We start from the raw sequence: 120,935 nt of genomic DNA, 5'->3' as shown, positions 1-120,935 counted from the left end.
CGCCTCTTTAGTGAGACACGCACCTCATCATCCATGAGACGAAAACAACGCATGGGCGCACCGCACAGGAGGGGCCGCGGCTCTGCTCCTCCACAGGCATCACAAACAGGACCTGGAGCTCCATCTGTTGGACTAAACAATGTGTAGCCTACATTTATTCAAATACTGTACTTCAGTAAAATGTGGAGGTACTTTACATGACTAATTTAATTCTCTGATATTTTATAATTCTACTCCATTACAATTCCGAGGGGAGTATTGTACTATTTATTTCATTTCATTTCATTTTACAGATATTGTTAGCCTTCTAGTTACTTACAGATGCAGATTTTACATAAATAACACATAAAAGATTATAAAAATGCATTGTTAAACATTAAAGCTGTGGTTTCCAAACTTTTTGGCTGTGGCACTTACAAAAAAAGCAGTCTGGGGCCCCTTCTCACATTTAAGATGTCTGTGAGATGTTAAAACTGGTCAAATTGTCCAATATATGAGAAAGTAGTTCAAAACAGTACAACAGTAAAATGCGGCTTACACATTGTAATAAAAAGCTAATATATATAATAACAGTCACCTATCTGTGAGGGACATTTGTCTGCAGAACAAGGACTTTTACTTTTGATACTTAAATACATTTTGCTGAAAATGTTTCTGTATTTTTACTTGAGTAAGATCTTGAATGCAGGAGAGAAAGGTAAAGATGGTTTGTGGTTGTATCTTTTTCCTGTAAATCATTTTGTTATTCTACTTGTCGAAGAATTCGGGCTGGAGTGTGCATCCAAACTGAGAAGAAACTGTTGGGAAGGCTTCCTGCCGGCGACACAGGAAGATTCGGGTTAGTTTTCATGGATTAGTCGCTTAAAGTCAAGTTCTTGAAATGGGTTTCCCAAAGGAGCAGCAATACTGAGACGTGGATTGTTTCTGCCTTTGATTCCTGCAGTAGAATTGGCCCTTTCAAAGACAAGAGTTTTCCCCACCAGCTCATTAATCCTGTTCAATTATTTTGGACCCTGCAGTGCCCATAGTATGAGACAGACCTCAAATGATGCTTCTAGAGACGACATTTCCATCAAAATTAAACAAATCGACAGCACAAAGGTCAGTATGAAAGGTTTCCCACACCTGTGGTTTCTCCGGAGCCCAGAGCACTGCTGGTTTTCTATCCACTGGGTTTGTTCATTGGGTTCACCTGTTGTCGCAGGTGTATATCTGACTGGATGGCTACTATGGAAACCAGCAGGGCTGTTTGCTGCATAGAAGCACTGAATATCGCTGTTTTATGCTTAACCAATTAAAAAGGTTACAAATAGCTGAGCCTTGCTGCTGTTAGTCAACTTAGCAGTAGCGCACACATTGGTTCACAGTATAATGTAGCTGTAAGCACATAAGAGATTAATGTATTTATAAACAACTATAACTCCTCCCATGGGCACCATGGTTATGAAATTCAGGTGCAGGAGACTATGACAATGATTACCTACTGGCTCTTCCTGTACATATTAGTGTCGGAATGATTAAAGCCATGTAATGGCAATAACTGTTATCACACAAGATACAGTATCTTGCATGTAGGTTGCAGATGAGGGTCAAATTCCTGCCTTCACTGAGAGCCACTGAGTACCAGGTATTATTATGTCAGCACAGCCTATTTTTTCCAAACAGAAACATGTTACTAAATTACAGTAGATTTAACATAATTTAACATTTCCATGACCCTCAACAATGTATTCCTTCCCAGTTTTTCTAACTTCAAAGGTTGAACAGGATTAAGCACTAATTTCAGCTACAGTTGGGACTTACTGACAGTCACAGCCCTTTAATATATGAAAAGTAAAACAGTAGGATGCATTCTACTGTATTAACCCATTGTAAAATTACATCATTTTGCCCCAACCTCCCCAGACAATTTATATAATTCCTCCAACATTTTCCTCATGGAATACACTTCAGTAGCTCATATAATTATAGAGATTTTCTATCCAGTGGGAAGCCTGGTTTTCTCAACTTGAAAGTGTATTCTCTTAATGAGAGCTAAAATAAGGACCCACAGATCAGGTTTAAAATGTTGAGCAGTTTTTATCCGAAGGAGCTGCACTGAATGTGGAGCAATTACAGTTCTGTTGCAGTGTGGATTCAGTCTGTGACACAGAAGCAAACAGTTTACACATTTGTTTTATGGAGGCAGATGGAATTAAACCAGTCTATTGTGGACTTGGTTCACAACTTTTCAGCTGACACACAAAGCTACACATAATGAAACAGAGCTTTCCTGTGCACATTGTTGTATTGTCACATTATAAAGACAGTCTTTGCATGTCATTTTTCTGCTCACATTAACTTGACCACGTCTTGGTGATTTTGAGATGATTCAGGTGATCTGTGATGTGCTTGTGTTCAGGAAACTTGACGAATTTGGCCTCCTTAATCTTGAGCCAGGTCTGGGCCCTGCGTTCTGCGGCGTGGCAGTACTCCTGCTCCGCAGTCATGTACGGCCGGCTGATCCAGTATTCGTTCTCAGCCTCGCGCTCCAGGTGCTTCAGCGTATTGCGTTTCATCTGCCACGTAATTTGTCGTGGACGCCGATACTTCCCGATCCACTGCTTCCCAGGGATGCCTTTCCGCAGCAGCGTGAGGGTGAGGAACATGGCAGCTAATTATTTCTGAAAAGACAAAACAGTACAGTATGAAATACTGTTCATGCCAGAAATACGTGTCTTCAATACAGGTATTGTGTACTAGTCATATGACCATAACAGTACAGAATTGTTCAGTATTATAGGCCTTATCCACAGCAGACATTTTGTCTTGTCATAATGTAGTAGGAAAAGCAAAGATATTACTAGTAACATTGACAATGGCTCTGTTCTATTTAAGTGTCTCAGTAAGCCATGACAGTGTGATGGTGAGCCAGAATGCACAATACCAGGAGCCTGATACTGAAGCAGCTAAATGGAATTCAGCCAGGTTTATCATTTACACATGCTTCTCCTACTGTGACATGTGAAAATGTATTAGTGAAAAAGTCCTATTAAAGGCTCTGCACACCCACACAGGTGTTTTATGTTAACTGGCTGATTACTGAACATTTGAATGTCATTGTTGTCTACCATCGTCCTTGCGCTCACTTCACCCGCCCTCTACAATGCTTGTGTTATTTTGCTGTGTGTCTCGTCCTACTCACTGGAGCGAGTTTCGTTGTGCACCTTTAGAGTGATAGCGGTGTAAGTAATGTGCAAGAAAGGTAACAGGAGAATAATGGACACAGAGCACACACAGCTCCGAGGAGAGATCTAATCAGTCAACGGAAGTGAAAACACCTGTGTGGGTGGATAATCAGTGTGGAAGGGCTTTAATAAACCTTCATATCATAAAAAAATATCTGCAAAGTAAAATGAAGCCAATTAAAGACAAATAATCCTCATCTTGTGAGGATAGGAATTGGCATTCTAAACCAAGATGAACATAAATATTACCAAGAAGAGGCTTTACCACTGTAAAATGTTATTATATGCCCTTGACTTTCACCTTTACATTTTTACAGATTACTGTCCATTTACTGTTTACTACAACCAGAGAGGAATTTGACCCATTTGAGCCTCTACTTCATGAGGCTGTGAATTATATTTGGTTAGTTATTGTTGTCCTTCGGCACACTGATGAGTCATGGATCGTGATCATTTTACAGCAGTGTGTGACAAGGACATAACCACAGCAACTTTATCTCTTAAAGGTTAGGTGGGTTATTGTGTGAAAAGTGACAGTAAAAACTGTTTAAAACTGCTATAATCCATTTTTTTCTTCTTAACAAGGAATTAAATGACTATGTGTATGTGAAAGGAGTCGCTGCTCATCGTTTTGGTTTCATGGCCCACAACTGTCTCACAAATCTCATGTCGGTTTCTGCTGCAGCAGGCAGTGGTTTTTGGTAAATAAGCTCTAAAAAATAAATACAAATAAAAAGACCTGTACACAACCTGTTCGGCATCAAATGGCAGACAGACTAGCTGGTGAACATAGTGGAGCATTTAGCAGCTAAAGAGCCAGATATTTTGCTTTGGAGTGACTGGAGGCCGAAACCAGAGATTAAAGGAGAGTGAATATTGGACCTACTGTACATTCACCAGGTGGCCAGAAACATGACTCTAAATGAATGATCATGTTGCTCAATGTCTGAAGGAAGAGTAAATAAGCAAGTGTTGGCTAACAAGTTCGCTGCACAACTTACATGGTGATAATAAAGTCAGTGTTGTGTTCAAAACTTTTTTTTCCATTGCCCCAAAGTTGCCAAATTTTCAGTTATTGCAGGTTTAACAAATAGTTTAACGAACAAGTTTGATTTAAGTGGGATAATGAGCAAGCATTGACAACAGTCAGTATTTTAGACTTTTCAGAGCAGACATTTTGACTTGTCATAGCAGAGGAAGCACAGGTGTGAATGATAACAATAACAACAGCTCAGATACATTAAAGTGTCAGCCATGACAGTGAGCCAACATGGACAATATCAGGGCCCTGGAGCTGGAACAACTTTATCAATTACTTTCACTATTTTTATTAATTACACCTGTGCTTCTCCCACAACTTGGTTAACTGGTTTAAAAGCCACAGACAATATTTTTTCATTCAGATGGATAGAAAAGTATTTAGTGATTCTTGACGATAGCAGGGTATCTATTTTTCACAAAATCTGATCAGCTCTGTGACTCCAAAGTAATGGTAATAAAACATGAGGCAAAAACTTGGGAAGACATACAATATGCCCATATGTCAAATATCAAACACAGAAATCAGGAATGGAATAATTACATGGGGTTAACAAAATGTTAGAAACACCTCTGTGTAACGCTATGCAACGCAAAAGCACCACAAACTGCTCCTAAAATGATCAAAAAGTTAAATCAACGCCTACTTCAACTGTTTTCTTACGTGAGGTCTCGTTGCACCCGAAGTCAAAACATGACCCCCAAATTACAGCTACAGTGCTAGTGCGTGCAAAAGGCTATTTTATGTTTGCTAACATTAGCCAAGTGGACGTACAATGTGAAGCTAGCTTAGCAGTAGCCTGACGTCCCAGACCAAGGGCAGCTTAGAAATGGCTTAATTTGACGCTCATAGCAGAAATAAACCTGTAAGACACGCATTTGTTCCTTACCTCACTGTCTAACTATTACAAATGTAGTTCACTTTCCGACGACAAAAGGAAAATACAGACAGTTTATAGAGACCAGTGCGGAAATGTGAGAGACACAGCGATGGGGGTCAGTGATCGTATTTCCGGGTTGTCTACGGTGCGAGAGAAGGCTCAAACATGTTCTGTCTATGATTGAATTTCTCGCGCTATCCTTAAATGTAGCGTATCGTTTGAGAAACATACTTATAGCTATTTTATTCAACTCTTTTAAGAAATAAAGCTTAAATTAGGTCTAACACTATTAATACATGTAGCGTTTTGAGCTCCGACTTTATTCAACTTCTTCCTGTTTACATCTTGTCACAGCACAGTAGACTCCTAACACACTTACTCACAGCCATTACCTCATTATTACTCACTTTGTATATGACCTATTACATCGCTGTAAAAGACAATATTTGTGCCTGTAGCCCCCCCTGCACACACCACCAGAGATATAAGCAGCAAAGTGTGTAATCAGCGTTTATTTGTTCCTGGAGCTCCAGTCTCTGGGCTCCTCCCACTGAAGGACCGTGTGACTTGTTTCTTGTTTCCCTACGCAGTTTGTGTGGTTTGTGTCAGTTCTCCCTCAGCACCAAGTCAAAATGTTTGTCTTGACGTGGTTTTCAGCAACCACCTGGACTTTGCTGGCTGTCTTTCTCGCCCTGTTTTTACTGTAAGTGGTTTCTATACTTTTTTTCCCCCTGCAAATGTCAAAGTAGTACTTTTTGAGGGTCATTTACTGTCCTGCCATGACGATTGTTAGTTAAGGTGTTGTAATATTGATCTCTGCTCGTGTATAACACGTTTTTGTTTTTTATAATATAGGTATGGCTTTTGGCCGTACTCGCTTTTCAGAAAGCTGGGAATACCCGGACCAAGGCCTCTGCCTTTTGTTGGAACATGGCTATATTTTAGAAAGGTGAGGCACAAACATAAACAAACACAGATTTTACAGACTGGTATGTAAGGAGTTGATTGCTTTTATAATTGAGAATTAGAGATGCGAGTGTTAATAAAGTCCTTATCATTTGTAAATGTGATGACAGTAAATGCCTTGTTACCAAAACATATTTCAGTACACTTTATGAGTGTACCTGTTGGAAGCTCTGTGGCCTTTTAACCTTTTAACACTTAAACACATCTTTATGAAATTCCTTGTAGGGAATGATTTCTTTTGACCGTGAGTGCCAAGCCAAGTACGGGGATGTCTGGGGGTGAGTTGTTGCTTCATCTTTCAAGGCCATCTCCAACAGGTGTGTTGAGCTGCATTTTGTAATAAACTGCCGCATTTCGTAATAAACTAACGCATTATGTAATAAATTTTACCGCATTACGTAATAAGTTCGGAAATCATTCCAAGTGGTTTATGGCTTGGCTGGTAATTAAACATATTAGACATGGACAATTTGAAATTACAGATATATTTTGGAAATAGAAATTTTGTTGTTTGTTTAGCCTATTGAGGCAATTTCATATTTTTTAAAAATTAATCTTAGTGGAGAAATTTGCTGGTCACTGCAGCTCTCTAAACATGTACAGAAGACACTTACGTTGTTTAAGGTAGAACTTATATTCATTGGTTCATTATTATTTTGAATTGGCCGTTAAAAGCCTGCATGTGTTGGTCGCATGTATTGTTGTTGAAAGGTTCTGTTAATGCATAAATAAAGCTGTTCTTTACCTATTCATCAGCATTTCTATTTTGTATGTGCATGTGTTAATGTTTACAAATGGATTACATTTTGATGGCCAGAGTTTTGTTCTGTATTATAAGAAGCATAATAAGGTTTGTTGGACGTTTTTAAGTATTCTTGATGTGGTTTTGGTATCCAATAAACAAAATAGGAAAATCTCCATCAAACAAAGCAAAACAAAAAAAAATCTGGAATTTACAGTATATTCTCTGTTAATGCAACCTTTGAATAGTGTACTGATAGTAATTGCTAAGTACTGCCACTAGGCTAATACAGTGATACTAATAATAGGCCTAGCTTTTTACAAATACTTGAAAGTAGAATAAAATACAATTAACAAACAAATAAACTATGCTTTAGAATTGTTATTACATAATGCACCATGTTACTACATTTTCAAGAAAATATGAAAGTTGCAAGTGCATTTTGTAATAATCTTCTCAAAATGTAATAACTTATTACGTAATGCGGCAAAATTTATTACAAAATGGGTTGGGACAGTTTATTACAAAATGCGGCAGTTTATTACAAAATGCGGCTTTATCACAAAATTATATGACAAAGTTATTACATTTTGGACGTTTATTACAAAATGCACCGTTATTACAAAATGCGGCTCAACAAGGTGACATCAGTGGTGGTAGAAGTACTCAGATCCTTTACTTAAGTAAAAGTACCAGTACAAACTAGGAGACAGGCTCCCTCCTAAGGGTCACAAGACAAGTCATGAGATGATTAATGGGACAGGATGGAAGAAAAAACAAAGTTCTGCTATGCAAATTTGTATTCATTTTTTTCTCTAATCTTTGCTTTTTTTATTGAAATATTGGATATTTTCTCCTCTTTGGGCTTCAAATAGTCACTTAAATGAAAGTATCTGAGAAGGGCAGAGAGGAAATAAATGTAGTAGTGTAAAAAGTAGATTATTTGCCTCTGAAATGAATGGAGCAGAATTATAAAGTAGCAGAAAATGTATATATATATACTGTATATATATATATATATATATATATTGAGTGTAAATGTACTTATTACTTTCGACCACTGGATGATGTTCTATAACTGTAGCTTGAAGTATTTCAAGACCTTCAATAAAACAGGTCCAATGTTTATCTGATTGTTTGGAGTCATTTCTGGCATGTTCTTCAAGTGTTAAAAGTTCATCACATCATATTAAAGTTTTATGTTGACAAGTAGGATGTAAAGATTAATAATTCCCTTTTGAAATCATGATTATTTTTACATAACTTTTACATGCATATATTCATTAATACGCCATTTAGGTTTATGTCAGCTATGGATAGTCTACATGAAGCAGAGCTATATAAAATATCCATGTTTAATCAATAGCTCATACTTTGTACTGTGATGTTGTTGTGTTTTTGTGCAGGTTGTTTGATGGACGAACACCAGCTTTGATGGTGTCAGACCCTGAGATTATTAAAACTGTGATGGTGAAGGAGTGCTACTCTACATTTACCAACCGCAGGGTAAGAGATTCATCTTGTTGCATGTTATTTCACACCAGAGTCCATGAACATCCAACATATCATGTTCAATCACGTAGTAACATTTGCGGCCTGTTGTTGTGCTGTCAAATTACACAACTCTGGAAAGTCCCATGCAACACTCTGCAGAGAGGGTTTGTTTCTGCAATGACGCAAGAGTAAGAAAAGTGGGAAGATACTTATGATAATCCAAATACTTATTGTGTCCACCCTATCAGGCTGAGGAGTATTTCATAATTTCAGAGTTCATATCTCAAACTTATTTTGCTGAACCACAAAGGAAGAAGCGTTTGGCGGCTGAGTAATGACTCGTTCAAGTCTGCAAGTTTGGATTTGTAGAAATATCCTGTCGTTTCCACGGTGAGTCAGAGATTGGTGGTTTAGAAGGGCCAGGCCACACGCATATCCTCTGAGGATGTTGTTTTGATTAGGCCAGTCCACCTCCGTATAGTGGATTGACACTATACTATAAACTTAGCTTAGCTCAAAGACTGGAAACAGGGGGAAACAGTTAGCCTGTCCAAAGTTAACAAAATCCACTTAAGTTAAGACACGCCGCACAACTCTTGACCTGTGCATTGCTTTATTCACCAAATGTTTTCTTGCCTTCATCTGGGTGGTGTGTGAGGCTGTTTCTGATTTCCTTTGTTGTTAATTTGTTCATCATGTGACCGATAAATCACCATAGATACCATGCATGCAAAACATAACAATCATCCTTTTCTTCAAACTACTATGTGCCACCGTGTTGGAAGTATGTGCTCCCACCTGAACATGTTAGTTATCCCATGGATTGGTGTGGTTTGTAGATCCATAAATATTCAAATCAAATAATCAATAAAGTACAGTATGTTGATTCATCTCTGACCCAGAAAACACTCTTATTGTCAATTAGTTATGTGGTCACTACAGTCACATTTTCAAGACAGAGAGAGACGCTGGTGTTATAAGAAGTTATTGGAGCAGACAAAATTAGTTGTATGGTCTATTATGTTGGAGGAAGCAAAGCGTATAACTCTGCTGTTCAAGAATCTAAACATTCAGTGTAGATTCCTCTTAACTGTACTCATGTTCACAGGATGGTGTTTTAGCGGGACCTATGGAAGATGCAATTACAGTAGTTAAAGATGAACAGTGGAAAAGAATTCGGAGCACTTTATCACCATGCTTCACCAGCGGAAGACTGAAACAGGTTGGCATCATATCTTTATCTATGTCTGCAGTATATGTCGACACATATGTGTCTACATGTATTTCTCTGTCTATATAGACCCACTGTGAGAAGTTGGCATCAATGATAGAAACAAACATGTACAGTGCATATTCAACATTGCGCAACTCTTCTTTTTTGAAGGTGTTTCCCATCATTGCTCGCTATTCAGACCGACTCATTGAAAAACTTGGAAATTCGGATGAACCCATCGATGTCAAACAGTATGTTGTTAATCTGCTGTATGGCAGCATATCTGTACATTGTAATAAAATAAATGAATAATCCATGTTGTTCTCTATTTTTCTGTCGTAGATTCTGTGCACCTTACAGTTTGGATGCCGTGACCAGTGCGTCTTTCGGTGTTGAGGCAGACTCCATAAACAATCCAGATGACCCTCTTAATGTTCATCTCAAGAAGATTCTTAACTTAAGATTATGGCTTGCACTTTTAATGTGTATGTACTTCTTTCACCTCTGTTATAGGCGGAGATCATTTGATCATATGAACTCCTTGGGATCACCAGTATGCACATTTTGGCTAACAACCCTTTGGTCTCCTTTCAGTTATATTTCCCTTTAGTGCCCATCTGTTTAAGCTCCTGGGTATTGACATTTTACCCAGAGTCAGCGTGGATTATTTCTACAACATCATCAAGAGATTTAAAGACCAGCATCATGCAGAGGAATCTGTAAGCATTTCATCTGCACCAAATGAAAAAGAGAATTAAAGGAATGGCTTGACATTTTGGGCTTATTCGCTTTCTTGCCAAGAGTTAGATGAGAAGATCAATACCTCTCTCATGTCTGTACGCTAAATATGAAGCTCTCGTCTAACTCTTAGCAAGACAGTGAATAAGCATGTCTCCCAAAATGTCGAACTTTAAACCCTCAGGTACGGTGGGGTGGAAAAGGTGCATCTTACAAATATACTTGATAACTTTCTGTGCTCTCTCATTCAAATCAGTATTACCTGTCACATTTTAAGTTGATATAGTTTTTCTCTTGTGCCTTTTGTGTCGATGTTGAATGGTCCCTGTGCTGGTCTAGATTCGGGCAGACTTCCTGCAGGTGATGATTCAGAGCGAGATACCAGAATCAGAGATAAAGAGTGAACAAGATCAGCCAAGTAAAGGTATGTTTGCGCCACAGAACTAAGTCAGAAAGTCGAGGTGACACTAAGAGTCCATGCATTCAAATGGTTCTTCACCTTCATCAAGTCATTCAGCTCAGGAGAAACACATAAGAGTCTGTTTATGAGGGGATTCTTCTTCACTAAGATAATCAACAAGATAACTGGTGTTTTCAGATTATTGATCTGACAAACAAATCTGATTTGAAGATGTCGCCTTCAACTTTAGGAAATTGTGGCTGGCATTTTTCTCTATTTTCTGACACTTCATAGACCAGACAACGAAAGACTTGTCAGATTATGTGATAGCGAAACTAATTAGTTAAAGCCCCACTGATCATTTTGATGGTGGCTTTGATAATGTCAGAAGTAAGCATTAAATGTGTGCCTATTTTTGCCTAATATTTATATCTCCTCATTTGACATTAAAAGGACATTAATAATCCACAATAGTAGCCACTAATAACACCAATAGTACAATAGCTTTGAATAAGATCCTGAAATTAAAAAAAATTAAATAGAAAAAAGTTTAGATGCAGAACTTGCAGATGTGCTTTGTTTTGTTTTAGGTTTGACCGAACACGAGATTCTCTCCCAGGCCTTCATTTTCATCTTTGGTGGCTACGAGACCACCAGTGTCACTCTCTCTTACATCCTTTATAATCTGGCCACCAACCCCGATGCGATGCAGACCTTGCAGGAAGAAATCGATGCCAACATACCGAGAGATGTACAGTAATCCTGCATGTGATTTGTTGCCATTTGTAACTTCACGTCGTTCTGCAGTTTCTGTTTATTTTGTGTGTTTGATTCCTCCTTTACCTTTTGCCTCCAGGCTCCCATTTCCTATGAGGATGTGGTCGGTCTACAGTACCTGGACCACGTTTTGTGTGAGTCACAGCGTTTGCTTCCCACTGCACCTCGGCTTGAGAGGAAGTGCAAAAAAACTGTCCAGGTCCACGGCCTCACCATCCCTGCAGAAACCATGGTTGTGATTCCTGTGCACCTGTTACACAAGGACCCACACTTTTGGAGCTCACCTGAGCTTTTCAGACCAGAGAGGTGAATGTACATTGAGCTAATCTTTCACTCTTTACATTAATGAATCTAAGAAAATGTAAGTACTTAAATTTGGCACGTTATTCTTAAAGTGAGACTATGAGACCACAAGGTCCACTCAGTAGCTGTTCCGGTCATATCACACAGTCTTCTTTAACAGATGGAGTTACACAGTTGTTGTGGAATTGATGTGATGTCTCGTCCATGTTGGCTTAAAAGTTGGGACTGAATGTTCATTCTTGACCTTGGCAACAGCAGCTGACAAAATGTAAACAGTGGCCACAGCAGTAACAGTTTGCTGGTCATACCAGACCAAGTAAAGCTGTAGCTGATAAACCCTTCAGTACATTTTATTGCTTATGGACTCAACTTTTCTTTTGTAAAAGAATTGAAGTGTTAAATGTTCTTTCAAAAGTTACATAGTCTTGCTTTAAATGTGCTTATTCGCCATGTAAATTACAAGTTACACAAAGAATAATTTGTTTATGTGATATTTCTTGCATTTGATGTGGCTGTTGTATGCAATATGGAAAAGTTAAAGGAAACCCTTTCTGTTTACTATGTGGACGAGTACTCTGGCTTGGTTAACTGTCTGGTTTATTACAACTAGAACCTCCTCAGCCTCAGACCAGCCTGGAAAGAAATGTGCAAACTGAACAGGCATTGCATGCACCACTAAAAACGAAAAAATGCACGAAACCTCACAGTTAGGTCCACTCAAAGGTTAGATATCAGTGCAAATTGCAGTATTATGCAGACCTTGTGCCTGACTTAAAATACTACATTACATAATGTGTAGGATCATAATGACTTTTACTAACACAAACCTGTTCAAGCATACATAGCTACGCTCTCTCAGTGGTGACTATCTGTGTGCCCGTCTGTATGTGCAGGTTCAGTAAAGACAGTGGGGAGGAGGTGAACCCGTACGCGTACATGCCGTTTGGGCTTGGTCCTCGCAACTGCGTTGGGATGCGCTACGCTGTCCTCGTCATGAAGGTGGTTGTTGTCCGTCTCCTGCAGAGTTACACTGTGGAAACATGCAAAGACACCGTGGTAAAACACACTACACGCACAGCAACACACACACACATTCATGTGCATTCAGATTCATACTACTCTGCTGTCATGTCCCTGATATTACATTCATTTCTTCCTTTAGATTCCTTTGGAGTTTAACTGGCTACTCCAGCCAAAAAAGCCAATAAAACTCAAGTTCGTTCCCAGAGAACAGTAGTACAAGAGGGATCATCTCCAAATATTCCTTGCTTCTGAATTTCTATCAAACTCATTACTTTGTAGTTTGTCCTCCAAGTGTTTATACTGCTGAAACTCATATACTACTTAACTACTTAACTCACAGAGCCTCAAACACCAGATTTTTCTTGCAGTTGATGAATCAAATGTATTTTATCCACTTCTACGCTTTTCTATAAATTGTCTTGAATCTTTAATTTTACTGCATCTTGAACGCAAAAGCACATAACCTTTCTTGCTTTTTATGGTACAGTAGATGGATTTACGTGATGGTGTTAATGACTCACCTTGAGCGTCTTTATAAAATTATAGAATGGATTTGTGACTAAAAAAAGGACAGTGACTGCAGGACAATGCACAATAATGAGGGAGCTCGTTGTAAGAGGCAGATTAGAGCATGTACAATAAATTGATCCAAGCAGCTGTATTGTTTTATCTCCTTTTGTGTTTTGTGTGTGATAAGCTTTGCTTTTCTTCCTTTTTTAAGCTTCTTGCCTCGCGACAGGCACCATACCAATGTGTCAATGTACAGGATTTTGATGCAGAAGTATTTCTATTCACACATTTAACCTTATGAGCTTTATAATCTAATAAAACTACAACCAGATAAGAAGCTGCTGGTCTTTGCAAGTAACAGACTTCACTGATGGCTCTATCACTGATGGGTATTTGTCTCCACCTAGTGGTTGACTCAGCTTCACCAGAGACACTTGACACCAACTTGTCATGAACTATACTGAATGGATTCAAATTTTACTTTTCATTAGTTTTAGTTAAAACTTTTACAACTGCCCACCTCTGATTACATCCAAAGAAATATCAAATAGGCTGTCAAATGAAAATACTTTTGTTTGCAAACACTGATTCACACAAATTTAATTAGTAGCGCTTTAGAGGCAGTAGTAGGCAAACCTTTTTTTCCTTTACCTTTGGACAGACCCAGGCTAGCTTTACCCCCTGCTTTCAGTAGACAAACATGAGCGGTATCGATCGTCCGTTTAATTCACTGCAAGAATACAAAAAAAGAAAAAAACAGGAAGGTTCATCATTCATTGGCATCCTTCTGGGACTAAATGTAGAGTAGCATAACAAATAAACGAATTCATCAAAACAGTCACGACACGAAATAGGAGTCAGAGATTGTATACTTTTCTTTAATAACTTTACAACAGGGTACAAATCGGGTCCAGTCCTCTGAAGGCTCTGTGAAAGTTCACTGTAAAACAGCTGAAATCAGTTTTTGTGGGGTATGAATGACCAAGGTTTCCCAATCTACATTCATAGCTCTCACAAGTGGTGCAAATGTCCCACAAATAACCATCTGATAGGACTTTTACTATTGTAATGAAATAACCACATTTACTCAATGAGTTTTATTCCAAAATGAGACATTCATTAAAAACGCTGGACACGTGTGATGAAAAAAAAAACAATGAAGTGAAGATCAGTGAAGTTTTAGGTATCTTTGGCCTCAGTAATGGTGATTTGTGATACTTTAAATGTTGAGATATGAACATAAAGTTTTTCTCCCTCAGCATTTTGAAATGGAAGGCTACATATATTTGTTAATCCAATTTAGCTGGTGGATAAATAGGGTTTTGATGAGATATTGTTAATTTGTCAATAAACAGAAATGATCACATACCAGCAGAAAACTCTGAAGCTGTGAAGGTTAAGGGAAACCTCAGTGTCAAGTAACAGTACAAATAACAGCCAGCAGAGGGCGCCGACATGAGCAGTACATGTGTTTGTCAGTCTGTGCATTAAAAATAAACTTTTCCTTTGTCAGACTTACTAAAACGTAAAAAGTAACATTTAAAATTAAGTTCATGATACACTGAGTTGAAACCTTTCACTCCAAATCACATAAATATGCTGGTTTCTTGAGAAATGTTGTCATTGTGTGTCGTGCTTTAACACTGCCTCTGTCCTGAAAATAATATTTTTTACCAGTAGTTGAAATCTGAAAAATGATCAGCCACTGCACCAAAATAATGTTACTGAAAATGTCCTAAATTTAGCCAGAGGACAAAAAGTTTACTTCATTTAAAGAAATCCAATCTCTTGAGGATGCTGCAACATTTTGTTAAAAAAAGAAAAAAAGAGAAAAGAAAACGCTTGGAAACACTGCTACATTTGTTAAGAGTATCTGTGTGTGTTTGATGTCGGGAAATGTGGCCCAGTTGGCAGCTTGTTGAGACTAACCATTTATAATACAAGTGTGCACACACACACACTCACATTCATGCACAGACAGGAAAACAAAGAGCAGCACAGGCTCATATACAAACAACCAGGTTGTAAACAAAAGCTCTTTTTTTAAATCAAAGAGAGGAGTATAAAACTGCACCGATACAGTGCGTTCTTGAAAACCTCTATGGAGTGACTACTGCATTAGAAAAAGCAACAGTATACACAAACGTAAAATGTGGGATAAAAAAGTTAAAAGGATTATTATATATTACAAAGCCTTTTGGAGTCCTGAGTTTATCAAACATAAACAAAACAGACAAAAAGGCCAGAGTCCATATATCATAGAAATACATTAAAGGATTAAAAAGAAAAAAACAAGATTTTTCTGCTTGTAGTCCGGTCTCTCCAGACTTCCAAAAAAACAGGCAAAATCAATTGAGAAATATGCTTTCAAGACATCCATGGCTCTTGTTTGGGACAATACACATATTATGCAGCATACGTGTTGTCACTGACAGCATATATATAGAGTTTGAAATGAGGTGCTCATCATTTGGGAAAAGCAGCATATTCTTGTAAAATTATACTTGAGATGATGAAGTTGTTGAAGGACTTGTCTGAGGAAATGATAGTACATGGCGATTTTTCGTTTTTCCAGACAGAAAAAGAAAGTACAATTTCAGGAAATTAAACTTAAAATGTGCTAATGATGCTCCAAATTAAAACACCAATGTGCATCATCCCTAACTGCACACAGATGTGAGGAAAATGACTGTCAGGAGTGCGGGCTGATGGCAGGTCAGTTAAAGAGGGTTTCAGTTCCCATTTAAAGACGCTCTCTTTCTCAAAATTCCCTTCCTTTGCTTCAAGTGCCTGTCTTCTTCAGACGTCTATGTAGAGTACAATGGGCTGACATCATGTCCTTAATGTAAACTTGAACCTTGAATAACTCGGGTAAAGACGAAAGAGCTTGCTTTACACTTACAAAGGTGAACACGCTGACAACTGGGAGCAGTCCAGTACAACCACAGTCTTCTACTGTTGGCCACTGGAGCACTTGTGGGTTAAGTACCTTGCTCAAAGGCACCTTGGCAGTTGCTACTGAGAAAGAGTTCAGTCTCTTTTACTCTGGGATTTGAACCCAGAACCTTCAGGTGACAAAAAGCATTTTCTAACCTCTAAGTCACTGCCTGCCCTGCGACCTAATTCTTAAATAATTTAGAAAAAATTACATTATTGGTGAAGACAACTGTTGCTTTATCATAATTATTACATTACAGGCAGATACATCTGCTTCATTGACGGGCAGGTAGGCTTTTAAGAGTTGCTACAGATACCCGACAACTGCTGATCCGGATTTAAAAAACTAAGGGACAAAGAAGGGGACTTGGGAAGCAAAGATTACCTGGAACTGAACCCATCCAAGTTGTGTGAGGGATTTTCACCCATTTAGACACCGCTGCTAGATCAGTTTATTTGTGTCTATGTGAGGCTGATTGTAGTTCTGGCGTACGTCTATATCCAGCCTGCTGTGAAAGAAAAATAACAAAAGGCTGAGGTCCTGATGCACAAACAGCATGTTGAGGCAAAGTGTTTAGATTCCAAACTCCACCTGCTGCTTTCACAAGTTTACCAGCCAATTATTTAGAACATCTTAACTTAACTGCAGCGGAAACATTTACCAGCCACATATCAAATTTTACCAGCGTCTGGCTGGTGGTAATTAAGAAATATAATAACTAACAAAAGTCTAGAAAAGTTTGCTTTTGCATCGGTTTCTCTTCAGACGACATCAGATTGCAAAATGCAACTACCAGAGCTGAGTGTTGAGATCAACAGAGTAGTGATTTAACATCCACTTCTTTCTCCAAAACAAAGCTGAGATCGTATGGATGTTCAATATGAAAAGACCCTTTAAGGCTGATTCACATTACAACAGAAAAACAAGCATCTTGCACAGTATTTACCGCTCCAGAACTCCCGGTGGTGCTGTGCGAAATACGCTAATGTTGCTGATCGCTACGTTTCTGAGACTCAAACTGGTCTTAATGTTTGACCGATTTGCTCTTGTACAGTTCTAGAAATTCAGACACAAATGTCGTTTTTTCATCATCCTTCTGTTCAAGCAGTGGTCAACAGCGACTGGCTCCGCCCACAAAGGTCAGGCTCAGATCAAAGTTGTCTGCACCACCCTTTCGTACCCTTTTAATCATCTGGTGACCCCTAAAAAGGTGCCAGTATATTAACTCTACATTATATCTGTCAAATCGGGTTGTTAAAGGTCACCTCCTTTAACTTGAGCTCATGGTTATAAACTGACTCAAACCCACGCTTCTTTTTCAGCAACTCCTCTCACTGGTTTCCACTACAAAAAAGGTGGGGATTAGCACCATGCACCAACTAACTGCTGGTAAAAATCTGGTAAGTGTGGCTGGTAAATTGTCCTAAATTATGAAACACTTCCTTCCATTCTGCACTGCACGTTGGCTGGTAAAACAATGAAAGAGACTTGAGGGGAAATAGTTTGGATTTTGGATGGGATGTTGTATTCCATCAGCCATGTTCACTGAGAGATGATCCTGCCTTCATCAGCAACAAGAGCTCCCTCCCCCCGAGAGGAAAAACCCTTCTGCTCTGGATCAGTGTAGAGATTTGGCTGACATTCTTACCAAGAGCAGGTAGCAGTCCAGTGCCTTGCTCGAGGACAGTCTGACAGGACTTTTGGCTGTAGCTGGATTCACTAGCTGCTGCAGGTATTCTGTTATCTGACAGACTCTGCAACCACAAGTCTAGCCCCAAGTTTCCCAGCAGACCTCGCAGCTTCTACCGGCGGGGCTGGTGGCGGGAATGACGAGGAAAGGAGGAAGGGCTGGAGGAGGACGAGGGTGAGCAAGGCGACATGGACGCCAGGGAGGCTGTGGCAGCGGCGTCCTCGGCCTCCTCCAGCTCTCCTCCTCCGTGGAGCTCCTGGCTGACACTGGACTGTAAGGCAGCCGGGGTCAGCCACTCTTTGGGCAGGCAGCTCTGGAGGAATGGCACGCAGGAGCTGAAGTAGGCCAGGCGGTTGACCCAGCGAGGGATCTCCCTGCCACACAGGATCTGAGGAGGGAAGAAAGGGCCGGAGTTATAGTTTCAATTCTTACAACAGCTATCACAAGCTTTGACAGTTTAATATTATCCTTGTGCTCCAGATGTGAAAGAGAGACCGTGACTCTTAAACACGTTTTATGGTTGTGTGAAACTAGACCCGTGTCCATGAGCATGCTTCTCCATTTCAGTGTGAATCCCATGTACCTTTTTTTTCTTTGCTCACTAAACTAAAATGCTTTCATGATTTACATTTTTTACTTCTTCCTGGTTTGTTAATGTTTTCTAGGTCAGCAGACATCTGAGGGGGCAATCACAGTATAGCTGAGCTTGATGTGAAAGTAAAAATTTGAAACAATGAATGCATGACTGGGAAATACATCCTGCCATTCTCTTGTGAGGAGACCCAAGTGAAACATTTCTGAAACTTCCAGCAAACTGTGTTACATTTCCTGACTTTTTATGTCTTAAAGAAACATAAAAAACATCCCAAGACATTCCAGAAACTCAATAACCTGTGGCAACACAGACCTGTGCCTCTATAGTAATACTGTATTCATCTACTGTTACTAAACAGGTCTGTGTCTGGTTGGAGGAAGACCTTTCGAGTCTCTAGTGGATTTCTCTCTCACCTTCCTCCCTTAACAGACTAGCATACAGGCACAGGCAGCAACGCTGTCAACGTGAGGCCTAATTATCATCACTTAGCTCGATCAGAGCTATTACAGCATTATGGCACGAGTGGCTTCCAAGAAATGCGTAAGGGTTTCCCAGTCAAAGGGCTTAATCGTGCTTTTATGAGAACATTTGCCAAAGCTGCTGATAGGGTGTTTTTTAAGATGTATGAAGAGATGGACATCCATGGACAGTGGATTTGCTTTTAACCACAAACACGTCTTACAAAGCAGTTGATTTAGCATGTTGTGCCATGCCATATGCAGCCAACAGATGATACTAGACCGTATGCTTTGTTTATGCCACAGCTACTGTTTTTAGGTTTGCAAGCAAACAAGATTCCTCACCTCCTTCAGAGAGGAATGTGTTTTGACAGGAAGAGGCCCAAGCTCTCTAAAATGCAAATCACCCCAGCCTGCCCTATATCATGACTACGCAGATGATCTCACAGATGAGCACAGCCTTAAACTAGGAGGAGGAAGCCTACATCCACTATAGAGAAACATAATCCATAAAAATAACCTGCTGCAGTGTTCGGCTGTAGCTGCAGAATTCACACTGCAGTCATGTGTTTTCTGAAATACCCATTTACACTCACAAAGCAAGCTTTCAAATCACTCACATGATATTTTATAAACAGCATTCCTGATCAAAATAACTCACTAGCAAGAAAAGACAAAGAAGAGGCAATAAAAGGACACACAAGCGAGTTATTCCTCAATCTTTATAAACCCTTCCTCCATGCAGACATCCTTAAATCTGCATTTATTGATTATTTATTTTTTTGTTTTTTATACTCAACACACACAACAAAATGGAAACCTGAGAATCTATTGTAACAAGTCATTTGGGACCTTTTACAACTTGTTTCTTGGGTGCAGTGATATCGTCCTGTATTCTTTCTGTACACAAATGTTGTTACATTCCTGTGTTGGCACAAAAAGAAATGGCTGCATTTATATAGTGTGTTTATCCAAAGCACTTTACAATTTACCTCCCCTTCACCCACACACCAATGGCAGCGAGCAACCATACATGGTGGCCTGACCATCAACTTGGGGTTCAGTGTCTTGCCAAAGGACACTTCGACATGTGGACTAGAGGAGCCGGGGATCAAACCACCAACCCTGTGATTAGTGGACGCCCCGCTGTATTGCCCAGCTGTTCTTGTCTGTCTCTCAGATGAACATCAGCAGTGTACAGATAATCTGCTTACATAATGAGACAGAGCGTAGTGTTAACAGGGTACCGTGTGTTGATTTGCTTTTCAAGAAGAGGACCAACATCGGAGTCACTCGACATCAAACGTTCTCTCCGGAGAATTAATTGTTATGCTTGATCTTTCGAAGCTGCAACAACCATCAATATGTCCAATCGTTTTCTCCTCGGTCTCTCTTTAAGTCAACCTCCCATATTAATGAGGTTACAGTAAACAAGAGAATCAAATCCTGAGGGCAAGACTGCTTCCCTGTGGTATCAGCTGTGTGTTTGTTTCTCTGTATTCTTATGTTTACGTACACGTTGGATTTGTTTATTATATTGATGTGATGCACTTGTGTCCATGTATGCTTGAATGTCTGCATTTTAAACTCTGTATTTCTCTTTGAGAGTATTTTAATGTAATAATGTGTTATGTACATCTGTGTAAGTGTATTATCAGTGTGTGTGTGTGTGTGTGTGTTTGCCAGCTGGCTCTGCATGTCTGGGCATGTATCAGTGTGTCTTAATCCCCATCTCAGTGCTAGATGCTAACTGTAAGACTCCCTGCTCATTAATCACACCAGGATAAGCCGATTGAAAGTACACACTCACTCACTCACTCACACACACACACACACACACACACACACACACACAGACACACACATAAACAGCTTGTTCAAGTGCTTACGCTCTGAACAGGAAATGTTTTTTTCACGGACCATGTTGTTTTTTCTGCACCTCATGTCAGGTACGTTCAGTTTAGCAGCCACAATGGTGCAGTGCTGTACAGTGTGTGTGTGTGTGTGTGTGTGTGTGTGTGTGTGTGTGTGTACGCGCCTACCTCTGACAGTGCTGAGGAGAAGTGGTTGCAGTTCTTGTGCATGAGGTGGTAGGCGTTGCCTTTGTACTCCTTCCCCATCTCCTCCACAATCCGCTCCACATCTTCCTCTGTGAAGTCTGTGCTGCCCAGGACTATGGCTTCTCTACGGAGACGAGCGGGGAGAGGGTGTGGAGGCAGGTGTTACTCAATATTATTATTACTCACTGATGAAACATCAATAATGACTGCTTAAACCTCTCTTTTGCCCAATCAATGGGCGTCATGCAACGACTCATACAAACTGATTTGTTCTTAAGTGGTACGTTTGAGGCATCATGAAAGCATCATAATGCCTTAATCTGAATGATTTCTGGAGTTTAGGCAGTGCTTTGAGCTAAATGCTAACATGCTCACAATGACAATGCTAACATGCTGATGTAGTTTAGTGTGTTCAGCATGCTAACACACAGTAAGTATAGCTGAGGCTGAAGAGAATGGTTTTGCAAGCTATTTAGTCATAAACCAAACTACTTGAGAAATAGAAAAAAGTCAAGATATCATCAATGTCATGTTCATCCTCTGGGGACAATGCATGTCTGAATCAAATTTCATGGCAATCCATCCACTAGCTTTTAAAATATTTCAGTCTTGACCAAAGAGGTGGACCCACAGACTGTAACTGCCATCCATAGAGCCAAGCTGCTAGCATGGCTAAAAAAAAAGCCCCATTCAGGTGGGATGGTCCTTTAAAATGGATTTACCAGAGGCCTGTACTACGAAGCAGGATTTGAGGTTAGCGAGGTAACTTCAGGGTTAGCCCTGGGTTTTCAGGGTTACGACGGTGGTTCACTTGAATCGCCATGGTAAATGATGCTGCAAACACAACCTGCTCCGGAGCAGGTTATGTTCGAGATAACTGATCAACATATATAAAAGCACCGCCTACTGACCAATCAACTCTCTTGGAAAATGGCATCACCAATCATAGAAGATCCCGTGGAGCTCGGTGCAGATCGTGAGAGGGTCTCTTAGGAGGGCAGAGTGTATTTTATATGCAAGATGTAGATTCAGGAGGGAGGGAGTGACTTATGTGTGCATTTAATTGTGCTTGTGTATACAGATATCATCTTCCAGCAGAGACTGACTGAATCACTCAAAGACTTGTACTTGTACTTATAAGATATGAAAGTAAGCATACTTACTGCTTTGAATCATGTTTTTATATTTATTTTTTATTTGCCCCCCAAGTCTGTTTGAAACACCAGGGTTGCAGCTGACCGAATAAGACTAAAACTGTCAAACACGCTATAAGAATACATTTAAGGAACACATTAACTTAATAGAATATACAAATGTAATTACAGTCAGATCTCCTCATGCCCTAATGATGGGGCAGTGATATTAAAAGCCTTATGCATTCACACCGCGGTGATTTTTTTGCCAGCTGTCCTTCCTGTATTTGGCAGCTGCAGCTGTGCTGCTTTCTGCCTGGATGATGTGTTAAACTTCTTCGTATTTGTCTGATATTACAGTTTGCTCGTCAGTTGTAAAAATACGCAGCTCTACTGCCAGTAGACGTGTCCATGTTTATGATTGGTCAGATGCTGCAAACACCGCCTCTTTGATGTGAACGCGCTCGTGGCTAGATTGGGAAACCTTGGGTTAACTTACCGAGTTGATAACCAACCGGCGTGTGACCGCTCAGCGGGATCGCGGTTGTTATGGTAAGTGAAGCCAAATAACAGAAAGATATCCTGGGTATGTTGAACCTGCTTCATAGTTCAGGCCAATAAGGTGTCACAACTTGTCACGACATTCACCTGGTTGGTCTCTTTAAAGTTTAGAGGAAAGAATATCTTGCTCAAATGTTTTGCACTGGGAGAGCGCTTCATTCGCTTTGCATCGCAGTGGATGATATGCTGGCATTTGTCCCAGATGATCCATACTTATGGTCTGCATGGAGACAGCGAGTGTGTGTGTGCCAGGCAGAGTCTGTCTAAAGCCACAGGGCAGATCAACTAGAGCAGAAGTAATACACAGCAGCTCAGGGTACACACACACACACACACACACACACACACACACACACACACACACACACACACACACACACACACACACACACACACACACACACACACACACACAGAGGTGATCCTGGGAGTCCATATTGAATTGACTGGGTGCTCTACTGTCTCACCACAACAGACTCTCACACTGAAGTGAGAAGAATATCAGACATTTCCCTTTCATTTCTACAGTTAAGCTAAATCAACTAATTTTCAGCTCAACATCTTTGTTTTCCTGACATCACTCAGTAGGTTTTATGCTGTTGGGTTTCACAGGCCTAAATATCATGCAACTTGTTCTTTTCCACCTCATTTACTTATACGCAGGATTAAAAATGATTAGAAACCTTGCAGAATATACTCCAACACAACAGCCTTTAAAATTCAAAACCTCTCTGACAACATAAACATTATAAACTTTAAAAACAAATGGCTTAATGCAGGAATGCTGTATTCGATTGCACAACATGTACAAATGTACGTAGAAACTGGTAATTTAACTGTACACTCTTGTGCATCAGTTTTTTCTCTCCATTTCCCTCTTTTTCCATTTCAAAGTTACGACGTGCAGTCTCATATGAAGACCGAAGTCAAGTTCTACTCTTTTTCTGCTCAATCTTCTGTTTTCTGTCATTCGTTCTCTGCCCAAGACAAGTGAGCTGCCACAAACCGTGAGGAAAACAAAGTGTGAAATCATAAAATGTCTATCACATGTTGTACTCTCTGCTCTCCACACATGTATTTTTTTTTTTATCTCTCTGTCCAGTAGCAGCAGTGACCAGTCGCCCTCATTACAGGAAGATATAGGCCTGCTTTGCATCAAAATGTAGGTAGGTAGTCAGAGAACATGATTACACTCACTGTAGTAGCCTTGTTACTGTAAATCCACGATACATGCAGCAGGTCAGTAAACGTCTCCCCTACTCCTGACCTTATATTGGAAGCATGGCTTTCTTATTTTACCTTTATTAGTGATAGAAGATGCTGCTTCCTGCGAAACAAATCAAGGAAATGGCTGCAGGAGAAATCTAGCTGGGGAACTGATCTGCTACCCTGATTATGGAAAACGGGTTTGTTTTATTACCTTACATTAAATTGCCTTACTTAAGTGCATGTAAACGCATGTGACTTACAATATATCTAGCTAGTGGTTGTATGACAGCCAGACTGACTGAACTGGTTAACTGAGTAACTCATTGATAATGGCTACTTAACTGTCCAAACATCCAGCTAACAGCCTGACCACACCTAAAACACAAAAACTCTGTGATTCTTTGCATATAAAACACCAAATATCCCATACTTACTTGAACTTAAAGGTCTCGCCCAGTTCGGTTGCATCACCTGGTGTTATTTCAAAGATCCCTGAGAATGGGTACGGGTGTCCGCCATAGGCAAACTCTATACACACACACAAACACACAACATGAAAACACACATTTGAGAACCAACAACTCTATGCAAAACAAAGTCTCTCTTTGCCAAACAACAATTGTAAATAATTTCTAACCAGACATGCTGGGAAGGGAACACAGTGACGTATGTATTATATTCTGCAAAAAAAGCATCCCTTCTGAAACACCATCCACAGGAAGTCAACCGATATACGTGGTGTCATATTTCTGGGTAATCCTACCTCTTCCATAGACCTCGATCCCTGAGTGAAAGACTCCGATGCCCAGAGTGCTGGTGAACTCATTGATCCAGTACTGAAAGAGACAGAAACACGGAATAAAAATATGTCCTTGTAGATATTCAGGAGTGCTTTCCAACTGTGCTTGCCAGGATGGACATGTTGCATTTCAACATCCACATGAGGTAACCCTACTCTACTCTACGTATAATAAAGTATAAAATAAAGTGTATTGTACACAAAATGTCTCTGAAACAGGCCAACACCAACACAAACTCCTATATGTTTTTCAAAATATTCACAATGTATTAACTGTGTCCACTAATTTGAAGTGATATCTGCTTTTATCTCATTATACCGTTAGTATAAGAGTAAAGAGTGAAGGGTGTCTGATATTGTTTTTTGTTGTTGCTTTTTGACACTGAAACACAGTGTAGGAAATTAAAAAAATATTACTGTCTAAAAAATTGGGGCATTTACAAAATTTGTGGGGCTTTACTTAGAAACAACTGCAGTTACACCACAGACAGTAGCTGAAGAGGCAATTTCCATGTTTGAATAATGGTAGAAATCCCATCATGGCTTGCTGAGCCACAAACTGTCTGCAATGCAAACTGGCGAAGGTAGTGAGTCACTGTCATTACGTCACTCAGCAGAGGAGAATCACAACGTGCTAAATCTATTCATGAGGCATCGAGAGAATCACGGAAATAGACCTAATGTAGAGGGATGTATTAACATACTGGATTAACCTCAACTGTCTTCCTAACACTCTGCCATCCCATGATCCCGACTGACGTTTACACAAAATCTCTCTCACACACACACACACACACACACACACACACACACACACACACACACACACACACACACACACACACACACACACACACACACACAATACAAGACAAGCCCACATACAAACACACACAAAATCAATTATTTCAGCAGCAGTGATCTGACATTACAGTCCATCTTTTCAGCTGTGTATCTGTGTAACATCCTGAGGCTACAAGGTGATTGGCCAGGCTGTTGCTAGGCAGAGTTCGCTTGTGTGAAAAATATCTTGTATCACAGAGGATGGAGCAGGGGAATGTGGTGGAGAGCTTCATCTCAGGAAGCTGCATAATAACTCAGTAAATCTATAATATATTAGCTTACATTTTCATTACAGTTACTAAAAGTCACTCACACAAACAACATTCCACATAAGCAGTGTTTGGGTCCGCTGCCTTTCTACGCAAGGTTACACTCAAACAAAACGTGCCACACCCATTTCCAATGTTTGACGAACTTAACGATGCAAAAGTGCAAAATAGTTCCATGTTGGGAAGCGCTAGTTGAACGCAGGTAATAACAACTCAGCTGCTCGTTTTGCCTGATCCACAGTCCAAAACCCAAACATATCCAATTTATAATCATATAAAACAGTGGAAAGCAGCAAATTCTCACGTGAACCAACAAATAGAGCTGAAACGATTAACTGATAGGTCGATTAAACGGAAAAATAATTGTCAACTATTTTGTTAATTGATTAAGAATTTAAGCCAGGGGTTTTCAAGGACTGACACCAAGGGCCCCCCTTCATAAAAAAATTATACGAAAAGTGCAAACTGGCACCATTAAATGTATGCCGAACTAGCTATTAACAGGTCCTGTTTGCAATGTATCCATGGATGTACAGACAGGTATAACTGGATTACTTTAATACTGAAGAAAACTTAAAAATGTGATGATTCTCAGCCAAGTTCTGGAGTTATAAGGTGCGTCTCTTTCCTATGGATTCAATGTGTCTTTTTGTTTTCCTTCTTTTACAATTCCTCTCCGCCACTGCATACCAGAGATCCCAGTTTATTTAACACCAAAATGATCACAAATTACATGTTTGTTTTTTTGTCACAACACAGGAGCAACATCAGGTGGAGTAGGTATCATGTACTGTCCGCAAGCAGACGTTTCTCCTTTATATTCAGAGACCACTTGCAAAACACATTTAGAAGCCTGATAACCACAGCAAGATATTTAAAAACTATTCTCATACTTCCTTCCTATTATTATGCAAATACAGTATCTAGCTCCACATAGTGTGGTGTGGTGGCAGAGCTGGCAGTAATCTGCATTGCAAATTGTTCCCTCTGCACAGTGTCTTACAGTTTAAACACAAATTGTGATCACAAAGGTAATGAGGACACTGTATCGCCTTCTGGCTGTTTGCATTACGTTTTAGACAGAGCAGGTGTGCTGAGTGAGTTAAGGAAAGAGTTTCTTCTGAGCATTTTCACATTTTACAGTATATGTTCAAGCCTCTGTGACTTCTGAGCTCTTAACTGCTTGTTGCACAAAATGTCAGGTAATAATAAACTGATAGGTATTCAAGTTTATGCTGACAGCAAGTAATACTGGAGACAAGTGCCCCCTTTCTGACTTAAGCAGAAACATGAGATTAACTAAGGTGAGCAGTAAAATGAATTGACTGAAAACTTTGACCACTGTGATGGATTATCTTATACGTTTTGAGTCCCTGAAAGTGTACTTTAATTGGGTATATGAATTTAAAAAGGGCAGGGAAGGCAATCATACATCTAAAAAACAATGGAAAAGGCTTGACAGTTTGTTTAAACTGGGCTAAAACATGCGAAATATAGATGTGTTTATAGATGAATTTCTTATAGATAAATAAAGAAAATCCACAGCTTCAAACTTAACCTTCCTGGAAAACAGTGCCTCTTCAGTGGAGACCTCATGCTGCACAAGTGGATGTAACTGAAAAGTCCAAGCAATAAAGTCATCAAATAGTTTTTCAACCATCCCGTCTTGCTACCGCTTCTATCAACTGTTCATAATGTATCTAGTACACATGGTTGTTTGTTTTGGATGTTTTGTGACACTTCAATGTTCCATCATGGGATCAATAAAGTTTATCTTTAATGACAATCTTTCCCCAAGCAGCTCCAAACATTTGTACTACGTCAGTACTAGCAAGCGGTCATTAGTGGTCATGTGCCTTGATAAAGGGCGCTTCTAGCATGAGTGCTTTCTTGGATAACTGCATTTCTGTTCCTGGTAATTTAAAATACTTAACACATACACATTTTTATTTAGGGCAATGACTCAGATATCCCTCATTTTTATGTCATTTTGACAAATAAATGCAGTAAATTCCAAAACAATTGCTAAGACTGCCGAGCCAGGATGGTTTTCTTGTGCAACATTTCAGCCCAATGCTTCATACTGCAGAGTTTGTCTGTTTCCTGACCTACATAAGGTTGAAATGTTGCACAAAAACAAGCTACTGAAAGAGTCAGCGAATGGCTTTACTTTAAGACAGAGAAAATCCCCTTTCAGATCCACTTAATCGGACTTCAAGATATTTTCCCCAAGTCTTCTAATATCCAACATCAATCCCAAATCAGCTCCCACTTCTAATTTCAGGGTGTGCACCTTTATGGAAATCTAGCTTTGATGTTGTACTAAAGATGGCTGAGTATTGGTCACAAGCCCCCCACCCCCCGACACACACACACACACACACACACTAACATAAATGTTGTTATCAATTCCAGAAGGATCAACATTTAGTCCAAAAATGATAGCACAACATGTCACCATGTCATTTCTAACATTGCCATTGGCAGGGTTTTTCCAGCACGGGGAATTTCTCACATCAGCCGATCTCATCTCTTGAAAGAACTGAGCAGAAATAGCATCATTGAAATCCTGTTTGTATCACTTTTGTGGTTGTTTCTCTGAGCCTAGGAATAATAGCCATCTGTGTCTACAACAGCTGGTTCTCAAAGACTGAGGAGAAGCCTGCTGGCTTTAAACAGGCGGCTCAGAAGTTCAGAAACCAAGTGTCTCAGCTTTTCTTCACTACTTTAATTCTCTATCCAGGGCTTTTCCTAAGAAGCGAGAGCTTTAGGTGAGTCTTGTCCAGAAAACTCAAGGCTCTAAGAATCCACAACAGCATTTAAGTTGCAAAAGAAACCCACAGCTACCAGAGACCCCAAAAGCCACAACCCCACAAAGCCAAAGTCACCTTTAACATGAATATAAGCTTATTTTGCTGTTGCACTAACTCTAAATCCCCCTGAGTGCCAGTTAGATGCCCAAAAACATAATTGCAAAAGCATTTGGGGAAAAATATTTTAAGTAAGCTAATCTGCTAGTTTAGTACCCCCCCCCCCCCCCCCCACACACACACACACACACACACACACACACTCTCTGTGGTGAAATAAGGCTCTTATCTTGGCCCTCATTACTTCAAAGCTCGTTAAAACCTGCCTCCTCTACAACACAGAGAGCAGGCTGAGTGTGTGTGTGTGTGTGTGTGTGTGTGTGTGTGTGTGTGTGTGTGTGTGTGCGCAAGCAAGACAGTAAACTGTGTGCTTATGAATGAATTAGAGACAAAAAAATGGGAGGGAGGGAAAGAGAGATGGATGAATGAAGAGAAACCGTGTGCTGAACTTAATGCCTGTATACTTAATGCTGTAGTTAAATTCTGCAATTTTCTCTGTTCAGGATTGTAATCTCTGACAGTGTTGAACAGAATGATTAGCAAGAAGATATGAAATGTTTTGTGTGTCACTGCTTTGTAGCGGAAACAAGCTGACTGAAAACACAAATTGAGAGAAGGAAACGGCTGCCAGCCACAAGCCAAATGCTGGTAAAAGTCTTCTAGTAAATGTAGCTGTAGATTTTTAGTTTACCCTGTTCTGGGGGTGGGTGATGTGGATGAAGACCACAGTATGTACATTTCTATATAGTTACACTGATATACACTCAGTGGCCAGTTTATTAGGAACACCTGTACAATCCAATTCAACAGCTCGGCCATAAATTCTACCTTAACAAAGTTTATAATGTTCAGGTTTTAGTGACATTGTTGGAAATGCGTAAATTCAATGGCTAGTATAGCTTTGTATTGGATGGCATTAGACTGTACAGGTGTACCAAATAAAAGTGGCCACTGAGTGTATATCGTGATATAGCAAAATCTCTGGAAATTAAATAGAGAAATTGTTTATAAGCAAATAAAACCGCCAGATTGGCATGGCTGTTTTTGGCTAATTGAGAGAATTAAATATCTGACAGATCAAGAAATCTTATCACTTTCATGCAAAAATCCTATAAATCCAATGCTGCCATAAAGCAGCATCATTGTCCATGATGCCCTGATACAACCAGACATATTAAAAGGGATAACAACCTCAGTATAAAGAAGTACAGTACAGAAAAATCTCTGAAAGTTGACAAATTGCTATCATCTCAAGGTATATACTGTCTTATTACCAAACCCTGACCTATAGTGCTGTTTGAGTTTCTAGTTGACTTGTGTGTTTCTGTATTGTGCAAGACGCTTGACACCATTTTGCTACATGATACTACACTGGCAGTGCATGCTGTGGTGTCCCAGAAATAGCCATGCCACACTGTACACATTACCTTGCAAATTAGACAGTACAAAAGAAGAACTGGAATCATGACTGACTGCAGTAATTGATCCAGAGCAGCATCCACGCAGAATAACACGACCTGCTCTGCTGACTATCTGGCTACGTGACGCTGTTAATACCCTAACACGTCCTCTCATACTCACAGAGACAGTAGTCCATAGAGCTGGCTGGCAGGCAGACAGGTGGTGTGCAGATAATGCTGCCTCATTACTGCAGCGTACTAAAGCACTCAGAGCTGGCCAGGAAATCCACTTAGCAGAGATGGGAGCAGGACGGCGGGGAGGACCTGACAAAATGGGAATTGTGGAAGAAGATAGGGTGGTGTGTGTGTGGAGGGGGGGGGTCTGTACTTGTGTCTGCACCGATATTCCTGAAAGTCACGTGACAGCATTGATCCTCAAATGGAAAGGGGAATTTGTCTGTCCGTCAGTGTTTTTTAGTAAACGTTCAGAGTCTTACTTACACCACAGGGCACGCAGATTCACGTTTCCCAAAATGACAGATGCTCTCGCTGAGCCACCATGCTGCTCCCTCTGCCCACAACCAGGCTGCACTTCAGTTAGCACTCGCTGCCGCTGTTCATTACATGGTGTGAACAGCTGAGATGGCGGTGGGGATCATGCGGCGTGTGTCGCCACTGTCTTGACCTCTGCCATTAGCTGATCTTTACAGTTTCCTGACCTCCTCTTAGACAAACAGCCAGTCACCTCAGCAGTCACTCAACCGGTCATTAAGCCAATAAAGGAGGCCCTGTTCAGATGGTCAAAAAGCTCTGCATCAAAAAACACAGCCTCCTCATTCACTTCAACAAGACCACCATGTTGGTGCAGCTGAGAGCTCCAGCAAAAAAAACCTCACAGTCATCCGGCAAAAAAGTTCATTCTGGCTAACATTTTGTTGCTGCGGCCAATAAAATGCACATTCCAGGTGGGATAACTTTGTAGCATGTACCACATAGCATTGTGCTAATTAATCTATTCGCTACAGTGGAACAGTTAGTCAATTAATCAATTAGGCGATTAACAGCAAGTTAATCAGAAACTATTTTGATAATCGATTAATCGTTGGTCATTTTCCAGGCAATACCAGCTGGAGGTAGCAGCTAGCCTGGCTCTCTCCAAAATCAAAAACATATTCAACTCTAAAGTTTGGCTATTAACACGTTGTACTGGATCTTGTTTTTTTTTATGTGTATAAAAAAACAGAAATGTAAAACACGATGTGATTTACAGGGAGTTCTGTTCTGCAGTGACTATTTCTATTGACTTCATACATACTCAGCTACATAGTGAGCTACATATTCAGCGGACATGAGAATGGCATCAATCTTCTCATCTTCATCTCAGCAAGAAGGCGAATAAGCATATTTCCCAAAATGTCAAACTGTTCTTTTAACCCTTCAATCAAGAGCCAGAGAGGACCTGCACACAGGGAGTCTATAAACTGTTAGTCAGCCACAAGGTGACTCAACCAGTCAGTGAGCAAATCATCCAGCACTCACTGGAATTGATCTATATGTCAAAATTGTAAAACATTTGGGTCCATCAACCTGCTCTTTTGTTTTCTGTTAACCAACCAGCAGACAGCAAGTCTACCAGTCCGTCAGAGAGCATGCAGCCAGTCCACCAGCTGTAATCCCCAGCAGTCGGTGGTTTTTCCTTCAGTGCTCAGGTTAGAACAACCTAATCAATAGACAGAGGAAGTGTTTAAAGTAGAAGACTGAATGAATGGACCACGTCCATTGTCTCATTGTCTTCAATGAGCACTAGACCGCCACTGCAAGCAAGCTAAAATCTTGTTCCCACAGTAGCTCGCACAAAAAAATACAGCAGAAATATGCATGAGTGTGAGTCGATTTCTGCATGTACAAACACAAACCACAGAATTCCTTGAATAAGAAAAAATGTGCACTCATTCTGTCTCTCTTACACATACTCATTTACACAATAAAAATGTAACCTCAATATAGATAACAACTGTAGCAGCAAATAACAAAATCAATGAACAGAACGCACAGGAGTGTCCTTAGCTGTAAAAGCAAGCTACGCGCATGTGTGCGTGTGTGTGTTAGATATGTATGAGTAGCTTCTGTAAGCCTTTGCATGTGAAAGTGTGCCAAGGCCCCTGCAGCCGTTCACATGAATGGAAGTGAGACGAGAGATAAAAGCCTTTCAATCTTTAGCGAGAAGAAACTAATGCGGACTGCAAGTCAACTGAAAAAATAAAAAGAGTAAGTGAGAGAAAGAGGGGGAGGAGAGAAGAAAAAGAGAGAGCAGGAGATGAGATGAGACAAGGGAATGACAGAATGAAAGGAGGAAAGAAGGTCGGGAAGGAATGTCAAGAAGAGTGTGAATCAAGCAATCAGGAAGGAAGTCTGGATTTCACAGTGTGTTATACTACTGTCGATAATGCACACTGTACTACTACATTATGTACAGATTCTCAAGGAATCCTTAGCTCTCAATGTTAATCTTTACAAAAACAGCCTCCAACCTTCTGACCTCAGGCCTCTGATGATATATTGACCATCAGCTACAAAGGGAATGACAACGGCTATAAGTCAGATTAAAAATAGAAGTGAAACAGGAGCAGGAGAAAAAGAACCATGTCAAGAAAAACAGGATCTTCATCTTCAGTCAGGAATAAAAATCTCTTGATGTCTTTAACAAAAAGGTATGGAGGATGGAAAAGGAGACAAAAAGAAGTGGATGTATAATGAGGAACAAAACCTGGTGAACATTTATGGCGAGTTGTAGTTCTCCAACAAAATGTCCATTCACATTATCCTAAACACACTGCCTCTGCCCGTCTTATAACCCCTAACAAGACAATTCCCATTTTAAATGTAACCTGTCCGCCACAGGGAATCCACATCAATCAATGATTCATCAACAGATCAGTCAATTTCCAACCCCCTCCCGACTGACTCACCCCTGCATGGTGACAACATAGTGACTCAAATTCAACCTCTGCCTCATTCTGTAACAAGGAGACATACAGTTCACCCCAGTAGAAATACAGTCTGGGTGAAAGTTTACTTCCACATCCACTTGTGGTTTACCAGCAGTTTGGTTCAGAGTCCATTGTTTTCCTGTTTTCGTCTGTGGTGAACTAAAATCCTAAAAAACAAAACTAGGGTTTGTTTACAGACTGACAGTGGACTGACACTTCTTGGGTCACCATGTTTTACAGACTACTGTAAATGTTTCCTTTGTGTTATTATTCTGTTTTGACAACAGCAGCTTAAAAAGTCCAATGAGGACAATTTTGCTCCACTGCTGATATGGAAACCCAATTTTGTCAAAGTTACATGCGTGAACCAGTGTGTGTTTTTGAGTCAGCTATGGGTTTCAAATTATTCTTTTATTCTCCCTGAGCTGCTTTACCTGGCCCCATTTGAAAACAATGTTTTTTTCAGCTGTCTTCTGGTGCTGTATGGAGTGTGTTGCACTAAACACGCCAACAAAGCTCTGGTTTTAAACGATTATCTGAATAGAGAAAAACCTTTCCAAAATCCCTTTGTCAAGAAAACTTTATGCAGTTGATTCTGCCTCTCGCTGCCGTGTTCCACTGTGTATTTTGTTGGAAAATTACTGAGGAAAAACAGGTGAATCAAAGGTGAAACTGCATTAAAATTAGCGGTTTGGTGTTGTGAATCCATGCCGAACTGAAGAGTGGTTCATAAGGAATTGAAAAAAGTATTTTACTTTCATTTTTGCATCTCTGTTGATACCTAAGGTAACACTAAATCTCCTTTTTGTAATGGAGTTTGGCGTTAAATAAATGCACTGAACCATCCTTGGATAAAGTAGCAAAGAAGTAAGAAAACATCCATCTTTCTGGCTCTGTTGAGCAGGATCTACCTTTCTACTTACCATATCATAGACGTTTAGGATGATCGGCTCGTTTGCCATCACTGGCATCAGGATTTTCTCCCTCTATGTCCCTTCTTCTTCTGCGGGTCTTTCTCCACCGCACACCCCCTACTCCTTCCCTCGGTGCGAGATCCAAACTCTCGCCCTCCAAAAATAGACCCTACTCCTCCCCTTATTCCTTGCACTTTTACGACAGATGATCAGCTTGATAATTCAGTTTCACAACCAGGTGTAAAAACGTTTGAGTTCCGAGGATATTTTTACCGTCCAACATCTGACTGGCTTTGTCCAAACCCCCCTCCCCACCGTAACGGACCAGCAGCGGCGGCGGACGGATGAGCCACTCGCTTGTCAAAACGAACTGACTTGCTAAACCCGTTCAGCTACCGAGGTCGAAGTGAAAAAGCGGACTTTACACAGGGAATCTTGTCTTCTAGGAGGCGTGTTGCCACGGGAAAATCGCAAATGCATTTTCCCAAACGAATTAATCAGCAAAATGACATAATGCTGAGGTATCAAAACAGAATTTCCTCAGTAGGAATGACTTGCTACTCCCTTATTAGCTAGCTAACGGTAGCCGGAGCTGGCAGGCAGGATGCGACTGGTGGGAGAAAATTGGACGGTGAGAGTGGTCGAGCAGAGCGGTTTGATGACTCCGCGCTCGATTGATCAAACTTGGCGCTCATAGCATTATGGGTGATGTAGTTTTTGAATTACAATGTCTTAAACGAACACCTGAAATACAACCAAAAAGGGGAAACTACACTACGTAGCCAGAAGAATGTGAACCCACTTTTGTTCCCTTTGTTCCAATTAAGGGGAAATGTTATGCTACAACATACAATGATGTTAGAGCTAAAACGATTAGTCCATTACTTAATTAATCAGCCACCGTTTTAATCGATGAATGGTTTGAGTCAAAATGCCAAATAATTCACTGGGTCCAGCTCCTCGCGTGTGAATATTTACTGGTTAACTATTTGTGGTCTACAACAGTAAACTGAATACCGTTGGGTTGTGAGCTGTTGTTTGGGCAAACAAACAATTTGAATAAGTCAACCAGGGCTTTGGGAAACATCTGATACAGTTTTCTGATATAATTGTAATGATCAAACAAATAATCTGCAGATTAATCTAAAATAAGGAGTAATCATTAGTTTGTAGCCATACAGCATTTCAACATGACAGTTTGTGCGTTTACATGCACTTGAGTAACCAGGTTACTCTTTGGTGCCCCTGTGCACCAAACCAGCTTCATTAAGAAATGGTTTTCCCAGTTTGGTGTGGAATAACTTGACTGGCCTGCACTCAACCCCATCCACTACCTCTGTGACAAACTGGAACACTGACTACAATCCAGACCTCATCGCCCAACCTCCCTACTACTCTTGTGGCTGAAGGGGAGCAAATTCCTGCAGCCAGGTTCCTAAATCTTGTGGAAAGCCTGAAAGCAGAGCAGTGGAGGCTGTTATAGCACCAGATTGTTTTGGTATGAGATGTTGAACAATCACATGTGAGTGTAATATTTAGGTGTCCACTTTGTTCCAGTGTCCACATACTTTTGGCTATAGAGTGTACACAAGTTTCCAGAGATTTGAAATGAATAATTAATTAACAAAACAAAGATTTGGAAAAGGTCAGATTAAATAAAATAAAAGCTCAATATCTGTTAAATAAATAGCAGAACATCAGTGCAGCCCAAGAAACCTTCCAGCATCTGAGAGGCACTGCTGCTGCTGAATAAATGTGACCAGAAATCAAGTAATGAATCATTATTATTGCTGCTCATGTTCAAATACAAGACTTTATGATGACTCCAAATTCATGTTATTAGCTTGTCACTCCTGGACATCAGTTTTTTTTACTCTGGATGGGCAGAAGCATTAAGACTTGGTCACCCTTATAATCCATCATGGTCCTTTTCCTCAGTTTTTCCTGCAGAATTTGAAGCAGAGTAGGAATGACAAGTATTACAGTGTTGGCGCTTTGCTGAAACATATAGCAAGAAGTTTCCATTCCATCAGAATCCTTGTTCCTCAGAGCCAAACTCATGAGCCCTCCTGGTTGTTTTCTCCCAGAAGTTCCACGAGCGCCTCCTGGTTGGAGAACTCCTGCAGCGAGGAGTTCATCTCGTCCAGCAGATCCTCTCCCAGCAGGAAGCTCTTGATGTCGTGCACCGTCATGCCGATCCGGTGGTCTGTTATACGGTCCTGGGCAAAGTTGTATGTGCGAATCTTCTCCGATCTGCCTTTGGTGCCAATCTGGATGAGAAGAAAGGAGAGGGGGAGGAAGGAAAATGGGTAAAGTTTTGATATGGAGGTTGATTTATGTTTTAAAATGTGTAAAACATTCAAAAAGTTTCTGTACTCTCTTAGTTTTTCGTATCGCACTGTATGTTCAACCTTTATTTTAAATGCATCCTTTTGGTCTTGCTTCCTTTATTTTGCATTTTTTATTCTTTCCATCTTGTTTTAACAAACAATATACAAAATAACTTCAACATTCAAATGTATGGAGCTTTGTATCTCACCTGTATTTTATATCATACTGTACGTATCTCACCTGTACTTTACGCTGGTTATAGCGTTTGCTGGTCTCCTCCTCGAACTTCATGCCGTACAGTTTTGCTCTCAGAGCCTTCATGGCTTTCTCCCTGTTCTTCAGCTGGGATCGTTCCTGCTGGCACTCTGCAACCACGCCTAACAAACACACACAAGTATTAAAGCACTACTCTTATGTGGACATCCCACTAACTTGTACTCATTTTATAACTCCTTTTAAGAGAAAGACAGACAGCACTAAAACCCTCATGATGTGAAGGAACAGCAGTCTAATAACTAACTAATAAAGAAGACAGCGCCTCTGACAATTTTTGTTCTGAAAGACTGACTCAGATATAGGCTTGGACTTGAGTTCAGACATGGCTTCTGACAATTGTCTGGTGGTATAGAGGGGTTTTATGTAAGTGTGAAAACTTCCTGCATCTATTACCTAAGTTTATAAATACAAAATTATGTTCTTTAAAACCTCAACATTCAGGAAATGTCATGGAAGGAGGAGGAAGTTACATTTCTACTGGTGGAGAAATTTAAAATTAAAAGTCCCAGTTACAAATGGCTTTGTTGTATTAAATGGCCCTTTTTCACACTCGATCAAGTACATTTATTAACAGCACTGTGGTGCCCAGTGTCAGTGGATATATAAGATACCATAAAAAAGTAAAATAAGTCACTCTTTGTCAAGCTTTATAGTGTGTTATGTGTAAAGTAAAAATAAGTCCAACAAATGCTAAAATTGTTTTTCCGTTTGAAGATGGACTATGACTAGACCTGCAACCCATCTGTTACAACACAAAGAGTTTACCTGTTGGCAGATGGACTATTCTGACTGCACTGTCTGTGGTGTTGACATGTTGACCTCCAGCTCCACTCGCTCTCTTGGTGTCTATCCTCAGGTCCTTCGGGTTTATTGTGAAAGAGATCTGACAGGAGCACACAAACACTCATAACTAATTTACATCTAAATTAACGACAGGAGAGCAGAGGAAAAAATCTCTCATACGTGTTACAAAACACTGTATTTTGATAGTAAAATGCTGCACGAGCAGATTGAAATATAAACAATGAAACCTCACAGACCTCCCATCACAACTAACTAACTTTCTCTGCCCATGTGATTTCCCATTGGCCCGCAATTTGGAATAATTTCCATCCAACATCCCATTTGATCTGGAAATGCATCATATTAAGATGCTCTCCAAGTGTGTTTTTACTTGATCAGTAATGATTCCTGTAGAGGCAGCAAGAAGGAAAACAACAGAGATGTTTGTGTGTTTGTGCCATCCATCCATCATATAAAGCTGTACCTCAGTGGGTTGGGGCAGTACAGCCACAGTCATGGTGCTGGTGTGCATTCTGCCCTGCTTTTCAGTCTTGGGAACCCTCTGAACTCGATGAACTCCACCCTCAAACTTCATCCTCTTGTAGCTCTGAGGGCCGCTGATGCTGGCCGAGGCGTGACGTAGTCCCCCTGGTCGTAGGTGAGCAATAAGCACCAATACTAAACTGTTACTGCTAACTGGTGGCAAGACATGGAGTTATTTAAAATGATCATATCAAAAGAGAGAGAGACTTTAACAATGTCTATTTAAGTGTCTGTTTAAATCTTAACCTTACCTCAAAAAAATAAATGTGCAGCTTATTTCTTCATCTCTTTTTCTAAAATCAGGGCATACCTCAGTGGCCACTTCACATGTCTGTGGCATGGGAAGGGCTCCCCCTTGTGTCTGATGGTGTAGTAGTAATAGTTTTAATGTAAAATACAGTAAGGGTTTGCATTTTTTGGTGACATACATGGCTCTATCATCCATCGCTACTTTCAGTTGCTGGTTGAAACACAAAAATGTATCCACTATCACGAGCAAAGAGTCAAAACAACAAAACAACCAGACTAAGGTGAATACATGACCAGGTAATCCTCTCAATTTGTCATGAATTAGACTATAACACAGTTGAGGTGTTTACATGACATTTGCATAAATAGTAATGCATTAAAAGGTCTGTTTGCCTGAAGTAAATAAAGAAAAGGTTTTAAGATGTCAACGAGTATACTGTCGCCACCCCAGTACAATGGAAGTGAAAAATCAAATGTGTGGTAAAATTGTTTGGTATGCTTTGAGTGATACAATAACAAGTGTCTGTGTCCACTGACCTATTTCACTAGTCATGTGCTCCAGGATGTCGAAGGACCAGCCGTGGTGCTGAGCGTAGCCCTGGTACATGTCAAACACCTTCAGAGAAGAGACGGTACAAGTCAGCTACAGAAAATGTTGCTGGTTTTTTTGCTTCATTATGAGCCCTCTCTCCTCACCACTTCTCATATATATATTATATTGCTACTTTCTTGTTCAGTGAAAAGCCCATAATCTCCACAAGAACAGTTTAAAATAATAAATACAATAAGTAAGAACTTCCAGACCTCAGCAGTGAACAGCATGGCCTCCTGACCCCCGATACCGGCTGTAACCTCCAGGACGAGGTCGCTCAGATCTGCCTGCTCCTCAGGGATCAACAGATCCAGGATCTGATTGATGAAGCAAGTTGATTTGACAGAAAGGTAAACAAGATGTGATGTGTGAAGAATTGAATATCTGAATATCGCAAAAATTTAATGATTTGCCTACCTTTTGTCTAAACTCTTGAATATCTTGCAAACAGCCTTCTCTTTCCAGCTCCGCCAGTTCTCGCAGGGCTGGGTCTTCATCTTTGAGGAAAAATATAAACATGAAACCAGAGTTGTCCAGTGTTTTTATACATATATTTATACTATATCAATTTGTGTACCGCCAGAAATTTTGCCAAAATGTTTATACTGTAGTATCTATCGCTCTAATATATAGATTGTACTGGACTGCTTTGTTTTTGTCAGGTATATAAATCATTGGATTAGCCTAAAGCAGTTACAAAACTGTCTACTGTCTATAAATCAAGTTGTGGCTTAATAATTAGAGATAATCCACCAAATACCCTTATTCAAACTATTTCTTGTCTTTGTGTGGCAGCAGCAGAGCAGTCTCACCTTTCAGGAGCGCCTCTGTTTCAGCAATCTCTTTTTGTTTGGTGTCCAGCTCTCTGATGCTCTGGATAAGAGGATCCAGCAAAGACACTTTGGTCCTCTTGGCCCTCAGTTCCTCCTCACTGCACTGCTCCTCCATCACGCTGCTGTTGACTGCTCGCAAACATTCACTGTACTCTGCCTCCATCTTCTTCAGGTATTCCTGCAGAGACCTCTTGGCAAAAAGCTCATCCACCGACAGTAACTTGGCCACCATCGATGGTGTACCGGTGTGAAGAGTTCTTGTAGTTCTGACACAGTGATTATTGCCGTGTTCATGAAATCTAACAGTTTGGCTGATGACATTTGGTGATTTTTGAAAACGCGGTATCCACAGACTAAAGACACACTCCTTTCCTCTGTGAAGAAGGTTTACGGACCTTCTGTAAGCCATTGTATTTTCAGATTTGTTTGGAAGAGTCACTGTGCAGCAGAACAAACAGACAAAACAAACTTTGGCAAATGCTTCTCTTTAGTCCGGAAGGAACATTCGGCCAAATTTCAGTCAAAAATCTTGTGGTTTTAAATGTTTATATTTCTAACAGAAATATTGCCTCTACAATTGCTATATTAAGATATATTGCATCTAACGAAGGCATTCTTAAATTCGGCGTGCATGTGCGTGACAAGCAGTGCTTTATTTTGATAACATTTATAGTTTTGTAATAGGTTCACGTCGCCAACAACCACAACTGGTGGTGTACGGTATTTCTACGGAACCACAACCCAACCTGAAAATTTAATTTGGAATTTAAAAAGCCTGTGAAATAAGTGGACTGCCAGCCTGTGTTGTTGCGATTAATGGCTGGATTTCAACCTACAAAACAATATAAGAGCATTTGACAAGGAAAACAACCCACAATGTGATCTTAAAATCAAATAACAAACGGTCGAATAACTCTGTTGGGTTTTTCCTGTTATCGGAAACATCGGTGTGGCTATAACGAAACAGGTTTCAGTCATAAATTGCCTAAAAACTGTCTACCAACTGGTTGTTAATGCTTGTTATGAAGATATCGTTCATTTACCACCTTGCTGTAGGGCGCAGACATATTGAATGTGCCACGCATGCGCAGAGGACCACACATCTTCTTCTGCAGACAAAATTACAGCAGGATACAGATTGGTCCAACACATGATTATTCCACTTTCCAATAAAATAAAAAGCACCCTCAGACTCAGATAGTTGAATATAAGCAAATGCTGAAATGAAGATACATTTAAAAAAAGATAGGGACGTAAATTATATTGTAGAGATTTATTTAATGAATTTACAGAGAATCATTTGCAGGGTGTATGGCTCCTATTTCATGGCCAGATGAGTATGTGTGCACTGTGTATAATTCCCTTACCTTCAAATATCTAGACCAAGTGCAAACCTTATATTTCATCTATAACCTTTACAACCTGCCATAGGTTTGTTTGTGTGTACACTTGTTTTTGGTAATTTCATATAAACACAATTTAATTTAAGAATATGCACAATGTAAGCACAATGCCAACAAAGAATAAAGATCTTACCACTAGGTTTGGACTCAGAGCCCCTCACCTGAGACTTTCAGGTATAGTTGCCCACTTTGCCGGTGCTGTCCTAGCTGTAATTGAAATGACTGTGTGGAAGTGTAAATTCGACTTTGAATTGAAATTAGGATTGACACTGGGATCATCATTTAATTAGCATTATGCTCTCCAGTTTGCTAAAATGTTAAGCATCAGGGCTCAGAAGATGCCCCCTCCCCACCCATACATACAACTTCCCGCTTTCTGTGTCTCTGTTTCTGTCTATTACTGCTTCAAATAGTTTTCTCATTTCCCCTTTCAGCTGTGCTTCTTTGTCTATTTGTTGTACATTGAACAGCAACATACTGAAAACACCCTTATAAAGTTTGGTTATGACTTGGGTGAGGATTTGTGCCTCTTTGTTGGCTTTGCCTGTAATGCACAATAAAGACCATACAATTAAAGTGAAACAAATGAGGTACTGTATCCAAACCAAATCACCACATTCCCCAACTTCTCCCCTGTCTGGTTTCAATGAAAGAGCCACTTCACACATTCCAGGCAGGGGTGTGAACTGAACTGTCCTGTGAATGCCCAGTGTGTTTTTTTTTAACTGTGGGATTCCTGACAGAATTGAAAAAAGGATTTTAGTCTCTTACAGTCTCATCTTTTGTGTTGGCCATACACAATTACCTGAGTTACTGGTACACCAATAAGACTAAATGACCTTCTTGGATTCTAGTGTCTGCTGAACAGTGTGATGCAACCTGAAACAGGGCTTCATGGGAAAATTTTGTTTTTTTTCTTGCATGACACGTTTCACATCTGTGAAATACCATACATTCTTTATCATCTACATCAAAGCAACTTATTATTGTATATATTTCTGGTTTTTCAGAGACTTAAAGAACACGTTGAGGCAACATGTTACAGTTTTTTTAACTTCACAATACAATATTTACACTGTTAAACCTAGTTAAGGACAGCTAAACAATGACCTGAAATTTGCTATAAAGAGCCATAAAGCAGAGGGAAGCAGATTCCAAAGATAATTCTCTGTAGGTTCATCACTACAAGTAACCCCATACACATCACTCTAACTGACTGTGGAGAGGCCGTTATCATCCATGTTTCACGTCGGATGGAAAATACCAGTGGGACCACGTCGACTGCGCGCTGACGTCTCTACACCAACATGTTCATATCCCAGCTCCCATTGGTTGATGGTTTAAAGGGACAAACACCCGCTTCGCTGCGATTGGTTTGCGCCATTTGTGCACGGATTTCAAATAAGAAGCAGCAACTGGCGGATTTTCATTTGAGGAGCATTTAATCTGGGTAGAGCGGGTGTCAGCCGAAAGTTAGCTCAGCGGCTAAACGGAGGGAAACAAGAGTCTGCTTTGGATAACGATATCCACAAACGTAAGGTAAGAGACTTCACTTAATATACCCCATCCTCCAAACAACTGATTTTAATCGACAAGTATTATGATGTTCTGTCTGCAGCGTTAGCTAGCCGGGGTACTAGCTGGGTTAGTTAGCTGTTAGTCGTACAACTGTCTTGGGGATTTAAATGTCAACCAACAATAAGAACAGAAACTAGATGGGACTAGACTGGATTTCAGAGTATATTTAGCGTTAGTACTAATAGTTCTGTATGTAGTTGCATAAGAACTGGCAAACTAAGTTGGCTATCTTTAGGTACAAGCTACTTCCCCCCACTACCCACTGTACGCGCGTAACGTTAATTGCAGGTCAGTAACGTTAACTGTGGCTATTATCATGGAGTATTCACCTGTTAATGTAGCTACAACAGATCATATCACAAGATTAATTTTAACTAAAAAGCACTTAATATAGCTATGCATTTAAAGACCGCAAACCGATGTCGCCTGGCTGAGTATCTTCACGTCACTGCTACATTTCCGCCAAATCTACATCGCGCCAAAATCGATTAAACGTTTGAAAAATATTTGGCGGAAGAGTTTTTAACTATATCCAAAGTTTATGTTAACAGCTTAATAACAATATAGTCATAAGTTATCGCTTTCTTTCATGTCGGGCAACTCACCAGTTACCTTTTGATTGATTAGAGATAAGCTAGCTAGCTAAATTGGCTTGTATGAGAGATGCCATGCTGCTTGGCAGGTTTGGTTGTCACATTCAGTATTTAAAACCTAACGTAACCTCCCGATTTGTCTCCTTTGTCCAGAAATCTGCATACTGCACAGTGTTTATGTTTCACTGTAAGAAAGTCATCATGAAATGCCCTCGCTACGAGGCTACCAGAGCCAACAATATGGAGAAAAGCTCTGCTGCAGAATCCAAGGTGCTTCACCTCAAAGCTTCGCCAGTGAAAGAGCCCAACCCCATCAAACCTCAGTGTCCACCTGCAGGAGTGACTACAGTGTTGTTCTCTCTCAACAACAACACCAAAGCAGTCCACAATAAGGAGAACAGCACCAGCAGGGAGCATGATAGGACTCTGGATGAAGGGTTTGAGGACAGTGGCTATCTGTCTCTGCACAACAGTCAGATTGATGATCACCATGGGGATGAAGAGGATGACCACGTCCAGGGAAAATCCACAGCAATCCTGCTTCCTTCTGCTGCTTCTACATGTCAAGAAAAGACAATATCACCAAAGAAGTCTCCCTCCAAATGTCAAGGGAGGACAAACTCCAGCCGTCCAGTGTCTCAAGTGGCCACTCCCGTGGGTGGTCCTAGGAGGAGAAACACGACATACTCGCTGTCATCCACCCCATCCGACCCCAACCTGCCTATACTGAATTTCCAGCGGGCTGTGTGTGAAGAGCTTGCCAAAAGCTATCGGAAGAATAAGCGGTAGGATTACTTTCTCATATTGTGAATTTATAGCTGGCAGCAAAGGCTTTTTGTTCCTCCTGTTGTAAAATAGTTGCATGTGCACACATATCACTTCTTGGTCGCTATCAATGGAACATATTTCTGCCTGTGGGATATCTTGGCAATAGCAAAATTGTAAAAGGTAGGGAGAACTGTGAAACCATATTAAGTTGGGACAGAAAACCTAACCACACACATCCACTATTTCCCTTGTAAAATGTTAACAAATCCTACCAGAATCAACTGGCAGACATGAGGTCTCATTTCACTCGAAAACTCTCAGGGCAGTGCCACAACCAAATTCAAGTTTGATTCCTTGTTTCAGTTGTATTAAATACTTGACTGTAAAATGTTTAGGGAAGTACAATTGTTTTCCTGTGTCTCAGGTATGACTGGAGCATCGTCACAAAGGTAGCAGAGGATCATCTTTTGGATCGGGTGATCGGAGGCCAGATGGGCCGGGAGTACGTCGATGTGTTTTCATCTCTGCTCTCCAGGAACATGAGAAGCATCCTTACCAACATCCTGGCCCTGCTGGGAGACATGGACCTCATTAGGTAAACTACAAATGCTTTACTATGAGAAGAGAGGGTTCATAATCACAAGGGATGACCAATGTGTAATTTTCATTCTGTTTCAAGGGCGTTAAAGGTGGCGAGTTGTGTTTTGTCCGTCTGCTTAAAGGTTTAGTAAATTGAGGACATTTAATGTGTCAGAAATGTCAAGGTCTGTATTCATCGTGTGTTCAACTTTTCTCACCTCGCAGCTGTAAGAAAGTGAGCAGGACATGGAGGAGGATCATCTGTGAGGATACAGCATCTCTGAGCAGATGTGAAAGAGCCGAGCAGGCATTCAGGGTGAGGAAACGTACACAAACCCACACAAGTGTACTTGCTTTAAAGAAACATATGCTGAGTTGTAGAATAGTGGAATTCTTGTCACGCATTAAACACTTAACATCTTACCAGCACCACACCCTTCATACATACAGAGGAGACAGAATGTGTCTGCTCTTTACTTGCCTGTTTTTAAGCAGTGCCAACATTAACTTAATTTAATCCTGCTGGGAATTTGACTATTAGAGCAGCAAAATAACAGCATACCACAATGACAATTGGTACAAAAATGTTACCCTAACATTTCAGCACAAGAATATACTAAATGGTAATATGAAATGAATCACAGCTTTAAGAATATGTCAATGAGGAAAATCCTCAGTATCCATATGTATACAGTACTTTACAACTAAAATGAAGGCAAAGGACGGGATAAAGTCACAAAACTGTATGTGAAGTTAAAGGATGTGCAGGCATACTTTGTTAAAAAGCTTTGAAATACTAAATGTGTGTCTGAAACAGATCAACAGGTGTCTTCACGCTCTAATGTGTTCCCCTTTTTAATTTTTTTTAGGAGTCAAGGAGCTCTCTGAGACAAAGCGGTTGCGGTTTGACAAGAGATGTGGCTGTGTCCAGGGTGGTGCTGTCCTGCATGCAGACCCTGGCCTCCTCAAGCACCCCATCATCTTCACCCTCCTCTTCATCATCCACCCCGAGCTGCAGGGTCACCAGGCGGACGGCCGGCACGCCCAACTCCCAATGTACACGCTTCAAAGAATACATGCAGGTGAGCATTCGAGTATAAATTAGGGCTGCAGTTAATGATTATTATAACTGATTTTAATCTGCTACAAATCTGATTAGTTTATCAATTTATTACTCGACTGATGGTTGCAGCCCTAATATAAAGGCATACTAGGAGAGTCGCACAGTGAAACCTGCTAATAGGAGCTGTGGTGCATACAATGGCGATTTATGCTATGGAAAATGCTTCGATGTACATTTTATTCTTTGGACTTTAACAAACGTGCATGTGTTTTGTTCTTTTGTTCAGGCCGCCAGCAGTCTGAAGCAGCACGAGTCTCTGCGTCCCTGCAAGCTTTGTGGCTCACCGGCGACACATTTGGCCGAGGCCCAGAGGGCCACATGCACGCGCCTCAGCTGTCTCTTCGACTTTTGCACCCACTGCCAGGATGCCTTCCACGGCTCGACCCCCTGCAGAGTGGTGCATCCCCGGTCCAAGACGACCCTGATCATCCCAGGCAGCGCTCGCAGCAAGAAGAATGTCAGGCGCCTGTGATGGCCCTTTATTGAGGTTTTATTCACTGACTGTTTTAACTGGGTGGGTCTTCTTTCTCTGGACTTGCAGCGTTTCCATTGGCTCCCTCCAAAGCTCGGACTGCTGGAAACGTTTTCACAATCTCAGCTCTGTTACACCTGGCTCTGCCTTACTGAATCATCTGACAGAAGCACTTGTTTAAAACATTACTGGAACAATCAACCAGAGAGTGTCATCTGGCTAAAACTGTTGTCGTCTGTGAGCGACAAACACCTGATGCCAAAAAAAGAAGAAATGCACACTGATATGCTTTAAATTGTACAGTTTTAAAATGAAATGGATGTATGTGTATATATTGTCACATTTTAAATAGTTTTTTATGTTTTTTTTAAATAAACATTGATCCTCAGGAGGTCTTTAAATGTTCATATTTACTGTATTTGTATTTCCTGTAAATAGATGTTTCATAAAACTTATCTTGTGTTATTGTGGTTCTTCAACGGTACATTTACCCCAGAGCTGACTGCTGGCTCAACTTCAGTTTGCATTGAAAATAGCTTCTGCATCAATCAGTCACTTTAGTCAATACATGAAGATGAGTATACCACACAGCTTACCATAAGAGATGACAGATCTCTTTAGTGAGTACAGTTTTTAAAATACTTTTATGTTTTCAGAAATGAAGGCACAGATTCACAGTTTGGTTGCTGTCATTTTGTAAACAAACACTGTCATATTTCAAATCATCCCATATGACCTCCAACCCTTTAACGGTGTGTAAACAAGTTTTAACAGACAATATGTCACCAGATATCCCATTTTAAAGTCTGTATGAAAGTAAAGGTTTTGCTCTCCCAGACATCAAAGAGTCCCTTTATTTAACAAGAAGTTAGTTCCTCACATACCTGGTGACTTTTCCATAGCATTTTTAATGGTTTGGATGTTATATAACCACAAATAACTTAAGGTTATTTACTACTTACTTGAATTATCTGTATCTGTTTACAGGTTTTCTCCACTGCCTTGGAGACTGAAAATGTAGTGATGAAAACTTCTCACACAGTTCTTTCACACAAATATTCTACAGGAAATGTGGTTCGCAAAACATTTCGCTTTTCAGTCTTATTCCTAATGAAGAGAAATCTGTTTCTGCTGTGTGAGAATATACAGAGGTATAAAATAAAATAATATAATCCTTTATTAATCCCTCAGCTGGGAAAATTGTTACAGCAGCATACAGGATAGAGCAATAAGTAGAAAATCAAGATATAATACATAAAAACAATAAAGAGCAACTAAAACTAAAAAACAACTATAATTTACAAATTTACAAGTTCACAGAACGAAAGAAATAAAGGTAAAGGGATTATACTCTATTGCACATAGAACTTGTGAAGTCACATAGGGACACACCGGGTTTGTTAAAAAGTAGAGGCAAAGAGAGTATGATCATCAGCTGTGAAGTGAGTGTGTGTAGCTGGGAAAGCCTGTGTTCTTTGTTACAGTGTTGGACAATGTGAGGCTCCATCAGACTGCAGTGCAGCAGTTCAGGACTCATCCAGCAGAACCTACGGTCTCTCTACTTCAGTGAAAGCAAGACTTTTCTTTTCAGTGTGGCGTTTTACAAACTCAAGTCTCACGGTCGTGGTCTCTGATAGCATCGCTGTAGTCACGCCAAGGCTGCATTTGTCAAAAGCTGTACAACACAGTCCTTGGGTCAGAGTATCTCGCACGTCAGCCCCAGTAATGTTCTGATTTTCTTCACCAGAGGGCAGCATTGTTTCCTCCCTCTCAAGCTCCTCATCTCTGTATTAACTGTCTCTCACCGCTGTGGCTCTCTTGTTTTCTATCTCACAACCTATTTCTGAAAAGTGCTGCATATTACAATACAATAATAAACAAATATTTTTGTCAAGTTAATTAAATTTATTATATCCTTAGGAATTATTGTTATATATTGGTGTCTGAAAACAAATATTGGGGGTTTGAAAAACAGTGATATGATAATAAATAGGTCATATTGGTTCTGCTGGTTTTCCATCATACTTTCATATTTATGAAAAAAAATGATATTAAAAAGTTTTGCAGAAACCCTGCTCGGCCTCTGCTGCATCGATTTTGGTCATTCTTTCTGTAAATGTGTCTCTTGTGAACCCCCCCAACTTTACAGAAGTGCAAAACTAAATAGCTGGAACACTTTTAATGTTTTACAAATAGATTATTACAAACAAAGAGGAACTTCTCCTCCAGTAAATCTTGACACAAAAGTCTGGAAATTAAATGTTAGCGTGATGTCAGTCCCTGACGTTTTCAAGCCTAAAAGTTTTTCACATTATGTTTGATGTATCACCCTCTTATTATAATAGTTGTCATGCACTCACAGAGTGCTTTTGATGTACTTTATGATGATGCATAATGCCTTATGAGTGGCACTTGAGGTTATGAGTTTGCTTTGATTTTGAGGGAGAGAAAAGAAAAAAACCTTCGCATGATAAAATCATTTTTCATCACTTAGAATCTGACCTGGAGCTCTGGGAAACACTAAATCAAAACAAAACAAAAAAATCATCCCAGAATATTCCCTTCAAAAAGAAGTTTGCTTGAATCACTCATGACTTGTTTAGAAGAGCCATGAAGCTGCGAATAGCATCACTGACATTAGATAGTTACCTCTGACATTTGCAGGATGACCCATTTGTCTCTTGTCTCTCTCTCTCTTACAGCTGAGTTGCTGTGCATGTATGTGTGTGTGTGTGTCTGTGTGTGTGTGTGTGTGTGTGTGTGTGTGTTTTGTTGGGATGACGCATATAAACATCACTCAACTTTCATTCATGTGTCAGCTCTTGTTCAGCTGGATGTATCACTCCAGGTGTGGGCTTGTCAGAGCTCACCATAAAGCACCGTATGACACAATGTTTATAGTGGTATGATGGTATGTCTTTACTTTATATGGGCTGTGGTCGGTATTTTCACCTGTTTAATGAGTTTCATTTCTTTCAGGTGAAAAATGTTTCTACCAGGACAAGCATACATTTCCCTTAAAAGTTTTGCTTTAGAAAAATAGGACCTTGTTTATGTGCCTGTGTGATGTTTAACCCTTCTTGTGAAATAGGTACAGTTATGATGTCAACCGAACCACTGGGCAGTTCTGACAAGATAAGTTCCTGAACACACAGACACAACTTTATTGATGCAAATCATTTAGAAAAACTTTTCAATGGCCTGCACCAAGAACGTTGCTTGTCAGTGATCTCTGTCAGATCTCACCTTTTTATCTTGTCACATTTCTGAGAGGAACAAGACTGATAAGATTTATCACCAGAAACCCGGAGACTCACCACAGTTTGAATTTTGTCCTAAAGACGATCTCTTTTCAAAGGGAAGACATGTATTTGGGACACATCTCTCAGCTGGTTTCTCTGGGAGAATGCATGCCTGTCTTAAAGGAACAGTTAGACATTTTGCTCAATATGAAGCTGGAGCCAGCCCCAGTTAGCTTAGCCTCGCCTAAAGACTAAAAGCAGGAACAAACAGCTAGCCTGGCTCCGTCCAGAGGCAACAAAATCCACGTTGAGGCTAACTAATTAACAAGTTATATCTTGTTAGTTTAATGCTTACAAAAACCAAAGAGTAAATACTTTGCATTATGTGTTGGACTATATCTCGGCCAGGCTGGTTGTCTGGGAACCTGGCGGTGTCGACAAAACTCCAGAAGGAAAGTGAATGAGTGTGTTTCCCAAAATGTCAAGCTATTTTTTTATTACGAGCCTGACTGATACATCAGCATGTCCAATATTGTCAGCCAGTTTTAAATATATCGGTGTATATGTCAGTTTAGAGACAGTGTCGTTATTACATAGTTTGTCCACCAGAGCTTTAATTTTCAACTGGTAAAATGTCCTGCTCAGTGCATATTGTGGTCGCGGTTATTCAATGATATTCTTGTACTGTATAGGCAACTCTCAAAGGCAACTTACTACATGTTCAAATGTAAAGCCACTCATAGAGTACAGTACGCTTTGTTGGCTTAAAAGTAACACAAGTCTGTTGCCCGAAGAAGAGACACAGATGTGTGGATATAAATGCAGCAGCTGTACACCGAACATGTAAGAAAATGTCCTGATGATGGAACTAAATGGACTATTTAGTAAGACGTCAGAGCTGCTGATGTCTCTGTGGTGGCAGCTGCTGATTAATCCGTGCTGTGGCCTTTCACTCCCTCAGCGACTCAGGGTCATTTATCTGGCAGATTTATTGATCGGCTGCTGCACCGAGACACATCCCCAACACAATCAGACCTGCTGCTAATTGCAAAAGTCATTAGAGCTGGCTGCCACATCTGCGTGTTTGTGTGAGTGTGTTAATAAACAGGTGTTGACTTGAACATAAATGCAGGTTTGTCACTGAAGCCTCCTGTTGAGCTGTTGTTGCCATTTAGAGCAACATTTCAAGTTATTGCACAAAATGCAGAATATTTCCTCATCTATATTTAAATATTGAAATGAAAGGCAACAAAATGTGTGTTTGTTTGTTTTTTTTACATTATTTTGTCTTTCTTTTCCCCATCAGCCCTCGTTCTCTCTTCTTTTCTGCCACTATTCTTAGTGTTTTATCTGCTCATCCTTTAAAGTTCACTCTTTTTATGTTTTTTTTTTGCATTAACAGCTCATTTCAGCCCAAGGATAGAGGAGAGGGGTTGGTGTATGACGGGGCAACATCCGGACCACGTGAGCTATGTGTGTGTGTGTGTGTGTTTTTCAGGTTGATGATCTTGATGCGCAGTGACTTCCACATGTCAATCGTCTGTATGTCACCAAAGTTGAACTGTAAAAGCCCTGAAACGAAGCTGTCACTCGAGCGCCTTCAGGGTAATGAGAATTAAGCAGGAAGTGAATCAAGTCCTCAGACTGAGGCTGCATCCAGCTTCATGTTCATACATTTAAGAGGGATTGTTTGATTTGGGGGCAATTTTTCCAACAAGATTAGAAAACCTCGTGTATTCCTGTCTTTTGTGAGCAGTTTGAAGGAATGTTAAACGATGACTGCTTAGCACAGACACGGGATTTCAATGGGAAATTATTTGGAAACATTTAAAAAAAACAGTACTTTTCAGGTGCAGTAACTTTTGTTACAGCACAAAATCCAGGATAATCCACTTTATTTCAACTCTGGTTTTATTTTGTTGGTTTGGCCTTCGTTTTGGGGAACCTGGTGGGTTAATCCATCCCTGGCTGTAGGTCAAAGTTGAACCGCTGCTAAATGGACCTTGTGGTGAGACTGTGGTTTTCTCAGCGAATATTATAAGAGCTTTTATTTCTTTGTGTGATTCAGGATTTTGCACACAAACTTGAATCAGAATCAGAATCAGAATCAGAAATACTTTATTGATCCCTGGGGGGAAATTATACAGACTGACTGCTCAGAATCTGCACTCATAACAGTGCTGCTTACTTATTTTTGTCTTGTGAGTGATAAGTGATGCTTACATATATATAAATATGGGTGTCTGCAGCAGACGTACTTGATTCTTTCAACACACACACACACACACACACACACACACACACACAGGGTGCTTGGGGTTAAAAGCTGCATCCCTCTCTCTCTCTGTCTCTGTCTATTTTTACTCTGTTTGGTCCATTAAGATCAGCAGTGATGAGAGTTAATGAGTGAAGCCTCTCCACAAAGCAGGCAGCAATCACAAATGTCCAGGAGAGTGAACACACACACACACACTCACACACACACACACACACACACACACAAAGATGTGTACACACACCTTCCATACTTACACAAAAACACACACATACTGGAGTTTTTTTTTTTCTGATGACAAACCTGCCTCACTCTGGGACAATCGATGAAATGTGAACACACAAGGACACACACACATGCACAAAAACATAAGCACGCACTTTTAATGTGTTTAAAAACATAAAATACACTGTATACATTAGAGCAAAAGTTACAGTAAACATACCCACTCGTACAGGATGGCTGACTGGATCAAAATCTGTGCTTTGTTTTGGAACAATTCACTAAATGCAGCTTTCCATTTAATTTCATAATGTTCATGAAACATATAACGTTTAACACTGTAAACTTACTGTAATGATGTATGGGTGTACTTTATTAATTTTGTTTTGCTTTCCAGTTTTTGAATTCAGGTATATACTTGGTAACGCTTTATTTTACGAGTCTGTAATAGCATCCATGTCCCCCTCAGGAAGAACTGTAATAACTTTGATGATCCTCTAACTTTTCACTTAGCACCACCATTAGATCAAACTTTTACTTTGTTCAACACTTTGGTTTAAGAGCAACTTCCTGCAAAACCCATCAGCCTCAGTTTTACTTTGTGTTTAGCGCTTATTAGCAAACGTTAGCATGCTAACACGCTAATCTATGATGGCGAACATCGTAAACATTGTCATTGTGAGCATGTTAGCAAGTTGACGTCAGCATTTAGCTTAAAGCACCTCTGTGGTTAAATACAGCTTCACAGTAGACTCTCGTTTTACCACACGTGAAATCAAACCATCTGATAGCAAACGGCGAAATCGATGTGAGCTAATGCTGAATCAGCAAAGTCCTTCAAAAGTCTGTCATCCACACAGAGCGACACCTTGGCTTCTGATTATAAGATTGTCTGATCTGGGTCCTGCCCCGCAGAACATTGCTTATGACATTTATGAGTCAAATATCCGCTGCCATTTTGACACTTGTAAACAAAGTGAGTCACAACAGAGAGAGCGAGCAATTACATTTTAACTTAACACCAGAATTTAGTCATTTGGAGGAAACCCTGGTCGTATGAAATCTGATGAATTTTATGAAAATACTGTTTTCCATTTGTTTGTTTAATTTTGTGACTTTGTTGTAAAAATGATTGGAGATAGTAATGAAGAGCATCACTGAACTGAGAAGTAGTATAAGGTGTTAATAGAAAAGAAAAGAATAAAAGAATACTTGCAATATCGGCTGAACAGGGTCTTTGATGCTGAACTTTAGTGTTATCTAAATCATTTACATATCTGTTGTGAAGCTCTGATTTCTGTAGCATATTTACAGTCAAGCCTCCTCATTTATGAACAACAAAGCTTCATGTTAATCTTCAAGCTTGTTTAAAAGGGTAAATAAATGATGGATTAATTTGCAAATCTTTCGAAACAGCAGCTATAAAAATAAAATAAAATACTGCAGCTGTAACACTCATTGCCTGCAGGTGGCGTTAATGTTAACAATGTAGCTATATTACTTTCTTTGCCAGTAGCCACTCTTCCTTCCTATAGGTGGCGCAGGTTGTCATGTGTGGAACTGATCTCACAATGACCAAAGAGCTCCATCTTGTGGAAAATCTGCAGCCCGCTAAACAAGAGTGCGTGAGTTTGTGACACAAGCCATGAGGTGCGTCACATCTAAGAAGCAAACTTCCTTTGATGAAGGAAAGAAACCGGAGTATTAGAGCTGGAAACTGGAAAGCTTTCATGAACTGCAAATAGGCTGAATCACTATTATGTTATTGCAGATAAGATGGTGAGCATCAAAACAGACATTTAAACTTTGCATTTAGGCTTGTGGGGTCCAGTAAAGTGAAATCCTCCTGAGATGACACAGCCAGGAAGCTTTCAAAGAGAGAAAATAAGAAACCCTTTTTTAATGTCACAAAGTTGTGAAGAACAGAGCAGAAATGAACCGTCCATTTGCACTTCAACTTCTTTCATCACCTGTCTCTGGTAAACATTTCCTCCTACAGTGGGAGCCATTACGAAGCAGAGCTGTGGAAACTCACAGTTGGAGGATGAGAAGTCTGCTAATGGTGTGAAGCATGACAACATGACTGAGAGTACTGCATGGGTACTTTCAAACCTTTAGACAATCACACAACCCCTTTAGACACGACACAAGTATCCATTAGCAGTAACCAATGTGACCTACTAAAACTGTGAAGGCCGGCTGAACAGGAATTAAAGGTGCAATAGTACATTGAAGGCTACAATGTGATTATATATAATAAAATGTGCATATTGTGATCCATGTTGTTAAACACAGCTGCACCACAGAGAAGGATTTTCACTGGCTACAGAGTTTGTGGTTGCTCATGTGTGCAGTCAAGAATGAAGAGGGTATAAGCACAGACAACATCCCAGCTGCCTAATAGCTATTTACCATTAGCGCTGTTTTCTGTTTTGTGGATATACTGATTGTATCGACTGTTTTGCTACAAATCATATTGTATTGAAGTAAAGCCCGGGTTTATGCCTAATAGGACAAAATCTTTTCAGGATAATATTCAATATTTTTGTTATTGTCAACAAATCCCATTAAAAGACAAAAATCAACAATGCCCTAGTCTCTCAAAACCTTTGGACTTCCCTAACTTGTATACTTTAATTTTCATAAAAGGCAGTTAGATCTTAAAACACATGGGCACTGCTGTTTTTAGTAGATGTTACTCAAACAGGAGAAAAGTGCATTTGTTGGGGACTATCTTCACTCATGGATCAATACACATTTTGTGCACTAGTGAGTATTCACTAAGGCAGGGTGGTGTATGTGGGGTTCACCCTTAGTTATTGTTTATCTTTTCATGGAATTTGTTGATAATATTATAATAAGACAAACATAGAAAGCACAAGACGTATCCTTTAATTGGAACAACACAGATTCAGTTTCCAACTTTTTTTTCTTCATTTGTAAAGTTTTCTCCAGCTCTAACTCAGAGCTGACCGTAACTTTGAACAATTTTTGTTCAGTTGCTTAATCTTAACCATCACCAAACCAAATGACCAAAGTTTCTTTCATAGTGCATGCATTTTTCAGTACATAAACCTCTTGAGAGAGGAAAAACAACTCTTTCTGGACTCAGTTTCTCATCAGTGGAAATGACAACCTGAAGAGAAATACACAGAGAGATGGTGTGAGATGTAGGGAGGGAGAAACACATCTGTTGACTAACCTGTGAACACTTCCTTATGTTGTTCTGAAGGAGCAGCATGTAGTATCACAATCTTGCTGCAATCATTTTTGTCTCCACTCTCCAGCTGATTTGAGCTTCCCTTTAAAGCTGGCAGATTTGACAGTAGCTGACATAGATGAACCTCACAACAATTGATTTAAAACAAGAAAACATTTGCAAAAAAGAAAAAAGGTACAAAACTGTGTACAAACTAAGCCAATATCCAACTGCCGCAAAGTGTCGCTGTCCATGGTGCTGAAGTCCTCCTGCTGTCCATTCAGAGTCACATAATCGCTTTGTTGTGTTTGCCTACTGCTCATTTCTTCTTCTCCTTTACTATTTCGTGTCTCCTATCACTCCTAAGGGAGTAAAAGAATGACACAGTAGTGAACAGAATTGGGAAAGTGTTTTGCTTGGGCATACGTTTCCCTCCATGCGGCGATCACAAAAAAGTTTACTCAAATCTTCCTTGTTTTTGAATTGGAAACAGCATGACAAAGAATCTAAATGTGCAATAAATGAGGAAACTGTTGTAAAAGACATATGAAGCACATAACAGCCATTTGTAACACTAGTCCTTTACACTTACTGGGACAGCTAGCAAGATGGCGGCACTTAAATTAGCTTCTGGGTCAACAAGGAAAGAGGGAGGCGCTCAGTGTGTTCCCAGTGTTTTCATGTCAGTGTTACTGAACTTCATGCACACACCTATGGGGAAGAAGTGAAGGTCACTTGCTGCTTTGTACTCATATATGTCAACAAATAAATATACATTGCAGTTGGTGGGTTTGTATAATATAGGAATTTAAATGCTATTTTTCACCTAAAAAAGAATGACGTTTTGGGGAAAACACTCAATCCTGTAAATGTTTGGAAGCTTTCAAGTAGGAAAACTGTCAAAAGCACCAAATATCAACCACAAGCAGCTTAAATTCTACATGTATTATCTTTCAAAAAACGTAAATTGATCAAACTCATGCCCTAAAACTCCAATCGTCAAACAATCAGCCAGACGAAAGACTCAGCTTTGAAAAATAAAACAATATCTTTTATTTGGTGAGTGGTGTACATCACTATATGCGCTAAAGGCAGGTCTATGCTCAGTTATAACGTCTTTGCTCTACATATTGAATAGTATAAAGTGATTATATGCATCTGTGTCCATTCAAAATGTTTTCCTCCTCCTCTTGTTTCCGTTTCTCCTTCAAATGACCACGTTTGGATTCTCTAAAACAATTCAGCCAGCATTTAGATCATGATTGCACCATTGAAAATTGATGCGACAACTGTCAATTTGAATGTATCAGTATTTCATTATAATTCTTTTGCAACTTTTGTTCTGTTAAAGGTAAACCAATGGTGAAAGTTGATGGAACAATTGTTTAGCTAAAATTGATCAGAATCCAATTAGACAGATGTTCAATTTAATGGAAAAATGTTTCACTTAAAACTTAAGAGATAGTAGATACACTGAAAACATAATTATAAATAAGTAAAAATGCTGTTCCATTGACGTTCAACAGGTCAAATGTTTAGTTGAGGGGATAAATATTTCCATTGAAAGTTAATAGAACAACAAAATGTGACAAATATTCCATTGAAATTTTAATAAAGCAGTGATTTCACCAAAAGCTAATGGTGCTAGTGTTCCATTGAAGATTAATTGTGGAAGTGCTCCATTGAAGGTTCATAGAACTATTGATTAGTGAAAATGGTCAGAATTTAATCACACAAATGTTCCATTCAAAGTTAATTGGACAAAAGTTACACTTAAAGCTAAAGTGACAATAGATTCACTGAAAATCAAACCCAAATTCTGCCTCTATTGAAAGTAAATGCTGTTCCATTGACATACAGTGGATCAAATGTTTAAATGATGGGACAACTTTCTCTCAGATTTAATAGGGCAGTGCTTCCATTAAAAAGTCCAAATTCCATTTTATACAAGTTCCGCAAAGCTGTGATTCCACTGAAAAACTGTCAATGGTGCTCACATTCCATTGAAGATAAGTTCTCCAGTGAAAGTTAATGGAACTTTTGTGAGTGAGAATTCAATCAGATTTATTTTCCACTCAACGTTAACTGAACATACGTTGGTCGCTTAAAGCTAAAGTTACAGTAGATCCACTGAAAATCAATGGGAAAAGTACACTATTGAAAGTAAATGCTGTTCTATTGACATTCAATGGGTCAAATGTTTAACTGTTCAAAGTTGATGGGACAAATTTCACTCACATTTAATAGGACAGTGGTTCCTTAAGAAAGTTACAAGGAGAGGTATGGCTCCATTGAAAGTTAATGGAACAACAGTGATCTTAGAATGAAAGTAAATGTGGTACTTGTGTGGTTTACATATACTGTTGCCAGTTGCCATTTTCAAATGCTGATTGACCAAACAGAACATGAACACGCATGTTGCTCAGAGCAGCCCTCAGAGTCTTTGGGCCAGAATCTTTAGTGATTAGTATTGTATATATATTGTATATATACAGTGTAAACATGTACTGTGTGTATGAAGAGATAAATAATCACATTGGAGAACACATTATCATTGGTTGGTTTGACTTTCGAATGTCCTTTGGATTAATACTGTTTTTGGAATGGGCGGTTTCATGAGGATGACTTGAGGTATTCACTCGAACACGGCCCCTCCTCAAAGTGGCTGCAAAAAACAGGGGAGGGGAGAAAAAATGGACAGAGAAGAGGGTTATTGATCTAGAACCACAGAAAACTGATAATCCTATAGAATTAATATAGTAATATGTTTCCACCTCTTTATTTCCCTATATTTACTATATGTTTATTTGTTGCAAAAGTCACGTATCCTTAACATATGTGTGTGTGTGTGAACATGTCATATGAGGACATTATGTTTATGTGTTAAGTGTTGTTGTTTTAAAAAGTTGAGTTAAAATATGAAAATATCAATGAGGTTTGGTAAGGTGAGGGTATGGATATGGGTTAGGCATATAGTTGTGAAGGTGAAAGTAAGGTTAAAGAGCTAGGGAATGTGTGTGTGTGTGTGTGTGTGTGTGTGTGTTCCTACCAGTTGAAAGTTGTTTAGGAGGTGATCTACGTTGATGTCATTGTAGCTCTCCTGGAAGGTGTTGGGTTCGTCCCTGGACTCCTCTGGGTCGCTGGTTCCAGGATCTTCTAGGCTGTGTGTGTTTGTTTGGTATTAAAAGGGGGGTGAAGAAAGTTCATACAATCTGATTAGTTTTATTCTATAACAGTTGATCTTTATGAATACATTTTGTGGTTGGCAAGAGAAGGACATGCTGGCTGGGTTCCTAAAATGAACTTTACAAAGCAAATAGTGACAGTCTGCATACCAGTCAGGTGATTGTTCTTCACTCATTGTTATTTATCCATCAGTATTTCTTTCTGGAAACATGTGTGTGTGGCAATAATATGTTTAAGGTTGCTCATAATTTGTTTGTTAGTCTGATTTGATGGCAGCGAGTGGGAAGTCCAAACTGAAGCTTCACAATGTCCCTTTGAAAACTAGCTGATGATGTCACTCTACGTCCATATTTGGTTACAGCCTGTCATGAGTAACATCTCATGACAAAAGCTGAACTTCAGATTCAGGACTTAGACTTAAATAAGAAGGCAAAGGTATGGTGTTGTCCGTAGAGTCAGCTGCAGGTCGAGAATGAAACAGATGGACGGGTGAAGGTAGGGAGGACTGATATCTACCTTCTCTTTCCTGTTAAGACTGAGTTCAGGTACTTCTTGACGGCCATCTGTTTGCGGAAGCGGCTGTAGTTGTCTGTAAAGATGGCGTCTGAGTGGCGCTTCACTGGCTCTTCCATCAGCTCGTCACTGCACAGAAGAGAGTTCACAACAGAAACAAAGAGAAAAAAGAAGGTTTCACTACAGTTCAGAGGGCAGCAGGCTTCAATGCAAAGTCAATTCAGCTCAGGATCTATGATTCATGGTGTCTTTCTTCTCTTTGTATGTGTGCGAGTCCCTGCTGGCTGTACAACAAACATGTAATGGCACTGTAATGGCATAAATTAACCTTTAAAAATGTTTAGTCAATTACAAAATGCATCATCAAGCAGGGCAGGCCTTTTCATTGCAAATGTCAGTAGGTCCTCTGGTGTTAAACTACAATCATCAGCCCAAAAGAAAGCACCTCTCGACATGAAATAGTGAAACATGATGTATTTTCACTTTTTGCAAAAAGTCTCTCCTGAATAAAAGTTAGAAAATGTGGTTTTAACAAGAAACATTATGAAACTGTCATACATTTTATTTGTATTTTGTTTGATTCTATGACTGAAGGAAATTGTGGAGTAAGCAGACTAAAATTTAACAGCTAAAATCCAAAAGGAAAATGGGGATGAACAATCAAGTTTTTTTCCTTCATAACTAAACCACACGTTTATAAATGCTTTGTGTTTTCTTTGTCTTTGTGAGTTAACTTCTGTAAATCGCCCTGTTCTGTAGCCCTGAGATTTTCTCCCTAAGCAACATTTGAATGGACAGCTTGCTATTCTCTCAGGGGACAATTCTCCCACTATTTTAAACCAGGTTTAAAAAAACTCAAATTGTCAGTGAGGTCCTGGTTTGAGAGGTCTACTCAGCAGTTTATGAAGCCAATAGACCTGGTATCAGTTTTTTTTCCTGTTTTCCAAATGTGAAAAAGGGTTTAAAGACTCTTATTATAAATATCATAAAATGCCATTTCACAATTTCAAGGTGTGCCTATGAAAATCAGCCAATAGATGAATAACTAAAACCCTAAACGACTGAAAGGTGAATCTCAGCCTCGTCCTCTGCCTGCCAGCTCTCTGGTCTCCCGGACTCTCCGGACGGGGAGGTCACCTACCTGACCCGTTTTCCGATCAGAGACTCCAGGTATCTCCGCGCTGATAGCTGTCCGAGGAGTTTGCTGTATCCGCTGGTGAACAGACCGTCTGCGTGTCTCGTCGGTCTGCACAGAATCACAGGACAGTTCAGATCTGGTTACATTTGAAGCATTAAAACACCGAATGAGGGAGCAACACATGCCAAACAGACGCGCTCCAGCTCCAGTTCTGAGGGTTACAAAGATGTTAACAATAATCTGAAGCGGGCAGCGTTTTCGTTTTGCTGTAAAAGTTTAGCAGTAGCCTTCATAGTGATTTAACAGAGAAACGGCGATTAGTCGGCGTCAGTCAGTATCATTTTTTCTGATTTCACTCCTGAAAGGTACCAACATGCGTAAAATCTGCATGAAGAGTTAGAAAAAAAGTTAAGTGTTAAAGAGTTATGTATCAGATGGTGTTCTGAAATACAAATAGCGTATCACAGCATGTGTCAGCCCTCTGAGAAGACTGTTGGTGATGATGCCGTATGAAATAGAAACACAGTAATGCACGATGGGGTCACAATTACCAGCTTTGTTTGAGGCTCGTTTATAATAAGCAGATTATAGAAATATGAAAGCGATTTTCGTTGAGTGCTTCACCTCGTTTACGTTATTTTGTTATTGAGGGAAATCTGCTCTGTTCGCCTTGAAACAATACTCTTTCTGCAATCAACTAAACTAGAAGACAGTCCCAATATTTGAGATTATTTCTGACATTCATGATGACAACATGCACAAAAAGTCGAAAATTCTAGTTTGATGTTACGATGAATGAACCTGAGCAGGAATCCGGAGACAAACCTGCTCAGATTCATCCACAGGTCTAATCATACAGCGCTGGATTTCTTTCCCTCTCAGTAGTTTTAGTCGGAGAGAACACAGGTTTCTCTTACCTCATGGATGTGTATGGCAGACTCAGAGTCCGGGAGTACAACACACTGCACAGGGCTATTAGGAAAAGCAGCTGGGGGCCGGTCCGTTGTAACATCGCTTTACACCTGAGGATGGAAACGGTAGTGGGTTATTCTTCCTCTAACCTGAACACATTGAGCATGCCAGGTCATTTCCCACCAGTCCAAGAGCCCTTTGGACGTTGATCTTTGATAAACCGCTCATGAAATGTTGAATTCAGACAGAGGAAAGCAAAAGAAAGCAGCGGAATCCAATGCGTAATTACGCACGGCTGGTGAAGACAAAACCTCTCATTACACCCCGGGGACGCTGCAATTCTGTTGCCCCCATAGAGACCACATGCCAAATGTAATATGTTGAGCTTCACTCACAGAAACGTCCTATTCAAATGACTTCACTGGCAAAATGATTTCCATTTAATCCACGATTATCAAAGTACAGCACATAACTGTAAAAATCTCAACAGTTTTTCAGCCCACGTTTATTAGAGATCATTAAATGTAGTTTTTAACAGATCCAGCTCTCTGACTCTCGCGCCACTCATTGTCAACTGAAAGTGAACAAAACAGAAGAGTGTTTTAGCCACGATGGGCTAATGAATATGGGATATGAATCTTTGACAAACCTCTCGGTTGATGGTGAATTTTGACAGAAGAAAGAAACATAACTCAGTGGGATCCAATGCGTAATTATGCACAACCGGCGAGCACTACACATCTTATTAAACCGCGGGTACGCTGCCATTCCGTTCCCACCATAGACCACAAACCTAATTTCACTTATCGAGCTGCTGCTGACATTAAAACGAGCAATTTATTCGACGTAAAACTCAATACTCGGTCATTTGGAGAGACTTATCCAAAATCTGTCTGGTGCGCGTAAAAAGAACAAAAACAAGTTCAAAATGACCAAACAGGGAGACCACCGAGATCCCAACATCTGGAAGAAACTCATAACTCATAAGTTCTATTTAAATATGAAGTCTTACATGTGCTCTGGAGGAAGTTGTCTGCTTTTTGCTCTGCGCGTTCCAAAGTCCTGATCTCGAGCCGCTGCTGTATCTCCACTCTGTTGACCCGATGCGTCCTGAATCTATTTCTGTTTCTGTCTTTCTCGCCTTCAGGTCTGCTCCCGTTTTATACACCTGGATGTTCCCATGGAGCACGAAGTTGAAATCAGATTCGATCATGGGCCTGAGACGTCAGTAGGTCGCTGCTCCGTCATTGGTCTTGCTCACGGTCGGAACCAAACAGGCCTGTGGTGAAATTAGTGGGGAGTTTTTTCTTCTTTCTCTTCTAACTAATCGTAGGAATAATTAACAATATGCCAAGGTTGACTCATCTGATCATTTTCCCTGGGCACCATCTCAGTGCAGGTCAGTTGCTGCAGGGAGGCAGGAAGGTAGAAATTGGACAGGAAATCAAAATGGAAATGATCTGAGATGGGAAGTTAAACCCAAGAGCTTTCTGCAGATCTGTTATCCAAGTTAGGAGAAGAAGAATGACAAGAAAATAAGAATAAGGGGATACACGGCCAAGTCTCCAAGTCCACACAAAAAACTGCTTTATTCTTTTAAACTACACCCAAGAGATTTCAGAAATACTACATTTCCATGCCAGTGTTTCCCCTTACATGTACCAATGTTTTAGGGAGCCCTGGGATACTATTTCCACCGGCTGCAGTGATTAACCTAAAGCTAAGAGGCCAATGATCAAGAGAGGCAGTGACATTTACACGATATTCTATACTTTTATTGTATCACAAGGTTTTTGTTTTCATCCTGAAATTATGGTCTAACATCTGACAGGGGCACTCATAGAGTTGACATTGTGCCCTGGTGAAATCCATGGTAGGTAAAAGCCTCTACATAGCTATAATGGGTTTATGGAAAGATGGGTTTACAGTTGCCTATTATTTGGATTTTTTACACTTTCAGAGTTACACTGATGATTTTGCTGTGGAGAAATCAATACATCATGAACTTGGAAGGTTCTGTCTGATTTTTCCCTCAGAGTAACCTACAGTCGTGATTTCTGAATGTCATTTTGTTCCTGTTTTTTTCTTTTACTTCCTGGGATGTAAAGTCTTTAATGCACAATGTCTGAGAACTGCTCTCTGCTCAAAGGATAGCGTTCCTTAAGGAAAAGCATTGAGAATCCTCTACAGAACGGTCCTCTTCTTCAAATGAGTTCACTGCCAAAATGTTTCCAGTTCCTCAAACAAAGTCATCAGAGTAAAGTTAACAGTGAAAATGTAACAATAACCACTCTGCCTTTCTGTCAATAAAACTTTCCAGCCTGTAATATAAAAATCACCTAATGAAGAACAAGATAATCAAATCTGATCAGACATGAATACACTGATGAAAACACCTCTGACGACTAGTGAAGATTTGTTAAAATAAAACTATACCATGTGCTCATTCTACAGTTTTATGAAGGCAGAACAAAGGTTATCGCAGGCCAGCTTTAGCTTTGAATGGCCCTGAATCTCAATACAATTTTGTGTAACATGTAGATATTTTTCCAAGCATCATTTTGAGCCATAAACATTTCCTTTTTTATGTCATGCATTGTCCTGTCATGACACAAATACTTAATTCCACAACAATGTTATCAAAATCCTTCTGCAGCCATTTATATCCATTTGTTTATTTCCACAGAAGTAAACATTGAGCACCACAGACGGTGCCGAAGGCTGAATAAAAAAAAACACAAGGATCCTGCAGATTACCACTTCAGACAAATACAAAAACATTTTAGAGGGTGTCTGCAAGATACTGACACTGTTTTCTATTTCACGATGTGCTGGGCTTTTACAAAAGAACACCACACAGGACTGAAGTGTTTCTGAATCCACCCACAGTGTCCCTGATGAGTCTGATTTGCTCTGCTGGAATGGCACAGTGAATTAGCCGTGACGTTGGCCGGCGCCTTCCGTCCATCCATCCATCCATCCATCCATCCATCCATCCATCCAGAACAAAAGATGATTGGCTTAGACATGACTTACAGGGAGACTGCTGAGTGTCTGTTGGTGACAGAGCAGAGAGAAAACAAGATAGAGGTGTTCAATTAAACAAATAAATAGATAAACAGTCTTGCCATGAAACGTGTAAGCATACAGGCACTAGTTGTAGTACTTGAAAATGTTACTCCCATTATCAATACCTGATGATTATCACAAATCTTATCTACCACCACATCATGACGACAGCGTCTCTGGCCTTGCCATCTCTTTGATATCTCCACCCAGTCAGCAGATGACTCCTCTCTCCTTCTCCTCCTCCTCCTCCTCCTCCTTCTTCTTCTTAACCATGATGGCACCATCTGAACCTTAATGTGATCAGTCCAGAGAGAAAGTAGATTACGCAGAGGTCCATGGGAGAAGGAGCTGGTCTAATTGACAGCAGTGATTGGAGACAGATCCCTGCAGGAAGAGGAAGCTGATGGAGGAAACATCAGCGTTATTATGTTGATGGAATGTACAAAAGGAAACGTTCCTATAGACGAGTAACAGGCCGCCTCACCTCTGCACGCAGGATGACACAGAGGACTGGAGACAACAGGAATGTAATGTCTTCTCTTTTTCTTATTGGTGCTTTGACTGCCCCTACCAGTGATACTTCTGCAAGTACCACTGAGTACTATTACTGAACAAGTCCCATTGCCAGTATTACCAGGTTATACTTACTCTACTTGTATTAGTTCATCATGACTTTATTAGGTGTCATAGGGGCAAAAGATGGTTGCCCCCCTTTAATCCCCCATTCCTTCTGTTCTCTGTGCATTGTTTATTTGCACCGTCACCTGCAAGTGGCCATCATGTACAGTGCACACAGCAGACGACACAGCACAGATATCCAGTAACAGTACTCCCATGCTGGAATACTACATGGCTATCGGCTTGCTGTGTGTCAAATTAGTTTGCTGTGATTTGATTCAAGAAAGACGTATATAGGAATATGTATTATGTATTAAAGAACATTATCCAGTTAAATAATGGTCTTACAACTGTATTTTGACCTTAACAAGACCTGGTCTGGGGGTGTGGAGTTGCAAAGAAGTGAGGTTACCAGATGTCAGAAAGCCGCTCCTCATCTCTACTTGAGGCTAACGGCTTGAGGGTACTTTAGCCGCTATTAGCATAACACACCCTGAATCTCTCTGTTCGGAACTGTTGGCGGTCCAGTTGCACTGTGGGCAATGTAGAGTTTTTTAATTGTCCATCGTGAGTCCAACAATGTTATACATGCCTCTACAACAGCTACACTGCTAAAACCACCAATAATACACGTTTTCCTACTACTAGTACCAATACTCTTTAACTAGAACTACTTAGTACTACTTATGCTTCTTGTAATCAGTTTTCTACAAAGCCCTACACTGCTTATACTATGAGTATTTCTACTATTACTACAATAACTTTAACTACCTGCACTATTACCAGTACCACCACAACCCTGATTACTACTACAACAATTACTACTCTTGTACTTACTACTATTACTGATTTATTTTAAGGTCACTAAAGACTTTAGTCTTGTAATAAGTCATCTGTATTAAAAAAAAATAAAACTATTTGGTGAAGATCACCGGTGGAAGGTACTTTTAGGTCCAAATGGTGGATGTCTTCGTAACGAGACACTTTACATCACGACTCTCCCACCAGCCAGTGTGATGAGGGGAATCCCCTGGCTTGCTGAGTGCCTCCTCTGCACCACATTATCCAATTAGCAAACCACAGAGTGACGACTCTGATGGCAGATTACTGCTGGCAGCCTGACTCACTGGGGTCTCTCTTTCTCTGTGAGTATGTGGCAGGTGGAGAGATGGAATAAAGATACTGAGATAAGATAGAGATGGATGATGATAGAAAGAGTGTGATAGAGAGATTGTCTCAAATGCAGAAACCAAGGCAGAGACAAGACTGGAGAGTGACTGAAAGATAGACAGAGAGAGGTGAAAGAAATCTAAATGAAATTATAAAGAAAATACAAGAAAGTTATTTAAATTAAAGCTAATCTTGCATTTCTTTTCAGGTTGAGCGAGCATGAATGCTTGCATGAATCTAAAATACTCGTAAACTGTCAAGGTTTAACATTTTGCTCTTGTTGGTCAGCCTCTACACATAGAAACTGAGCTGAGATAGGCTAAGATGACTTTCACATGTTTTCAAAATGCATGAAGAGCCATAAAAATAGTATTATAGATAAAACCGGACTATACCTTCAATTAGAAGGCACCCTGAGAGCACGTACCACGTCTAAAGCTGCACGATCCTCTAAATTTTTTATTTTATTCAAAGAAAAATGTTAGGACATTTTTAATATCCTTAATATCTGCGTGCTGTTTTTCAGGATTAAAAACATTATCACCTTGGTAAAAAACTAATCACAATCAATTCTGTTTTTCATCCTGAAACTTAAACGTAACATTGCCTTGCCTCAGCTGTCCAAGACTGACATGAAATGTGTGAATGCTTTCTACTGTATTGGCATATTTAACATACAGTATATAGTAATATATATATATGAAGTTAACTAAAAATCTCATGGGTTTGTGTGCGAGTGATGGAGATAAATTCATGCTAACATATACAGTAAAAAGAAGTCAAAGTCAAATATCGAATATGCATCGCTGTGTGTTACAGTATGAGAAACCTCTCTTCCAATCAGTGGGAGGAAGTGACTATCACACTAACCGTGTTTGTGCAGAGATGACAGTATCATGACATCCCTCCACAGACAAATGGCAGGCCTTTACACTCATCTGAAATGTCGTCATAGGTGCCAGTGTCAAACAGGTTTCCGTCTCCCATGTGGGAAGACTCCTCTCCTCTTGGCTCAGTGTGGACCCAGTTGGGTTCAGTGATGGATTGCCATCCACAACCAGAGGAGATTAGTCTGATAAATTACAGCTAAACTCCCCTGATGGCTAAACCTGGTTTACTTCAGCAGGAGACTGGCTGCATTCAGAGCTGGAAATGGAGACAATAGGTCAACACAGTTGGATGAAATTTGGGAAATGAGCAGCATTAATGCTGTAATGCAAATGACATGTTTATGACACAAATCGTGTGTAAATAACTTCCTCCCCAATGAACAGGATAATAGCAGTTACTGGACATACCATTTTCCCCATTTTAGCTAAGTTTAACCGAGTAACAACAGTGGCTGGTTGGTTTAAAACAACTAAGACTTTGGTAGCTTTGTGTTTGTTAGCTTAGAAAACCACTAAAATAATTTTGTCCTAGTCAAAACTATATTTCATCATTTTGGGAAACATGCTTATTCACTCTCATGTCAAGATAAGATGGAGTCAGGCTGTGGTTAGCCTAGCTTAGCATAAAGACTGGAAGCAGTTGGAAACAGCCAGCCTGGCTCGGTTTAAAGCTCTCTAAAGCTCGGTAATGGACATCTCATGCTGCATTCATGCAATATCAAAGAATGGGAAGAACATCTGTGTATTACTAGCGTCGTCATCTATTTTCCAAAATGTTGAACTGTGCCTTTAACATGACCCAAAATATACAATCCTCACAATAACTAATACTTACACACAATCCTGTTGGTGCTTGGTTTCAGTATTTAGCTATATCTAATTTCACACAAACACAGCAACTCATCTTTTTTACTACTTCCAGTTCTCTCTCTCTCTCTCTCTCTCTCACACACACACACACACACACACACACGCACACACACACACACACGCATACACACTCATCAGAGCCCGGGTCCCTGGAGGTTCCTTTAATGGAGGCCTTGTTTTTGGTGTGCGGCCTCCTGTACAGATCAATTAGACCACCAGAGCTCTTCATTGCATCCTAAATTGAGTAAATACATAAATACATTTGGCCTGGATTCAGCTTCATGGCAGACATTACGTACAGCAATGCCATCCCAAGACTTTAATTAGCCCAACACACACATGCGCACAGCCACATTTCCATCATTAGCTCTCATTAACCCAACCCATGATGCACTTGGGTCTGGCTCTCATGGGGACCAATCAGATTACGCTGCTCTTCCTGTTCGCTGTTCGGGAAAACGACGTAATCTAACATCGGATGATATCTATCTATCTATCTATCTATCTATCTATCTATCTATCTATTTATCTAGTAAATTCTGTCGAGCATCACTCCCCTTAAGCATTTGCAATGTGTCTCCTGAAAGCTCTTTCTAGGAAGGGAAAGTGTAATATCGTCTAACCAGAGTAAGATCTTCATTCATACATACACCTTTTTCACCGTATACACTACATTTTAACTTGTCAAACAGGTGCCAGTAATAATGCAATAATGCATTCCATTTAGGGGGTGCCACTGCTATTGTGCATGCTGGGTCACCACCAGCACACCTGAATGTAACAGAGCCATCATTAATGTCAATAGCTGCAGCTGTGCCTTTCTGCTATGACATGTCAAAATGTCTCGAGAGACATCTTTTCTGTAACTCTGGACTGCATGTAATGTTATAAAAAGTTTTTCTTTAGTGCACGCAGATGATCATAACAAATAAAGTAAAGTTTATTGCCTTTTTGCACCAGTGACTGATGATGTATCTAATCCCAACTTTGTGAAGCTGATGTTTTGTTTGTGTTGAGTCAACATTTTGGTCATTTTTTTTTGTGGCTGTTGTCAGTGGATGTGTTGCATTGGATTGCATTGTATTGACAGGTGTTTTGGTTTTTCTGTCCAGCTTCATGAAAAGGGATTTATTGTCTTCTCACTTACAAGTGTTGAATATTTCCTTATTCCTTGTCAATGTAGTATAGTAAAGCTTTTACTTAAGTATTAATATTTTACTTATTCTATTCTAATTGTAGAATGGGAGGATTACAACTACATTTAATTTTTTACAGTAATTCTGTAATGTGTATTGACAATAAATGTGAACCAACTTTCCAAGTACATAGGATAAGATCAAATATTAGAAGCAGCATTCAATACAATGCGCTCCAATATATCACAATTAATTACAGGCTTCAAAATGTTTAACAAACACCTCTCTGATGCAGCAAAGTTATGAGCTTCACAAAGGTAGGATACGTTGTAGGGCTTAAGTATTGAATTGCGTCAGATTGCACAGGTGTCTGTGATGCATTTATAAACATCTGTGATGGACCGAAACATGGCAAACTATTAAAGCCACCATGGGAGCATCATTTCAGTGCAGAATCTTCTTTCCCTGATCACTTGGGGAGCCATTTCTCTCCATGTATGAATGCTGCCACCAGAGTGCGACTCTATCATCGTCCCTCCCCAGTCGGCTGCAGTGCGTCACCACAGACAGTTGTTGCTCGTGGATGCTTCAGCAGCCCTGCAGTAATGAAATCTGAGGGCCTGTTATGGCAGGATGACCTCACCTCAAACAGCCAACCTGCTGCAGCTAAATGAGTATAATGACTTGTTGAGTTACAGTATTGCAAAGTTTATTTCCTTGTTTTCATGGAAAGGCAGCATGAATTTTACCTGACATGATAACAGCTTATCTGTTCTTTTATTTATTATTAATAACTGAAACACACACTCAATCTATTTTTCTCTCTGCTGTTTTCTGATATTCAGAAAGACAACAATTGATTACTCAGTGATATGGAAATAACAAGCAAGCGAAAAACAGGAAAACTATGTGTCTTACTTTATGTTGAGATCACAACATATATGAAAAATAATTACACCAGTGTCGTCACCTGCCTCACCTTAAAAATCTTCTCTAACATCAATTTGAATTTCAAAAGATGGTTTTGTCTGAAATCAAGATGTTGCACTGCTGCCCGAAACACAAAACGGAGGGTAGAGAAAGGGGAGTCAGGCAGGGAATAATGAATGCAATATTGGGGGAAATAATAACAGTTAGGATTATTTTATTAACCTATTTTATCAATCAGACCTGTGAAGACACACTTTCCCTTTTTGTGTTTTCTGTCTTTTCCCTTCAACATTTCCACTTAGTTTAGATATATAAAACATTCTCTTTCTTTCTCTCTCTGACACACACACACACACCACCCAGGGAGCTCCACTGATATCGTCTGGGAGAGTTAACTCACTCAGATCATATCGTGCTGTTGTGCGACATCCATCACATCCATCAGCACACGTACCGCTCCGACTCCTCGTTTCCCACTCAAGTATAATTTTTCATGACCACCTTTTGCTGAATTTGATTTCTTGGTTGCAGAAGGAGTTACATGATGCAGTACAGTATGCAGTCTGTCCGTTTGCCTGTCTGCCAACAACATAAAACGTTATTCTACACCAGACATTTGTGTTATACACTAGGTGACCTGGTTATATTTTGGAGAGACCTTGTTGCATAAATATAAGTAATTAGAGGAAGTTCATGTAGATATATTTTCTAATTAATCATTGTACGTATTAATTACAGTAATTACCTAAATTTAAACAAAGTTAGCCTGAAAATAAGTAAAAGTAAAAATAGAATAAAAATAAAAACACAATCTAATATAAAAATAGAATGTAAAATAGTTAAATAATTGTTGTCTGAGTCTGAATCTTGGTGTGACTTTAAACAGACGCAGGTAATTATTCACCACTTCCCCATATAAATATCAGCTTATTTATTCTTAATTGGGATGACAGTGATCCTCTCTGCAACATTTATTAATATCCTCTACATTTAACCATGTTATTAAATCTGAAAGGCAAGTAAACTTCACAGTTTGAAATGTGTGTTGTCTTTGTACTCAGACCTCTTGTTGGGGGTCACATCATTTGATAGTTTATATTAATTTCATCAATATATTTTATTAAAATTAAACTTAATATCATTTAATTCAGCACAAGCAGTTACATGTGAGAAAAAGTAGTTCATACTGGACAAATACTGGAAAAAATATATCTGATCAGCTTGTTAACAGCATGTTGTGTTAACTCCACAGATATTAATAGATACTAAACTTATAGACAAGCTACTGAAGCTGATGCTGATAATGACCTCTAACTTTTGTCCTCTCTGGAAGATGGCATAAGTGAAATCTTTTCAACTGGTAAATAAACAACATATCAAGTATAATGTTGTACTTGTTGTGTTGACAAAAATATTATTTGAAGTTATACATTCATCAATATAAATAATATATGTTATAGGCTATTCTATATTATTTTCTATGTGCAGTGGCCTCAGTGTAACCATACACAGAATATGTTATTGTTCCCAAAAGTCTAATATGCAGGATGTACTCGTTGGAAAAGTAATATTTGATTGATGACAAATGTGACTATGAGGTGTCCTTCTGTATTCTCCTGCACATCATCAGAAGCATGATGGTTATTTCGTGACAGTGTCCCAAATTTGCCACAAGTTTCCTGAAGTACCTCTGGCGATCCAAGCCTCTCCTCGCCCCCTGTCAGAAGAAGATGAGGGAGGAAAGAGGGAGTCTTTTGCCTCTGGATGAAGCTGCAGTGATGAGGGCACCCTATCAGCTCTGTCCTCCCGTCCTCCTCACTGCTGATTGGCTCACTCGTGGAGGAAGAGGATGTCGGGACAGTAAAGATGTCCGCGCTCATTTGAAAACCTGCTGTAGTCAATTCCTCAGTTTGGCACCCGATCCGAGTTGTTTTAATGTTGGCACTTGTGACGACGTTGTGCTCAAGCAAGGATCACGCAAAGGAAAGAAAAGGACTCCGCGACAAGAGCCAGACTATTCCTTATTATCAGGTTAGCGGCTACATGTCTCCCTGCAAACTCAATGCTAGCTGTAGCTAACATTAGCTAGCATGCTAATCGAGCCGGCGAAAGCAACGGTACTCCATGGGTGTTTAGCGTTAGCGTGCTAACGCTGAAGAGCACTTTATAGCTAGCTAGCCTCTCAATCAGAGCTAACTGTCAACATGTTTATGTAATTTATAGCATCATATTGACTATCAGGTACTGAGTTTCGTTTTGGGGTAATTTCGGAGTCGAAAACTTCCAGCTAACTGCTAGCATGTAGCGTCTGTCAGAGTCAACAACATCATGTAACAGTAGAAATTATATTGTAAACTGTCATTTGGTGTATTCTAGCTATGTCATATTATAACGTTACCGTGGCCTCTAACAATATCCTGACATGTTGTTGAGACATAACGTTACAGTTAGCTGACTTAAAGACCGGTTTGTTTGATCCTAACTAGCTTAGTGATATGGAAATAGAGAAATAAAGCCACGCACATTATTTAGACAACACTAACTAATAGCTACATGTCGAATCTGCCCATTATAATAAAGCCATGAATAAGCTATGAATAAATGTGACTTTTAAGTTGGGCCTTTTTTAAGTTACAGTATTATTCTCTCTATTATTCTCCTTATGAAAACCCTGCTGTCACTCAGCCTCTTCCATCTACTCATGTTTTAAAAGGAAAAGGTTTTTGCTTATATTTAAAAAATTTCTCGTCCCCCTATTCTTCCCAGAAATAATGCTGATATCTGGAACTCATGTCGGAAGTCGTGTATGAAGAGACAGCCACGATGATTGCCGCAGGGGAATTGCAGTCGTTTGTCCCGTTTGGCCGCGAGCACTGCAGGAACCATCCAAATGCCTTCAACCTGCAGCTCAGAGAGCTTCAGCCCGCCTCCGAGCTCTGGTCGTCAGACGGCGCCACCGGCCTGGTGGGGTCCCTGCAGGAAGTCAGTCTGCAGGAGAGAGAGAGGGTGAGATTGCATCGCATTACATGGCTTTTACATAATAGTGCTTATATTCCACCTATACAAGAAGATAAAATCAACAGCAGCGCATAAGGAGAAACATAGGAAATGTAACAAGAAAGTTAGATTAAGATTAAGATAGACTTTATTAATCCCACAGCGGGGAAATTTACAAGGAAATATTATTTAGATATTGTTTTTTTTTTTTTACCAGATTATTGCTCTAAAATAGGTTTCTTTCCTGGCACTGAAAATCTTTTTCTTTGTGTCTAAAAGGAACATAGTGGTTGACATTATAGCTGCAATGGATAGTAATACCAACTTTATAATAGGAATGTTTCACTTCTTTACTCATGAAAGTAATATTTACACGTGACGTGCAACTCAGTATAGTTTGTATTTTTGATTCAGTCCTTGTTGTGTTGTCCTGATGGCTATGTTTTGATTGGCAGGAATGCTGGCAGCTTAGGAAGGGCTGCATGGGAGTCAGGGAGGAGGATGTGGAGTTTGAAGAGGAGCTCTACACAGCAGGAACTGTGGTCGTCTGGAGCCAGGGCAGTCGGACTCAAGGCTCTAACGTATACAAGGCCTTCACCGTTGACAGCCCAGTGCAGCAGGTTGGTTACTGAATGATGTTTTTACAACCTAGGCTACAGAGATGCCATTCTTCTACCTATATGGCAGGAGGCTGCGGTCCATCAGGACCAAAACCTCCCGCCACGAAAACAGTTTCTTCCCTTCTGCAGTCAACCTGACAAACTTACATTGACCTCCCCCCCCCCCCCCGAACACAAACACTACTTATACGTTATATTAACGTACATCACCCTTGTCCCCCCTGCGTTACATTAAGGCACCCACCCCCTACTGGACACTTTACCTGGACACTTTACTTTATTCTGGTCACTGCACTGTTGTTATTTAATTGTAATTGTTATCTTCTCTTATTTTTATTCTCATTCTTATTTTACCTTTTATATTCTACTTATTTGTTATCAAAACAATAGCACCTTTAGACCACAGCAAATTCCTTGTAATGTATGTTACTTGGCAATAAACAGTTTCTGATTCTGATTCTGATATATTTATATCTAAGCACAGTGGAAATTCATGATGATTGTCAGGTTTTATGTATTATTTGTCTTTCCAGCAATACATTTCTTTATTTTTATTCTGTCTGCAGGCCTTATGGTGTAACTTTGCTGTTCCTCAGAACAAGAAAGACGGTACTGTATCATTAAAAACATTTTGTTGTTGAGAAGCAATTCTTGTTTCAAGTTAACTGTTAATTTACATCGCAGTTTTGTTCATAAGAAGTTCATAAACTATCTTTAATGTTGTTTTGTAGAGGAGGAAATGGAGCAGACAGTGTGCATTGTTCAGAGTAGCTGTGTCAACGTTCACACTGTGACGGGGAAGGATTTCATCTCACCACTACCCTTCCAGGTGAGGGAGCGAGAGACTCTGGTGGGAAATGTTTTATACCATGCAAAGAGTGGAGTTGAGACTTGCAGAGTAATTCAAAAGTATCTGCTAAATTTCAGCCAGCCGGATTCATCAATCTTTGATCTTCTTCCTCTCTTGTCACTCTCTTTGATTTGCTTTGGTGTAACTCATCACAGACCACCCAGGTTGACAAACATGATGGTGATGTGTTCAGATTATATATTTAATTTTACAGAGCTTCTGGATATTAAAAATCTTCAAACTTTGATATCCAGAAACCTGTTGGGGCTACCGTTTTGGGCCACCAACAAGCAAAGTTGAACATATTGTTACGTACAGTGTCCAGAGATTGATATTTTTGGAAAGGCATATTTCAAAATCATAGTAATTTTCCTGCTAACTGACTTTCATATTCCACCGAGTAAAAAGTCCCTAGCTGTTTCTTTTCTGCATAAATGCTGGATGCATCTTGCGTTAATGTGTGTATGTATCTGTGTGTGTGTGCGCGCAAGCGAGCGTTAGTCAGATTAGTGATATTCCCCAGGGCTGAACCATTGTCTGGCTAACCAATAATAATGGAAATTTTGGATCACTGACAATGAGAATGAACCCCATCAATATCAGATGCCTGTATGTGTGAGTGAGACATCCGTGCTTGTGTTTGTGCACATACTAAACTAGAATGAGTGTGTGTTTGTCCAAATGTAGATGTGTTAATGTGTTTGTGTATGTGTGAGTGTGCACATGTGTATTTGAGGGTTATATCTGTGTTGGTCTCATTACTCTGTTGCACAGCAACAAGATGTAATTTGATTCAGGGATGTGTTTTTACCAGTAAGTTGTAGAAACAGTGTTTGTGGGCTGCTCAGAGGAAATCACGTTTTGCTCCTGTGTTTGTTTTTCTTGCTTGAGGTTTGTGAAGGTGGTGATGAAGTGTTGGGTATTTGCTAGTTGAAAGATCTGACACCCACTCTAATTGAATGATTGAAATGATTAAAGAGGCAAGCACACAACAGGTTGGTGTTTTGAGCAGAGAAAGAAAATATTTGTGAGAAGCATCCACACTGCTGGGTGTCCTTGACACTGAAACCCTGAGGGTGCTGCTAGTTGACCCTTCAGCTTTCTTTGGAAGTAGGAAAGAGCGCATTTCAATAAAAGGTCAATCTGCCTATTATTTTCTAGATTATTCGACTAATTGTTTGATCTGTAAAATAGTTTCCCTGAGCCCAAAGTAACGTAATCTGTATTTTTCTTAAATTTGAGTGGAAACTGGAAGAGACTGTAACGCTGCTATGATCGATATTTTTTATAATAATGTGTAATGTGAAGGGTGTTGCTCATAATGATGAACCCAGTTCTCCCTCAGCTCTATGGAGCATTCTAGTGTCTTTCAGCTCATTGTTTTGGTTTTACAGCCCATGACTTTACTGTTTTTGGTTCACTCTCACTGCTGTCATAGCGTTGTTGTTGCAGGCTTAAAGAGTTGCCTTTAGATTATCTAGAAGTTGTAGAAATGGCATTTTATTTTGTACTTGAAACATTAATGTTGAACATTTTTATTGTTGTCATTATTCAACAACAACATAACAATATGTTAAAAATGTCTTTCCTGTCTATCCCTTCTTGTCTCTTCCAGGTCTCAAATGTCTGGGCGACCAAGTTTGGACTTCTGTTGGAGCGAAAAAACACAACGGCTGACGCACAACTCAGCCCCCCCGGGTACGCACCAACACTCATGCACATGTGCATACACAACCTCACGACAAAGAGCAACAGCATGGCACACAGATAGATCCAAACACCCATGTGAAGTGATGCAGTCACACAGATCAAAGCTCAAAACTTGTACAAATGTGTTTACATTACAGACTGCTACCTAGTCACCACACACACATTCAAACGATTGTCATTTGGCAGGTCACTGAGCTATTTTTCTCAACAGGGAGCCGCTGCCCACAGTGTTCAGCATGTTGCATCCTCTAGACGAGATCGCACCAGTCGTGTGTAAACCTACAGGTACGACACACAATCGCACACATTTTCTCTCTCATCTCTCTGAATAAGTAATTGCCATATTTTGACTTGCATATGTGTGTGTTTTTCTAGGTCTGTTTGAAGGCTCCCGAGTGCAGTATGCATCTGACGCCACCATGAAGATAGTGTTCAGCTGCTGTCAGCCCTCTGTAGTTGTTTCCTATGACACCGTACAGGGAATACACTCCGTCTGGACCCTGCGCAAGGTCACACATGATGTGAGTGATCACACAGACACACACAAACACACACAGTCTACCTGTCCCTAACCTCCAGCCGCTTACCTCCATCAGGAGCGCTCTACAGTCCTGCGGTGTGCAGCAGATCCAGTCGGTACACCGTTGGGTCTAATGGCATCGGGCTTCCTGACCTCTCACCTCCGTAATATCTCCCGCCTGGACTCCCCTGGTGGCAGTGGGGCAACCGGACTCGGTCCCGGGACTGGACCAAGGTAATGAAAGCGAAGTGAAAGTGTTGTATGCACATAATGCTGCAACAATTATTTGATTAATCAATTAGTCGATAGACAGAAAATTAGTCAGCAACTGTTTTGATAATCAGTTAATTGTTTTAGTCGTTTTTAAAGCAAAAATGTAACATTGTCTGGTTCCAGCTTCTCAAATAAGCTGCTTTCTTTGTGACATATATGATAGTAAACGTATTATCTTTGGGTTTTTTGACTGTTGGTTGGATGAAAAGAGTAATTTAATGACACCACCTTGGGCTGTGGAAAATTATAATTATAATTTCACTATTTTCTGACATATTACGACTAAAAGCATCTCTTGTCCCTTGCTGTTGTCTGACCCCTCCTTGGTTCTCTGCTCCTAGTTGTGCTGTTGGTACCGGCTCACCCCTCCACTATAGCGCTCTGCACAGCCACCAGAGCAGGATCATGACGTCTTCACCTGGATTACACTCCCGTGTTCATTCCCCAAGTATATCCAACATGGCCGCCCTCAGGTGAGTATAGGCACTAGATGTTTTTCTTTTTAAAGAAACAATCCAGGAAACAGATCTGTGACACGGAGGGACAGAACAGCTACTTATGGTGTGAAAATAAACTTGGGCTGAAGAGCACAAGATCAGCAAAACACTCACAGTGGTAACAGGTCAAAAACATACTCTTTTCCTATACTTTTCTATCCCAGCCGTGCCCACTCTCCAGGCATGGCGGCTCCGTCCTTTTCAGGTGCGGCTCGCTTCAACACATCTTTCCACAGCCCGTCTCCCAGGGGGCACCATGGCTTCGTACCCTCTCCCAACAGCACGGTCAACGAGACGATGCTGGTGCCGGAGATGGAGCCCATCGTACCCGACCTCTGCATGGAGCAGCTGTGGAGTGAGACGGTCACAGCTGGCTGTCACAGGTAATTATCAGGACTGAACCCAACTGAAAACAGAAGCAGAGTCTGTACAGGCATATGATTCATTTACATCAATGATTGACAATTAGTGAGAATTGATAATTGATAGTTTTATTTTTAATGTGATTTCAACTTTATCATTTAATTGATGGCCTTCATCATGGTGAGTTCAGTAATGTAAGGCTACTTAGCTTTCTAGTTTATTTTAGCACCTGGACTTTAGGACACATAGCTCTTCCGATTTACTAGTGAATGCTAAATGTGAGATCATAACTGCTGATGTTTGACATGAGTCTTTTTTGCGTTTGCAGGGAGAGCAGCCAGGCGTCTAAAGTATTCCTGACCTCTGACCTGTGTGAGAACCGCTACCTCTGTTTCCTAGTGGAGTCTCACCAACAGCTCAGGTCAGCAAACACACACAGTGTCACCATATACACAGTGAATATTTGATACAGTCTCCACTGGCATGCACACACTTTATATTAACGAATCTAGGGACCCATAAAAAGCCTGGAAAAGTCTCAAATGATCTGAACAGAGCAATATGACAGTTACTAAATAGTTCATACAGAAATATTGATCAGACAAACTACTCAAAAAAAAATAGTTTAAATGTAACTCTCTCTATTATTTTTTCTGTCTCTCCATCTGATCTTTTTCATTGTTTCCACAGATGTGTGAAGTTTATTGAGAGCAACGATACGTCTCAGCTCATCTTCGCCTCTGTCACGACCATCCCTGCCAAAGACGCAGAGCCTCTGCAGGTAGATTACAATATTTAGGCTTTTTATAAGATTTACAGAGAGTAGGTGAAGGTTAGTGACAATACGTTTATTAATCAACACCTACACAATCAAATCATTTTGATAATTTCCAGATAAGGAATCACAAAAACAGAGAAGAAAGAACTTACATATTACAGTATGTCATTGTACTGTGCTCTCAGTGGCCACTTTATTTTTGTTGGCGTATTTGTTGGATGAAGAATAAACAATGAAAAAGTTGGTACTGAACCAAAAAAATAAATCAGGCCAATAGATTAAAGTGTGAATGATGCATTGATTTGAGTCCAATAATATACTCAAACAACCGTATTCTGGTATTTCCGGGTTTCTTTGACACGACCATCACTGAAAACTGTGATAACTAGAAATAATTGAATTTTGACAACAATGCAGGTTGCAACTATGAACACTTACAGACAGACTCCTCTGCTTTCACTCTGTGTCTGTATTTGTGATATTTGTATGGATTTCATCGCTGGTCTGGGCTGTAGGATCAGCATATTTATTTAACATCAGATTGTTGTGTAGGAAGTGTGAAGTTGTGAACATTGCGTGGGAGGCCTTACTGTGTCCTCTGTAATGCATCCGGATGTTTTCCGTTTGACATAATTAGGTCTACCTGCTCCCATTACATATAGAAACCAATGTTTGTATATTTAGCTTTAAATCTCTGCCTCAGAGGACTTTATTGAATATCATCATTAGGCCAGAAATCCATACAACCAGTATTAATGACGCACTTCTTTGATGAGCTACACTGTGCAACAGAGATATTATAGTTTGACAATTTTGATAATTGATTAGTCGTTTAGGTCATTTTTTAAAAAGCATGAACGCTAAAACTTCACTAGCTTCTCACAAGTGAATATTTTCTGGTTGTCTTCGAGGATAGTCAACCTGAATATCTTTTTCAACAGGTGGTCAGACAAAACAAGCAATTTAGATACGTCAACTACAACATTTTATAGACCAACAACGATTTATGAGTTAATTGAGAAAAGAATGAGATTAATCAATTGTTAGTTGCAGCCCTTGTGACTTAACATGTTTCTGACAATAAAACTTTGGTCCTCAGAATATTGATGCAATGCTGGTTCTGGAGGCCTGTGGCAGTCTGGTCCTCTACACAGGAATCACCAGGGTAAGGACGAGTCAAAGCATCAAGACTTCAGATTAGAAGTCCGATTAGTCCATCACAGCAGTTTGATACACATCTGTCTTTAACAATGAACAGACATTTCTGGTTATTAGAGTGAATTCCTGTGTGATAAAGACACGAGATTCCTGTCTTGGTGTTCCTCTAGGTCAGTAAGGTGTTTGTTCCTGGCCTCCTGTTGCCAACCTTCAACCTGACCAACCACCTCTCTCACCTCAGCACACCGGTGGAGAACGTTAGCACGCCGGCTAACGCTGGCAGTAGGCACCTCCAAAGGCTGGATGAGGTACCGCCATTGTTCTTTATGTATTGATAGTTTCAATGATTTGATTTTGATAATAATGCCTTTTAAAGGTTACATTCTTCCTGGTGCCATCTGCACATAGTTGGTATAGTTGTAGATATCACTTTTCCTCCTTGCTGCCACTCAATCTTGTACGGTCTGAGAAACAATTTCCACAGAGCAAGATGATCTGTCACACTAAACACGGAGGCTTGCTGCTTGAAATAATCAGGAAATAATCTAAAAAAATCAGTATTATTGTTTTCCCCTCTCCTCCAGGCCATTATGCCTTCACCAGTGTCAGAGCTGAGGGGGCCAAACATGAAACACCATGAGGCTTCATTTTTGGAAGATTACACTTTCCAACAAGCCTCGCCCTATATCCATGCCTTGCGGGACCCCGTCTGCAACCGGGTCACTCTGGTAGGTTGGTGTGTGTTTGTGTGTGTGTGTGTGTTTTCAAGAAGGCAAACAAATTACATTTGTCTACCTCCAACACTTTGACCTGTTGAAGTGGCTGGTACATTAGAAAGTTTCCACCATTTACATTCATTCAGATGTACCATGTTCTTGTTGCAGGGTTGAGGACAGATCAAGTTTGTCTTTTTTAAATGTATTTTTTCCCAACAATAGAAGTTACAAGGAGGGGTCTGATCTTGAGTCGGTTTCAATTACGACAACTTGGACTGAAATGGGATTTTGAACATTATCAACACGAACTCCTCATAGTTTGCTTATTGATCCCATACACATATTTTGAGGTTAAATCGATTCATTAGGGATGTTTTCCAAACTTGATTGTTGTAGTGAAAACTGAGCTGATGAGATGTAGTCTAACTTTGAGGAGCTGCTGTTCTCGTGCACACAGCAGAAATTAAACAAACATTAAACGAAAAAAAACGTATTGGAAGTGGATGAGACTGAATGGTAACTTGGGAACACTATAAATCTTTCATATTACAACCTTGTGTGGTTTTGCAGTAAAACAGAGTCTGCAGCTGTCTGCAGCAGTTATGATCATAGAAAACAACTCTCTGAGAGTCTGTTTCTAATCAGTGACACGTGTGTGTGTGTGTGTGTGTGTGTGTGTGTGTGTGAGATTCAAGCCAATTAGTATTTGTGAAAGGGAGCCACAAAGCAGTGAGTATTTCTGTGTGTGTTTCTGCCTCCCGGGTCAGTCCTGTCAGACTTGGTACAAGACGGTCACATCAGCCCTGGGACTCAGAACACACACACACACACAGAAAACGTCACTGTTTATTTCTCACATCATCAGAAACCACCGTGTTCAAAAATGCCACACGGTTTCTGCAGGCTGCTGCTTTTTTGACACATTTCCTCTGTTCATTGATTTTCCCTTTGACCCCTTGATGTGTCAATCTGATGACTAATTGTTTGCTAATGCGGCTCGCCGGAGCTTTCAAAGCACCAGCTGCTCTCTGTATGTTGGCAGGTCGACAATTTATTTTCTTCTCAGGGTTTCTCTATGAACAGTTCAGCAGTGCTGTGCAATGATGAACAGGACCAACCCTGCTGGAGAAAATGTGACATTAAAGTAACAAGATGCTGTGGTCTCTTTCTCCTCTGTAACACAAGTGCTGTGATTATTTAAAGGAGCACAACAGAAATTGGTCATGAAATATTTTGAATACAGGTGTATTTCAGACTTCCCCTTCCTGAGAAATGTGTATAGTGTTTTTGCACTGAACACATGAAATAATGAAGGCACCTGCAAATGACAATGTAATACATACATAGATAATACTTTACACACTTTACATTTACAATGTTAGACAAATATTTTTAACACTGGAGCACAGCCTTTTTCCTGAATTTTCATTGGGGAAACAACAATAATAATAATAATAATACTGATAATTGTTCGTAAAAAGAAAATCATTTCAAGAGTATTTTGCCAGTGGGTCATAGATTGTGATGGATAATTCAGGTTTAAAATGTGAAGAAATGTTTGTTAGACCCATGATGTAAAATAAATCATGCAAATTGCATCTCAGGTAGGCCGGCTGAGTCAAAAACAGATTTGTAATTGCCATTTTGCATTCGTTTTATTCTTAGAACCTGGATGTTTTGAGTGAAAGGACACTAAATAAAAAAATGTTTTGAGTAGGCTGCACAAATGAATATATACAGGAAAGCAAACTTCTAAAACAGTTGTTTATAAATCACTTTACCCTGCAGTCAGCATAAGTCAGACTGTGTCTATATGGGTTGAAACTTTCAAGCATATTGTACCTGCCTAGTTGACACCTGCTTTGACGTCACTGATCAGGGTAATCTAATCTAATACAGAGAGTAGAATTCAGCCTTGTGTGATTCAATGCCAGTGTTGGTGTCTGGTGTACTTGGAGACAATGAGTCACTCACCAATTAATTTTTCTATTAACCTCTGTCGAGGTATTTCATCGCCTTGTGGTAGACAATAGGCCTTTTTTTTCACAGCAGACATTTTGACAAGTCACAGTAGCAAAAGCACAGGTGTAAATAATGAGATTAATGATGGCTGAATTCCATTTAGCTGTTTCAGTTTCAGGGTCTTGGTAATTTCGCATGCTGTTTCACTGTCATTATTAATGTTATTAGTTACACCTGTGCTTTTCCTACTACGACGAGTGAAAATGTCTGCTGTTTTTTTCCTTCCCGCTGTAGGAACAGATCTATAGTTGTAAGTATAGGACATACTGTAGATAGTTTATTGTCGTAGCACTGCCACAACACTTCTAACACACAGAGCAGAGCCATTTGTATTGTATATTGTTGTATATTGCTGATATGAAATTGAACTGAAAGTGTATAAATTGAATTTGTGCACAATCTCTCTCTCTAGGAACTAAGGAGTGGCACAATGCTGAGGATCTCTGTCCCAGAGATTGCTACCTCAGAGCTCGGTGAGATACACACACACACAAACACACATTATTTTTATTTTTTTGCTGCACACACACACACACACACACACACACACACGCCTGTAGGATGGGTGCAGAAAAACAAACATACTGTTTGCAGAGATTTAAGATTGGTGGTTGTTATTGGCCAGTAATGCTTTCTGCTGTTGAAATGTGTGAGACCACACATACACACACACACACACACACACACACACACACACACACACACACACACACAGATGGCTGAGTCAGAGTAGTTAGGTCCTGGAAATTAGGTTTGAGAGCTGCCCTACGTTCACAGTGACGTATAATCTTGATGTATTGAGAATGCCATTACAACACACACACACACACACACACACACACACACACACACACACACACACACACACACACACACACACACACACACACAGCATCCGACTGATAGTGATTAAGCCACTACATCAGTGAAGTTTCAGTGTAGCTTTGAGAGAAAAATCAGATGCGCCTGAAATGTTTTTTTTAATCTTTTAATCTAATTTTCTTCTTAATTATCTGTGGCAAACATGCTAGTTAAAATTGGACTAAAAATAAACGGGACTTAAGTCAAATCTTTATCTTCTCCCTTTGGAAATATGTTGCATATAAAGAACATTTTAATTAGACTATTTAGAACTGAATTAACTATTAGTTACTACTGGGAACTGTATTGTGTGTGAATCGGAACCTGTCTGTTTCTTGGGTCAGTAAAATTCAAACGGATGGTGGTAAGCTAATGTGCTTGTTTCTAGTTCTGCCAACAGAGCACAAAGATCCATGTCTGCTATTACTCTGTAACTTCATACATGTACATGTTTGTCCTGAGGCCCACAAGCTTGAGGTTAAAGTTTCTAAGTCAAATCAAGTCAGTGTTTTCACTCAAATTTTAAAGGGCTGCTTTGCTGCCAAGCCATTAACATCCCTCAGCAAATCCATTTAAAAAAAAAAAAAAGAAAAGAAATTAATGCTAAAACGAATTCATTTGAGCTTCTGTTGCTCTTAACTAACCTTGTCCTGTCACAGCTTTCTTTTAACATTATGTTTCCTTAACATTTTGAGTAAAACATTAATAGTCTAAATAGTCTGCCAGTCAAACGTTTTTGACTCAGACTGTAGTTCTGTAAAGTTTAGTTTTTCCATACTAAACATTTTGACACATAACAGATAATTGCTTGTGCAGTTTTCCGTGGTAGAAAAGTCCATTCAGCTGTTAAAATATGCCAGCTTGAAATTCTTGTAAATGACTTGTTACTGAAGACAAGACTGTATTTTCAATCTGGTTTTATGTTTCCTTAGCAAAAACTAGCTAATGGCCAAGTACTTAGGAATAGTTAACATGTACACTGACAATATATTTTATTTTTGAGCCAATTAAAGCAGAGATCAACCGGTGAATCTGTACTTTTGTGTTGTTTACCACTAATGGGTCCCTGGGTCTGTTCAGACCTCAACATCTGCTCTGACCATGAACCTTCCAGATTCTTAATCTTCTCTAGCTTTTCTTAAAGCTCGCCCTTTATTTTTTTCTTAAAAGACTTCACCATCACTAAGGTGTACGTCTGCCTTTGTCTCTTTGTCATGCATTGCTCCCCATTATTTAGTAATCGATCCTACAGACGAGGCTTTCTCCCTCTAATGAAATGGCATTTATCCACCTCTTCCCTGACCTTTCCCACTCTGGATGTCCAATTAAGATAGCCTGGTGACGTTGATTAGGAATCTGATTGGTCAGAGTTGTTGGGAGACACAGTAACACTAATTACTGTTGTATTGGTGGTTCTTTTTTAATTTCCTTTTTTGTTTTCTGATGTTGAGGAGAAGAGGACACAAATTGGGACAGGATGGGCATCATGAGACAATTCTGTTTTAAATGAATACATTTTTTCTTGTTCTATTCATCCAAGGCTGATAGTGGAAACACAATAGTTTAGTGAGCGCTGTGCTCTTCTCGTACAATGTTCAGTCATGCATTTGCCGGAAATTACTCTTAAAATTACATCTTGTATTTCTCCATTGTCATATTTTCGCTTTTCTCCTCTGATTTATTTCAGTGAGGAAATGCCTTCAGGCGATTCGTTTCATCCTGCCCAAGGAAGCTGCCATGAAGGTTTGTGGATTTGAAGGTTAATTATGGAAAAACACTGCAAAAAGAAACCACATCAGGCTACATGAATACTTATTTAGACACCTGTGGACAAACCTGTGCTAGCATGGCATTATTTTTTGATCAATAACGCCATGCCAGCGTAGTTATTTAATATGTAACCGTGTGCAGAGAGACTATACACTCAGAGAACTAATGTTACAGTGTAACTAGATGTTCTGTATCACTATTTTGGTTGACAAATGCATTCTCATTCTTTTATTTAAAATGACATAAATCTAAATTGATGCAAACAATTTGCTTTGCTGGAGTAAAATAGTTTTGTGATAATGAAGAAACTTTTACGTACAGTTTAATAAATTCTGTAAAAACTGTTCACATGTTGTTATGCAGGTTTTGGTGAAGTGGTACAACATCTACAACGCCCCCGGTGGTCCGAGTACACATGCAGAGTGGAACCTGTTCGTCACCTGTTTCATGACACTGATGGGCTACAACACTGAGCGCCTGAAATGGACACGAAACGTGAGACCGCTGTAGAAGTGTTTTCTCTTCTAAACCTGCAAAACCTTATTTTAACTTTGATCACTAATTCACATGTTTTGACCTTGCACTCTCTGTCCTCCCTCCTGTTTCCCCAGCTGCATTTTGAAGTGCCTCTCTCTCCAGTGATTGCAGCGAAGAAGGCTCGTCCCTCTGACGGAGGCTCTGATGAGGTGTGTGTGATGAATGTCTGGTCTCTTGTGATGTCTGTGGCACAATTAGCACATCGTCAACTTTAATGTGTAGTTTAAGATAACTTAAAGGAAGAATGGACTCTCCAGCATTTCATTTGTAGCAATCATAATACAAAGGGAATGTGTGATTGACACAACCACATTGAAAGGTAAAGCTTTTGGAAAAATAATTTGATTTTAATGCTGATTTCCAGAACAGGAAACATTCTTCATTATGTCACATACTATATCTAGATACTCTTAATAGATGCATAACAATGGAAATAATTGTAATAATAATTATAATAATATATAAAAGTTGGTCAGACACTGAAACAAATGTGGCAGTCCTTTTCTTGTGGCATGGAGAGCCAGTCAGAAAAGTCATTTAGCTTTCATAAGTTACTGTGGGTGGGAAAAATAAGAACACAGCCAAAACACCATAACAGTTTTGGAAAAAGGGAAAACCCAACGCTCTAGACAAACCCTAATAACCCAGGGGACAGTTTAAATGTGTGCCTGAAATAAACTGGTGACATAATTGAGAAAATAACCTGTAGTCTGTCCTACAGTCCTAAACACACAGACGCGCACGCACACACACCGTTTTAAGAGAAAAAATACTCCAGATTAAATGTGGAGGGTTGTTAAGTAATCTGTGTTTATGTGGGTTCTCACCAGAGTGAAATATGACTGTCAAATGTCAATCAGCTGCAGGCTCAGGCTGTGCTTTGTAGTGTTTGTGTTTGTTATGCTGTTAACCCTGTCAGCCTGTGTCCTCCAGATGGTTCACCATTCAACTTCATGCTGCCCACATGTGGTGATTGTTTTGCAGCTACAATTAATACACACAATTTTGGTGATCGATTATAAAATACATTGTAAAAATACATATAAAAGATTCATGCAATGTCTATTTTTCCATTCTCTAAGCTATAATGAAACCTTCTGAATGTTGTAGTTCTTTTGCTCCTAACACATGCTGCCCTTTTATCTGTCAAAAATGCAGTAATACATCTTGGAGACCATTTTGCTGTGCACAAAGCTTTATTATTTATTATATGTGGTTATATGCCCTATACCCAAAACAATGACTGGTCAGAGAATGCACCTTTTCTACTGGCTTTCATCTCGGTCTCCTTTCTCTGTAGGACTGGGACTACTTGTTGGGGTCTCATTACCACCGTCAGATGAATTCCCAGCCTGTCTGCGGTCCAGTGGACTCCAGTGGCTCCAACAATACTCTCATCACAGAACCTGAGGGTCTGTCCTCTGTAAGTAACTCACTCTGGGTGGGTTGATATATTGGATGTTGTTTGATTCAGTTTGTTTGTTTTGCATATTTGGGTCACCCCATGACGGCTATGATGCACTTTGTTTTGATAAGACTTAATGCTGCGTAGATTCAGATGCATGTTGCTGGATGCAAACATTATAACCTTCATGGAAGGAGGATTTATAGCAGGACTGCTGTATTAGACTGCATTCATTTTAGCTGCTTGTACTAAATAAACTGGCAACTGAGTGTATATTTTCTGCTTTAGTGAAAGGTAATGGATAAATGGTTGAAACTTTGAGTTCTGCCACTCCAGTACAATAGTAAAATAGTACAAAATGCAAACTTGACTAAACCTGTTCATCAACAATGCACATGGTCAATTATTACAAATTGACTGCTAAATTGTACAGTCACAATATTTCCCCTGTTGAGAAAAGGTGAACACACATAATTGTTTTCAGTACTTCAGTGTAATTGTACACCGTTCTTTGTCTTGCACACTTGCAATTTTAACTTCTTTTCTTGTTCTGCTCCTTCTTTCTTTGTCCTAGGCGTCCTCTCCCTCCAGTCCATCTCTGAAGTTGGACAGTTCAGCTCCTCTCTTCCCTCACATTCCTGCTCTTTTCTACGTTCTCCATCTGCTCTATCAGGAGCTGCAACTGGACGAGCTGCAGAGAGCAAGAGCCACATCACTGGTCTGTCTGCTGCAACAGCTGGCCAGGTAACCACTACTAATAATCACAAAGAACTGAATGAATGTGAAACACTGAAAAACTGTCACTTTAATACTTAAAGGTTACAAAACAAACAAGAGACTTGTGCCATTTATTGCAAACAAACAAAACCTGGTCTACTTTTCACAACTCTCACCATGAGAAGAAAAGGTGAACACATATAATTGTTTTCAGTGAAAGCTTGCGTGTAATCAAGGCTCTTCAGTGACGTGTACTGAGAAATAGACTTCAATGCATTGTCAAGTGACTGCTGTGATTGGTGACAATGAAAATTACAGAACAGGTTGAGTGGGAGAGTGAAGCGCTCTTCAGAGTAATTGGCCTGTGTTGGTCAGTATGTGGGCTGTTGTGAAGTATGATGCAAATTTGTACCCTCTTTCTGCTGTATCAGTCCAACTGGTTAAGGCTAAAATCATGATACCGATTGTTTTATTAAGCATTTTTTGGGAGTGAATTTTTTTATGAACATTTATCTCAATGATTTGAGGAAGACATTGATTTTAATGCTCTTCACACATCCTATATTACAGTGACATATTATTTTAGAATAAATCTCATTCAAAACAAACAAATGAAATATATAAAAGTGAATGCAATTCACAAAATCAGATTCTCATGTAAATATGGAGGGATTTGACCAGATCAGTGTGTCCCCTAACAGAAGCATTCATTTATGGTGCAGGAAATTTCTGCCCACAGAAAAATAACTAATCAAAACTTGAGGGCAAAAGCCAGAAGTGTCTCCCAGACTGCAGTAAAAAGGACTGCATTTAAAGAGGACTGGATTCCTCCGCAGTGATCGGTCATATTCACCTACACTCCTATCAGATACATTGATTTAGTGTAGTTTTTAGATTCCATCATCATCATTTTAGATTCCATCATCATCCATTACTGTACTTTCAATATCAGATTTTAGATATTAAGAATACGGCATTAAAAATTATTATTTTTTTAAAGATTATTATTTATTTTCACACAGTAACTGGCCTGGAGAAGTTACAATATAATTTATTATCATGGAAATATCTGTTGATGTGTTTAATAAGTGGTTATTTTTTTACACTCAATTCAAAACAACTTTATTTATCCCTGTAATTATGCAGCAGGTCAACAGATACACACACACAGTAGATGGGAAAAGACAGAAAAACACATCACAAAACTAAAAACAATCAAAGGCTACAAGCTTTAACAACTATATGTGGAATTGGTAATAAATAAATATAAATATCAACAATCTAAAAGGATACACAAGGTAATGAGGCCGTACAAAAGCATAAAAATGGAAAAAACAGGAATTGAGAAGGCTGAAAGCAGACTGTATGCTCATTAACTATTTCCCTGTGTGTAACACGCACACGTGCACACACAGTCTTGTTGGTACGGGATTAAAAACTATTGATTATTTTATGTTAAGCAGAATGGTAATGACTCACGGCTGTTGCTGACTCAGAGTATGTGTTTAATTACTGCTCAAAAACAAGTTTAGTGCCACAGATGCTCTTTGAGAATGTGGAGCATTCAATGATTTTATTCAACGTCCTGCAGCAATTTAGAGTCCAGCTGTGCAGAGATCTGCACCAGGAGAGACCTGGTACAATATAGACTTAACAACCTAGTGATACAAGTTTAGAAATGTTGCCACTGTGAGTGGAAATATTCATTTTCTTCACTATGGTGTGTATATATACTGTATGTATATGGTATATATCATTGTTTTGTTTTTGTTTGCAGAGACCTTCAGTTGGAAGAGTATGTGGATCTGTACTGGAGAGACTACCCTTCTTTAATTAGTGGCTTCAATGAGAGCTGCCTCATAGACCAGGGTAAGACCCATTCGATAGTCTAATAATCAAGTCAGGAAACCGATAAGACATGCCGTAGTGCAATAGAGAGGGCAGGATCGTCTGCTACTAATAAAGGTCGGCTCTACAGTCCATAGGGTTCATGTGCATACCTGCCGTTTCTTGTAGTATAGCTCTTAAATAGTGAATATACACAGGTTTTGGACAGAATAACAGGAAAGGTACTTAACAGTCCTTACCGGTGAAGTTCCACTTGTAAACACTGTTTCTCTTTGTTAAAAGTAGTTTTTAGGACACGTCAACAAACACTGTCCTTCAATGAATGGGTACTTGCAGGGCTGTTGGAGTGTAACGTGTTTCTGTTATTTTGTCCACCTCTGTATCTAATTTGTATTCAACTTGTGTCGCTGCATTTGTAATTGTGGTTTACTGGGTTGTAAAGGTTGTATGTATTGCAGGGGACATTGTTTTTTTTGTACTATTTAAGAAATACGTTTCCATAATTAACTCTCATTCATTGGCTCCCTCTGTCATCTCCTTCCTTTCCTCCCTTGTTCTCTGTCTTCAAAATCCATGTCATGTGTGCTCCTTTTTCCTACCTCCATCGACCTTTGTCTTCTTTGTCATCCCTGTCTTTATCACCTTCTCGTCTCCTCTCTTTTGTCCGTCTCTGCTCGCTCACCCTCCATCTCCCTCCTAAGCCCTGTTTGGTCAGATGCAGCGTCCATCCTTCCTGAGGGCGGAGCCTCCCTGTGTGCTCAGCTGGCTCAGTAGCTGTCTGAGAGGGGAGGAGGTCCCGCCTTTCCCCTACCTGCCTGGCATCTGTCAGAGGACCAGGCTGCTGGTTCTGGTACGACTTTATTTAGCTATTTTTTTACTTTTAGCAATCATAACCTTTAAATGTGTGATGATCATGTGACCCAACCCAAATTTATATAGAGAATTAAATCACAACATGCAAAGTGGAACAGAACAGATTAGCCTGACGTTCTCAGGAAAAATCTTGAAAACTGTGAAATTGCCTGTAGTAGAGGCAGACAGAAATCATGAGGGAACACAAATGTCCCTGATCTGTGGACAGTTACATGGTACACGTCTTAGACGACCAGGCTACATGGACGACAAAGACGTTGTATATATTGTGACACGTCACAGGGAGTGAGGAACTGTAGCTGTAATTGAAAGGTTAAGTACAATGTTCTAAAGTATGGAGGGGTCTTGTGATGTCTAACAGTGTGTTTTGTACTTAACTTTAAAGAGGTTCTGTCTGTCTTTTTAAACTTGATTTTCCACCTGCTCCCTGGCTTTCTGGTGTGTGTGTGTGTGTTTGAGTGAGAGACAGCGAGGGTAAAGAGTTCGGCTTTGATTGAGACGCAGTCAGATAATCTATTTGCGCAGCACGTCTGTGATTCTTTTTTCTGAACATAAAGAGCAATTACGCCATGGTATGGCTGGAGATTTGTACATGCATGTGTGTGGCGCTGATGGATTCAACCTTCACGGAAGGAAGGGTACTTGAACAAGTCTTGTTTCCAGCTGCCATTGTTTCTCTAGAGGATGACGGAGGTGATGACGACTATGAGACAGACAGACAGATTAGAGACACAGACATATAGGTGGATATATATATGTACATATACATAGACTGTACAGATCAGATGTGAAAAGGTTCTGAGAAACTCAAGGCACCGTTAAATTAAGCATTTCCCATCTTGAATTCAGCTTTAAGAGGAAATTTCTAAAGTGGCAAATCTATTTAGTCAGGTAGACCTACATTCTCATGGGTCTGCAGTTGTTGACAACTAACTAACAAAGCCTGATAATCAGAATTAATTGCCATTTCGTTGCACTTCATTCATTATAGTTATTCGCTGAACTAGTCAGAGGGTGGTGATTCAGAGGTTCCAGGCTAATTCTTACACACATTTCTAATATCTTAAAAATCACATGTAGAAATGGGGGAGTGGACAAACAGAAACATTACTGTTGCTAACAGCTAACTAACAACTTACTATTTGATAAAGCAACCCTACAGTGAACACTAATATGGTGACGCTCACTCTGTTGGGTTGTACTGACGGTCACAGGTGCTGATTTGGACACAGTTGTCATTTCTGAGGCCATATTTTGTAGTTTTGTTAAATAGATATCTGTTAAGTGTCCTTGAGATGTTTAAAGTTTTTTGTGACCTCTATTCCTCTTTGCAAAGGCAGTTTGTTTGTGTTTGACATATCTCCTAATGACTTGACCTAATGACTGGCCTAACACTACAGTGAAAACAGCTCCAGAGCTAACTGTTCTGCCTATTCTACCATAAACATCAGATATGTAAATGGTTACAATAACACCTAAAATTACACTTACACAGAATTCAAAAGAATGTAGTCTGTGTAGATGGTGCATATCTGCATTTCTACATTTATAGTTTTAAACTGCTGCTGCTGCTGTTACCTTTTTTGCCTATAGGTGGCGCATGTTGTTTTCGACTGCAGGTCTGACCCTGCGGACACTGCATCACTGTAAATGAATATTGGCTGTATTAACTGAGCCTAGATTTGGATGCTTTATATCTACCACACTGCTCTTGAAGATGGAGGACTAGACAGACTGACATGATTACAAACAGACTGAGTTTCTGAATGTTTTCGTCACTAGCTCTTGTTTTTACCCTTATACAGTTTTTCCTAACGCTATGCTGGTTCATATTGTGACGGATATAATTTCTGCCGGGATCTGTAGTAGGAAGAGTAATGCTATTATAGTAGAAATGGCTAATGAGCTAGCCCTCTGGTTCACCTCCCTGTAATTCTAAATGCCTCCTGAGTTAAATATTCTCAGCCAGGATCTTCAGTACCACTCTGTCTGCCAGACATTTAGTGTTTGCTTATTAGCTGGAGTGTTATAAAGAAGATCCATCATCATATCCACTTACTTTTCATGTACCCGCTTTTCATGAAACCACTCTTCATCATTTAAACATCCAAAAGAAGTGCCGTGAACGTCATTTAAAAGTGGGCATAATAGAAATATAAAGACAGAAAAAATATGTGTCTTTCTTGAGATTGAACAAGCGTTATCATGTTGATTACCTCAGGTCATACAAGTTCACACAGACGATAATTCTGAAATAATTCTTTTTGCCATATTTATTTTAAAAAATTTCAAATCAATCACTTGAAATTTGAATGTAGATCCAAAAACCATATTGATGTAGGTTTTGACTGAACAAATGATGCCAAATCTGATTTTTGCTTTTTTGTATTTATTTTTCTCTTTGTTTGTGTTTCTCTCTCCTCAGAGTTATGCTCTCTACATCACCAGAGATGAAAATGCTACCTCGACAGATGTATCAAAGTACCTGGCCAAGCTCTCTGCAGGTCTGTTTTTGTGACTAAAATACCTTAAAGATCATTTTACTTGTCTATAATTGCACCCTGGGACTGTCTTTTGTGTGTGTGTGTGCATGTGAACACTTATTGGCAACCAGCCCTTATTACCTGCCAGTCCCGTGGTTTCCTGCTTCAAGGCCCAGTAACACAGAAAGAAAGGTGGCAGTGACGTAGATTTGCACGTCAGCCTATGTCCTGTATTTGTTTTTGCTTCGACAAAAAGCCGATACAGTGCTGAGATGACCGCAGTCGTTGCAGGTATTTGATCAGCCTCTTTTCCACTGACACTGAATTGGTCATTGACTGTGGGTGGTGAGAGAATCCATAGTGACAGTTTTTTCCCAGCTCTATGTTGATATTTTACAGTGACAAAACAAAACCAAACAACAGATGTCATCCCACATAAATGCAGTCCTCCACTCATCAGGAACAAAATGTCACCTTCATTGAACCCACAGTTTAAGTGCCCATTCTTTTTAGTGACAAATTTTAGCAACCAACCAGTGTAGGTTTGAAAATGCTTTAATGCAGTCGAGAGTTGTTTCCTCCAAGAGTTGTGAAAATGCGATGAGCATTGTTTGACATCTCACAAATGGGAGAACAAATGAATCACCCCGTTGGTCTCTTTCTCCCTCACTCGTCTCTTTTTCGCTCTCTCATCCTCCACTTTCTCAGGCCAGAAGTCGTGTGCCAATGAACCAAACTTCAGAAGGTAATTCAGTTCATAGCACTGAGAGGAAGAGCTTCATGATTTAGTGTAGCAGCTCCAGTAAGAGGATTTGTAATGTATGATTTGATTCTTTTTAAATCACTGTAAATCATGAAGTTTATTTGCTTGTGTATTTTGTAGAAAATACATCAATATCATTTTAAAAAGCATGCAAACATTACATAACCCTAACCCCAAATATTAAAGGTGCCCTGTGGCGTTTTCATGCAAACAAAGTTGTGTTTACTTTCAGTGTTTCTCACCAGAGCACGTTGTATGTGTCCTTGAGGTCTAGTAAACATGATGAATGTATTTCCTTCCTCTTCAAACATATTTAAGCAGAGTTTCATATATATTTTGTAACACAAGTTGTTTACACCCTTGTGTGCTAGCTAGCAGTCTTCTTCTTCTCGGCGCATTACCACCACCTGTTGATCAGTGGAATAATGTAAAGCCATTGGCAGGAATGTGTACTGTGAACAAAAAAGGGACCCACTCACAAAAAAGATGCTCCATAGTGCTATTAGAGGTCAAAAACTCTTACTAATCATTGCTGTAACTAATATGTATGTACATTTGTTTTAGACAGAGCAGTGTGAAGGTCAGGTTTTCCAGTGAGAGTCTGGCTGAGCAGCTGGTGGTGTGGCTCACCTCAGAAGGTAAGACAAGCAGGACTTTTTTTCAGATTTTATCTATATAGAGGAAGGTGTGCTGAAGCCATATCCCTTTTTTCAGCACATTACTGGTTCACATTAATGCAGATTTACACCTGTGACACTACAGTATGTGAACTCTCACAGCCAGACCACATGCCTGAAAAGTCAGATCTAGTAATTAAAAACATTTGACTTTATAGCAGAGTGATTTGAAAATATGTGTGTGAGTTTAACTCATCAATAAAAACTCATGTGACCATTAATTCTTTGCATTTGGGAAACGGGACTGGCTTTTCTACCTGCTATGACACATTTTTTCAAGTTCAAAGCAGCAGCCTCCAAAGTAGGACTTGGCTTATTATTTGACTCACTAAAAAACACTCATTCCTCTCTTTTCACCGGTTCAGGTTTCACCCTGAAAGACTTGGAGTCAGTCCCCTTTGGCGTGGCTTTGCCCATCAGAGAGGCCATCTACCGCTGCCGGGAGCAGCCGTGTTCTGATTGGTCAGAGGAGGTCTGTCTGCTGATTGGGCGACAGGATCTGACCAAACAAGCCCACAAGATGACCCTGGCCAAGAGCAAAGCTGTGAGTGTGAAATAAGTAACACCCAGAGTTAGACAGAGTCTCTAAAACTCTGAATCCATTGTTATCGTGTCCAAAATATCGTAATATTTTATTGTGCCTGACCTTGTACTTAAACCTTGTTCCTCCAGGTATTTGCAATCTCAAAATTGTACTCAAAGTCCACCAATCCCTGCAATATTTGTGAGGGCTTGCAGCCAGGCCCAGTCCCTGCAACATTTAAAAATGTTCAGAATTGCTTGCTTATTTTTCCAATCACTTCCATCATCTTTAAACTGTGGTTTTAATTGTTGCTAAAGAAAGTTTTCTCACTTATTACATGAATCGGTCTGTAACACAAAGGATTGCATGTTCAAAAATAAAACATTGAAAGTGTCCTGATAATCTGTTATTAAAGTAGTTATAATAACATATTAATGCCTTCATACTAGCAATATTTTTGCAGCAGTAGCTGCCACCCCCCCCCCCCCCTCAAATCAATGGACATTCCTCTTTGGAATAATCTTAAAACGTGTAGCGTTGTTGAGATAAAACTGAAGGCTGTCCAAACTGTCATTGTGGCTGTACGTGAATAGTTTGTGTGTGTGTGTGTGTGTGTGTATGCGTGTTTGTGTGTGTGTGTGTGTACATTTCCAGTCTGTAGGTTCAGGTCTGTCCTTGGAGCCTCCTGCGACCACAGAAGCAGATGAGGAGGAAGATGGGATGTCGGACATTATTCAAGAGGTAACTGATGCATTAAACATGATGTCTTGCATTGTTTGTCTGTCTTCACTCTAAAGATAATCTTTAATAAGCTTTCATTAATTATCTGAAGAGGGCTTGTTGTTGATACCAAATACAGGAGTTCCTGAGTGAAAATTTGTTCCCCTCTCCAGGTCACAGGACTGATCTGGAGTCAGGATCTGAGGGTTCAGGAGGTCAGGAGGCTCCTGCAGAGCTCCAGGCCGGTCCGGGTCAGTGTTGTCCAGTTACCAGAGGTTTCGGACCATGAGTACATAGAAGAGAAAGAGAACAAGTGAGTATAACGTATGTGTCTGTCCTGATTGCCCTTGGTCTTGGAACATAGATGCTCACAGAGAAGCAACCCGGCAATTTCAAAGGACATCTGTCACTCTTTTGCAGTTTTACATAGATAAATTATTGGAATGCGGTGGCCTATACCTCTCAATTACATAGATTTATCTGACTCTAAATCTGTAATGTTTCCTTAGTTCTAATTCCCTGTTCTCTTTCGTCCTCATCTTTGTGTCTTCCCCAGACTCCTGCAGTTGTGTCAGAGGACCATGGCTCTTCCAGTTGGCCGGGGCCTCTTCACTCTCTTCTCCTATCACCCTGTACCGACTGAACCTTTACCTGTCCCAAAACTCAACCTGACAGGTAATGTGATAATGTTAAAATATGCACACCCTCACCCCAGTCTATAAATTGGCTAATGTCATTAAATATATGGAATATTATAGTTTCAGAAAGGAAGACTGAGAAAATGTGATAAATCCACTGGGCACCTCTGGTTATATCAGGGAATGGATACCTCAATATGAATATGGCAGAGTGTATTTTGTTGATTATCATGTACATTGAGGTTTTAATTCTTGCTCTTGAGGAAATTAGATGTACAAATCATTAACAAACTAGGAAGGAAAAGCTCTTTCTGCCCTGTGGCACAGCTGGACATTCTTTATGTATATATTCTGTGTAAAGACTCAGGATTTTTGTAGTTCTGTATTATATTTTGCTGTGTATATCTATTTTTGTACCTCAGGCCGCGCCCCTCCAAGGAACACTATGGTAGATCTGAACAGTGGGAACATTGATGTTCCTCCCAACATGACCAGCTGGCCCAGCTTCCATAACGGAGTAGCTGCTGGACTCAAAATAGCCCCTGCTTCACAGGTCAGTCTGAAACCACAGCTTCACTACCTCTTCATCAGGCCTTGTGGTCAGTTTTACGTACCTGCAGCTGATTACTCACCTGTTTCTACAGTCTGCCCCGCTGGATTTCTATTAAATTTACTGTCGTAGTAAACCCTAATGTTTTTGATGACGCTGTAACATTTCCTCTAATGTCACCATCAGGCTGAAATTTCCACTGGTATACAAGAAGAATTAATTGACATTAAATGTATTTAAGAAATTCATGGTCCCTTTAAAAGATTTTACAGCTTCTTAAATTTGGAAATATTCAGACAAACTCAGACAAACTCAGACTGAGACTCTGGTCCCAGTTGTTCATGTTTGCATTGTAAACTTTCTCCCTCTTCTGCAGTAAACAAACCGCCTTTATTCTTGTACAAATAAATGTGACTTTCCTTTTTGTTTATTAAGGTGGACTCAGCCTGGATAGCCTACAACAAGCCCAAGAGCCCTGAGCTGGCCAATGAGTATGCAGGCTTCCTTATGGCCCTGGGCCTCAATGGACACCTCACCAAGCTGGCCACGCTCAACATACACGACTACCTCACCAAGGTACACACACATGAACACAAAGGCCTACATGTGCAGGAACTGGCTCAGTATTACTTTCACACCTCGTGTTTCACAGCAACAAACTAAGCAAACATACAAAATGTATTTTTAATCGTACAGAGGCAGACATATTTTGGGTTTAATGAATACTTTCTACCTTAATGCTAAGTTTGTTACTGTCGTACAAACACACACAGTACGCACACCCACTTACAAAAAATTGCAAGAAAGGAAAACAAATATGAACTTAATACAGTTTATACAAAGGTACACTTATCTACTCATTAACTTGCACGCACACACACACACACACACACACACACACACGCACACACACACACACACACACACACACACACGCATGCACACACACACACTTCTCTAGATGACTGTAAATGAGAGCCATACACTTGCATCAGAACCAGGCAGCCAGTCAGAGCGAAACTCTGCTGTCTGAGAACTTTGAAACAAAGACGAGTCCTTCCCACTTTCAGGTGAGAAAAACAACAGGATGCTTCAAGCCAGATCTTTATTTTGCTTAATTAAAAAGTCAGTGTAAAGATGTGGTTAAAGATAGCGAGTAACCATTGCGCCAAGTCCACACAGAGAGTATCCAGACTGGGTTCGAGATTGATTCATTTTCAGTTCCCATTTTGATTCAGGATGTGAATTGAAGGGCTTACCTTATTAGTCATTTCTCTATAAATGAGACGTAAGAATGCTCTCATATAGATTTTAAAGTCCACTCCCTGAAATGGTTGAACTAGAAATATTCATATATTATTCATTCATTCATATATATGCCCAGAGTGTTTTTTTTCTCCTTTGCATTATAAGACTCTTGTTGACCATAAAGGTTATTGTACACATTTGATGTTAAAATCATTTTGTAGGTCAAAATGCCCTTTTGCAGAAGTTGGGAAGTGAATGCCCCGATATATTCAGTGATCTCATCTTGTACGTTATAAATTCCACCATTAAATATTTTATGTTTAGTTGAAATTATACGCTTTAAAATATTATTTTCTGTCAAAGAAACTGGCAGCTCTGAGTAACACACACTGATGTATTGTCCAAATCAAACAGCAGGAAACACTGCAGAGCTGCACAATAGATATAAAATAAAGACAGGTGTGTGTAACTGACAGCCTTCAGTCTGAATGAAAGCCATGAACGTGGTCGACAGTGAAGCCTGTTTGTAGCTGGTGGTTTTCTGTCAGTTTCTATTCTCGCTGTAAAAGAGAAATTACGCTGACATACTCTGGATCACTTCATCAGAATTGTGTATGGTTGTGGTTTTAGAGAGAATGATGGGGTGTGTGCGTCTGTCCCTCATCTTTTAAGCTTCCCAGTGTGTTCACCTTGTTGCTGCAGCCTTTTACAAAGACAAACTGAGTCCGTGTCATTTGTTTAGTTTTTTTAAATTGTGGCTTGAAGATTATCTGAGTGTTGATGTCCATTTAAAGGAAATGTGTTTTTGTAGGATATAATCTCTGCTGAAAAAACTTTGGTTGATATTTAATCTCTATCTTTAAAATCTATTTTCAGTGAATCCACTAGAGAAATGAAGCTAGTCAAACATTTTAACATTTTGTTGTTGTTTGGTCTTTTCCTGGATATTTTTCAGCATTTCTTAATGAATTGTGTTTGTAGAAAAGATTGTGGTTTAGAGTTTACTGACTGATTGAGGAATTAATTCATTGGCTGAATGTTTAGTTGGTTTGTTGGCATTTTAATTGATTAACCTGACAATTAGCAATTAGTCAGTCTGTTAAATGGAGTGATTTATCTTCAACTATCCTTTACAAAATTAGTCCTACATGTTCTCAGCAAATTGGCCTCTGAATGGCATCCAAATAAGAGATTTGATTTAATGAACAGCAAATCAGTCAAACACACCAGTGGTGTGTCAGCGGTTGGTGAACGGATCTTTTAATTTGAATATACAACAAAAATTTACTTTACACTCTAAATTTTAAATTATAGATGACTTATTTTGGAGTGTTGGTGTTATAACATGTAGGGGGATCGTGGTATGCCTTTGTGATTAGTAAACACACACACACACACACACACCCACACCGGGGGGATCCACAGGGGTCTAATGAAAACTGTCAGTCATGGAAAGCTGACTGGACCAGAGTCTCAGTTAAAGCTGATTACATAGGGAGTCATTTGTTCTGCTGCAGCAGGTGTTTAGCACACAGGGACACACGTCACACTGGATGGTCTGATGGTCTGACCATTCTTTGAAGAAATCCATTTATTTGTAGAAAAGACCCTTTGCAAAAAATGTTTTAGAAAAAAATCCCTCAGATCTCAGCTTTCAAAATGTTCACGCACTGCATGATGAGTCAAAATTGTCCTCGGAAGTTATGAATATTCTTATCATTGACAACTGTTTGTCCTGTCTTTGATACCTCAAATCCACTGTTTACTTCACTTTATTTTTTTACTTTCTGTCGCGCTGTCAGGGCCATGAGATGACCAGCATTGGGCTTCTTCTGGGCGTGTCTTCAGCCAAACTGGGCACCATGGACATGTCAATTACCCGCCTGCTTAGTATACACATCCCCGCCCTTCTCCCACCCACTTCCACTGAGCTGGACGTACCACACAATGTTCAGGTAAGAGTGAGCGTGCATACCTAAATGTCAGAATGAGAATGGATAAAGTGCAATGAGGAAAAATATTCATTGTGTACTGTGAAATTGCAGAATTGTAAGTGATTATATATGAGTATATGAGTAATTTCACAGCTATGTGTCTGTGTGGATCATGTTTATTAAGATCTGCAAAGTGTCAAGAAATATCTACAAGGATGTACAATTTGTTTACACACTCACACAAAAATTAAACTATAAGCATTTAATTCTGTCTCTGTCTGTTCTGCAGGTTGCTGCTGTAATTGGCATTGGGCTGGTGTACCAGGGAACAGGACACAGACACAATGCTGAAGTGTTGCTGTCTGAGATAGGTGTGTGTGTGTATGGTTGTGTGTGTGCAAAAGACAGACAGATGACACTAACACACAATGACACAAGACCTGGATTAACTGAAGGTTTAAAACAGGGGTACTCAGACTTTTTAATTAAAGGTCAACATATTGGTTTTACATATGGTCGGAGGTGCTGAACAACGTTGTCAAAATGCACCAGCATAAATGGAGCTGCAACGATCAGTCGACTAATTGAAGAGTCGTTTGACAACAAATTTATCGTCAACTATTTTTTTTATTATCAGTTCATCTTTTTAGTCACTTTCTGGGCAAAAATGCCAAACAGGTTTAAGCTTTTCAAATATGATGATGTCAATATATGTCATCAATATGTTTATTAACAAAATAATTGTCAGATAAATCGATAATGAAAATGATTGTTGGTTGCAGCCCTAAACATAAACACAAGTTAACGAACTTATCTCTACCTTGTTTTTTCTGCTCTGTTTTTATATAAGTATCTTTGAGTATTACACATATTGTATACTTGTGAGCACTAACTAGAGTGTGGGCTTGTTCAGTCAGACTAGCAACCCTTAAAAACAAGGAAATATATCCTTACAAAACTTGTGACTAGTGACTCTTCGATTGATGCTCTGTTGATCAACATTAAAAGCACTAACTTTACTTGTATTCAGGTAGAAGTGGTTGACCCTGTGTACCACGCTGTTCCACTCTTGACCTTTTGACCTTGCTTTGAGTGAGTTTCTTGTATTTTCTTGCCATGAAAGAAGGTATAATTCTGTTTTCTTTCAGGTCGACCCCCTGGTCCAGAGATGGAGTACTGTACAGACAGAGAGTCCTATTCATTAGCTGCTGGACTAGCGCTGGGCATGGTCTGTCTGGGGGTAAGTCACACACATAAAAACACTCTGCTGGTCAATTAAATATTTGCAGAAATAATCTTAATGTTGTTTTAACCTGCTGGAAGTTCCAGGTGGGCCGGGTTTGTCATATCAGAAAGAATCTGATGGTTTTAGGGAAACTGTCGGTCACAGAAAGTCGCATGAAGTTGAACTTTAAATGTTTATTTTGTTTGCACATGATATATTTTCCTCTTGATTTCTCCCTGTATATTTGCTTACTCCAGGGAGAAGCAATTGCTTTCTCACACTTTCTCACAAAAAATTTAAAAGTTTATTTATTGATGTTTTAGAACACAGAAACGTTTTCTGCAATTAAACTTCATTAAACTTATTGTAGTTTTATGGCTTGATTTTTGCATTTGGTCAGGCATCTACAGTAAAAAGAGGATTGAACCTCCATATCTTTCCTCATGAATGAGCATTAGTTTTTCCTCTACAATAGTACAGAAGTGGGTAAGGTTGAATCCCTTTTCGTCATCATCCTCTCCTTCCCTTGCCCATCCTCCCTACACTCTCTTTCTCTTGCAGCATGGCAGTAACCTGATTGGGATGACAGACCTGAATGTCCCTGAGCAGTTGTATCAGTACATGGTGGGGGGCCACCGCAGAGCTCAGGCTGGAGCCAGCAGGGAGAGACACAAGTCCCCCAGCTACCAAATCAAGGTAGATGGACGAATCAATTTCTGTTTCTATTAGGAAAGAACTGCAATGACACTATTATCTCAAATGTAATAACATTGTTATTGCAGTGTTCTTTCGCTGTACTATTATAACACACTGAATGATGTACCAATGTAAATGTTTAGTTTAATATACCTCTATGAAGCTGCCAGTCACAAGTCACACCTCTTCAAATAAAGTTGACTGCAACACTTAACTAGCGAAGTTTCACACATGTTGAAGTTAGATATGTTAACAACAAAACTTTGATAGATAGCTGACTAGTTACTGTGGTTAGCTAGCTTTCTCCAACATTATCAATGGTCGTTCCAGGAGGGTGACACTATAAATGTAGACGTGACGTGTCCTGGGGCAACGCTGGCCCTCGCCATGATCTACCTCAAGACCAACAACAGGTGAGAAAAAACAAACAACTGATGGATCCACCCATCTTTTCAACTCTTTGTACTTTCCATGTGCTGACTCATTGGACCATTCCTGGCCTTGGTGTTCCCTCTCTGAGTGCAGTGATTTTTGTTCTTGCTACTCTCCTACTCAAGGTTTGGACAATCGATTAGATATTAAAATCAAAAGGGTTTTGTTGTATCACTCAACCACTTTCCATTTTATTTTAAGATAAAAAACAATAAAAGTGTATGTTAAAAATACATTATGCAAATGATCACGAGGATGGCTATGCCACATAATAACATGTGGTACCTCAAAGCCAGTATTGTACATTTATGAACAGCAAACTCTATGACAGGAATCATCCACCATTACTGTGTTAACCCTAACGCTGAGTTTTATAAATATGGCCAAAGTGTGGTGCGTTCTACTTTTCACCCTTTTCTCGTCCATGTGAACGTCGAGCAGAACATCCTAACCTGCCCGATGAAAAATCTCGTCCCTCAGTAGAACAAGACTCCTCCATCTTGTAGCTTTCTGCTATTGGTCAAGAGGTTCCTGTCTTCTTCAGGGATCATCTGATGCCATCTCTCTATTGGTTGAGAGGGTGCTGAAGGAGGGTATTAACACCTCCTTGTGTCTTCCTGGTTCTGTCCATTAGGTCGATTGCTGATTGGCTGAAACCTCCAGACACTTGGTTCCTGCTGGATTTCATTAAGCCAGAGTTCCTGCTGCTGAGGGTTAGTGTGGCACTGTGTGTGTGTGTGTGTGTGTGTGTGTGTGTGTGTGTGTGTGTGTGTGTGTGTGTGTGTGTGTGTGTGTGTGTGTGTGTGTGTGTGTGTGTGTGTGTGTGTGTGTGTTTGAGAGTGATAATTTGTCCCACCTTTCCATAATCTGGTATACATGTCTCTCTTCTACCCCTCTCCTTCTCCGTCTTGCCTCTCTACCCTCTCAGACTCTTGCTCGGTGTATAATCATGTGGGATGAAATCCTCCCGAATACTGAGTGGGTGAAGAGTAACATACCCCAGGTGAGAAAATACACACATACACACACACACACACACACACACACACACACACACATATTTGGAGCTGTGATGCTGCTGATCACTGTGATTTTGGTTCATTTCTGTTGAGGTTGTTTCAAAAGGTACACAGATTTTGTTACTTACTGTAATTATTGTAACGATATCCAGTTCATCGGAGCTTTTCCATTTGCTGTTGTACGTACTTAATGTCTAGTAGGTCTTTCTTGATGCACACAAAGAACAACAGTGTAGTTAGCCTGAGCAGAAATAGCCCCCTGGATGAACAAGAAAAGAGTGTACAGTGCAGAAACACCTCAACAATACCTTAACAACTACCGTAGAGAAACGAGGCACCAGTTAGTCTGCTGTAAAGATTGTTGTGTTTCATTGGTCTGTTACCAGGAAAAGGCAGTGGTTAAATACAAAAATGGCTAATAATATATATAGGTGGAGCCGGCGTGCTGGTTATATTTTGCCCCTCTGTAAACATGGCAGTCTCTTAGAGAATTATGTGATTTTTTTTTTTTATGGTAATGATATGGCCATTGGTTATAAATGTTTCAACTTCTTTCTTTAGAAATTATTTTTTTTCTGTCTGGTTAGTATGTTGAACGACAATAAATACCAGTAACCAGAGCTTTAGCACATTCAGAATACTGTGATTGTAATCACGTACAAAACGCTGCACCATAGTTACATAGTTGATCCATAATCCAAAAGAGAATATATAATTGCTGAATTTATTCAACAACTTCTACAAAACTCAGTTTCTTACTTCAGCCTGTCATAACCAGCACTGGTAAAATAGTGTTATTCTGGTGATTGGATGTTACTTACTACAAAACCTCCTGCGACTTGTGGTCTTTTATATACAGCGTCTTGTACTTGTACTCCAGGAAACGACATTTGTTTTCAATACAACAATTCATATGATTCAATTGGGACAATAAGTTACTACTATAATACTGCTACTGTTTTCTTCTTTTGTTTTCAGATCATGAGGGGCGCCTTTGACCCCTCAGAAGACATTAACATGGAGACAATGGCGTGAGTATTTAAGCCAAAAACTGGCATTTTCATCACCTAAATTCTGGGTTGTACCTTGAATATTGTACCTCTTCAGGAGAATTTAGTGTAATGCATGTTTCTTTTATTTCAACAGCTTCTGATGCTCTCCACAGTGACGCACCACCGTAACTGATCATGTCATGTTATTTGTTTCTCTCAGCCAAGCCCAAGACTACATTACCGCCGGGGCCTGTCTGGCATTGGGCTTACGCTTCGCCGGCTCTGCCAACTCCGATGCCTTCGACTGCCTCTACGAGTTTGCTAAGACCTTCATGAAGATCATGTCCTTCGCTGGTACAGCTGCTGTTGTAAGTATTTGTAGTTTGTATGTGTAAGTTTGAATTTGTACTTAGGTCTGTTGTCAAAGTCGTGGAAAGTGCTGCCTTATTTACTTAGACTTTAGATAATGCTTTCTTTTATTTCCCCTTTGATCTCTCTTTCTCTGTCTGTCAACATGTGTGCTGGATCCTCTAGCAGATGGGTTATTACAACCTGCAGACCGGCCTGTCAATGATTCTGCTGGCTATGTCCATGGTGATGGCCGGCACCGGGAACCTGAAGGTCCTGCAGCTCTGTCGCTTCTTCCACAAGCGAACCGGTGGCGAGATGAACTATGGCTTCCACATGGCTCATCACATGGCACTGGGTCTGCTTTTCCTAGGAGGTGGCAGGTGAGACGGCAACACACACACACACACACACACATGCACACACACGCACACCATACAGGTACCGCTGTACAAAAACATGGCTGGAATTAATAAAAGCTTAAATACACTGACTGACACACATACACTTTAGATTTCTGCTCATGATTCTTTGATGAGGGCAGCGAGGTTAATTATATTCTACCCGTAGCCTGTCATATAGCACCTGAATTGCTGAATGTCAACAAGACTCAAATTACACACACACACACACACACACACACACACACACACACACACACACACACACAGTCAAACATACACTTAGGAGATTTGGGACTGTTGTTTCTGGGAAGGACCAGGTACGCCACGTACACACACGTGGTGTTTGGGTTAGCCACACAAATACACACGTCTGTTTTGGTGCTGTCCTGGGCATAATGAATGACATTTATACGCACACAAACTCACACACACACCCAAACCAGGTTCCTCCAACCACTGACCTTGGCCTATCTATTTTCAAGAGAAACAACGGCTCCCACTCTCTCATTACATGTTGCAAATGTTTCTCCACCTACAGCCGTAATCAGATGAACCTTTTGATTCGTGTTTTATTTTCGACCTGCCAGCTGAAAGCCCATGCAGCTGCTGGGACTCGGTTTGAAATGTCATGCACCGTAGTGCGAATTATCACGAGTGTGATACAGCGGGTCTGCAGAGGTTAAAGTGCATGCTGGTGCCATGTCATTGTTGTATTTCCTTCATTCTTGCTCGTCTGTCATTCAGTCTTTCACTCATTTGCATTGAAATGTTCTATTCACATTGACTTTCATCGTTATCGCTAAATCGCTGTCATTCAGTTTTTCTCATTCGTTTTCTCACCTCTGTTTTTTCACTCATTACCGCTAGTCTCTGTTGTGTGGCTTTTTCAGTTTTTTTTTCTCACCCTTCCTCCCTCTTTCCCTCTCTCTTTCTGTTTGCACACTTAGTTTCTCTTCCCATTTATTCAGTTTTTTTTTTAGCAGGAAACGGAAGTGAAAGTTAAGTTTTTCCACCCAAAGTCACACATGGCGTTCAGACTAATGATAGCTGTGAGTCTGTATCATCTTATACCACTGGCCTCAGAACTGGAGTTGCTCCCTGGAAGCTGCTCACTGCTCCTAAAATAATAAGCGTGTGTCAAATGTAGAGCAAACTTTCCCGCTGGGACGAATAAAGTAAAACTTCACACATCTTTATGGGAAGTAAACAATAATAACAGCTAGAAGTTTTATTTTTTGTTGCACGTACTGGAGGTTCATACATCAGAAGTTGAAAATGTCGAGCCCAGCATAAAAGGAAATTGACTCAGAAGAAGTGGTTGTTCGCCACCAACCTTCCTTTTGACGGCTCCATCGTCCTGTTATTGTAGCAGCAGTGGACCTAACCCACAAAGCAGGAAGTTTCTGTTTCTAATGTTGCTGTTTGTCCGTTTGAAAGTTGTCAAGTTGCACATTTCATTTAATGGTCAGGGAAAATCTGTGATATTATTGGTTGAAAAGATAAGACTGTTGATGCCTCACAGTTTGACCTAGGTGCTTTATTGAAGCAGTTGTCAACAAATCTACAATCAAGTCAGTATTTAACCATATTTGGTGAAGAGAGTAGAGTAGAGCTGGTGATTCCCAACAGTTTTGGCTTAAAACTAATAACAATACCAAAATATCTGCTTCCGCCCCCCCCTGTCTTATGTTAATGGTTGTAATGATCCAGTATCTCACAAGAAAATACAAAAATAGGCAAAAGTCAGAAAAATACATCTAATTTTGTGGAACAGAAATTTGTAATTTTCTTTCTTTCCTGTTGTCGGTCTGCAACGATCTTATCAATCAATCTGCCGAAAGTTTTCTCAATTAATTATTTGGTCTAAAAAATGTGTGTGAAAGATGTCCATCACAGTTTCCAAGAACCCAAGGTGAGTGCTTGTTAGACAAATTCTCAGAACTGAGAAGCTGTTTGACATTCTTGCTTTAAAAATGACAATTATCAAAATAGCTGCAGATTCTCTTGTGACCTCTAGTGGGATCCTGCCCCTCAGGTTGGGAACCAACCTGCTACAGAAGTGTAGCATAATACTTTCTTTTTCAGTACGTTATTATTGGTTGGACTTTTTTGTATACACAAAGTAACCTGAAAAAAATGCTGTTTGTCTGGAAGGAAATAATTGCTTTAAAAAAATCTTCTGCAAAATTCTCACCGAACCCCATTTATTTGCTTTAAATCCAACAGTTAAAAGGTCACTTTGATTCCCATACCACAAGTTCAGTCAGGTAATCTGTCCTCAGCTTTCAACAATTTTGAAACAACTGGCGAATGCAATTCTCAAAATTTTGCAAGCTATTGGATGATAATACCGCACCAGTGCAAAAGTGGCAGCAGTTATTTTATAATACATTCACTCGTCCAACTATCCAAATTGTCAGTTTAACACCGCTTATTCATTAGTCACTGTAATTGATTCCCCATGGTGGTGAATTTGGACCAGATTTGCTCTAAAATATGCCTGTTTACCTTCACCTTAACACACTGTTTTAGCTTGTTTGAATTGTAAATTTGTCAAAAGAATGTAATGTTCAGTGTGATTGAGGCTCTTAAGCATGCTAAATATGCCCCACGCAGCCATTTAATTGAAGAGCAACATCCTTTACCTCAGCTGACCCATAATAAGTATTCAAGTAACCTTCCATGTACAAACAGCCTTTATTGTCTGACCCGACTTTATTGTAATGACTTCATTAGTCAAAGTACATACTTAACTGCTAACTATTATGTTTAAGAGGCTCTGTTGTGGCCTGTGATGATGGTAACTAGATTACAACACACACCTGGTTTCATTAACAGAGAGGGTGTTTCATTTAGGGCAGAGCGTCTTTCACTTGTGAATTTTTGGCAGTGCTTTGTGTTTTCATGTTGAGAAAGACATTCCACTGTAATTTTGTTATTTTTATGCTCCTATCCCAAGCTTACTTCACACACCCATCACTGTGTGTGTATGTGAATATTTTGATTACAACTGTAATAACAAATGGACAATTTTAGTGCACACACTGTGTGTGTGAGAGGAATGTATTGTCCGTATTTATGATGTTTTTTAATGTTGTTTTCTGGTAGGTACACTCTGAGCACCTCCAATTCAGCCATTGCTGCTCTGCTGTGCGCCCTGTACCCCCACTTCCCTGCTCACAGTACTGACAACCGGTGAGACTGACAAACAAAATATGATAACAAGACCTTGGTCAAATAGTGTATACAGATGCTTTAATAAGATAAGTGCTTGTCTATCTTTATTTTATTAAAATATAATATACTGGATCTGCCCGGCCCTTTCATGTTCTACTGTAATCAAAAGCTGTGTGTTGATGATGCTCTTGTTGCTGCAGCTACCACCTGCAGGCCCTGCGGCACCTGGCCGTGCTGGCTGCAGAGCCACGCCTGCTGGTCCCTGTGGACGTGGACTCCCTGAAGCCCTGCTACGCCCTATTAGAGGTCACCTACAAGGTAAGTTAATCAAAGTTGGTCAGGCTGACACAGGTAGACAATGAGCAAGGCAGTTGTCTCAACACAGCTTTAATGTAGAGGCTGATTTTTATAGTTAAAATGGTGTCACAAAGTGTGTTAGGACTAAAAGGTCAGATGTGAAGCAACCAGGACTATATTTGGGAATTAATTAGTGATTATTCCTACCTACAGATTGTATTCAAAATCACGAACCAATGTGCCCCACTTTAGCTCTCCGTTCTCCTTTTACTGATCAATCGGTTTAATATTATTGAATAAAACATGTCCCAAGACTCAAAGTACAATTTGTACAATTTTTCTGTCCCATAGCTTGCACTTCCTCCCTTGCTCTCTCTCGCTCTCTCTCTCTCTGTCACATATTTGTAAAATTGTACATCGCTGCACCTCCTCTTGAAAAGCTGTTTTACATGCAAACACATACACACTTACATATGCTAACACAAGTGTTCATGTACAATATGTGCTGGTTTCAGTTCATTGTGATGCACAAGAAAAAAAGGGCTGTCCACCAAAGTAAGTTTCATCAGCATTACTATTTTTGGCTACCTTGAGCTCACAGTTCAGACACTTGAGGTCTAATTTGTGCAACTTGCTCACGCCATTCAGCAAGGCCAGCTCTCCACTTGCAACCAGATGAAGTTCATCCTTCCACTGTAATGAGCTCCGAACAGATATGAAAATTTTTTCGCAGCAATATTCCCTCCCCATGGAAACTGACAACCTGAAGTTAGGGAACGTCTTAAAAGTGCATGCAAATGGGCCAAAGGAGAGTTTTTGTCAATAGCTTTTTTCTTTTTCTTTTTTCTTTATTATCATAGGCATGGACCTCCTCCCAATACCTAAGCCACCTCCAGTTTTTAAATAAAATCATGCAATATGGCCCAGTGTAACTCTTCACTTGTATTTTTCCACTGTTAAAACCTCCTCTTCTATTTCCACTATTAATTTTTTCACTTTTTAGTAGCTTTTGTGTTACACCCCTTGCAGTGACCGAACCCATTGATCATGTAGGTTAGCAAACTGCCCACCTTATTATACACGTATTTAAAAGATACAACAGAATTGTACGTCAGATCGAAGTTTTGACGGACCGGTGCAGTCCACAGTGTGGTGCAGTCCAGTCCGCAGTGTCTCAGACTTCCGGTGTTGCTTGTCCTTGCACAAGACTACAGTGTGTCCATTCATTTCTGCCACAGTTGTGTCATTTGGATAATGTCTGCTCATGTGAAGCAGGAAGCAGACACACACTGGCAGCTGGTTCTGAGGCCCCGCTTCCATTTTTAGAGACACTTTTAAAAAACAGTAAAAAAGAAAAACAAAACAACAACCATCCATCATAATGTTTAACAAGAAAATGAGATGCTTCTTTAAGAATAACTGTAGATGTTTTTCCAGCGTTCCATATTTCCTCAGCTATTGTTTTCCTCCAGTCTATGTGGAGTGCCCCAGCTTTTTCAAACATGTACATTCAACAGCCATTGTTGCAATACTGTAGTTGTGTCTTTGCAGATGCAGTTAATAGCTCCTGAATTACAGGAGCGGTAATTTCTAAATCTCCCTCTGTGAGGTTTTGTTGCTGCTCTCTATAGATGTGACTAGTTTAGAAGTCTTGCTTTGTTCTCCGGTGTTTTTGCAGCACTGTGAGGTCCTGCTACGTTTGTTGTAGCATTGATTGTAGACAGTACTTTAGTTTAGATTTCAAGCCTTCTTCTCCTTTTGCAAGGAGCCGTTTGAAAGAGAAATGGTGTGTTTCCAAATTCTTCTTTAAAGCTTTCAGTAAAAAGTAGGCCATTGTGGTTGTGTGCTAAAGCAGGCCGAGTGACCAGTACAGACAATGGGAACCACTGGGAAGAGTAGTGTACATCCAATGGGAGGGTAGGTGGTAGATTTTTACAGACGCAAGATGGATTTTTAATGGAGGTTTGAACATTTAAATTCCAGATCACCTGGACATATCTTGTAGAGAAAAGTAAATGAGAAGGTGCTTAAGATTTAAATCCCAATATTTCAGTATTTCCACCCATGAAGGCTGGTCAAAGGTTAAAGATAGAGGTTGTTGTCCACAGTGAGGAGGACTACCTCTGACAGCATCCCTCACTTCAATTTCATTCACAGCAGAAGGCTCAGCTTGACACTGTGAACATCGTCAGTCATTACGTCACTCCTTGTGTGTGAGAGAAATGCAAACATTTACTGCCTAGCTCAAGATCCTGACGGGAATCCTGCTGGAAGAACATAATACGATATTTTGTGACTCCAAAATTGAAATGTATACAGCGGGCCTGCCCTCTAATCCATTCATATTGGCTTATATAGCAATGTAGCATGTAGCAATATTGAGTATCGGTACACTTCGATGCAGCTGTAAGGCGTTTACAGATCTTACAGTTCTAAGTTGTGAGAGTGTGAATATATGACCCTTTGTTCTCGTGTAATGACGGCATTTCCTGTTGTTCCAGGAGACCAAGTGGTACGATGAGACGACCGTAGAATTGATGGCTCCCACCATGCTTCCTGAGCTGCACCTTCTCAAACGGGTAAAGCGTGAGAGCAACGTTTCACGGCTTCTGGACTTTGTAGTCCAGTGGAAACTAGACTGTTCAGTGTATCTCCCTCACTGCTGAGGATTAGCTAAGTTAGTGTGTAGAGTGTATTGATAAATGCACAAAATATTAACAGTATCATTTCCTTATGCCATTCAAGCTATTTCTAGATAAATCTAGCATCCCCTTGACACCTTTTTTATTTTCTAATTCGTGTTATAATTGCAGATAAAGGTGAAGGGGCCACGATACTGGGAACTGTCTGTAGACCTCAGCAAAGAAACACAACATCTAAAGTAAGTATAGGAGGAAATTACTGCAAATGTCAACTTTGTTTTACAGGCAGTCACACAAATGAAACTGCTAACTGACTGATTTAAAGGACAATCTCTCTATATATCTCCCTCAGGTCCATCCTGTCCAGAGATGGGGTGTTGTACGTGAAACTAAGGGCCGGCCAGCTGCCTTACAAAGATGACCCTCAAGGCTGGAAGAGCCTGCTGGCCTCCACCGTCAACCACCGCAACTCTGGAGTCAGAGCCTTCAAGGTAAACACGTGGATATGTCACACAAACCCAATAACACCAACATGCATCATTAGAAGCCCATGTAGTTTTTGTAGAGCTGAGGGATCTCGGGAACTAGGTCAACGTGTCGGGGAAGATTTCAATGTCCTGAACAGATGGGACATGATGGTTGAACACCCAAACTTGACATTAACTTTGGATGCTTTGGATTATTGAAACATTTTCTGTGGTCCATCTTAGCTGCTGGAAATGTCCTGACATGTTGACAAAATAGACCCAAAATTGCAACGTATATATCACGTTCTTAATTTCCTTTTATTACTGGGTTTGAAACGCATTTCAAGAAATAAGTCTGCACCAATAACAGACTATAAATAGAAGTGAGTGGAATTGAATTGACTTCCTCCCCAGTGGCTGGTTGTTTCCAGTCTTGGCAGGTTGTCACTACAGCTTCAGCAGGCAGTTGTGTGGTTGACAGACTATTACTGGTTCCCTGACGGCCTCAGTGTACGCTGTCAATACACCTGCAGGTCAAGAGAGGGAAAAAAAACACAAGACACGCATATTTATTCCACTCATCCTCACTGTCCTTCCTCTTCATCTTTTTCTTCTGAGGCATTCATCCTTCCTTCCTTTCTTCCTTCTCTTGACCACATCTCCTTGTGCCCTTTTCTTTAATTCATCTCTCTGATTTTGGTATTTTCTAAAATAATCCTTTCTTCTTACTTTCCTGTCTTTCTTGTCTTTTGTATCCTTCCCTGTTTCTCTATGCGCCCTTTTATCTGTGGGTTAATGTAAATCATTTTAGAATTTCCTTGTGTGTTTCTGCAGCCCGAAGCCATCTCTACCTTCACCTCAGAGCCTGCCTTGGTCTCCTTTGCCGAGTTCTTCTGTAAAACATCTGAAGAAATGAAACACGTGAGTTTAACACACAGAAATACATGTAAGTGCTGGTTGTGCTCCTTAATTGCGTGCCCTTGCAGCCATTTGACTGTCCTGACAGAGTCTGTGGCTGGTTTGACCCATCAAAAGTAATGTGTCGGTTGTTGGTTCCACCAATTTAAAACAATGTAATTTAAAATGTCCCAGTTTACATCATTATTAAACAATATTTTAATCAAGTGTCAGGTCAGATGTGTCACCCATATTCCATATTCCATTTGTTTACTCTCCAGTATCAACGGGCTATATATTAGCAAGCTAGCGTTAGATTTGTCTGTTGGTTCAATTACACAACAGTTACATCTGGCAATCAATTGGTGTAAATATTTAGTAACAACTAATCTCTACGAAAGAACTAGTATGCGTGGTGCAACTAGTTTTAATTTAGTGATGTGTAAACGTGTTATAACTGAGCTAAGTTTGAACTAACGAACAGCTGGTGCTCATGGTTTCTCTTGTTCTGACATTTCCAAGACAACGTGGATTGTTTAGAGGTTTATTATGGACAAGAAAACACTGGGGAGTTTGGTAAATTTTCTCAGCAATTGGGGAATTTTGCTATTTCAGATACCACATTTTTTTTATAGATTTTAACTTGCTCTGACTTTAATTATGGAAAGTCACCAAGAGGCCCATTGAATGTTTTATCAAAGCCACGATGGAAACTGAGCACTAATTCACACTTTGCTCAGCATTAGTTTTGAGTTAGTGTGTGGTTGATCTGGCTGTCCCTGTCAGAAACTCTCCGGTCTGTTGAAACTTGGCTCCAAATGTTTCCTCCCTGCCAGCTGGTTTAAGAAAAGAAAGCACCCAGACATGTTTGTTTGTTTTTGTCAAAAACAAAATAAAGATGTTTACATACACCCTGCATCCCTGCTAATATTGTATATCCTGAATCAGGTCTTCTTCAGGATAGCGAGTTTAAAAGCATCCTCATATCTAGTGACAAATATGTGAAAGAAAGACTGTTTTGAATATTATATTTAGACAAAAAGTCAGCACAAACCATGAAGAGGAGTTGTATGCCTCATCAGTCCTGGCTGAATCATCATATACCACAGGAATAATATTCAAGCATCTAAATAGTCAAGAAAAATAAATGCCACATTTTTTTTAGTAAATGTCTAGGCTGATATCATACTCTTAATAGATTATATCTTTAGCTTTCCTGAAGAACATTAAAATATCAATATGCATGCCAACACACTGAATGTTTCTGTAATAAACAAAAGCTTTGTTTGGTGTACACAATGAAGGCCTTACATTAAAATGAATCTCCAACCACACCATCTTTCAGTAGAGATTAATTAAAAGTAAAATCAAATATAAAGTATTTACCAGACTTTCTATCTGTTTTTATATGTTTATGTAATAGATTATATTAAATGAACTGGATTCACAACAAGTTTCCAAGCTTTAAATTTTAACTGTTACTGTCAAATCTGATTAAAAACCACACCCACACAGTCCTGATGAAGCAGATTAGCCGACTAGTAAATAATACCTAGATGTATTTTTTCAAAACTTTGATTGTTGATTGTTTAGTCGTGACTATTCAAAGTGGCTCGCGATTTATTTAGTACTGCATTGGCAGACTTTATTGTGGTCTGAAAACATCACCTTTTTCCAACTAAGTCTTGCCCTCTTCAGACCAGCAATAAGAGCAAAGAGAAAAACACAAATACAGAAATATCACGTGTGAAATCATTTTGTGGCAGAAACCTTTGTTCATGTAGCTTCCCATCGCTCATAGAAGGAACCTGATTGAGAAAATAGGGTTTGTAAGGGCCTTTTAAATGTTAGCACACAAAGAGCAGGCACTTCATGTTTCTGTACTGCTACATGGTATGTATAGCACATGAATTAAAATAGACTGTATAGATTGTCAAGACCAATGCTTAATCTGCTTATTAATCACTTGGCTCCTATTTTCTGAGTAAAGAGGCTTCGGGTTAATTAGTTGGATTGCACAGAGGTCACTGGTTTCAACTTGCACAGTGAAATGGAAGAAAAGGTATCATTTGGAAGCGTAACGTTCTGTAATTGAATTTAACGACATGGCAATTTTGAGCCCTTCAATTTCATTTCCAAGATGTTCCAAGTGATTTTAGAATTCATTCATTTTGTGTATAAGAACCATATTAAAAAAAGCACGAACTTAAATGCACTTGCTGATGTATAAGGAGTGTTTACATGAAATAGGAACTCATACGCACAAATGGGGAAAAAATTAAATTAGGATGCTTGAATGTATGTAATTTATGCACCAACCTGTTCTCTGTACTCACTCACTCTGTCTGTATTGTGCTTGCAGAGAGAGGATACTCTAGTGTTGTTCTCGGCCATGCTGTATGAATGTGTGACGCAGGAATGTCCAGAGATGCTGCCCACGTATATTGCTATTGAGCAGGTAGCGCTCACACACACACACACACACACACACAGAGTTGTGTAAGTGCAATTGCATTCCCAAGCAACAATAATAATGAAAACTTGCCGAAAAATAAGTGAAAAAATGAAATAAAAGCAGTGTTCACTGCAGTTTCAAGCTCCAAATTGATTTTCATACTTTAATGAAATTAACTGAAACTGACGGCAACCTGTAAGTTTGGAAACCAATTTAAAAAGCTGTCGGTAACAAGATATAATTTTACATCCATGAACATTAGTTCATTAAAGTATATTCAAATGTAAAGCAATAGAGTGTGATGGCTCTGGTTGCTGTAGTGTTTTAGTTGTTGCTACATCAGATACACTCCTTTCTATGAACATAATGTTTCTCTGCTCAAAACTGCTTATACTTACTTTCACTGAGACCAAAACACAGGTATTACATGACTAAAGCTTTTAATATGCTTCTACAGTGATGAATGTAAATGGGTGTTTTGGGTAACTGTGGGTTGCAGACGCTCACAGGGGAGCCGACGCACACACCTCCCAAAATCACCACCGAAATCGAACCTTTGTTAATAGCCTGTCATCCAAATGTTATGGAAATCTGTTCGTTAAGTTTTGAAATATGTGACAGATACACTAACAGATGAAGACCTAAAGTCACTGATAGAGATAAAACACTCTGCTTATGTGAAGTCATGTTAACCCATGTTGTCGCCGGTGTCTCTCAGGCAGTGGGTGCTCTGCGTCGGGGTGACCTGCTGCAGACCTTCCCCCTGTGGCAGATGCGCCTGGTGGTGGAGTTGTGGGACAGCAGGGTGCTGCGGGGCCCCGCTAACCGCCATGACACCCTGCTCACCTCCGAGTTCCTGCCCGTCATGAAGAACATGGTGGATGTAGCTCTGGACAGCTGGCTCAAAGGTAACGAGGAGCGAGAGGGATAACGGATGGATGAATGGAGCAGTAGCAATTTAATAACTTAAACAGTTGAGAAGAGACATTTAATCTACTATGATTTTGATAATCAGTAGTAGTTTGAGTCTCTTACCAAGTAAAAATATCAAATATTCTGTTGCTGCAACTGCATAAGTGTCATCTTAAACATGTTTTTGATATTGGGTCTAGTAACAAATGGTATGTTGCACTATATTGCATATATGTGTCGCTATATGTAACTGAATTCTTTCTCCCAAAGGACTCACAACACTGCCATCTGCTCCCATCAAAATGTCTTCTTTGTTACATTTCTTACCCATTGCATCAAGTATGAATCCAGCTTAAAGACGAGTCCTTTGGGAGAGAGAATGAACCATGTGACCATGAACCAGTAAAGTCAGCTGGTTCAGCTCAAAGCAGGAACCAGTTCCTACGTTCAGTATTTTCTCCTGTTTTTCTGGTACCTGGACGATAAACAAGGCTGACATTATCAGTTATTCCAATTTAGCTGCTCATTTAATGAGGAATTACAAATTTGGACAGATACCAACTGTATTTAATTGTGTACTCACCCATATTGAGGACATAATGACACTGAACATATTAGCAGCACTTTATTACATAATTATATATTTTTTGGACTCAGTTTAGCAGCAGTGTCACTGGTTGAGTATTTCACAGACTGGATGTGTCTCAGCTTGTTTTCCTGTACAGGGTGTAGCGCAATCATACCATAGTTTAGAAGTAAAACAGACTGTGTGTACACTCAAACAAGCACACATTCCATCACTTACTTGCACACACACACACACTTACAGTAATACATGTGCACTGAGAGGGCGTGGGAAACAGGTTAAGTAGTTGGACGAGACTGTAATCATGTAAACAGTTCTAACATGCCTTCGCTTTCATGTTTCATGGAGCCTCTCGGCCCTGGCAGACGTTTCAAAGCAAAACCAAACTAACTTCCTCAAACATCAGGAATGTTGCTGTTCTCTGGAACTCACCCATGAATGAAATGTGTGTCTACATCTATCCTTGTTATTTTTTTATGATTCTTGTTTCTACTCCTCCGCTCTCAGTGCCGTTTGTCTTTCTCAGAAGTCAGTGCTGCAGTGAATTTATACACTGAAATACACCTGAAGATCTACCTGAGGGCATGCAGATTTCCAAATGATGATGGGATTCTTAGAGTTTCATGAAATACCAAAAGTTTATTACGGACAGGGAACATCATCGAATGAAATACAGTTTTGGTATATCGAATTTTATAAATGGTCCACTTAACAGAAATGCAGCAGTGTGTGTTAGACGTGTGTAACATTATTCAACACAGTTATTGTATCAGCTTGCTTTCAGGCAAAGTATAATGTGTATCAGACATTGGGCCTCAAGCAAGAACGTACATAACGGACATATTCTTATCTTAAAACGTATTATTTTTCTGTGAGGTTTGCTCTTACAGGTCTGATTCAGCGAAATCTCTTAATTGGACAAACTGAAAACTCGTAACTCGCTTGTTTAATGAAGACGTGTGTGTTCATATATGGCTGCAGTTTCTGCTCCATTTCTGGGCAGATTTCATTTAAAAAAATGTTGCCTAAGAGTAAAAAGAAGAGTTTCACACCGCAGAGAGTCTGGTCCTGCTTTTGGATATCAGTAGAGAGACCCAAAACAATTCGAAAATATTAGTGATACAGCTGTCTACGACGTGTCCTCAGAGCAGCACTGTACTGTGACAGAAATAAAGAAGGAACGGTTTGACATGAAGTTAGATGTCTTTCAAGGGGATGTGACAGTGGCGGAGATTTTATAGATAGATGTTATGATATTAGCCTACAGTAGGTGATATTAAGCTGAGGATGATACTGAACAGCAACAGAAAGACCCGAGCTGGTTTTCCAACAACTACTGAACTGTATGAGTTACTGTACCGAAATATGCCAAGCAGTGATGATGATGATGATGATCTGGTGAACAGAATACACATTTTGCATTAAATCTGTTTTAGTTCATTTTGGTTCAAATTCAGATTAAGGCATGATAATTATTGTGTCAAACAAGTGTAATCCAGACTCGTACTACAGGTCTGGACCACTTGTGAATTTTGTTCTTACCGAAGAGAAAAGTAAAATAATACATTTATTTTAAAGACAGCTACAGGTACACCTGTTATAGAAAAAACCCAGAAATAAAACTAGTTGTCATGTCAGTTTTATTTATTCGAACAATATCGCAATTTACCTGAAGGGGCTTTACATTCTGTACAGCATAAAACACCCTCTGTTCTTAGACCTTCAGTTCAAATGAGGAAAAACTCCCCAAAAAAACATTTTAACAGTGAAGAAATACCCTGTGTGTGTTTTCTCTTCTAGACAACAGCTCAGTGTTGAGGTCCTACATGAGGGGGGGGGCCCTCCCTAAGGACGCCCAGTCCATCGTGTTAGCCTGCTTCCTGGTGTACCGGTCCATCCCCTGCCTCAGGATCACACACACACAGCTGGAGGGTAAAACACATGTTCACACTGAACTGGACAGCTTCACCTGTGTACACTTATATTTGCATGTTAACACTCAGTATACTGTTCATACACATAGTGTGTAACTTTAAAATCTCACTCCTGTACAATAGAAAGTAACGAAGTACATTTATTCAAGTGCTGTATTTTTTCAGGCCTTTATTTAAGTGACAACTATAGTTCCTAGTTATTTTTCAGATTAAGATTTAAATGAAAAAAAACACATGTTAAAGTTTGATAATCGAATGCACTATTGAAGATTAACCCAGATGTTCCCAACTGTTTTTGGCTTATGACCGCTTTCAAAAAAGCTGTGTCTAGTAGGAGGATAATGGAGTATTTTTACATCTGTTGTAGTAGCACTTTTACTTAAGTAAAGGATTTGTGTACTTCTTCCACCACTGGACTTACTCATCAGATAACATAATTGAGTGTCCTTTAGCGAAGCCTCATCCCAACATCCTGTCCATAAGGACCAACTGCACACAACTGAAGAAAATGACTTGTGACAGTGATGTTGAACTCGTCTGAAGCTCTACTTTCTCTCCCTGCAGGCTGCAGCTCACTCGGGGAATTATTGTCGCGTAGCAGCCAGCTGGGCATCCCTCTCAGAGACCTGCTGAGGCTGGTACCCGTCCTGCTGGGCTCTGCATCCGGACCACACACACTGCAGGGCTTCCCTCTGCAAGCATTTTGATCCTGATGCTCAGTACTAGTCAACTGGCTAGTAAACTGTCAGAGATGCAGTTCATAGCCTGACGTTCCCGCTGCGAGCGCAGGTAGGACAGATAACTAATTTCTACCTGTAACACCTGCGGGTGTGTTCAGCAAGTGGGACAAACTTACTGCATCACTGCGACAGGCTGCCCCTCCTCTGAGAAGAACTGTTTGGAAAATACAGACTTTGTTTCCTTCTCAGCCACTAGAAAAGGGAATAACTAATATTAGAGTTTTGTAATATAATATTTCTATTTAGTTTGTTTTTTTACAGCATAAAGAAAGTTAGGCTGCAGTAAAGATGCAGTACACGTGCCATTTTTGTCGTACAACAAATCCAGAATGGGGACTTTTTTCTGACGGATACCTCTTGCTCAAATGTCCAGCGGCAGACAACTTTTCTTCACCGAACACCAAACTAGGACAGAAAGGACTGGTCAGTACAAACTGAAAGGATTGGGCTGTAGTCGTACCAGTGTCCATGCTGCCTGTAAGGGCTCTCCTGAGTAGAAGAAGAAGACAAAGTCAAGACAATAAAATAGAAAAGTACCTGCACGCCTCATGAATACTGTGGTTTATTCTGTGTCTTGATATTTACCCAGTGAGACTCAGTCAGCTGGTTCTAGTGATAAACAGGATGTCGGCTTCCTTTTTGTTTTTTACTCTTTAGTATGTCCACCACTTTGAAGAAAATCTTTTGGGAAAGCATGCGCATTTCCACGGTATTTTATGTTTCTGACAAAGAGCAGCTGAGGTCTTGCTGAGAGCTGCACTCTTTATTTTGAGTTGCTGTATTCTCTCATTAGCTGAAACTGGTCAGCCTTCTTACGGTGTTGTCCGTCATGTTGTGATTATTTAACACAGATCTTGTTGCGGTGCCAGTGTTGCATTGCTTTGGTCAAGATGAAGGTTTTCTTGAAGTGAGTCGAGGATCAAAGCAGGCTGTGGGTTTGTTTTGGGTGGTTACCCACATGAATGGAGTCCCCTAATCTTCCAGTGGTATTTTTGTAACAACGAAATGTCCTCCACAGATAAGACTGAATTAACTCAACTTTTACACTTAGTGGGAAAAAGTCGTCTTTCAGCTTTGCTTATGTGTTTTTGTTTCTTATACTTAATTAGTTAAATAAAAACCAAACGATGCCTTTAACTTGCTTTGTGAATCTCTGAAAGTGTGATCAAACTGCCAGCATCTAATGTTCAATTTAATTTAGGCTTTTTGCAAAGTGATGCAACAAAAGGCCAAGTTAATAAAAGCAGAGACAACATTCATTGGAAGAAATGCACAAAACTAACAAAATGTGTTTGGGAGGAATTAAAAACAAAGAACTTATTACTGTATTTTGTATTTTGTCAAAAGAAATTAAAAGTGACAGGAAATGTCAAACGCAGCAGGGAAGGACTTTTTTCTTGATATAGAAAGCAGCCTGGTCGGATACTTATATCAGAGCAGAGATTATGAGTGCTTATCTGAAACCAGTTTGCCTGAAATGATGGCTTTCCACCACCGCCAAAAAAAGTAAAAGACAGTTTCACTTTTCACCACAAAGGTACTCGACAGAAGTAATCTGAGTGGTCAAACTAAAATTTAAAAAGTCCAAGGAAGCAGCAGTACACGCCAACACACAGCTAGTGTGACATAAATGGCAACAATTGCTAATGAAATCAGATATTGTCCACAATGTCAGGGTTGGGTTTTTTTTCTTATGTGATACTGTTGGACTTTCTCATACAGTTGCATGCCACTGTTGTGTTCAGCCGACAACTTTGAAACCCAAGACTGGGACTTTCCTACCCGTGTAAAACTATCTGATGGTGGAAACCCCAGATCGTCACCAAAATCTAATCGACCATTTCTTCTTCTACACTTAGTTAGGTATAGGAAGAGGTCATGGTTTGGGTTAAAATAATAAGTCAACGTTGACTCTTGGTTTCACACGGGACACGAACAGCACTCTCCTGGCACAAAGCCCTGAAGGCAAACTTCTCCCACATGCCCCGTGCAGGTCAGGTGACCTTTTCACAGACCCTTTTCTGCTTCTGCGCACTGCACTGATCGCTGATAGGTTAATATGCAACTTCCCAAGTAACAGCCAAGGTACATTATTCAACATTTATTAATATGGTATAAACAAACCAG

The 120,935-nt window shown here is 39.9% G+C and overlaps 7 protein-coding genes across 8 annotated transcripts; 3 read left to right on the top strand and 4 right to left on the bottom strand.

Annotated features, from left to right (window-relative positions):
- Positions 1-2,059: 2,059 nt before the first annotated feature.
- On the bottom strand, positions 2,060-5,279 carry mrpl57 (mitochondrial ribosomal protein L57). Its single transcript, XM_070916324.1, has 2 exons — positions 5,156-5,279; positions 2,060-2,663 (listed from the first exon to the last, which is right to left on the bottom strand). Exon 2 carries the CDS (start codon positions 2,646-2,648, stop codon positions 2,337-2,339), a length of 312 nt encoding a protein of 103 aa, XP_070772425.1. The 5' UTR covers positions 2,649-2,663; positions 5,156-5,279; the 3' UTR covers positions 2,060-2,336.
- Positions 5,280-5,772: 493 nt separating this feature from the next.
- On the top strand, positions 5,773-13,457 carry LOC139293926 (cytochrome P450 3A56-like). 2 transcript variants are annotated; one of them, XM_070915608.1, is made up of 13 exons: positions 5,773-5,849; positions 6,002-6,095; positions 6,338-6,390; positions 8,261-8,360; positions 9,457-9,570; positions 9,733-9,812; positions 9,904-10,046; positions 10,156-10,280; positions 10,639-10,723; positions 11,290-11,450; positions 11,556-11,782; positions 12,673-12,835; positions 12,942-13,457. In XM_070915608.1, the coding sequence occupies exons 1-13, from the start codon at positions 5,779-5,781 to the stop codon at positions 13,014-13,016; spliced, it is 1,491 nt and encodes a 496-aa protein (XP_070771709.1). In that variant the 5' UTR covers positions 5,773-5,778; the 3' UTR covers positions 13,017-13,457. The 2 variants fall into 2 exon arrangements, with proteins under 2 accessions (XP_070771709.1, XP_070771708.1); XM_070915607.1 differs by lacking the exons at positions 5,773-5,849; positions 6,002-6,095 and having other exon boundaries at positions 6,338-6,429.
- A 4,595-nt stretch (positions 13,458-18,052) lies between these two features.
- On the bottom strand, positions 18,053-34,098 carry desi2 (desumoylating isopeptidase 2). The gene is made up of 5 exons (XM_070916451.1): positions 34,051-34,098; positions 24,720-24,792; positions 24,391-24,484; positions 21,036-21,177; positions 18,053-18,328 (listed from the first exon to the last, which is right to left on the bottom strand). The coding sequence occupies exons 1-5, from the start codon at positions 34,096-34,098 to the stop codon at positions 18,053-18,055; spliced, it is 633 nt and encodes a 210-aa protein (XP_070772552.1).
- A 1,739-nt stretch (positions 34,099-35,837) lies between these two features.
- mtrf1l (mitochondrial translational release factor 1-like) lies at positions 35,838-40,057 on the bottom strand. The gene is made up of 8 exons (XM_070916310.1): positions 39,628-40,057; positions 39,233-39,312; positions 39,028-39,132; positions 38,761-38,839; positions 37,916-38,079; positions 37,414-37,531; positions 36,613-36,749; positions 35,838-36,311 (listed from the first exon to the last, which is right to left on the bottom strand). Exons 1-8 carry the CDS (start codon positions 40,055-40,057, stop codon positions 36,099-36,101), a joined length of 1,326 nt encoding a protein of 441 aa, XP_070772411.1. The 3' UTR covers positions 35,838-36,098.
- A 2,441-nt stretch (positions 40,058-42,498) lies between these two features.
- fbxo5 (F-box protein 5) lies at positions 42,499-46,164 on the top strand. Its single transcript, XM_070916413.1, has 6 exons — positions 42,499-42,590; positions 43,376-44,007; positions 44,415-44,585; positions 44,795-44,885; positions 45,439-45,651; positions 45,919-46,164. The coding sequence occupies exons 2-6, from the start codon at positions 43,400-43,402 to the stop codon at positions 46,162-46,164; spliced, it is 1,329 nt and encodes a 442-aa protein (XP_070772514.1). The 5' UTR covers positions 42,499-42,590; positions 43,376-43,399.
- Positions 46,165-57,758: 11,594 nt separating this feature from the next.
- Positions 57,759-60,951, bottom strand: vip (vasoactive intestinal peptide). The gene is made up of 5 exons (XM_070916486.1): positions 60,857-60,951; positions 59,943-60,047; positions 58,805-58,930; positions 58,152-58,263; positions 57,759-57,767 (listed from the first exon to the last, which is right to left on the bottom strand). The coding sequence occupies exons 1-5, from the start codon at positions 60,949-60,951 to the stop codon at positions 57,759-57,761; spliced, it is 447 nt and encodes a 148-aa protein (XP_070772587.1).
- Positions 60,952-72,324: 11,373 nt separating this feature from the next.
- anapc1 (anaphase promoting complex subunit 1) lies at positions 72,325-120,080 on the top strand. Its single transcript, XM_070915640.1, has 52 exons — positions 72,325-72,540; positions 72,987-73,151; positions 73,718-73,760; positions 73,883-73,980; positions 75,617-75,699; positions 75,923-75,996; positions 76,087-76,232; positions 76,308-76,465; positions 76,846-76,977; positions 77,166-77,384; positions 77,693-77,785; positions 78,055-78,145; positions 79,242-79,307; positions 79,471-79,608; positions 79,885-80,028; positions 82,451-82,511; positions 84,587-84,642; positions 85,033-85,164; positions 85,281-85,355; positions 86,507-86,629; positions 87,186-87,355; positions 89,106-89,197; positions 89,878-90,026; positions 92,475-92,553; positions 93,241-93,277; positions 93,860-93,933; positions 94,338-94,516; positions 95,150-95,236; positions 95,389-95,528; positions 95,772-95,890; positions 96,276-96,406; positions 96,839-96,979; positions 99,454-99,606; positions 99,875-99,956; positions 100,734-100,825; positions 101,372-101,506; positions 101,837-101,919; positions 102,573-102,651; positions 102,867-102,941; positions 103,936-103,988; positions 104,170-104,317; positions 104,484-104,680; positions 107,810-107,896; positions 108,079-108,196; positions 110,677-110,754; positions 110,989-111,056; positions 111,170-111,308; positions 112,119-112,205; positions 114,544-114,639; positions 115,355-115,544; positions 117,935-118,066; positions 118,633-120,080. The coding sequence occupies exons 1-52, from the start codon at positions 72,325-72,327 to the stop codon at positions 118,773-118,775; spliced, it is 5,946 nt and encodes a 1,981-aa protein (XP_070771741.1). The 3' UTR covers positions 118,776-120,080.
- The last annotated feature ends 855 nt before the right edge of the window (positions 120,081-120,935 follow it).

Source organism: Enoplosus armatus, chromosome 12, assembly GCF_043641665.1.
Source record: "Enoplosus armatus isolate fEnoArm2 chromosome 12, fEnoArm2.hap1, whole genome shotgun sequence".
NCBI classification, from domain to species: Eukaryota; Metazoa; Chordata; class Actinopteri; order Centrarchiformes; family Enoplosidae; genus Enoplosus; species Enoplosus armatus.
This window is presented reverse-complemented; position numbering and strand designations above follow the sequence as displayed.

Coding starts and splice junctions, on each gene's coding strand:
- vip (XM_070916486.1), bottom strand. CDS start 60,951: ATGTTACAACGGACCGGCCCCCAGCTGCTTTTCCTAATAGCCCTGTGC. Junction 60,048..60,856: donor CTGCCATACACATCCATGAG/GTAAGAGAAACC, acceptor GATTCTGTGCAG/ACCGACGAGACACGCAGACG. Junction 58,264..58,804: donor GTCTTAACAGGAAAGAGAAG/GTAGATATCAGT, acceptor AAACACACACAG/CCTAGAAGATCCTGGAACCA.
- anapc1 (XM_070915640.1), top strand. CDS start 72,325: ATGTCGGAAGTCGTGTATGAAGAGACAGCCACGATGATTGCCGCAGGG. Junction 90,027..92,474: donor GGACCAGGCTGCTGGTTCTG/GTACGACTTTAT, acceptor CTCTCTCCTCAG/AGTTATGCTCTCTACATCAC. Junction 96,407..96,838: donor AAATAGCCCCTGCTTCACAG/GTCAGTCTGAAA, acceptor TTGTTTATTAAG/GTGGACTCAGCCTGGATAGC.
- mtrf1l (XM_070916310.1), bottom strand. CDS start 40,057: ATGGCTTACAGAAGGTCCGTAAACCTTCTTCACAGAGGAAAGGAGTGT. Junction 38,080..38,760: donor GCACATGACTAGTGAAATAG/GTCAGTGGACAC, acceptor ACCTACGACCAG/GGGGACTACGTCACGCCTCG. Junction 37,532..37,915: donor TACTGCCCCAACCCACTGAG/GTACAGCTTTAT, acceptor TGCTCCTGTCAG/ATCTCTTTCACAATAAACCC.
- desi2 (XM_070916451.1), bottom strand. CDS start 34,098: ATGCCAGTGATGGCAAACGAGCCGATCATCCTAAACGTCTATGATATG. Junction 24,793..34,050: donor TCCTAAACGTCTATGATATG/GTAAGTAGAAAG, acceptor TGTCTCTTTCAG/TACTGGATCAATGAGTTCAC. Junction 24,485..24,719: donor GATCGAGGTCTATGGAAGAG/GTAGGATTACCC, acceptor GTGTGTGTATAG/AGTTTGCCTATGGCGGACAC.
- LOC139293926 (XM_070915608.1), top strand. CDS start 5,779: ATGTTTGTCTTGACGTGGTTTTCAGCAACCACCTGGACTTTGCTGGCT. Junction 9,813..9,903: donor GAACCCATCGATGTCAAACA/GTATGTTGTTAA, acceptor TTTCTGTCGTAG/ATTCTGTGCACCTTACAGTT. Junction 10,047..10,155: donor ATGGCTTGCACTTTTAATGT/GTATGTACTTCT, acceptor GTCTCCTTTCAG/TTATATTTCCCTTTAGTGCC.
- fbxo5 (XM_070916413.1), top strand. CDS start 43,400: ATGTTTCACTGTAAGAAAGTCATCATGAAATGCCCTCGCTACGAGGCT. Junction 44,008..44,414: donor AGCTATCGGAAGAATAAGCG/GTAGGATTACTT, acceptor CCTGTGTCTCAG/GTATGACTGGAGCATCGTCA. Junction 44,886..45,438: donor GAGCCGAGCAGGCATTCAGG/GTGAGGAAACGT, acceptor AATTTTTTTTAG/GAGTCAAGGAGCTCTCTGAG.
- mrpl57 (XM_070916324.1), bottom strand. CDS start 2,648: ATGTTCCTCACCCTCACGCTGCTGCGGAAAGGCATCCCTGGGAAGCAG.